General features: G+C 37.8%; 1 protein-coding gene across 2 annotated transcripts; it reads left to right on the top strand.

The window, feature by feature from the left end:
- The first annotated feature begins 8,091 nt into the window (after window positions 1-8,091).
- On the top strand, window positions 8,092-107,646 carry LOC124876343 (gamma-aminobutyric acid receptor subunit beta-2-like). 2 transcript variants are annotated; one of them, XM_047379014.1, is made up of 13 exons: window positions 8,092-8,151; window positions 8,435-8,763; window positions 13,861-13,994; window positions 15,829-15,926; window positions 16,506-16,573; window positions 45,426-45,533; window positions 48,207-48,427; window positions 71,133-71,215; window positions 93,397-93,534; window positions 94,783-94,935; window positions 96,558-96,802; window positions 98,116-98,256; window positions 100,250-107,646. In XM_047379014.1, the coding sequence occupies exons 4-13, from the start codon at window positions 15,854-15,856 to the stop codon at window positions 100,595-100,597; spliced, it is 1,578 nt and encodes a 525-aa protein (XP_047234970.1). In that variant the 5' UTR covers window positions 8,092-8,151; window positions 8,435-8,763; window positions 13,861-13,994; window positions 15,829-15,853; the 3' UTR covers window positions 100,598-107,646. The 2 variants fall into 2 exon arrangements, with proteins under 2 accessions (XP_047234970.1, XP_047234969.1); XM_047379013.1 differs by lacking the exons at window positions 8,092-8,151; window positions 8,435-8,763; window positions 13,861-13,994 and adding an exon at window positions 15,328-15,672.
- Window positions 107,647-120,715: the final 13,069 nt, after the last annotated feature.

Here is a 120,715-nt window from a genome sequence, read left to right as displayed (position 1 = left end):
ATGCAGGAGATGGATACACTGTGGTCATAAAGGGATGGACATGGTTAGCCACAATATTTTGACAAACTAGTATTAAGGAGGCCAATGTGTGTACAGAAGATGTCACCTACGCCATTACACCACCACCATCAGCCTTAGCCATTTATGCAAGGCAGGATGGATCCACACATTAATGTTATTTAAGCCCACCATGAATCCTATAGCTGAAATTCAGATTCATCAGAACAGGGAATGTTTTGTTTTTCCAGTCTGTTACTCTCCTAGATTGGTGAGCCTGTATTAATTTTAGCCTTAGTTTCCTGTACTGAGCTGACAGAAGTGGCACCCTGTGTGGTCTGGTGCTGCTTTAGCTCACCTGTTTTGAAGTGCTTTCAAAGATGAGATTCTCCATACCTTGATTGTAACGAGTGATTAAGTTACATGGACATGTGTTATATATATATATAAATTAGAGATACAGAGGTTAATATAATAAATAATATAAATATTATTTTTTTATTTTTTTTGGCCTGTCCTTCATCAGCCAGACTACCAATTCTTCTCTGACCTCTTACATAAACAAGACTTTTTTCATTAGATATTTTCTCTGTAAACCAGTGAGATGGTTGCGTGTGAAAATCCCTGTAGATCAACATTTTCTAACATATCAAGACCAACCAGTCTGGCACCAACAACCATGCTATATTCAAAGCCACTTGAACTTCAGCAAATTTCCCTTACCACATCTATGTCCAAGTGCATTGACTTGCTGTTGATTGATTGATTTGACACTTTTGTGTCCTACAAAAGGACAATGTACAGCACAAAAATAAATGCCAGCATTTGATCCACTGTAACAGATTATGGTTTTCAGCTAATTCACATCTGCATTTCTCTACTGTGAGTTAACAACCAATTTAACATGTGATGTGAATGTAACTGTTAAAAACCCATTGCTAAAACATTTTTTTTACAAAGGTTGAACACCATAAGAAATACTGTTTTGGAGGGATTGTTAATGCAACACCACAAATAATGAGAAAGAAGATTAATCACAACACATTCAGTAAGCAAAACCTGAACCTAGAAAAGAGCAGATTTCCTTAAATAGAATAAACAAAGCATCAAATGTTTTCTGTATAATGTTGGGAATTTTATGTCTTGAGTGATCAATGACCTACAATACATTCTGTCTTTTAGCTTTGCATTACTTTTTCATTATAAGGGTATCATAGTTATACCATTAATAATTCATATGAGGGAGAAAATATAGGATTTTATTCTGGCAGAATGAAAATGTGAAGACTGATTGCACGTGTAATCCCTCAACTCTCCTCTTCATTCTCCTTAAAACACAAGTTACATAATGACCTCAAAATATAACTTAAACTATGCCAACAACAGCAGACCAGATTCTGATATGACATAGTTAGATTGTAGTAACATATTGGATGATCATAACTGGTGGATCCTGTTTTGTAAATTAAATCCAGAGAAGTGTTTGTTTCAATTTTAGACCATCTTGTGGGGTATATACTGTACATTTGTTCCAAGACACAATATATAGATATCTTCAAATAAGTCATAATGAAATAGTCTTATGTGGTCAGACACTGTAGACGACATTAGACATACCAGTACATATATCAGGTATGTCTGGAGTTAAAAACTAAATATTTTCCCCAAGTAAGACGTTTAGTTATGGTCATATAACTGCAACAGCAATATTTAGAAAACCAAACCAGTTGTAATTTGTATTAGAAGGAGATCAGTAGCAATTGTTGAATCTCTGTTGGCTGGTTGACAGTATCCTCTGACCTTGGTGTCTTGATCATCGTGATCCCACTGAGTCATCTGTCCCACCGCAGCTTGCTGACCACAAAAGGCTTCTGGCCTCATTTGTTTTTTTGCCACAAGCTGGGATTGTGGATGATCCTTGTACTTGGAGAAAAATTAATTTGGCCTGTTCCTCATGGGTTGAAGATGTTTTGCATGTGTTTGAAATGGCTTTGACATTGTAGCCAACTTTAGGTCCAAACACACACACACACACACACACACACACACACACACACACACACACTGTTGCATGATACAATTTTTTGCTGTAATCCTTTCATCCACCCCCATAGCTGATGACCTTATGTTGCAATAAACACACCCATAACGATAATAATAATACTCTTGTTTAGATAAATTAATTTATTCAGTACTGGCTTTGGAATCAAATAGATTTTACCCACTACTGAATTGAATAGGGCAATGTGAGAGGAAGGAACAGTGTCTGTGCTTTCACATGTGATATGTCTTATATAGGTGTTTAACCTCATTGATTGCCTGATTGTATATGTACCAATTTCTTTCCTATACATGCAAATTTACAGTGCATTGCAAAAGTATTCATATCCCTTAAACCTAGTCATATTTTGTCACATTGAAACCCCAAATGTAATGCATATTATTGTCATTGCTTTGTGACAGATCAACACCAAAAAGTGCTACGTCCTAACCATAAGTGATGTGATTTCACATAATGTTTACCATTTATTTACTAATTACAGTAAGAAATGTCTGTCATGTGTATGCATACATCCTCCTTTAAACTGTTGCTCCAAAATAAAATCCATATTTTGTGAAGGCCTCATTGTTTTTATTTTAGAGAACAATAGTGGAAAAACAACATAATCAAGACCAAGAAACACCCCCCACAGTTCAAAGATGAAGCTGTGAAGAAGTTTAACTTATTTCACAGAGTACTGTTCAGAAGCTCCACACTTAAGGTGTTGCAGAGATTCACACTTAAGGTGTAAGAATCTTTTGACAGAACTACTATCAGTCTTACACTTCAATAATCAGGGCTTTGTTTAAGAGTTTCAAGAGGAGTGCCATTGTTGAATGATAGCCATATGAAATCCAGTTTAAAGTCAGCCAAAGCTATTTAGAGGACTTGGCAAACATGTTGAAGAAGTTCTCTAGTCAGATGAGAGTGAAGATTTTGGCCTATATGTTTAATAATATTTGTGGCAGAAATTAAATCTGCTGAAATTAACACTACACATTATTCTACACACAACATCTCCACATTGAGACATAGTGGTGGCAGTATCATTCTATGGGAATGCTGTTCTCCAACAGGGACAGTGTAGCTGGTCAGAGATGATAGAAAGATGGACAGACCAAAGTACAGGAAAAATTGCTGGGAAAAAAACTTGAAGCTGCAATAAAGTGTGGGGGAGGTTCACCTTTTAGTACACCAACAACCCTAAATGGACAATAAGAGTTACAATGGAATGATTTAGTTCAACACATAATCATGTGTTAGTATGGCCTGGTCAAATTCCAAACCTAAATCCAATTGAGAGTCTATGGTAAATCTATTTTCGGTGATTGTTTTAATGTACAAAGCTGGTACACTACCCAAAACATCTTGGTGTATTTGCAGCAAAAGGTGTTTTGCAGGAAAAGGTGGTTTAACAGGGTGCTGTATGTATTCACATTGCATGCTTTAAAATGACTATTAGTAAGATAAATTGAAGACAATGTATAATTTCCCTTCTACTTTATAACAGTGTATTTCTTTGTGTTGGTCTACCATAAAATCTCAAAAAAATAAACTGTGGTTGTAACAAGACAAAATATGGAAATGTTCAAGAGTTTTGACAATTTTGACACTATAGTTTGTCTGATTATTTGGTTTACTTCTTTGTTAAGTGGCTGATTGATAGGATCGTTGAAAGACTAGTAAGTGTTTCCTCTGTGGTAATCTAAAGTACATACAACTAAGATAATCCAATACCTGGCTTCCTGACTGGATCAATGGCAATCTGGACATGCCATCCTGAAGCATGCTCTGTGAGGTATCAAACCTCCACAGTAAGTGGTACAAGGAGTACCACTGTAGAGTGGCCTTTTACTGTGCCATCTAAACATTATTGGTTACGTTTTCAGTCCAATTTTCCTTTCATTTTCTCATCCATCATTCTATTCCCTTTATTTTATTTTATTTTATTTTTTTAATTACCTCTGTTGTTTGATTTTCTGTATCATTGTAATGTTTTTCCGTATGTACAGCACCTTGAGTGCCTTGTTGCTGAAAAGTGCTATATAAATAAACTTGACTTGACTTGACTTGAGTGGAAAAGTAAATGTTTTAACTGGCTGTATTGAGAGCTGTATAAGTGCAGGTTGTTAGACATTACGTCTAGATCCTGAAAGCTAGTACCAGTAACAGTGAGCCTCAGTTTTATTGATTATCCTGCTATGGCGACCATCTTGATGTTTCACTCTTACTTCCATTTGGTCCAGTTCAGACTTCCATTGTAAATGGTCATTAGGTTTTTAAAGACCAAATCCAGTGAATAATAATAAACAATGGGAGGCCATTACCTCTAGTAGACAATATTTCTACAAATACATAATGCCCTAACCATTTGTTGGACTGGAGCCTTGAACTGAGAAAAACCCAGTTATAATGATGGATTGCAATTATGTATTCCCCATTCCATGAGAACAATGCACCTCATATGCCTGGGATGGGGGAAGCAATTAAATTATGTAATTTTAAGAGGTACAATTTCTTGGAAGATAAGGAAACATACTTCAACATCCACTGGGTTTTGAAGAAGATAAAAAAATACAACAGTAGGAGTTTGTTAATGAGTTCAATACTCAACAAAAATTGTTTTAATTAAATAAGTCATGATATGCCTTCTGTGATTCTCCTTAATGCACAAAGCAAAATTACAAGACTCCAGAGCTTGCAGATTAATGCAAGAAAGTTTTCAAAACCTGATGACCTTTTCAAGGTACCAGACTCTGAAATGGCATGAAAATAAGTGTTTTGTTTAGCAGACTGCAGATGTAGTCACGAAAGGATAGATAATTGCAAATAAGGAAAGAGAAATATGATAAACACATGGCTTAGTCAAGGTGTAATGTTTACTTTTGTTCCACATGGACAGCGTTAATGTTGGATGTCCTTAAATTATTGTGAAGCAAATACTCAAACACGAGTCAAAGTAGCCGCTGACTTAATATCCATTTTTCACATTCCATGCTTAATTTCTGGTTATTACTAAAAAGAAGTGCATTGTCTAAACTCAATTCTGGCCACACCACAATGCTTCTATAAATACATGATTTCTCCCACATGAGATGGACCCACTGTACTTTATGAGCCTCACCATGTGGTATCTATGGTAACCACTTAGAGTAGAAGTAACTCGGGATGTGTGATGCAATTTGAGTTTTAGTGTGTGTTTCAAGACTATTAAGAACCAAATGTGTTCACAAAATTGAAAAAGGGAATATATTTTCCAGTCACAGCATATGAAATGACTTGAACCCAGTGTCAGCAAATATATAAAGTTAGAATCAAGCTAAAACCCTATGATGAGTTTCAATCACTGTGTAATGATCAAAAGGTCTAAAGTTGCAACAGTAATTTTGAGATAGTGTTTTGGGAGTTGGTGAGTCAAATGTTAGGATTTAAAAAAAAAGAATGGACTTGTGTATGGAGTTGTAGTTAGAAGATCATTCTCTTTAGATAATTCAAGTAATTTGAAATATTGCCTAGGGACTCTATAAAGCAGTTGTTATAAAGCTTTAAGACTCAGTCGCACATCAACGGCACTGTACACAGACAGCAGCGCTGCAGAATCTCTGCTCACTACAAATGACATGCTGCACCACCTACCACCTGCATTTGACATTAAGGACATTTTTACATTGCTGTTCCTATGGAGACCAATCCATACCATAATATTTAAAAATTTAGAATTTTAGAAAACGATCGACCTCTCACCAGACTACAATCACATGGCTCATAATAAAATGTGCTTGACAGCTGCCAACTGCCTGCAGAAAAGGATATGAGAATATATTTGAAATACAGATATTTTAATTCTGAAAATGTATGTTCAGTACAAATTAATTCAGTGTGTTGTAGTACCAAATCACAAGCATTTTCAGCTCAAGGCACGTTACAAGATATACAGGTCTAATTCATATCATGAAATGGACCTGCATGGATTCAATCATAATTTCAGTAACTTGAGCTGCACATGAAGTTCTACATTAACATCAAACTTAATCAATTTAATGTAATTTATTTGCATCCCAACTAGTGATGTACCAAAGGAGACAGCATTCCTCTGGGATCTATAAAGTGTTACTATAAAAATCATCATGTCATAGCCTGCCTGTGTTTGGGGTTTTGAGTTTGTGTTCTGTTTACTTTCTCTGCACTGCCTTGTTCTTCACTTGTTTTATTTCAGTTCATTCATGTTTATGAGACTCATTCTGATGTTTAGGTTTTTATTACTTCCCTGGAGTCCTATGTTAGATGTTTTATTTTGTATTTTCTTTATTGATCTGGTTCCTCCCTGTTTATGTTTTATCTGCAGTCTTATTGTTTACTTTGAGTTCACTTAGATATTTTTCTGTTACCCCCCTGCACTCCCTGCCTATCAATGTTAATTAGCCACTCTCCCTCAGCTACCCTCAGTCTCTCTCCCTCCAGCTGATCCTGATTCTCCTCTGAATAACTATCTGTGTTCATTGGTCCATTCTCCAATGGTCACATTCTCCACTCAGTACATGGACCCCCTCTTAGTCATTGTTCTCCACTGGTTCCTCCTAAAATCTACTCTGCATACCACCCTGACTCTTCACTGCTCCATATCCTTAGACCTGCCTGTGTTTTCTATGTCCTGCCCGCAATTGTAAGCTTACCGGTTTTTATTATTAAATACATTCATCTACTCACCATGTTGCTTCCTCGCTGTCTGCGCTTTGGCCCTACCAAAACCTCACCTACCATTACACATCAATTATATAGACAGCAGCAACGTATGCATGAATGGCACAATGGGCAAACCCTGTGACTGTGACCCTCAGCACAAACAGTATATTTTAATTATGTACTTATCAGAAATGCACTAAAAATAATCTGGCTGACCTAAATCCTGTATAGATTTCAGTGACCTTTTAAAAAAAAACCTTTCCCTCCAAATAAATTCAAGGCTTATACCTTTCACAAACTGTCATAAAAAATCGATAAATAGTGTAGAATAATTCAGCCAACATACAATCCTTAAAAAGTTTTTGAAGAATCTCTGTTAAGTGTGAAACAACAAAGGTGGGGTCTGACCAAGGTAAATATTTCAGATTTTAAACTTTGATTTAGTGCTGAATCTAAAGTCACAGATCAAATACCAACTTTAGTACCAATGTCCAACTGTGGCATTCAAAAAATATATATCTTACAATGCTTATACTTTACTCAACTACACAGCTCTTCGGCTATTCACAGATGAAAGGACATACAAATAAGCAACAGAAAAAGCTTGTTTAGGGTGGAACTGACAAATTGCTTGTGGGCCATCCCCACACCATGCCACCCTGGGAAGTGAGCTGTATTGCACATATATCAAACCTTCCTCTATAAATAGACAATGGAAAACACAAACAGATTAACCAAATGAAATTGTAGCAGTACTGTAAAGAACATAATTCTAACAGTAATTTAGTATTTAAACAGCGCAAGGCAGATGGCTGTGTAGCAGTCTGGTAGCTCTGTTTTTGATGTTGAACAATTTCCGTAAGTGTGTGCAAGGAGTTGTTGCAGCCTCCCTAAAACAGATCCTAGACAAGACAGTTGGTAAGAGACAGATTTATTTGACCATTTTAGCTCCTCTCACTATCTTCTGCATTTTCCTAGTTGCATCTGGAAAAGCTGTGTTTGGTGTGCAGACATAATAAAACTGAATCTTTTTAGTCTCCCAAGTAAAAAAAAAAATTATAACAGAGGAAAAAAAGGGATGAACCTGAATTTTGTTTTGCATGGCAGTTGAAGAAACTAACAATTTTAGTCACAATGACTATCTAACAAAAGTCAAAAGCTAGTTGCAGTACAGAAATGCTAGTTGCAGTACAGAAATGCTCATATATTTCTGTATTTCATACAGAAATAGGGGATACTTAAAAATGTTGTTGGTGTAATTTTGAATTTTCCATCTAAAATCTGATAATAATAAAGTGCTGATGTTTTGATACATTGCAGCACATTTGAATGTTTGAATAGAACATTAGTAACCAGTCTCTATGGTTACCCCTTGGGAAAAAAACATCAATGTCGACTTAAAGTCAGGGAGCCTGCAGAGCTAGTACTTGGTAAACTCCACAGAACTGTATTTTCATACTGATGTGATCTGATTAAACAGCTGTTTATTGTCAGAAGTACTGCTTCATTTGAACCTTTTTCTTACTTAACAGTGCAAGATTTGACAAATATTTGCATAAATACACTCTGAAAGCTGATCTTTTTTGTTCTGCCAACTTAGCATCTATTATACATGAACAAGTCTCCAGTGTTTATTAAATTGTAATCCCTTAGCATCTCTTTGAATGTCAGCTTCACTGCATCATGGGAGCTCTTGATCTTTGTATTCTGCAGGTGGCTTGGAGGATCAGCGAGACCAGAGGCCAACCACTGCGTTGTCATCCTGTGTCAAAGTCTAATCACCACTTTTGATGCCAAGACACTAAAATAGGATCCTTTGGCAGAAGTTGTTCAATAATCCTCCTTTTCCTTTCCTCTCTCTATCAGTCCCTCCATCTTTCCTCCCATCCAACTGTGGCTAAAGCTGACACTCAACCTGGACTCGAGTCAGCAGTTCTGGCAAGGCTGACCAACGTCTGTCAGGGGCAGGGTGAAAAACTGAGAGAAAGATGAAGAGGAACAGAGTTGGCTAGCTATCCATGGTTTTGGTGTTGGTCAGATGGGTAAGGACATTTCAACCTTGAAAAGGAAGCAGGTGGCGCCTCCTCTGGTAGCAGTAAGGTAACGAGGCATGAAAAGGTAGTTTGAACCTGTTTACACTTAAGAGGTCAAAACAACTGTCATGATAAGTTTAATGGGATAGGGGGAATTAATGTTCAGTGGCAGCTCTTTAGTTGTTCTGGAGTTTGTATTGGTTATTTTAAAGGATACCTAATAGGCAGTTATGTACATGACTAAGACTGGATTGCAATAAATAAGGTTTTGGCAATTTATATTACATATCAATTAGGCACTGCAAAATCTGCATAATCAATATTGCAGGAAAATGTGGTTAAAACAGCTCTATGTTTAAGTCTTTCATTATTTAAATAAGGGTTAAAGAAAGGATATTTGATTCAGCACTGACAGAAACAATCATTAATATGAACATTTACTGGATAATCCATCTTTGCAACAAAGGTGTGCTGTATTTAGATATTATACTGTACGAGTACGAGTACTGTCCCATAAGACTTTTGAGACTATACTGTAAATGTGTGCATGAATATATTGTCTTGTGTCCATCCATCCATCCATCCATCCATCCATCCATCCATCCATCCATCCATCCATCCATCATCGTCCCCCTTAATTGAGATGGAGGTAAACCCAAAAATTATTCTCTCCAACAACAATCTCCAGTTCATTTTGGGGCATCCCAAGGCTTTTCCAGAACATAATGAATATATAGTCCCTCTGGTGTATTCTGGGTCTGCACCCAGATACTCCCCTAGTGGGTTATACCTGTATAACCTCCATAGGGAGGCATCCATAAGTCATGCTGATCAGATGTCGGAACCATCTTAACTGACTACTGTCAATGCAGAGGAGCAGTGACTCTGTTCCCAGCTCTCTCCAGATGACTGCTCCTCTTCCTCTCTCTAAGGATGGATTGTGCCACTCTCTAGAGGAAGCTCATTTCAGCTGCTTGTATCCATTATTTGATTTTTTGTGTCATCATCCACATTTGATGAATATCGGTGAGAGCTGGAACATAGACAGACTGGTAAATTGAGAACTTTGTATTTTTGGCTCAGTAATCTTTTCACCTTGATAGATTAGAGCAACATCCTCATTACTGAATGCGAGGCCTTGATCCATCTATCTATCTCCTTGTCTATCAAATTATCACTTTTAAAAACATGACACCAATATATATAGTTTTCACCCTGACAAAAACGTCACCATAAGAACAGATAGGTAGAACATGGAGGCAATTACACCACTATCTGGGTCATGTGCTCTGGCATGCTGCCGGTCTATCTACACAGGCCTGCATGGATATCAGACTGCCAATCCATGGGAGGTGTTACCTACTGAGCACAGACCAGGTGCAAGCTCCACAGTAAGACAGCATGGAGTATAGGTTTATCAAGCACTGCATGCCAATTCACCCCCTTTTTCTACCAGTGCCCTTCTGCACACACCAGTAATGTATCAATAAGTAAAAGCCAATTGCCATTGATTGCAATGGTGTTGTTGGCTTGCCACTAAGAAGGTGGGATAATGGCTATAACATGTATTAAATAAATGCCCTTGATAACAGAACACATCATCCAGTAAGCTACAGAGATGGTAGCATTAATAAAGCCGTTAGACTGTGAGCTTGCATTTGTTGGTAGACTCTGTTTTAAAACCCATAATAAAGAAAAGACCAGTACTTTGAATACAGAGAGGCTTATGTTTTCTTTTTTTTCTAGCCTCAGATAGGAGAAGATAACGCACAAGTGTCATGTTTGCTACACTGCCTTTATCTAATGTATATGCAGTCATATCATGCATCTCTCTCATTTAAAGGCTACATTTACCTCTTGAAAATACTAAAACAGGAAAAAGAAACAGCATATTATTGAGACATATATTATCTGTGTATTCAGGCACTGTCTTCTCAACAGTTTTTCCTCATCTCATCGCTGTTTACTGAGCTAAACAGCAAAAACTCATTTTTTTTGTTCTGGCATTAGGGAAATATTTTATTTATTTATATGTACATAGGATAGAAGAGCATAAAACTGTCAGAATTTCATGGAGTGTTATTAAGGGGCTCAGAGAACTGATTAGTGGAAGGATGCCAAAAGACAAAGATGGAGCCAGCAAATAGAAGACCTAGATCCCTTTTGGAAAAAATAAACAATGAGCATATCAGGCGTAAACAACAGCAACAGAACAGGTCAAAACATTTGTTAGCTTGCATCAGTCCCAATTTTGAAATTATGCTGACATTCAGACACAATGAGGTATAAAGCTTACAATACAACTTGGCCCTTTATTGGTTTTAATTTAATTGATAAAGCACCATATTTTTCCACCATCTGTCCACCCATTAATGAGCAGGGAAATATGAAAATAAATAGTCAAAATGAGACTCTTTGATTGATGTTCCTTTAATAACCTATTACCAAATGTTTTGTTTATTCTGTTTCATCTTACCAGATGATGAAGTTGAAATAAGTAAGACAAAATCCTAACTCAAAAGAATATTGTCTCGCAAAAGTATTCATATCCCTTGGATCTTTACGCACTGTTCATGTAACAAATATAAAATTCAGTTTGGTTTAGTAGGATTTTATGTGATACAACACAAAGTAGTGCATTATTTTGAAGTAAAGGGCAATACAAGGTTTTCAGAACTTTCTTAGAAATAAAAATCTGTAAAGTATGTCAAGCATTCCCATCCGTTTAGCTCCATGTATCGACACTGAACAAAAAGATAAACGCAACACTTTTGTTTTTGCTCCGAGTTTTCATGAACTGAACTCAAAGATCTAAAACATTGTCTATATACACAAAATTACAATTTATCTCAATTATTGTTCACAAATATGTCTAAATCTGGGATAGTGAGCCCTTCTCCTTTGCATAGATAATCCATCCCACCTCACAGGTGTGGCATATCAAGATGATGATTAGACAGCATGATTATTGCACAGGTGTGCCTTAGGTTGGTCACAATAAAAGACCACTCTGAAATGTGATGTTTTATCACACAGCACAATGCCACAGATGTTGCAAGGTTTGAGAGAGCGTGCAGTTGGTATGCTGACTGCAGGGATGTCGACCGGAGCTGTTGCCCATGAATTGAATGTTCATCCCTCTACCGTAAGCCGCCCCGAAAGGCGTTTCAAAGAATTTCGCAGGACATCCAACCGGCCACACCATCACAGACCACGTGTAACCACACCAGTCCAGGACCTCTACATCCAACGTGTTTACCTCCAATATTGTCTGAGACCAGCCACCCGGACAGCTGCTTAAACAATTGCTTTGCACAACCAAAGAATTTCTCCACAAACTTTCAGAAACCGTCTCAGGGAAGCTCATCGGCATGCACGTCGTTCTTATTGGGGTCTTGACCCGACTGCAGTTCATCATTGTAACTGACTTGAGTGGGCAAATGCTCACAATCGATGGTGTCTGGCACAGTGGACAGGTGTGCTTTTCGCGGGTGAATCCCGGCAGGTGACAGACAGCGTATGTGGCGTCGTGTGGGTGAACGGTTTGTTGATGTCAACATTGTGGATCGAGTGGCCCATGGTGGCGGCGGAGTTATGGTATGAGCAGGCGTATGTCATGGACATTGAACACAGGTGCATTTTTATCAATGGCATTTTGAATGCACAGAGATACTGTGACGAGATCCTGAGGCCCATTGTTGTGCCATTCATCAACGACCATCACCACTTGTTGCAGCATGATAATGCTGCAGCAAGGCCCATGTTGCAAAATGGGGCCCATGCAACGGCCCCATGTTGCAAGAATGTGTACACAATTCCAGGAAGCTGAAAACATCCCAGTTCTTGCATGGCCAGCATACTCACCGGACATGTCACCCACTGAGCATGTTTGGGATGCTCTGGATCGGCGTATAAGACAGCATGTTCCAGTACCTGCCAATATCCATCTGCTTCGCACAGCCATTAAAGAGGAGTGGACCAACATTCCACAGGCCACAATCAACGACCTGATGAACTCTATGCGAAGGAGATGTGTTGCACTGCATGAGGCAAATGGTGTTCACACCACATATTGACCGGTTTTCAGACCCCCCAATAAAGCAAAACATCACATTTCAGAGTGGTCTTTTATTGTGACCAACCTAAGGCACACCGGTGCAATTATCGTGCTGTCTAATCAGCATCTTGATATGCCACACCTGCGAGATTGGATGGATTATCTATGTAAAGGAGAAGTGCTCACTATCACAGATTTAGACACATTTATAAACAATATTTGAGAGAAATTGTTATTTTGTTTATATAGACAATGTTCTAGACCTTTGAGGTCAGCTCATGAAAACAAGGAGCAAAAACAAGAGTGTTCCATTTATATTTTTGTTCATTGTATTATGAGCAGGTTCCCTGTCCTTGCTGCAGAAATGTATCCCCACAGCATGATGCTACCACAATCATGTTTCACCAAGGGGATGAGATGCGGTGTTATTTTTACAACATAGCTAGCATTTTTCATGTAAGGCAAAAAGTTGCATATTGGTGTTTTCTGACCTCAGAGCTGTCTTCCATAGGTGAACTATATCCCCATGGGTTGTAATAAATAGCAAATTTCCTCTGGTTTTCTTTCAACAATGTTTTTTTGTTTCTTGTCCCTTTTTCATAAATTGTTTTGGTCCTGCTCATTTTAGACATAGTATTAATTTATATAGCTACACTGATGACATACAGCTCTTTATTGCAGTGTTTCATGATCCCAGACCCATTGACACACTATATAACTATATTTTAGATATTGAGACATGGATGGCACATAATTTCCTTCAGCTCAATTGTTACAAAACTGAAGTTTTAGTACTGGCACAGATATTCAGAGAGAGAAACTCATAGCCCAACTTCAAAGCCCAACTTCAATCTGATTTTTATTTGAAGTTTTTTACTTTTTATTTCAAATTTAGTTCTGTATAACCTATTTATATGTTATGTTGTTGCTGTTTACAATATTAAAGACCTTAGGGAGTGCTACCATATGTTTGATAATATGGTTTTTACTATTCTATTATTTTGAATAGTTACTATCTATGTTTTTGTGTTTACTACCTATGGCTTTAGGGTATTTTCCTGTCATCAAATTGTTCCAACTGAGGTGTGGATGTCTTCTACTTCTTGAAAGAAATTAACTCTGCTGCTTCTATGATTGATGTTCTTCTTGCCTGACCTGTTTGATGGATTGATGACTTCTCAAGGTAATATGTTAATCTAGATTAATTTGAGGTATCACAGTGAAGGATGCTAAATGCAATTGCATGCCCCACTTCTCAAATATTCATTGAAAAAAGAGAAAATCTTTCACCTTTCTTCTTCTACTCCAAAATCCAAACTTTGTGTAGGACAATGACACATAATCTAAATTAAACACACTAAGCTTTCTGACTGCACATGATAAAATATTCAGTTAATCAAAAACTTGCATATATATATATATATATATATATATATATATATATATATATATATATATATATATATATATATATATATGTTTGTCTTTTTAACTAATTTACGAATTTTAACAGGAGCGCCCCATTAGGTCAAAATAAGTTCAGAACGTGCCTTGATCATTTGAAAAATGAGTGAACTCTATATTTGAGATGAAGAAATCTGCAGTCTACTAATAAATAAAGTGATTAAATATACATTTACAGTCCAGAACATCTCACAGATTTTGATTCGCTTTTGACTTCATAATTCGCTCATTCCTCTAACTTCCACCTCTGATGATGCCGTATCCATAACGATTTTCGTCCAAGTTCACACAGCGGAGATCATCCTGTTTACCAGAGCATAGAGCCAGCCAGCAACGAGCGTGCATAGCTGTAAAAAAAAAAAAAAAAACGACAACGGAGGAGCCGGATCATTCTCTGTCAACCCCTAGGCGTTGCATGGACACTGCTCATGCCAGGGTATTAAGGCACGCTTTTCATCAGAAGACCGAATGAATGTTGGTACAGAGAAGCATTAGAAGCATGAAAACCCAGAAGTTTTCTCCATCCCTTTCACTAGGAAAGAGGCGTTGTTAAGTGTGTGTTGCGGGGTGGGGGTCTGTGGCTGCATTCAGAACCATGGACAGAGAAACTGAATGAGCTTTTTAGCATCGGATGTTTTATACTTTTCTGTCAAAACCATTTTTAGTTTTTAATACGAGTTTAAATAAACATATTTCATTCAGAATAAATAGGTTTAATGTAAAAAAAAAAAAAAAAAAATAGCTGTGGTCCTTATGGGAAAGTTTGGGTTTAGTCAGTTGGTAAATTAAACTGAAAAGTTAGACAATCCTACTCTTTTCAGTAAAAGCTATTTTGTTTAAGATTCGTTGTCCAAAGTTCTGTCGGGAAACCCCATCCCCAATGAGGAGTTCTACTGGAGCAGCAGGAATAAATAAATTGGTCAATGTCAGCTACGAGTTGGTTTGACGTTGGGTTTGGATACAGCGAATGGAAAGAGACAACCCCACCCACATTTCCTCATTCTTCTTCTCAACTGTCCTCACCCCCCACCCCCAGCCCCCCACCTACACACGTTTTTTCAGACACTTAAAACCGAAATTAACAAAATTTGGGGGAGACCCCTCGTTCTCCTGGGTAACACGGAGTCATGATTCTCCTTTAAATTCATCCTTGTCTGGATCTGCCACTGGCATCAACAGCAGCACCACTGCTGCTTCTTGATGTTGTGATCGGGAATACGCATGCGCCCGGTATTGGAATTACTGCACTGGCGAGAACAACTTAGACCTCGTCAAGTCTTCACTAAAAGAAACTGAAAAACATATAATTTAAAAATGGCAGCATTAAGAGTAAGATGGACGAGGACGACGTGTGTCTGGTTGATATTCTACATTGCAGCTGTGATGCGCGCTCAAAGGTAAGTGAAAGGGGGTCGGAGGATACTCCATTCATTTTACTAAGTGTGACTGTCTCACAAGCGTGATGCAAAATACTTGGCATGTATTGCACAGCAGTTCTCCGTTTCTGAAGCTCTGTTCTCAGCTCTCCGCTTTCTCCTTTTCTTCCTCCATAGTGGCAGTGTCAATGACCCTAGCAATATGCCTTTGGTCAAAGAAACGGTGGACAGACTGTTAAAAGGTTATGATATACGACTGAGGCCAGATTTCGGAGGTAAATTAGGTCGCATTATAATGGTTTTGTCCCAGTTTGAGCATTGTCAGACGGTGATAGTCCAGCATTATTAGTCCAACTTGGTCTGCAATTTCCGAAAGTATGGGACAGTTATCCATCAATTCTGCTGTTTAAACATCCCTAGATATTTTATATGATAGTTTGATAAAATGAGTAGAAACATCCTGCCGTAATGCTGGAGTAAATTAGTAATGTGGCACAGGTATGAATAAGCACTATAAAATAACGGAATATTTACAGCTTTTTGTTCGTGTCTTTCCGATATCTTAGAATTCAGGAAAAAAAAACATATTTGGAGGAATAGTAATTTAATGTGGAGGAGACACTTTCACTGCAGGTCAGCGCGTCTAATCCTAACCCTTAAATGTGCGCTGTGAACTCATCATCCGCCTGACAACAGCTTAATTTACAAGTGTTAATCTGTGTTCCCATTACACACCTATTTTAAACTGTTTCTACTGATGTAAACCTACTAGAAAATCAACCATGTGATTCCCTTTTGGTGGCGTCTGACCTACTGTGTTTTCTGGTACTTATTGTATTTTTTATCTGTCCCAGGTCCTCCAGTTGGAGTGGGAATGAATATAGATATAGCCAGCATAGACATGGTATCAGAAGTCAATATGGTAAGTAGGTCACCAACATGTTTACTTTTAAGAAACGTGTGCTGTATTGTGTTGTAACAACCTACTGTGGAAAACACCCGCCCAAAAACGTATCGGGAAACCCTCCTTAATGGGGAATTTATGTTACACTGACCTCAGTTTCAGCCCTTAAGACGACAGAAAGTGCTGCATTCAGGATGATGTCATAATTTTTTTTTTTTTTAATGGTCTTTTAGAACTAATTTGTAAAGACGGGTGTTTTACTTTAGGTTTTGCTCCTTAATCTATGAAGCAGAGCTTCATTTTCCAAGAATTGCCACCCTTATAAAACCAATATTTGAAAAGAGTTAATTTGCCCATCTTTTACTATCGAACCAATAGCTCTTAATCACACATTTCAAATTTTGGATTATTTCTTGACTTAGATTGTTTGCCATAACTGTTCCTTAAGAGGTGGTGACAGTGGAAGAAGATAGGTGTTGCGTGAATGAGCATTGGGGATTAAGTTTCATACAAGTGCGCCTCTTAGTGTTGAGATTGTACATCTGCACCTCATGTTTTCAGACAAAGGCAAGGCTGCATTTTATCATGGCGGAAGGTCACTCTTGACACTCATGACTCAGCTGACAAAGTGTGCAAAATTGATTTTTATGGTCATATGCATGCTTATTTAATAGGTCCATTGTCATCTGACTTTTTATTTTTTGTTTGGTTATTTATTCCTTTCTGTGATGGTGGGAGGGATCATTTGTCAAAATGCATACTTGCTGCATGCTTTTGTGCTGGATTATTTTGAGCAGCAGCACTCAAAAGCTGATGCTTTCATTTTTATCTTGGTTCTGTAGAATTCAGATTTGCATAAAAAGGTCAAACTTTTGAGTCTATTCACCTGTGTTTACACAGAAGACTCATTTAACAATAGATGCAAACAGACAAATATTTACATACATACAAATTGCAACTCTTCAGCAACCTCTATCAATTCATACTGCACTTAAGTAACCAAAATATGTGCGTGTATTGTTTTGGTGTATTTGTGAAAATGTGAGGTAAAATCAGTAGAGTGTATATTCAATGGATAGAGTAGTCGTCTTGCAATTTGATAGTTGTGGGTTCAATTTCAGCTTCCTTCTGTCATGTGTCAATGTGTCCCGAGGCAAGGTATTCAACTCCAAGTTACCTACTGATCTGTTTACCAGTCTATGAATGTGTGCATGCTTGTGAGTGACTGGGTGAATGTGGCTCTAGTGTAAAGTGCTTTGATCCCATTGTCAAAAAACACTATATAATTCACGTCCATTTACCATTTAGGTTGTAAGATCAGCCATGTTGTACAACAATAGCTAAAAAAAAATAAATATTGTGAAATATTTTAATATTTTTTGTAACTCATTTCAGTAAGTGAAATGAGTGACAAATCCATTACACATGGAATTACTGTATTAATGCAGTGTGGCATGGAGGCGATCAGCCTGTGGCACTGCTGAGTTGACAGTGTCCTTCAGGTCATCTGCATTTTTGTGTCTGGTGTCTCTCATCTTCCTCATATAATTTCCCTTTGGGATTAATAAAGTATTTTTGAATTGAATTGAATTGAATTGAATTGACAATACCCCATTGTTTCTCTATGGGGTTCTGGTCAGGCCAGTTTGCTGGCAAGTCAAGCACAGTAACACCATGGTCTTTGAACCCCCAACATGGATTATGTGCCTCTCCAGTCTTCCTTCAGACTTGGGGACCTGGATATCAAAAGGAAATGCAAACTTTAATTTCATCTAAAAATAGGACTTTTGACAACTGAGCAACAGTTTACTTCTTTTTCTCCTTAGCCCATTTTTGACGTTATCCCTCATTCAGGAGTGACTTGACACAAGGCATGCAGCATTTGTAGGATAAGTGTAGGATTCATCTCTGCACAGCGGCTCTTGATACGCTGACTCCATATACTAATGGTCTCCCAAATTCTTAAATGGATTTTGCTAGACAATCCTCTTAAGGCTGGAGTTATCCATGTTGCTGGTCCACCTTTCCAACCACACCTTTTCTGTCCACTCAACTGTCTATGAATATGCTTTAACTTTTTTCACAATATTCCAATTTTCTGAGACACTGAATTTTGAGTTTTCATTATCTGTAAGCCATAATCATAAAAATTACAAGACTATATGTAATGAATCTATATAAAAGATGGGTTTTGTATGAGCTTTACTTTCTGAAATGTTTAACAACAAATTTTTGAAGTTTACATGTTATTCTATTTTTTAAGCTGTACTTGTATACATCAGAGACTCTACATGGATAAATTAGAATATGTGATCAGATTAAAAGTACCTTTTGAAAATAAACTTTAAGCAGGTGTTAAACAAATCTCTCATTAGGCCCACATTTCAGTATTAAAAATGTTTTTTTTTTTTGGTCTGATGTAATATTCTAATCTTAAATGTAATATTTACATAAATGTTAATTGGACAAAGTGTGCGTCTTCTCAGAATTGTATTGACAACTTCACAATGTATCACACTACAAAATTAAACCCCAAAATAAGAGGAACAAGCGTGAAAACAAAAATATTTAAACTTTATGGGAAACAGCATGTATCACTTTGTATATACACACGTCCAAACAAAAAAGTCCAACTCTCCTAGCATACAAAGCGAGTGCCGTGCAGCCTCTTTGATCATCCCATTCCTTTGAGAGGTTTGGCTCGCACAACACCCTCTAATGTGAAAGGGGAGTCATTACCACCTGACCCATTGCAGCCTCATAAAAAGAAAAGGCCACGTGTGTGTGTGTGTAATGATCTCATCCTCTTTGATCTGTTCTCCCCGCTAATATAAATGTAACCACTTTTCAGAATAGCAGCTGGTGTAGAAGCACTTTCCTTTCTTCCATTTCCTGTACCCATCTGGCTCTCTATCCGGCACTTATTTTGGTGCATGGGTAGAACCGCCCTGTGTTCTGTCTCTTAGCGTACAAATAGGGAACTGAGTTGAGGGTAATGGAAATATGTCACAGAGGGATGCTTCCAACAGTGTCCTTTTTATCATTATGGCAGAGCAGGACATCAATCCTTTGTTCTGTATCAATGATGCAGTGCATTATTTCTTGCCTATACACTCTGTTGAAGACCTCACATTAGAAGTAGACACGAAATGAGGCAAAATGTTTTATCCTAAAACCATTTCTTTTTATTTCATTTTTACCAATGTCGAAGGGAAGAAAAAGACAAATCTCTTGTTTACTACAGATGAGTCACCAACCTAAACATGCAGGCCTTCAAGCAGTCTAAGTATGCCATTCCAACTGACGACAATTCATCTCTTGTTTTTGTCAAATAAAAATTATCTACAAATGAGCAAACATACACTCAGACATTCTCCACTAGGTTTACTGAAACACCTAAAATACATTTTTTATTTAATTTTTTTTAACTAAAACACTGCTTTAGAAAATGCTAGGATGTAAAGACTGGATGGTAGAAAACCTTATACTGTGGATATTCGGTGCCTTGTAAAAGTATCCATAACCCTTGAAATTTCTTACATTCTGTCATAAATTCTTATTGGGATTTAAGTCTGGACTTTGACTTGTCCATTATGACTCATGGGTTTGTTTTGACCTTAACTATTCTATTGTATGTTTAGAGTTATACCGCTGGAAGGTAAACCTTCATTCCAGTCTCAAGATATTTGCAGCTTTTAACAAGAGTTCCTCAGCATTGATATCAGTCCATCTTTCCTGTTATTACTAAGTATCCCTGTCCCTGCTGGAAGTAAATAATTCCCAAAAAATTATGCTCCACCACTAGGTTTTCCCATCAAGGAATAATGTTTTCAGGGTGATGTGCTGTGGTTTTCATACACTTACTGCAGCTGTAAGAGTGACTTGTCTCAAGTGTTCCTCAGTTTCCATGGTGCTGTTTTTCATAAATAATGTTCAGAAAACCTCTGCACCGAACAGCTCTATTTATACTGATATTAAATTGCACACAAGCAGAATATTTTTGCTAATGAGGGGACTCCTGAAAACTATTTGCTGTAGTAGATTTTATTTTGAGGTCTTTGTTTAAAGAGGTCATAATATGTATGCACAATGCTCTTTTTATGTATATTGTATTTATTTAAAAAAATCTTTTAATTTCACAGTTATGCACTACTTTGTGTTGTTCCATTACATAAAATCTGAATAAAATGATTTGAAATGTATGGTTGTGAAGGGGCAACATATAAAAATGTTTAAGAGATACGAATACTTTTACAATGTAGCTTTACAGACTGCATAGTGTGGACAAATACACGAGGCCTGGAGCCTGACATGGAATAAAGGAGGCTGTTGCTAGTGTTTCTTGTGCATCCATGAAAGGTCAGTGCTTCCAGAGCATCACAGTACACATCCTAGTCCTGCAAGGGTGAAAAAGAAATAGGGTGTGACTGTGTAAGACCTGTGGATCAACATTTTCACCTCTGAGTGTGTGACATGAACAGAAAGAGAAAAAGACGGAGACAGACATGAGATGGAGCCTTATCAAGTTACCACATGGAGGACCCACTGTGCTGTTAATGTTGGAGGGAAGGTCATGTACTGGTGCATTGTGCATGACTCAGATGCCCATGCACAAATAGTTTTACACACCCACTGCATCCCAATGTCACATAAGATGTCTAGGCCGAGCACTTTGGCAACTAAAGCCTTCAATTTTTCTTTGTTGAACAAAAAGGATGGAGAGTATGTTGTACCATTGCTAAATGTCTCTCTCTTTTATATCTCCAAGCAATTCCCTTCAGTGATCCTCCACTGCCTTTCTACTCTCAATATTTGCTTTTGGATGAGTCCGGAGCACTTGAATCATAAGCCAGCAGCTTTTACAGGGGAGAAATACTCCTGTCTAAGGATGAACTAAAACTCTCAGCCTCTTCCAAAAGGCAGAAATACTATTATTGATGCACATAAAGGTCGAGAGGAGCTTATTGATTGTTGGAAGAAGGCTATGAAATTCTTCCCCAACTATGCCCCCCCACACACACAATGCCAGCACACTGTAATTTCCTTCCTCAATAAGTCTACTGTAAATGCATAAACATTACACTGCAAAATAGACCTACCCTTAACATTATATAGATGTGATACATTATGATGTACTTTGCAATATTAAAGGGAGGGAAGCTGGACTGAGCACTTACGTGATATTGTGCTATACATCATACAGGCCTAGGACCCATTAAATAATATTAATTCCATATTAGTAGATGTGTCTAAATCTGTTTTATAGTCACTTTCAATATTCTGCATTTGGATAAATCTCCTAATTGCTTAGCAGCTGACATTAGTAAAGCAAGTCATCTTAAGGCTATAGAAGTTTGAAGGACTTTCCATTTCAGGCTTTTAGCAACCAGTATATCATAACGTATGGCTGAAAAAAATCTCACTTTAATTACCTGAAGGTTCTATTATGGATGCTGGTCATTTAATGGTTGTCATAAATCATGTTTTAGAATAAAACAATGTATATTTTTGCTTTTCATTTATTGGATTTTTGGCAGAGTAAGGGAGAAACAGAATAACGAAATAATCCATTGAGGAACAAGTAGAAACCAGAAGCTTAAATACTAGAGAGAGAGTTGATAATGACATTGAAAGCAGGTGAGTTAATCAGGGGATAATGTGGAGCACCTTAGTCAGAAGGACAGCTGGGACACTGATGGAAGGACACTAATAAACACATGCTGAGCTGAGACACAAAAAAATACTTCCAACCAAGAGGAAAAGACTAAGACTGAAGTGAAATAAATAAATAAATCCAAAAGCACAAAGAAGAGGACACAAAAATAAACTAAGAATCGGAACTCAATAGAAATGAACTCATAAGGAAACACCTTACTAACAACAATGAACACAGAGAAATTAACTAAGTATTGCAAGACATAAATAAACAAGGGAATGAGGAAAACATAAACACAAATGTGAATCATGACATTTTTATTACACAGTTCTTTCATGGATATATAGAAACCATGATAGAACAAGAGCGCATTAAAGAACTTTTAAAACTGATAAAAAAAATTCTTGCCAAATGTAGTTTAAGTAAAAAATTAAAACATGTGGTGTGCGTTTTTATTCAGCTCCTAGTTTGATACCCCAAAAACAAAATCCAGTGCAGGTAGTGACCTTCAGAAGACACCTAATAAGTAAATTGAGTCCATGTGTTTGATTCAATCTCATTTTAAATTAAGGCTGTGCAATTGAATCACAATCATCATTCCAATGAATAGTTACCACCAAAATTAGTCATACCCCTAACAGATTTAGGTTTATTTTTCTGCTAAAATTCTGTTCATAATATTGGAACATTTCCAAAGGAGAACTCTTTACCCTTTTCCCCATCAGACAGTAAACAGTAATTAAGGGATTGAGAAACAGTAGATAGGGCTATTTTTTTTTTATCTTGAAAAAGACAAGAAGATGGGGTATTACATAATTAAAAGAGTGTCCTTCATACCCTAAGATGAGAAAAGACAAACCATGAATGAATTTACATAATGAAAAGTTATTTTCATTAAAAGTTATTGCATGTTCTTTCTTGTGTTTCATTGCTTTTTCATTGCTTTTCGTTATGTTGACCTTTAATTTCCCGCTTCTCAATCTTCAAAACATCTGCCCAATCTTTAAAGAATGTTTCCTAATTTTCTTTTTGATATTTAGCTATTGCCATCTGCAAAATATGATCAAAGTACTACAACTACTGCATTTTAGAGGTAAGCATGTTTTGCATTTGTGTTGTCACAGGACCCTTGTTAAGCCAAGACATCCTAGAAATATCTCAAGATCTCTTTTTTATGAATGTCTTGACAGTGTATTAGGTGCATCTCAGCTCACTAAAAAACAATTGAAATATGTGTGGTATTTTTAAATACTTGTTCCCTGGTCTTTACAAAATATAATTAGAAGCTTGATGGAAACACTATAGTACAATGTTTACTTTTTATTTTTATTATAAACAGTACCAGTCTATTTTAGATATCTGTTTCATTGTTTAAGATCACCTGCAAGCAACTCAAAAATATCCTTGTGACAATAACTATAGTAAGACTAGCACAAACAAATATACTGCCAAATATCCAATGCATTTCATGTACAGTACATACCAAAAGTTTGGACACACCTTCTCATTCAAAGAGTTTTCTTTATTTTCATGACTATGAATATTGTAGCTTCACACTGAAGGCATCAACATTATGAATTAACACATGTGGAATTATATACTGAACAAAAAAGTGTGAAACAACTGAAAATATGTCTTATATTCCAGGTTCTTCAAAGTAGCCACCTTTTGCTTTGATTACTGCTCTCCACACTCTTGGCATTCTGTTGATGAGCTTCAAGAGGTAGTCACCTGAAATGGTTTTCCAACAGTCTTGAAGGAGTTCCCAGAGAGGCTTAGCACTTGTTGGCCCTTTTGCATTCACTCTGCGGTCCAGCTCACCCCAAACCATCACGATTGGGTTCAGGTCCGGTGACTGTGGAGGCCAGGTCATCTGGCGCAGCACCCTATCACTCTCCTTCTTGGTCAAATAGCCCTTACACAGCCTGGAGGTGTGTTTGGGGTCATTGTCCTGTTGAAAAATAAATGATGGTCCAACTAAACGCAAACCGGATGGAATAGCATGCCGCTGCAAGATGCTGTGGTAGCCATGCTGGTTCAGTATGCCTTCAACTTTGAATAAATCCCCAACAGTGTCACCAGCAAACACCCCCACACCATCACACCTCCTCCTCCATGCTTCACGGTGGGAACCAGGCATGTAGAGTCCATCCGTTCACCTCTTCTGCGCCGCACAAAGACACGGTGGTTGGAACCAAAGATCTCAAACTTGGACTCATCAGACCAAAGCACAGATTTCCACTGGTTTAATGTCCATTCCTTGTGTTCTTTAGCCCAAACAAGTCTCTTCTCCTTGTTGCCTGTCCACAACAGTGGTTTCCTAGCAGCTATTTTACCATGAAGGCCTGATTCACACAGTCTCCTCTTAACAGTTGTTCTAGAGATGTATCTGCTGCTAGAACTCTGTGTGGCATTGACCTGTTCTCTAATCTGAGCTGCTGTTAACCTGCGATTTCTGATGCTGGTGACTCGGATGAACTTATTGTCCGCAGCAGAGGTGACTCTTGGTCTTCCTTTCCTGGGGCGGTCCTCATGTGAGCCGGTTTCTTTGTAGCGCTAGATGGTTTTTGCGACTGCACTTGGGGACACTTTCAAAGTTTTCCCAATTGTTCGGACTGACTGACCTTCCTTTCTTAAAGTAATGATGGACACTCGTATTTCTTTACTGAGCTGCTTTTTTCTTGCCATAATACAAATTCTAACAGTCTTTTCAGTGGGACTATCAGCTGTGTACTGTATCCACCTCCTGCACAACACAACTGATGGTCCCAACCCCATTTATAAGGCTTGAAATCCCACTTAGTTAACCTGACAGGGCACACCTGTGAAGTGAAAACCATTTCAGGTGACTACCTCTTGAAGTTCATCAACAGAATGCCAAGAGTGTGCGTAGTAGTAATCAAAGCAAAAGGTGGCTACTTTGAAGAACCTAGAATATAAGACATATTTTCAGTTGTTTCACACTTTTTTGTTCAGTATATAATTCCACATGTGTTAATTCATAGTTTTGATGCCTTCAGTGTGAAGCTACAATATTCATAGTCATGAGAATAAAGAAAACTCTTTTAATGGGAAGGTGTGTCCAAACTTTTGGTCTCTACTGTATGTTGTGGAAAACCTTAAATAACTCAATACAATCAGCTACCCTTTTGCAAAAAGGGAAACCCAGCTTTATCATTTTGCAACTAATAAGCTTAGGAACTATCCAACAAATAACATTTTCAAGTAAAAAAAAAAGAAATCCCATGCAGACTTCATATAAATTACAAACTAGAAAATAGAGCATACATATGCTGAGGAAAGTCAAAAAGAATATTTAAGGGATGAAGGAAAAATAGATGAATAGTGTGAGCAGAGTGTTCAATCGACTCACACTCAGGCTTTGATTATTGATGTTTGAAGGTTTCAATATCCATGCTGCTCTACAGTGTTTAAGTAATCCAGTTGGATCACATTCGGGGGCCACTTTAATGTAATAAAAGGAACATGTATTATCAAATTTCCTTTGTTATTGAAAGGATAGACATATTTTATAATTGTGTATTTAAAAGAAGAGACCGAGACCATGCATGAGGCAAATAATGTAATGCCAACACAAGGCTGTTGATTGCATTGTTCATATGATCTAGCTGATAAATTCCGGGGGCAAGTATTGACATTTTCAATACTTATTTTACCGGCTGTACATCCCAGTATCCATATAATTCATTCTAGTTTTTTAAGAAAAGCCTTGTTAAGTTAAAATTAAAGGTTTTATGTCAATGTTTAGCCTCTTTTTGCTCTGATTCCAAATTTGTGGCCTGTATTTTATTTCTCCTTTCTTCTAAGGCTTTTCCACTGTAATGTCTTTGTAAACTGGTTGGTAAATAGTAATATTATTGTTAGTTACTTTACAAAATGCAGAATAAACTTACTTTTTGTCTGATGGAAGATAACAAGCCTTTTCAAGGAAAAGTCTCAAATCCAAATGAATTCATGAGGCACTGCTATTAAAGTGGAGTCCCAAGTGTTTTCAGATTTTATAAAGTTGAGTCTAAAGTCACTAAATTTGTGACTCAGGTCAGATCTGAGCCAAAATCATGTGACTCGAGTCAACACCTTTGTGTGTTGATATGTTTTATTTTTACCATGTAGTGTACAAGGTAGCGGAATACAGTACTTAAATACAATTGAGAAAAATAAGTAATAGGGAAACACTTATGCAAAATATATTATAATTGTATACATTCCATGGTTGCATGTGTAAAAAGCCCGTTTATAAGTTTGCTTTTGTGAAAATTGTCTTGCTAAAGCTTTTCAAATGGTTAAGTTAGACTAAGAGCTCTCGGGGTACTGGTTACAGGTGGAAGTTTCCACCAAAGAAATGGCAAATTTGGTTATCTTTTAAGCACGATCCACAGTATAAAATCTACATAGTTTCACAAGCATATACATATCAAAGACTGAACTATACATCTAAAAAGAAAAAAACGAAGGAAGAGGTGTAATCAAATCCTTTAGGTTATAGTTAGGCTTCTAATCACTGTTGTTTGTTACTGTAGTTCTATACCAACCTGTCTCTTTTAATGGTGGGCAGAATATTGGGAATTGAAAGCATGTTAGCACTTTACTATACACTTCCAATAGGGAATAATTTTTACAGCTGTCTCAGGTCTTCGGTCTGGTGTTTGCATATCTCCCATACTTCTTTTTATTTCCATAGTTTCAGTCTCATCTCTGTAGTTTCTCTGCTTGTTTGATGTTGACACAGTACTCCTGCTGTAAGAGGGATTAGACAGAGTTGCAAATCAAAATGGGTTCACCGGCTAAAGTATCATTTCAGGAGGCACCTCTTAGCTCACTGGCCACACTGCTTCATTTATGTGTGTGCTGTCATTGACATCTACACATGTTTCAGGTTTTTAGAGAATTAGTGGCACCTAAGGAAGAACACGTATCTTCCAACATGAAGATTGGCAGTTTAATCCCATCTTCCCCCAACTTACATGTTGACATGTCGTCAGGTAGGACATTGATGTGTTGATCGCCATATATGTGAAAAATTTAATATGTGCAACAAGTATCAACAAAGCAACAGAAAAGCACCAATTACCAGATGTGGGATTGAGTCACTGTTTTGCAAGTCACAAGTAAGTTTTAAGTTTATTCGCCCAAATCTTGAGTCAGTTCCCAAGTTGACTTTGGTATAGCCCCACGTCTAGTCCAAAGTCAAGACATGCAAGTCTCAGAGTCATTGTACTTAACGTTAATTTTGAGTCTTAAACAAATAATTTGACCAACTGTGTGATTTAATCAGAATAATAATAATGTTATAAATAATTTAAAAATCTGTTTTAATCAACTAAAACAACCAGCAAGATTAAATAAATGTCAAAATATTAACCAAAATAAACCAAACATCCAGTAAATTTAGAAAATACTGAGTAAACTGATCTATAAGAACCATATTTCTATTGAAAATATTTTTTTTTTCGATTAACCAACTGCAACAGTACAAACCTGCTTGAAAATATTATATGATTAACATAATATTATCAAAATTATTAAAATTATTTACACAAGTGTACAGAAATTAATTTTGTGATCAAGTTTATTTTATTAGACATAATAATGGTCCCGCTATCTGCCAGCTTGGATAAACTGTCTTTGTAGTTTAGGCTCAAAGATGAGAGACCTGCTGTGTACACGTATTAATGAGAGGACATTATGTAATCTAATTAAGGGAAATACAGTTATTTATTGTTATGTAACATTCCCAGTATTTCTATTGCAACTCTCTGATTTTAAAGTCTATCGAATGGTTTGCAGACTGCTGAGTTAACCATCTGATTTAAAGGCCAATCTGTAATTTTTTATCAGTTTACATTGGAGTTAGAACAGGTGACTTTCCTGATTCCTTGATTAAATTATGGCCCTTTTCCACTAGGATCTACACAATATGGCTAAACTCGGCTTTACTCAGTTATGAGGGTTTTCCATTAGTAACGATTACTTGGTGTCAGTCCCTTTCTTTGCATTTACTCAGCCAGGGTTCCAAGCAATCCAATTGGGTAGGGGGTGTCATCAACGGTTTGTGTCACTCGCACGACTACAAGAATCAGACCACCCATTTGTAAAAAACTTACAACAGTGACTGAGCATGTTCCAAGCTATAAAGAAAAAAGAAGTACTGAATTCGACACTGTGATCTGAGGTGCAGACATTTTTTGTGCTTGGTCACTGAGGAGAAGACACAGAGGGACCTAGATGGAGCAACCCCTAATAAGAAAGTATTCAAAGAGCTGTCCAAACTGATAACTGCTCACGGCTAGCAGCGAACACCAAAGCAATGTCGGGAGAAGCTTAAAAGGTTGAGAGGCAAGTACCAGACTCAAAGGATCACAATTGCCAAATGTTTTTCTATATATAAGGGACATAAGAATATTTATATACACTGAGTTAATTGTTATCTGTTGTAGTAGGCTGTCACATTTTACTTCTCGTAAATAGTTTGTATTTTGCAGCTGTAAGTAATAAAACAATTTTTGACCTATGTGCTTAATAATCATTTTCCAATTTATCTGAACATACACTGTTGGAGGGGTCAATGGTACTACCCAAGCAATTGTCATTTACATTTATGTGCAATGACAGCTTTTTTTAATAAAAGGTAACTTGAATAAGTGTATTTTCTTACAGGATGAATCATGACACAAACGACTTTATTCTTGGATGCGCCAGTGTAGAAGAAACCGTACTATTTAGTGATATCACTTTTATATTAAGGAATTTTGTGCTTCACTAGTATCTTTATTTCCTGATACTGAGCTAGTATTTAATGGGATTTAGTTTGTTTTAACTGACTACTTCATGGTTTCTGATTTCTGTTGACCAAATCATATCAAACCAAACGTTAGTTATCCAACAGTTATTCTTAGCGTTTTCTTGTATCATTGCATTTGTCATAAAGTCTTTGTAATGTGTACAAAACAAAAGTATAGAAACATTTTTAAGACTCAAAAGCTTATTATCAAAATTCATAGTGAGATACAATTATACATGTTTGGGCCCAGGGCTGGGAGGACAAGAAGAATATTTTTAAATCTGCAGCAGCAAAAACTCCTGCACACAATTATGATGCTGAGTCCAAAAATATGTCCTATGCTGAAAGTTGCATCTTGTCACTGCAGAGCTGGATGCAGTTTAATGCACAGGAAGCTAAACATTTGTTCAGACATCTAGAAGTTCTGCAACTATTGCACATTTGCAAAACTAGGAACATAAACATCCCACCACTGAGTGGCTCGGTTAAACACCCATACGGACAGCTTGCAGCAACACCACAACATCTGAAACAAGCTCATCTTTCATAGTACAATAACTAATATCATCAACCACAAAATCATTGTATGCTGGGCTTATTGTGTATTTGGACACTATAGCAAGCTCACGTCCTATGGCTCACACCCTTCGGTTTGATACTGCTCTATGGCTACAGACACTCTCCTGTACTTTTCCAGAGGGTTTCATCTCCCCACCTGCAACTTCTATGGCTCTCTTTTTTTAACTTTGAGTCAGACAAAAAGCCATAGACTGAGCAGCACTTTCATCATTGCTTCCTTGTCCTCCATTGTTGCTTTGTTTTTGTGTCACATACAAATCACTTCATGTTACTTTTTGGACTCTGGGGCCTCCTTGCTATGACCATCCCTCTCAGATTGAGGTGGTACTTAATTGTAATCTAGAGTAGAGCTGAGTTGAGGTGAGCTGATGGAAAAGGACCATATCTAAGCACAAAAAACATAGTTGTTAAGCTAACCTTAAGGATATATTAGTTAAAATGTCAAAATTAAGTTAGATGTAGTTGACTCTCTAATTTAGTTTTCTCCCCATTTGTTTTCCTAACAAATGGGGTGAGACTAGCATGTCTTTTGATCACCTTGTAGTCTGTGCAAGCAAATTAAATTATATATCATTTTTTGCTAGTGTTTAGATGTGAGGATTCTGAGAATTTACTAAAACGTGGCTGGACATTATATAAACAATAAATCTAACTTTTAACTGATCATGGAAATGTACAGGTCCTTCTCAAAATATTAGCATATTGTGATGAAGTTCATTATTTTCCATAATGTCATGATGAAAATTTAACATTCATATATTTTAGATTCATTGCACACTAATTGAAATATTTCAGGTCTTTTATTGTCTTAATACGGATGATTGTGGCATACAGCTCATGAAAACCCAAAATTCCTATCTCACAAAATTAGCATATTTCATCCAACCAATAAAAGAAAAGTGTTTTTAATACAAAAAACGTCAACCTTCAAATAATCGTGTACAGTTATGCACTCAATACTTGGTCGGGAATCCTTTTGTAGAAATGACTGCTTCAATGCGGCGTGGCATGGAGGCAATCATCCTGTGGCACTGCTGAGGTCTTATGGAGGCCCAGGATGCTTCGATAGCGGCCTTTAGCTCATCCAGAGTGTTGGGTCTTGAGTCTCTCAACGTTATCTTCACAATATCCCACAGATTCTCTATGGGGTTCAGGTCAGGAGAGTTGGCAGGCCAATTGAGCACAGTGATACCATGGTCAGTAAACCATTTACCAGTGGTTTTGGCACTGTGAGCAGGTGCCAGGTATTGCTGAAAAAATGAAATCTTCATCTCCATAAAGCTTTTCAGCAGATGGAAGCATGAAGTGCTCCAAAATCTCCTGATAGCTAGCTGCATTGACCCTGCCCTTGATAAAACACAGTGGACCAACACCAGCAGCTGACACGGCACCCCAGACCATCACTGACTGTGGGTACTTGACACTGGACTTCTGGCATTTTGGCATTTCCTTCTCCCCAGTCTTCCTCCAGACTCTGGCACCTTGATTTCCAAATGACATGCAGAATTTGCTTTCATCCGAAAAAAGTACTTTGGACCACTGAGCAACAGTCCAGTGCTGCTTCTCTGTAGCCCAGGTCAGGCGCTTCTGCCGCTGTTTCTGGTTCAAAAGTGGCTTGACCTGGAGAATGCGGCACCTGTAGCCCATTTCCTGCACACGCCTGTGCATGGTGGCTCTGGATGTTTCTACTCCAGACTCAGTCCACTGCTTCCGAAGGTCCCCCAAGGGCTGGAATCGGCCCTTCTCCACAATCTTCCTCAGGGTCCGGTCACCTCTTCTCGTTGTGCAGCGTTTTCTGCCACACTTTTTCCTTTCCACAGACTTCCCACTGAGGTGCCTTGATACAGCACTCTGGGAACAGCCTATTCGTTCAGAAATTTCTTTCTGTGTCTTACCCTCTTGCTTGAGGTTGTCAATAGTGGCCTTCTGGACAGCAGTCAGGTCGGCAGTCTTACCCATGATTGGGGTTTTGAGTGATGAACCAGACTGGGAGTTTTAAAGGCCTCAGGAATCTTTTGCAGGTGTTTAGAGTTAACTCGTTGATTCAGATGATTAGGTTCATAGCTCGTTTAGAGACCCTTTTAATGATATGCTAATTTTTTGAGATAGGAATTTTGGGTTTTCATGAGCTGTATGCCAAAATCATCCGTATTAAGACAATAAAAGACCTGAAATATTTCAGTTAGTGTGCAGTCAGTCAGTCATTTTCTACCGCTTATTCCATAGTGGGTCGCAGGGGAGCTGCTGCCTATCTCCAGCAGTCTATGGGCGAGAGGCAGGGTACACCCTGGACAAGTTGCCTGTCCATCGCAGGGCAACACACAAACAACCATGCACACACTCATTCATACACCTAAGGGCAATTTAGAGTGACCAATTAACCTAACAGTGTGCAATGAATGTAAAATATATGAATGTTACATTTTCGTCATGACATTATGGAAAATAATGAACTTGATCACAATATGCTAATATTTTGAGAAGGACCTGTATAAGTGACAAATTACAGAGGGGATCTTATTATTTTGTTTCTTTTAAACAGGCAGTTTGTATCTTACAAATCTTAATGAAAAAAAAGAGAGCCAAATAGATTTTTAGCATAATAGTGTCATTAAACCTAAACTATAACACTGAAGCAGTGTGAGCATTGTTTTTGTAAAATATTAATTCAACCTTAATATAAAATATAAAGAACACATTTTCTCTTAATGACTCACCTGCTTGGCATGGATAGGAGGAGGGGATATTAAAACATATGTTTTGCTTTCTTTTTTATTTTCTTTTTTTAGAAAAACATTTCTTTGACAAGTCTTAATGTCTTCAGAGAAAATATCAAGACTTCTTCTTGGCTTCCTTTTTAAAAATGTTCCATCTTTATACAGACCTCTTTGATTGTGCTGGAATAGAGCACCACACCACCCTTTTTGGGTACTTTGCTGCCTTGTAGAATGCAGAAAAGGCAGGTAAACTGCACAGTTGATTCAGCTTGCTTGTTGCAGTAGCAGGGGGAAATATTGGCAAATAGCCAGAGGCATGCAGGAGGCTGGATCACACGCTTGGCACAGTTCCATTGTTGTGCTCCCGGCACTTTCCTGTTAAAACTAATTTTCTGTTTGGTAGAGGATATCAGTTCTTTTTAAGTTAAAAAGGTTCATGTCATAGTGAAGTCACGAGTCATTGGTTTGAAAGTCAAAATCGAGTCCAAGTCTTATGATTTTCTCAGGTTGGGTCAAAAGTCATTCAATTTGTTACTGAAGTCCGACTTGATTCTAAGTCACTTAAGTCAAGTTCACACTTCTGCAAATTACTGCTCCTGTTTTATTATTTAGGATGGAAATTGTGCATTCAGATTTATTAAGATGAGATGGCATAGAAAACATTTGGAGGAGTATAATGCAGTTTTGTGTTTTTTCCAAGTCTGCGTAAAATCAAAAGAATTAGCTTCCTTGACACAGTGGCCATGTCTCAAGGACTACAGCTTATTGATTAAAGGATGTTAATGTATAGTTACTATTAGTGACTGTAAGAGAGAATACAGAACTACAGAACTGTCACATAGTCTATCAAACAGCATAGACAAGCACCACAATTCTGTACACAGAGCAGAAGTAATCCATGATCTACTGTGTGTCTGATGTAAGAAATACAAAATATTGCCAAAAGTGTTCAAACACACATCCAAATCATTGGAGTTTTATGGACTCCTTTTATCATTTGAACAAATATTGGTGGGCCTCAAAAGCTCAATACATTCCTGTGGGGTACCATGATAGGATGCCACCTGTACGTTAAATCAATTTACAAACTTTTTGGACTACAAAAAATTACAAAGTTACTTGTTATTGGTATTATAACAAATGGAAGAGGTTAGGAATAAAAAAAAAAAAAAAAAACTCAGTGATGAACTGGAAAGCCATGTAAAATCACAGAGTGGGTTTGTTGCAACAATTTTGTGTACTTTATACAGAGTCAATATCTATAAACTTATAAATAAGAACTATAGCTATTGACTCTGTGGACATCAGATTAGCTCAAGAATTGTGTATAGAACTTCAAGAAGTAGGTTTTAATGGCCATCAAATTTGCTTGTATTTAAAACAGTACAGGTCCTTCTCAAAATATTAGCATATTGTAATAAAGTTCATTATTTTCCATAATGTAATGATGAAAATTTAACAGTCATATATTTTAGATTCATTGCACACTAATTGAAATATTTCAGGTCTTTTATTGTCTTAATACGGATGATTTTGGCATACAGCTCATGAAAACCCAAAATTTCTATCTCACAAAATTAGCATATCATTAAAAGGGTCTCTAAATGAGCTATGAACCTAATCATCTGAATCAACGAGTTAACTCTAAACACCTGCAAATGATTCCTGAGGCCTTTAAAAGTCCCAGCCTGGTTCATCACTCAAAACCCCAATCATGGGTAAGACTGCCGACCTGACTGCTGTCCAGAAGGCCACTATTGACACCCTCAAGCAAGAGGGTAAGACACAGAAAGAAATTTCTGAACGAATAGGCTGTTCCCAGAGTGCTGTATCAAGGCACCTCAGTGGGAAGTCTGTGGGAAGGGAAAAGTGTGGCAGAAAACGCTGCACAACGAGAAGAGGTGACCGGACCTTGAGGAAGATTGTGGAGAAGGGCCGATTCCAGACCTTGGGGACCTGCGGAAGCAGTGGACTGAGTCTGGAGTAGAAACATCCAGAGCCACCGTGCACAGGCATGTGCAGGAAATGGGCTACAGGTGCCGCATTCCCCAGGTCAAGCCACTTTTGAACCAGAACCAGCGGCAGAAGCTGCTGACCTGGGCTACAGAGAAGCAGCACTGGACTGTTGCTCAGTGGTCCAAAGTACCTTTTTCGGATGAAAGCAAATTCTGCATGTCATTCGGAAATCAAGGTGCCAGAGTCTGGAGGAAGACTGGGGAGAAGGAAATGCCAAAATGCCAGAAGTCCAGTGTCAAGTACCCACAGTCAGTGATGGTCTGGGGTGCCGTGTCAGCTGCTGGTGTTGGTCCACTGTGTTTTATCAAGGGCAGGGTCAATGCAGCTAGCTATCAGGAGATTTGGGAGCACTTCATGCTTCCATCTGCTGAAAAGTTTTATGGAGATGAAGATTTCGTTTTTCAGCACGACCTGGCACCTGCTCACAGTGCCAAAACCACTGGTAAATGGTTTACTGACCATGGTATCACTGTGCTCAATTGGCCTGCCAACTCTCCTGACCTGAACCCCATAGAGAATCTGTGGGATATTGTGAAGAGAACATTGAGAGACTCAAGACCCAACACTCTGGATGAGCTAAAGGCCGGTATTGAAGCATCCTGGGCCTCCATAAGACCTCAGCAGTGCCACAGGCTGATTGCCTCCATGCCACGCCGCATTGAAGCAGTCATTTCTGCCAAAGGATTTCCGACCAAGTATTGAGTGCATAACTGTACATGATTATTTGAAGGTTGAAGTTTTTTGTATTAAAAACACTTTTCTTTTATTGGTCGGATTAAATATGCTAATTGTGTGAGATAGGAATTTTGGGTTTTCATGAGCTGTATGCCAAAATCATCTGTATTAAGACAATAAAAGACCTGAAATATATCCGTTAGTGTGCAATGAATCTAAAATATATGAATGTTAAATTTTCATCATGACATTATGGAAAATAATGAACTTTATCACAATATGCTAATATTTTGAGAAGGACTTGTAAATGCATTTGAACAGCCTACAGAGGTTCCCAGCACAGTCCACTGTGGGGCATTTTCCTTTAGATATAGGGGGCATTCCTCACATGTAACTGATATTTCTCTGTTGAATACTGCTAGTTGTAATTTATACCCATTAAGTTCAGAAATACCATCTACCTACTCTGAAAGCACACATGACCCTTGATCTTACCAGTTTAACTTAAAAAATGCAGAAGAACTAAGTGATCTGTAAATGCGGTGCATTGTGTTTATTGTGGAGCTCTGATCTGAAATGGGCTTTTGGATGTGTGTGTCATTGAAAACAGGGGTTAACAATGACTGGATTGGGCCAACGTAAAATGTTACAAGAACACTTATGAATATCTTTATTTCACTGACAGAAAGGACATTTGTTTAGTCAAGGCTGACTATAATTATTCAGGTCTGAGTGTAAATGTGTACGCTTTTCTGTTAACTATTGTTCAAAATTACTCACCCACCATGTGACTGTTAAACAAGATAACAGTCAGTTTGACACAGTACGATATATTGCCTTTTTAACACCACATGCAGTGACCATACAAACTTCAAAGTGATATGCATTTTTACATAAACAGTAAACCTTCTGAAAATCAGTATTATAGAACATTAGGACGTTTGTATGTCTTTAAACAAAAAGTTATGATTCAAAAAGATGACAATAACTATTAATGTAGACTGTGTATATACCAAATCTGCTTGCATTTATAGCTGTGACTTAGAGTTAAGATTATGACTCTGACATTAAATGACATTAACTGTAACATGAGTTCATAAGGCTTTTCAGTTTGTTTAATGTTGTTCTCAGTGCTGAGTACCGGTGCTTTCTAATGAGCTTAATGTCTTTCTGTGGACTTTAGTTGTCACTTTAAACTTAAAAATAATAAATTACAGGCACATCCATTAATTCATTGTGTGTACCACTCATTGCAACTCTGGGTTGCTGGGGGCTGGTGCCTACCTCTAATGGTCACTGAGTTGGCTGGTGTCCTAACCTTGAAAACTTAAAGACATCATGTTGTGTCTGTACCCTGTATTTGTTGTTTTAACATGGGTAACTTCTGTAGTTAGGGAGTGTACAGGTAGGTTTACAGGTACAGAAGAGATTAGCAAAGGGATGGTCCTGTACCCTAAATGTGAAATGTTATGCTTTTAAATCTTTCCTTTTCATGCTAATTGAAGATTGTTGTTCAAGATAAATTTTCACCAATTGTGGTCTTTCTATAAGTTTATTTCTCAAGTATAACTATATGAGTCCATATCAGTGAGTGCTGGCTGTATTTAAGTCTGAAAAACATGGCTAAATGTCTGTCACCGGAAAGAAATGTCTTATGTTATGACAATTCCAATGTGTGCAGCCGTAGACTAAGAAGCCACAGGTTTCTCAGTCTTTGGCTTCATGATTTAATAATTTTTTGTTTCCTGTTTTTTTCTGTTTTCTTTTGATCTGCAGTTTTAAATGAGCAATTGAAAAGCGTGCAATTATTAGACCTAAACCTAACCATAATGACTTCTAAGGTGTTTGATATTCATCAGGGGTTTGATAACACCAACAACAATATAACAAAACATATAAATGTACATTTGTGTGAGATAATTGGTTGTGTCAGATGTATTGATGTGCATGTTTTTTTATTTGAACATAGTCTTTCACATGATTCCAGCTTGTTGTTACAATCTGATAATTGGACTTATGGGTACCATAATCTGGCTCTTGTTTGGCACCAACACACAGATTTTCACAGTTTGTGTAAACCCTCGACTGTCAGTGGACTGCAGTTCTAGTTTCTGCATTAACTGTGATTCTGAAAATTCACACACTTGATACTATCTGAGCTCGAGAGATGGCAGGTGTGGATTGGTTTTCGCAGCAGCTGAAAATTACACTCACAGCTAATGTGGTAGTGTTGAGAACAACGTTCGCTTTAGGCCCTAATTATGGCTTTTTTTCTGACACTTCTTTAGTATTCTACAGAATAAAGTAACATTTTACAGCAATGAAAGTTACAGGTTTTCATTTTAAAATGTCCAATGTTTAGAGAGCAAAATAAGGAAAAAAGCATAACAGTGCTATCAAAAACATATGGAAGACTCTTTGAACATAAAAACTCCTAGTGTTTATTTTCACTGTGTTAATAATACAAATTGGGAAAAATGGCAGAGTTTTATTGTTGAATTCAGTCCTGTATTCTTCCCAATGCTTCCCTGCTTTAATGCATCTGATTCCAATAAATCTATCACTAGCAGGCTTCAGCATAACTTGGAGACACACTGAGTAGATAATTTAACCATTTGAACTGGGTGTGTTGTAGCAAGAACCCTTTTAAAAATTCAAGAAATTGGGCCCCAAGAAATTACCCACCTCTGATCTATAGTCCAAACTAAGAGTAAGTGTAGCAGCTATACTGGTGTGTGTCCCCATTTAGTCCTGTAGATGTCCAGTTGTTAATGAGGATCTAGCATTTTATCTTTCAGGTTCTAGTGCTTCATGTATATGTAGTTTTCCTGCCATTTCAAGGGTTGTTTATTTTTTCTGACTTTCACAACAAATTCCATAAATGGGTTAATATTATAATAGATCCCTTAGGAGTGGGTGTGTGTGCATGTATGCATGGTTGTTTGTTTTGCGTGTCTCTGTGTTGCCCCCTGATGGTTTGGCAATGTTTCCAGGTTCTACCCAGTCTCTTAACCAATAATTGCTTGATATACTGTAAGCACCAGCCCCCTGTGACCCTGCAAGGATATGCAGGTAAAGACAGTAAATAAATTGATTCATTTTGAGATTCAAAGTAACCACAATTAGAATTTGATCTTGCAAATTCCCTTAAGTTATTTTTAGGTAAGACTTTTTAGTGCTCTTACAATACTGACAGTTACAAAACTTTACACCAGCCAGTGTTTTTGTTACTTAATTATTCTGTTGTTAAAAAAGTGACGTACAAAAAACATTTTTTAAGTGTTGATACTAAATTTGCTGGTACTTTTTTCTTCAATTAACTATGCTTTTGTGAGTTTGGCAGATAGTGAAGGAATAAATCAATCTCCACAGATTTTGTATTATCTTACTATCTTTGTACGTCACCACCAAACAGGCAAGTGCACATGCTCATACAAAAAAGGCCCAAAGGCCCCCTGTGTCTCTTATAGGTCACTCCTAGTCACTCCTACTAGGAGGAGATATTGCTTCTTCAAGGTTGTTCGTGCTCAAGGGGATAGTGTATACAAGCTATCAAATCTGAAGTCACAGAACTGTGGACAAAAACAAAGGAGTTCACTTAGACACATGCAAAAACTGTTTGTCAATAACATCTTTTTGTTCTAAGTATCTGCTTTAAATGTTTAGATGTATATGGACATTATTGTATTATCTCCATATAGATATAGTGCTCTGCACTTTTTGGAATTATTTAAATAATAAAACGTTTTCCCTGACTTCTCCAGACTTCCATAATGCTAGATTTGTGATATCACAAATACATACAGATAAAATGTCTTATAAAAATGTTCATACCCCTTAAACCTTTGTTTTTCTTTTTTTTTTTTTTTTACGTTACACCCATGTTGGGATTATGAATCTGAGAATATTATTTAATATTAATATTTTAATATTTTATCAAATAATATTTCGGTCTGTTAAGGGTTGTCCTGTGAATACCAGCCTAGTAAGGCGATGGTATTAGGACAAAATAGAAAGGTGTGAGACGAGCTCTGACATTATTGCACAGCATAAACTCTACACACACATGGAATGAATTCACACAATTTCTTAAAATACAAGAATTTATTAACAAAAATAAGTCAACTCAAAGTCAAACATGTTTCAATCAACAAACTCTTTACTATGCTAAAACAATTCAACTAAACTACAAAGCAGAATTAAAGAATAATGAAGACTAATGGGCTGTGTACAATATAAACAAGTGGATTAAAGATGATTGGAAACCATGATCAAAAGAGTGATGCAACATTACCATGCAATGTTATTTGAAATGAAGTTAAGTTAGTCTTGGAACCAACTTATGCAATAATCAGCAAACGTTTAGACAACCATTCACAATGCAAGATCAGATAAAATATTATTTTAATAAAATAATGTTTTAAATATTGATCTGCTGAATAAAAACAAACTTCTGGATGACTAATTATCAATGATGTCTAATTAGCTGCCTTTATTTATTGGAATAATATTTAAAGAAATATTATTAAGGGAATGTTAAAACATTTAAGGACATATTTTGAAAAAGAGCCAAATCTTTCTGGAGAAATGGGGCTTAATGGTGTTTACTTAGTTATCAAATTTAGTAAAATTATGTTAGGGACACATTATTTACTGGACGCAATCTATACAATCAGGGTCATGAAAACCAAGTAACACATACAGGTTACAGACAGGTTAGAAATAAAGTTGTGTAGAAATTGAAAGCAGTGTTCCCCAGCTTTAAATATCCCAAACTTTAAACCCTGCTCAATCCATTATCTGAAAGTGAAACCAAACCTGCAGACTTAGTAATAGGTGGCTTTCCACCCAAGCCTTCAGGCTGGGCAAAGAAATAATTGGTCAAAGAAGCATCAAAGAGCCCCATACTAACTCTGGAAGAGTTAAAAAGATGAAAACTATGACATGCAGTCAGTAAATCTACCTTCTATGGAAGAGTTTCACAGGGACAGCTTATGTTAAAATAAATGTCTAAGAAATCCCATTTAAAACTAAATCTGCACATCACCTTGAACACACCATCCATCATTGTGATCATAAATGGTAGTGGCAGTATCATGCTGTGGGTGCTGGACTGTCATATAAAATAAAGAAAACCCACTGAATTTGTGATTTTGATGTGAAAAAAACTTCAGAGGTTCAAGTGCAGTTTCATAATATCCAAAAAAGACATATTTCTACACTGTGCATAAATCTACTGCTTTCATCCACCTCTACATTAAAAGACATTAAATGTATTCTATCAGAACAGTAAGTGGTAACAGTAACATTGTTACTAAAACATACTAAATCTTTCCCCCTGTTTCTGTGGCTAGCTAACCCTAAATCTCACATTAATGACAACTGGAATTGAAAACTCCATTAGGCTGCCTCCGTCTTCCAATAAGTTTCAAAGCACCCTAATAATCTGCCTTATTGGAAAAGCTACATAGCCCCCACTACCATAACACCATGACCTCCAGAACTGAATTGCCACTCCACTCAACTCATCTCCAGAGACGCAAAACGCCTGCAGATACTCCAATCAACTCTAAGAAAGTCTAGTCAGTTTAGCTGCAAGACTGCCAACTGGCAAAGCTGTGAACGTCTGCATTGGGAGAAGTAAAGGATAGGGACTGGGGAGGGGGTTGTTTTCTAAATTTAATTAACCTTCAGTGAGTTTCCTTGAAAGCTATGTTCAGGCCCAAATAAATGATAAAAGAATATAGAGGGGAAAAGGGATGTGTACTGAAAGATGGAAGAGACACTGAAAAAGCATGACAGCAGATATGTAATGGAAAGGGAGGTTAGACAAAGTACAAGTAAACAAACAACATTTTTTTGTGCTGAAATACATTATCTTGTTTTTAACAAGGCGTAAACTAAGCAAATGGCTTTGACAGGAAACAGACAAATAGTGTACTCAGTCTAAAAGCTTTGGCCAAAGTAATGTCCTCATGGGACCTCATTTTCAAGACCTAAAAGACACACAAAAGAAGCAAACACTTATTGTATAGCTGACCACATTTGATTTGCAATGTGAAGAAATTAAAGGTGTCCTTTCTGTGTATAGCTTGCATGTCTTCATTCTGTATATGGGTCACACTCCTGGTTTCCTCTCACAGTCCAAAAACAAGGATGCTGAGGTAATTGGAGATTGGTGCACCTTAGATGTGGGTGTTTGTGTGAACTGTTATACGTTATATGTCAGGCATGGGCATATAAATTAGGTTAATTAATAGGTCAGCAAATGAAATGCCCATTTACAACAAAATACATTGTGATTACTATCAGAATTGAGGTGTCCCAATACATATCTTAAAACATAATGAACTCAGTACTAACACTAAATAGTTTTAGTAAACAGATTGAATGTGCAGTACTTCCCCAATTTAAAAAAAAAACAATGTGTTATTACAATGGTTAATCTTGTTTTTCTTAGATGACTGCTATTTTTATTGAGAATTCCAGGTGGAAAGAAAAATAAAACTTTAAATTTCCTTAAGAATCATCTTTGAATATGGCATGGATTCACTTGTTTAGATTTAAATTGTGTTATATGGTATATTGTGCTTATGGTCATCATCTTATGTTATGTTTAAAATGTTAAGAAGTTTTATATTTTGTATCTGTTTAATTTTATTGTCTTTGCCACTATTTTACATTTCTTGACTAATACTTTGATATTTGTATTCCACTGTTTACTATTTTTGTTGTAGGTTTTTAGGATTTTTGTCACTGTGTCTCTGGGTTTATTCAGTTTCTTGTCTTGTATATGTGTTAGGTTTTTTCATCTGTTTTTTGTTTTGCTTACTTTGTTTGGTGTGTTTTTATGTCTGTCAGTCTGCTTTTTGCCTCTATACAGCACTTTGTTTTATACCTATGTGAAGTTCACCGATAAGTCTTCTGCAAATAAAGTTTGATTGGTTGATGACTGACTGAAGTAAATGGATCAAACAAACCCCTTGCAGCAGCATCTGTATACTGCGATCAATTTACTAAATGCAGTGCACAAGCTGTTTGACATACAAAGCTGTACACGGAGCACACTGTGCACGTAACTTGATTGTTACAGCTTGGCTCCTCTAGCCATAACAAAAGCAAGCAGAGACACGGATGCAACCAATTAAGCTCTTTATTGAGCCAAAAACAAAACAATATTGTTAATCAGTGTGTGTAATCAGTGTATATGTTTACCTTATGTAGATGCATGCGGATGCGTACCATGAATGAACTCTGTAATGTTACATGGTGTTGAAGTTGCAAAAATCTAAGGCAGGCGAGTATTCAGCCCACAGTGGCTGGCGTGGCTTCAGCATGGACCAGGTGGCAGAAGCAGAGCAGAACACAAACTCCCCACTTTCACACATAGAAGTGCAGTTTTTTTATAGATAGGAGGCGCTGGGCCCTAGTACATCCTGCAGGCTGACACTTCAGGTGCACCTCGCAAAAAAGAAAATAAACATAACATAGGAGACAATATAACAAACAGATCTTCTCTGTTTAAAGAGAAGGGACTGTCACTTGATAAACTGTAAAATGTGTACCAATATGACAAAATCCACCTAATAATAGATAAATTTACCTCACCATTTGCCACAAAACTGTGATTAGTCATTGAATTACATTTGTTGATTCTTGTTTATGATGTGGTTAGGGGCAGTAGACCAGAATGGCAAATGGTGTCTGGGTTCAGGGTTCTAATTGGTCTTCATACATTTTTGAAAATTTAATGCGTCACATACCCTGTTACTGCTTGTATAAGTACAATATTAAGAAGGAATTTAAGGGCTGGTACTAAGATGGGTTCTAAGTGGAGCAGAAGGTGATTGATGAACTGCAGCATGGACAAGTGACTCAGCAGTGTAGAGATTACATTTGTTCCCAGCAAAGATATTCCAAATACAGGGAGGGATGATCCAGTGGGGAACATTCATGATAGAAGCAAGAGGGGTACCAGAGGAAGGCTCATTTTGGATTAAATTCCTGTTTGTAAGTTCAGAGGACCATAGAAAAAAAGTTAAATCCTATAAATTATCAATATCAACAATGATCTCTATGGAGAAGCAAACTGTAAAGGTTTTTTTTTTTTTTTTTTTTTTCAAAGAACTGAGAGAAGAGTAAGGATCTAATGGAAAAACAATTTAAAAGAGGAAAATGTATTGCTAGAGCAAAGAAAGGCATGCACACAGGAAGGTCATTCCTGGTTCTGAAATCAGGGACTTAGAAGGGAAAAGGTGAGAGAATAAAAGCAATTTGCATCACTGCTCCACTGAGCTTTGCAATGTCTTTCATATACCTCCAACTAAGCCTTCCTGCACCTTCAATTCCTTCAAGCAAACTCTCCATACTTCCCCACATCTCTAATAAAAAACAAACTTTATGGAAAGTGCTTCCTTTATGTGACATTGTCCTCCAATATCTAAAACATATTAAGTAACAATTTTTTCACCAACTTTGTTTTGCCTTGCTTTATTCATTATCATCTCAAATGGCATTTTCCCAGATTATTTAGAGATTTTCTAAATTATTATTTTAAATGAGTTTTAACCTGTCAGTAATTCAAAAACCAAAATAATCATTGAGTTGGACAAAAGACTCAGTTCAGATGTGGCAAACTAAAGATTATTGCCACCATCTCTATATAAATAAATATTAAAAATCCCATTCCTTAGAAATTCCGATTTTATTTTATTTATTTTTTTATGTAGACAATGGAATAAGAAATAAAGTCTGCTTTCATGCTTTCCCAAATTTTTCAACACTGTGTAGGAACCATTTTGGTAGTTTGTGTGTTTAAAAAAAAATGAATTTTAAGCAGAAATTATTCTTCTTTTGTATTTTGATGTAGCATTAATATTGCCACCTACTGGTCTGGCATAGGCATTTAGTATTTATTTATTTTTTTACACTTTTGTGTTCTCTGATTGGAGATGTTTTTCAACACAAAGGGAAAGTATGTATTAAAAATAGTCTTCATGTGATACTCTTGTAACCTTCAATGTTGACTGTGTTAGGTGTAATGTGGCACTAATGCTCAAGGATATAGTACACATACTGTATGTCATAGCTATCTGCTAAATGGCAGTATTTGAACCTTTGAGAAGAAATTTCAAGAATCTTAGACTCAAGAGGAGCAAAAATTGAACACAGTTCAGAGGGTAACCTTATATGTGCTTATAAAAGTTTATAGCCGACTGCTCTTTGACATCCCCAGTGTTGCAGTTGTGCACAACCACAGCAAATTTAAAGTCTGATCCAGTTGCATCTGTATCTATCGAGCACCTCTGAAATGACTCTTTGCAGTTTAAGTTACTTTAGTTTCATTGTTGAACATCTTTAGGCTAAATTGTAATTCCAGTTTATTTACATGGTACAATGATGCAATGGGTGTGTTGACTAACATTCATATTTTGTCGTATGTTCTCTTTAATGTCTACATGGATGACTTATCAAAGGTGTTAAATAACTGAGGTTCAGCTGGTGGCAAAGCAGTGTAATCTAATTATGAGATAAAAGACAAAAGAAGACAAAGACAAAAAAGATACACAACATGTCAACCATTAGAGGAGATGGACTGAATTTTTATTTCATTTTTTAAGGCATTCATACTCTGATGAGGAGTGATAGGCAGCTGCGAGTTAAGTACTTAGCCTAGGGGCACATCGGTATATCACAGGAGGAAGCTGGAATCAAAACCACAACTTTCCTATTACAAGGTGGCGACTCTACCCATTGTTCCACTGTCACAGATGGGCTACAGCCACAGAAAGATAAACTCTGTAAACTACATTAAACTTAGTAAGGTTCTATTCTAATATGAGTGACCATAGCTTATTGGCTATTATGTAAATTCATGATACTGTTTTTTTCTGTTTTGTGGACCTACATGTGTTTTCATAAAGTAAGGTAAGTAAGAGAAAGTGTATACACACCTTGTAATGTACTTCAGAATGGTTCTCATTAAAACAGGGATCTGCTTTTAAAATCAGTTAGTCAAAGAATTATGTCATCAGTTCAACCTATGATGCCTTCACTTAATATGGTATTTGAGTTTATCCCCAGAAAATATTATTTACAACAAAATTAGAATTGGTTACATTTAAAAATGTTGATATATAAACAGTCTGACTGATAGACTGGTAATACATTATCATAATTAAGAAACCTATTACATCAGTAGGACGTGAATTGGGTATTATTAATTTTTGATAATGAATTCTGTAATAGTCTTAAGGGCACATTGTGCTGTCTTCTTCTGTGGCAGGGGAGTATATCCTCTCCTGCTGCAATAAATTCAATATCTGTATTTCTGTATCACTGTCTCTTTTCCATTTCTCTCCCACAATCTCTTTTTACATTTTCAAAGTTTATGTACTAATGCTCATTAGTCCAATTTTATGACAGACTCCCCAGCACTTGCGCACACCCACACCCACTGCGGCTATGTTGGAGATGAAGAGCCTTTTCCCCACAGAGAGGACACGTGAAAGACACGGGAGCTGGATGTTAAAAGTATAATAGCAATACTGGCACACTAGCCACACTGACGATATAGCATTTATTGCATTTATTAATGCACAAATGCACGTGTAGAAAACAGAACAGAAAGTTGTCAAATAATCAAATTGACTGTGTACATCTTATTTCTTGATTCTGTACTGATAGTCTGACATAAAACATTAATTGTGTAAGTGAGGCATGTCTGCAGTTTCGCACATCAAAGTGAGCGCTAAAAACTGGTGATATGTTTTAATAACTGCAAAGTAGGTAGTTTTAGAGGATGGCATGGCAACAAGCATATCTTCACTGCACATGCTGTGGTGCACAGGATGCCAGAAAGTAGAATGTGAGCTGTTGCATAACCACCAACCTGGGACAGAGTGGAGTGGAGCAGGCAGCATGTGCACTCAGAGATGTGCTTGTGCAACCCACATTTCAAACATCAGATTATTTTTAAAATTATAAACAAACTGCATCAAAGAAGTTTATTTAGTTATTGTGATGGAAATTCTTGCAGTAAGCATTTCACAGTGTATAACCTTTTTTACTCCTCAGAACATCTGTGTTAGAGGAAGAAGCTGTAAAGCCATTATCAGAAGTTTGATAGTTCAGACCCATCTTTAGGACAATGTCAGTTAGGGCAGTTAGGTCTGTTCCTAGATAAGCTTGTCACTGTCGAACTCAAGAAGGGTTGGGGTCATAGAACATTGACTCTTTGCAGTTGAGATAACACTGTCTTGTTCTGGTATAAATACTGTGTGAAAATAGCGTTCGGGGCTCTGTTCAACTGACTTGCTTGGTGACAGAGTCATTCAAACGCTGAATGCCTTTGAATAAAACTTATAAAGACAAAGTCCGGATTTTCTCTTGTTATGAGTCAACTTCTACCCACTTTGATAAGAAAATTCCACAACATTATCTTTAAGATCTAGATAGGATGCAGTTTGCCTAGTGGTTAGAGCACACTTTTAATGTTCCATTAAGGTCCCCTCAATACCCCTTTAGCTAGTTTCTCAAAATGTATTTTGCAAAGGCCCTCCTGTGTAAATAATTAAATAGTTTTATGTTGAGTTTGAACTCTGATCTGCTCAGATCAGGATATTCTTCTATGGCCAATTATGGTGTAGCATGCTACTGTTACCACTAATGTATTTAAATAAAACTCTGTTCTCAAACTCTCAAACATGGTTGTCACCACCAATAGCCCAAAAAGGCACAAATAACAATAACATGACATAACCTGTTTAGTCAAACAAGGACTTTCATGAGGAACACTGCTCCCATTTTCCTGACTCCCCCCAATCAACATCCCAGCCTCCAGTTCCCAAGGTGTAGTTGGATGTCAGATACATAACCAACGGATGTATTCAAAAATGCATGTTCAGCCTCTTTGCGGGAAAGTAGATGTGCTAGTCATGACAAAAAGTTCCCTGAAACATCAATTTTGTTTTATCTAGATTTTTATAAATTATTTGTAGGCTTCTTGCTTTCACAGCTACAGGAGCATCGTACTGCTCTATTGAATGTTCCTGATTTACCATCAAGGAATTCTTGTGGATTCCATCAAACTGATTCTATTTGTTTATAAATCATTAACTTACTGTATGAGTTTTAGGATGTAAAACTCACACATATTGTGAATATGTAAACTTAAGTTCCAACATAAGGGTTATGTGAAATTGTTCAATATTAACAAAACAAACAGCCACTTAATGGTAAAGATGATAATACTTTTAAGTTACTTTCCATCTAATTGTCCATTACCTCAACCCAACAACTGTGGGTTTTAATCTCAGCTTTTTTTCTATGTTCATATTCTGTCCACAAATGCATGAGGATCCTAACTTTTGACAATATAACTGCTGTTTCTTCATTACAGTATTTGGCATTAAATGTTTGCCAGAATTTAGCAATTTGGTGTGAAGGTAAGTGAAGTACAGAGGGAACAGTATTCTATAGTTGATACAGTGTACCTCATAGAGCCAGCCCAACATTATAGTGGTGGAACTTTATGTGGGGGATCACATCCTGGTAGTGCCCATTAGCCAAGCGCCACCACTATTGACGTTTAAATAGAGACATTGGAAATATGGGTCCAAGTGGTAAACTGCCTTTCCTGACAAGCAGGAGTTGAAGAAAACTTTAATGGCACACACTGTTTTTTTGCCAAAAGTATTTGTCTGTCTACTTTTGTCTATCTACTTTTACATGTACATGAACTTTAACAACATCCTTTTTTAATCTAGAAGGCCCGATTTGTTGATGGACCCCCTGTAGCAACTTGAACTATTCGGGAAGCATCTTCCGCAGAATGTTGATGCTCTCTTTGTATTTCTCTCTCATGTACATTTTGTCATTTTCTTGACACACGCTGCTTTTACTTCATGTTTCAGAAGAAATTCCCTATTGCTTTGTGTTGGCGCTGTCTTTGCCCTGTACGACTGCTACTACTACATTTGCGTGTGAACGTCATTGAATATCAAAGTCTAGCCTTATCTAATGTTAGATCTTGCCAAGAAAAAAAAAAAATGTAACAGAGCATTTCTGTTAAATGCTTTCTTTGTGAAGTAAAAGTTTCCTCTCTTGTTTCCCCATCTGTTCTGTCCATCTTCACCCCTTTGCCACCTTACCTCTATCATTTTTCTGTTTCTCTGTCCTCCTTTGCCCTTCTCTGTGCACTCACAGGACTACACATTGACAATGTACTTCCAGCAGGCCTGGCGAGACAAGCGGCTGTCCTACTCAGAGATCCCACTTAATCTGACCTTAGATAACCGGGTGGCTGACCAGCTCTGGGTCCCCGACACCTACTTTCTCAATGACAAGAAGTCGTTTGTTCATGGTGTCACAGTGAAAAATCGAATGATCCGACTACATCCAGATGGCACCGTATTGTACGGTCTAAGGTCAGATTTTAATCTCTTGAAATAGCATTTATTACTACATACCAATACATCTGGGTTGGATTTGATGCTTGGCTTTACTGCACAAATAAAATAACAGATGATGATGGGTACTTTCAGTAAGTTAGTAAATAACATAGAAACTAAATACATTTTTCACACTCCGTGTAGCAGTAAGTCATAGACTGTTGACAGAGTCATTACTCATGGGAGCAAATAATGTGAGACACAGTGTATCTTCTGGGTACAACACTTATATTTTTATTTGCTGGATATATATCACAGAGTAATTTTCATTAGATAATGGGTTTTGCACAGACTCTGCTTCTAACTTAAAGTAACTTGAAATAGAAGACTGTGAAATTCAAATGGAAACATTTACCTTTTTTTTAACATACACTAGGTATGACCAGTTTGCGGGCACATGATCTCCTCAGTTCTGGCACTTTGAAGGTATTTTTCCAAATTGTAGATGCTGCTGGCAATTATTAGCCTTTTAACAACATTGCTTAAAAAGCACCATCTCTGTATTTGTGTTCACAGACAAGTTTATGAACCTTTTTATTCCCCTGGTATTGTATATGACGCATAAATGGCCACCGAGCTGCAGAATTAATTTTTCCTGATATTGTAGGCAAATACATATTGTAATATGTATTTTTAAATGAATAAATTAAGTCTACTTTGAAATGATGATTATCCTTTAATCATAATCATAGTTACTATGGAAACAGTGTGTTGGTTTCCAGTGGAGACTAGTTTTTACAAAGTTAGTTTCAATACCTAAAAAATGGCAGTTTTTTGGAGGAGAGGCCAATGAACATGCAGGTGTAACTGGAGTTTTCTCCAGCTGTATGTAGCATAGAGTAAGACAGCTCAAGATCTCATGACCCTCTGATGTTTTATCAGTTTACGACACAAATACATCTATAGTAAATTAATTTAACTTAAAAAAGCTATTTGAAGTCCCAAAATATCATACGTGTTAACTGCCTCTCTAGAGTAACATTGAAAGTAATTGAAAGGTACTTGTAAAACTGTTGTTAAGTTGTCAGTTGCTCTTTCTGTCGCGTTCTGAGGTTTAGAGTGACCAAAGCACAGACAAGAGCTCGACAGCTGCATGTTTAATGAAGTCTTCTTCTTTTATTCAAAGATAAGTTCAAAAAGTTTTCCAAACATAGCAAGAACGTAGCAAAAATCACTGCAGGTACAAAAACACAAGTCAAAACTCCAAAAACTTACAGAGTTGACTCTGCAGTAACATAGTAGTCAAAGCTTTAGACAAGGATAGGTGAACAAACCAGCGAGGAAAAATCAAGAACAGAGAGCTTATGAACAGAGGGAAGTGGAGTATGGACCAATGAGAATGAGAGATAGGAAATCAGGGGAGATGAAATTCAGGTGTGGACCAGGCTGTGGAGAACTGAGGGAATGTGAATAGTTGCTAAGGTGACAAGACTAGAAACAAAACGAAACACGAGAGCTAAACCATAACATAAATCAAGAAGCGAAAACATGAGGGAAGCTAGACAATAACATAACCAAAGGAACCTGACTACAAAAACAAAACTATAAATAACAAAACTCAGGGAAAACAGATCAAAGCAAAACTATGGACGAAGATAATAAACCAAAAGAAACATAAGAACCTGGAATAATCATTAACTAAAGCAAACTGAGAAACTAAACGGAATAGAAGAAACACCAAAACCTAATAATTAACAAAGAACACATAAAGGAACCCTGACTGTAAATAAACAAAACCTAAACCTCAGACAGGGAACCAGGACGAGGAGGAACAGAGAAAATAAACTAGTAAACAAAGAGCGCAGGTGAACAAATACCAAAACATAAATAAACACAGATATACTAAATGGGAAACTAAACTAGAAACTACAAGGAAGACAAGGGAACTAGAAAAACAACAAACATAATAATAGTCATAATCATAAGAAAACCATAACAAGTAATAGAAAAGAAACCACTAAAGGAACTAGGAGCGAAGGGAGAGAAAACAACAAACACTAGGAGGCAGGAAATAAACAAACAACCATGACTACAAAACCAAACTAAAGTCAAAACATAAAACCACAACAAAGTCCAAAGATGTCGCCTCACGACACTTTCTGGTTTTCTTAATCTTGTCTAATTTCTGTTCTCACACTCAGTATAGCATAAGTGGCTTAGAGGCACTACAATGGCTGACAGTATAAAAGAAAAATTTATCAGTAAAGCATTTTGATTTGCACTGGAAAAGGACACACCACACTTAGATCAGAGTGCAAGAAAATCATCTTTTTAATTGTCTGTTTTCAGAGGTTCAACTTTCTCTTTGACCCTGCAGCACTGTCACTCAACATGACATCTTGTTCTGCGGTAATTTTTTACTGAATATGAGTGAATGCCTAACGACTGCTGTAAGGCATTTTTTCATTAAAAGTTGCTAAAGAAGATGGAAGCTAGCTGCAGCTGCAGACTGTGGCGTTAAAGGGCAAATATAATCATTTTTAAAACTTTTCCTTTTCAGTTGTGTTCAGGATTGTAGCTCACAATGGTAATATAAATTTTTTATGTCTGAAAGTAAGGACTATGTAAAAAAAAAAAAGCACAAAGAAAAGAAACTCAGCACAAGGTAGCCAAGTAAACAGCCAAAAGTATAGGAATACTGAAGACGTTATGTATAGAACATCAAATACGGGTATCAGCACGTTACACATAGGCTTCACAAGATAAAGAGCTATAATTTTCAAGCACAGTCTCCAGCTTGAGTGTGAGTTCATAAGGCAAAAGATTTATATCATGATTTGTCAAGTGAAAAGGAGGAGGTCAGGAGAAATGTTTTCTGAGAGGTAGTAGCTTGGAAACCAACAGACCAACATGCCCCCTAGGATTTCAAAGTGCACTTCACCACATTGGTAACTTACCATTGGGAGACGTGTTGTAATTTCTGTTTCGGTCTGATTAGCAGCTTTGCTCTGAACTGCACAGATGTGCACAAAGCAGCATTTCTGACAATAACTGATTTGACTAAGTGTTTTTTTCATTTTTTTTTTCAGTCATTTACTTGCTGTGTAAGAAAGCGACAGTGAACAGAAGCAGCTAAAAGTTTTACTTTTGTATATATCATTAGTCCGTGTCTTACCCGTGAAGATTTACCGCACTACAGTAATATGGCTGTCAAAACATCTTTTTTGAGGATATCCTCTGCCATGCCCTTTAAAATCTAAGTGTGTGTCTACATGTTGTTGGGTCTCAAAAAACGTTGGTTGGAAAAGAAGTCAACATACTGGTAAACAATCTGCAGCTGAGAAACGTGGTGCTCACAAACAGCTCCCATTGTTGCCACAATTGTCTGACTGCTGACCCTGCTAGATTTGTCTGTCATTGAGATGGCATAAACTGTGTTGTGTCCTCATCCCTCTGTCTTGGTTGTTTTGTCGATTGAAGCCAAGACTTGAAAGAGATTGTAGTCTTAATAAAAATAAAATTTTATCGTAACTCTGGGTCTAAAAATTGTTTTGAACAAAAAGGGTGTTTTTCTGCAAGTGAGGGCAAATCTGCACTCTTCACTTTTTTACATTTACAGTCCTTGACTCAATTTTTATGTGTAGCAGTATCATTTGGGGGAAGGAAACATGCTCAGCATCCTTTTTTGTGTTTAACAATAAGCAACTATACATCCATTGAACATATTCATATTAGAAATGTATTTTTTGTCAATAAATTAATTTTGCAGTTTCACTCTGTTATGTACATTCTATCATCATCAAGATACGGTATGGATGAATCAATTTTAGAGTGGCATGCCGCCAAGCACTTTTTTCCTTTATCTTGTTAAATACATGTGTTTAGTATTATTTATCTGCTTTTAAACTGACTGAAAATTATGTTTTATCCTTTCGAGATTATTAGGTTTTCTCTCTCTAAAACATGATTCAATTTGGCATTTTTTTTCACAAAACTATAACTAAAAAAAGACACAAGTAATTCTTGTGTCTGGTCATGACATCAAATCAGACAACTCACATTACCATCCCATCAGCTGTCCATAAGACTTATAATCACTTTGGGGTATGAATATTTCCAATGCCCCGCAGAGCTTTTAACACAGACATTGCAAATATTACTTTGGATGTAGTAGGATTAGACTGGTTGAAGAAATCCATCACCCCTGACACTCAATACCATTTAAGCAGGATAACCAGAATTTCACAAATCCTCAACTGGGTCATGCCATCAGTGAGTGCTCAAAAATATAGAAAGCACACACACGGGCTAGTCCCTAAAGACAAATAAATCATGTAGGACCAAATAAAATTTTGATTGTTCTTGTGCCCAAAGTCAGGCGCTCTAGATGAAGATATAGAAGTTATCAGACTATACAGATAAGAAAACAAATTAAATATAAATGATTATGGAAAGATTTTGTTTCCCCTTAAATACCATAGTTAGAAAATACATGACTACCAGTATTCATTATTAAGACACTGAAGATATTCCGTATCCTAAAGTGTGTTTTGGGAAATAATATAATTGTAGTACACATTCAAAAATATGACCATCTTTTAATGTAGATTGGAAACACTGGAAGAGTAAACTTGTAAACTTGGTGTATTAATTTAAATATGTCATAAAGCAAGGGCAAGTTCTGGGAGAGGAAGAAGTGAAGTTACTGAGGATTAACTAGTGATGTGTAAAAGCCTAGACAGAATGGAAGAAACAAGATTCAAGAAGTGTTTAGTATGTCATGACAAAGAGATGATTCAAAGTCACCTAAACGATCACATACATTTTACCACAAAATAATATCATTAGTGCAGGTGCACTGGTTCCAGTTTTTCAGGCAACTTAGCTGAAATGTTTTTTTGCTAAGGTGTGACCTGCTGATTTCTTTACTTCTTTCTTTTAAGAAAACAACTTAAGGAAAAGTCAGCAGTATCTTACTATTACTACTATTATCATATTAACAACAATAAATAAACAAATGAGTACATACAGGTCCTTCTAAAAAAAATAGCATATTGTGATAAAGTTCATTATTTTCCATAATGTCATGATGAAAATTTAACATTCATATATTTTAGATTCATTGCACACTAACTGAAATATTTCAGGTCTTTTATTGTCTTAATACGGATGATTTTGGCATACAGCTCATGAAAACCCAAAATTCCTATCTCACAAAATTAGCATATTATTAAAAGGGTCTCTAAACGAGTTATGAACCTAATCATCTGAATCAACGAGTTAACTCTAAACACCTGCAAAAGATTATTGAGGCCTTTAAAACTCCCAGCCTGGTTCATCACTCAAAACCCCAATCATGGGTAAGACTGCCGACCTGACTGCTGTCCAGAAGGCCATTATTGACACCCTCAAGCAAGAGGGTAAGACACAGAAAGAAATTTCTGAACGAATAGGAGAATGTGGAGAAGGGCCGATTCCATACCTTGGGGGACCTGCGGAAACAGTGGACTGAGTCTGGAGTAGAAACATCCAGAGCCACCGTGCACAGGCGTGTGCAGGAAATGGGCTACAGGTGCCGCATTCCCCAGACCTGGGCTACAGAGAAGCAGCACTGGACTGTTGCTCAGTGGTCCAAAGTACTTTTTTCGGATGAAAGCAAATTCTGCATGTCATTCGGAAATCAAGGTGCCAGAGTCTGGAGGAAGACTGGGGAGAAGGAAATGCCAAAATGCCAGAAGTCCAGTGTCAAGTACCCACAGTCAGTGATGGTCTGGGGTGCCGTGTCAGCTGCTGGTGTTGGTCCACTGTGTTTTATCAAGGGCAGGGTCAATGCAGCTAGCTATCAGGAGATTTTGGAGCACTTTATGCTTCCATCTGCTGAAAAGCTTTATGGAGATGAAGATTTCATTTTTCAGCACAACCTGGCACCTGCTCACAGTGCCAAAACCACTGGTAAATGGTTTACTGACCATGGTATCACTGTGCTCAATTGGCCTGCCAACTCTCCTGACCTGAACCCCATAGAGAATCTGTGGGATATTGTGAAGAGAACGTTGAGAGACTCAAGACCCAACACTCTGGATGAGCTAAAGGCCGCTATCGAAGCATCCTGGGCCTCCATAAGATCTCAGCAGTGCCACAGGCCGATTGCCTCCATGCCACGCCGCATTGAAGCAGTCATTTCTGCAAAAGGATTCCCAACCAAGTATTGAGTGCATAAATGTACATGATTATTTGAAGGTTGACGTTTTTTGTATTAAAAACACTTTTCTTTTATTGGTCGGATGAAATATGCTAATTTTGTGAGATAGGAATTTTGGGTTTTCATGAGCTATATGCCAAAATCATCCGTATTAAGACAATAAAATACCTGAAATATTTCAGTTAGTGTGCAATGAATCTAAAATATATGAATGTTAAATTTTCATCATTACATTATAGAAAATAATTTACTTTATCACAATATGCTAATTTTTTTGAGAAGGACCTGTATATGTTCCACAAACGTTTTAGAGGGCAATGTGCCAGGCGGAAATGGCAGTTAGGCAAAGGGTGCCAAAACCTTCCCAAATGTTTTTCCACCTCATAAAAATGAAATAAAAGGGAATCTGGTCAAATAAAAGTGCTGATTTCCATTGTAGGAGTCCTTCTGCATATGACATAGCCATTGTTTATAACATTTACCCTGTGTATCATCATAAAGTACAGTTGCAAACATAACTGGCTAGAAAGGGGAGTATCTCATTGTTATGATATGAGACATGTGGGGGTGCTGCAAAGAGAAAGGTGCTTTATGTGCCTTTTGTTTATAGAGTCAGCAATGTCTGAGGGACCTTAAAATATCATCACCTGTGTTTACGTTGCTGTGAAACTAAAAGGTATTTGTATAAAACTCATTTGGGGAATTGTTATGTGAAGATTAAGGCCTCGTCTTGCAATATATTTAAGAAAAATAAATTGGTGGAGTTTTGCCTATTTTTATAGACCATCAAAAAGGGGCGCAGCCTAGCGGGCCCATTTGGGCTTAAGAGGTTAGGGTCATTGGAATATTAATTCTTGCATACAGCCAACTCACTTAGTTACAGATTCACAATCAAAACAAATAAACTATTTAATTTCTATTTATATTACTTTGTTGGCTGCAAATCATAGGTCTAAGCTCGACTTTAATATTAAATGCCTTGGAAACCTCAGCCTTTATGTCACTGGACACCAATGTGAGCAGCAGGCAAGCATATTCCAAACAATCGGGGTACGAGACAACTTGATTTCACAAAATCATTTACAAGAAAACCAGTACTGATAGAGAAAGCTGTATAATTTGTATTTAAAAAATGGTATAATAACAAAAGAGCTATACAAAACCATTTATCAGATTTTCAGAGAATGGTGTGAAAAAGAGAACATTTCCAGTGATATCATAAGTCAGCAGAGAATGGGAAGACCGTCTTAAGATAAGGCAAAGGCAACAGTAGCTCAAATAACCACTCATAACAAATAAGGTATGCTGAATACATCACTGAATACAGCACATCAAACCTTGAGGCAAAATAGCTACAGCAACAGAAGACTGCACAGAGTGCCACTTCTTTCAGCTAAGAACAGGAAACTGAAGAACAATTCACTCAAAACTGGACAATAACCGATTGGAAAATTGTAGCCTTGTCCAGTGAGTCTTGCTTTAATTTGTGTTCACAAGCTATGGTCAGAATTTTGTGTAAACAATATCAAAACATTGATCCATCTTGCCTTATATCAACACTTGACATTGTTGGTGGTGTAATGGTTTCTGAAATATTTTCGTGGAATTTTTTGGGCCTAGTAGTTTCAATCAAGGTTAAATATCAGAGCCAACCTAAGCATTGCTGCTAATCATGTCCAACCTTTTATGACCACAGTGAACCCATCTTCTGATGGGCACTTCCAGTAGGATATATTGTACTATGACTCAAACCTTCAAGCATCTCAAGCTGGTTTCTTTAATAAAGTTCAATGTACTCCAATAGTTTCTACAGCTCCATGATTTCAATCCAACAATGCTCATTTGGGATGTGTTGGAACAGGAGATATGCGCCATTGTTGCGGACATGACAAATCTGCATTAGCTGGATGATGTTTCTAACAATATGAACCAAATTTCCATCTCAAAGGAATGTTTCCAACACCTTGTTGAATCTTTGCCAGCAAACATTAAGGCAATTCTGAAAGCAAAAAGAAGTGCAACCTCATACCATCAAGGTGTACCTAATAAAGTGACCAGTGTGCATATGTGCATTACAAAGTTTGCGAATTGTATTTCACAATATGTGATTTTTTAATTTTATTTTATTTTATTTTTTCCTAAATGTACATAGTGGGTAGGGGGATTACATAAAGTCACTTGCTGTGCTCAGTGTTTATCATGGTTTATGAAAGCAAAATGAGTCCGCATACAGAGGCAACTGCAAGACATCTAAATAGCAGAGCTTTATTGACAATTAAGAAAAAAAAATTCAATAATTAGAGATAAACTAATTAGGCTTTAGCAGTAAAAATGTCAAACAGCAATATTTTCCCTGAAATCCTCCACCCTTATGTTTTCATGATATGCTGTGGGTGGAAAGCAGCTGGCAGTGGGGGCTGACTGTGCTCTGAATGCTGTCATTACCTTAAATATCAAATGATGCATCACTGGTAGTCAGCAAATAGTGTGCTCCTGAGTGGAATTGCCATGGTAATGAAGTCTTTAGATCCTACACAGTAAATGTCATCTCTGAAAAGAAAATTTTAGTATACTGAAGAAAGGGAAAGCAATTTCACAGTTTTTTTTTTTTTCAAAGTCTTGCACTCACTGATTTGCTCTTTTCTTTTGCTTCGTTAATAATATGGTATAACTAATTTGTGAATGTTCAAGGTCCTCAAAGTTAAAATAAAATCACACACTGGTAATATTGCAGATTAACTCTTTCCCTGACATTTTAGTCATCATGGATTAAATTTGAACTATGTTTGTAAATTTATATTAAATCAAATTCCCCAATTCTAAATCTAACTGAGAATCTTTGTACTTTGCGGGACAAACAAGTCCAATACTAGAGGCCAGACATCGCAATTTACAGGATTAAAAGGATCTTCAGTTAACATGTTACAGTCTAGTAAAGTCAATGGCTTAAGTGGCTGTTTTTGTAGCAAAAAATGAAACTAACCCACTGTTTAGGATTCATAGTGTTATCTATATTCAATAAAAAAATATAAATAAATAAACCCTTTTACTAACTTAATTTCAACCTTTCTATTCAGTTAGAATCTGAATTTTTAGCTAATTAGCAGTCTCAAGAATTTGAGTTCTGATTAGGCTAATTTGTCAAATTAAAGGTACCTTTTGAAAAGAAAAACTTTTCAACATGTATTAAACATAATTTTTAATAAGCCCATATTTCTATTTTAAATGTTTATTAGTCTAATGTACTCTAATCTTAAATGTGATGTTTTCATTAGCTGTAAGTGGGTAATAAAGAGTTGAAAACATTGGTTTGTGTGTAATTAATCTATATAATGTGCTTCACTTAGTGACTTCAGTTATTAAAATAAATTAACTTTTCAATTTATTAAATATGACTGTAAATTCTTAATTTAGCTCACAGATTTTAATGAAAGGTAATTGTTAAATTGTGTGAAAATAAGTTCTTAAAGCTTTAATTACTTTTTAAAATCAGTGTTAAACAGGGGCATAATGAGATCTTGAGCCAAGACATGTGACAATATTAAAACAGCAAGGTATTTCTTGCCAAAGTGCTATGTGGTTGCTGTTTTAGTACAAGTTTATAAAGATCAGTTTTTTAAGCATGAAACCATTTATGTTTTAGAATCCTATTTTAAAGTATTACAACACATTGTTCTTCCATTACAGAGAAAGACTACTAAAAACATCTTGCTGGGCTGGCTGACAACACTCATTTACATAAGCACTGAAGCAGATTAGACCACTTTCAGATAATGTTTGGCAGCATTTTTGGTACTTAGTAGAAAAGCTATGGTTATACAGACAAGCTATGTTTTATGCACTGTGAGAACACAGCATCTGGCTAAATGTTAGCCACTTGCTATGCTTAACGGCAGCTACAAAATTCATATTGGTGCTACACCAAAGGACTAATTCCCATTTTTTTTTATTTCCTAATTGTTTCAACTGTTTATGTGACACTTTATTGCTGAAAGTATTAGGTCACACCACCAAATCAATGAATTCTGGTGTTATAGTCATTCTCATGGCTGAAGGTGTATAAAGGTTGGTGTGGAGAAACTCGACTGGCCTGCACATGGTCCTAACCTCAACCTTCTTGAACACACTTGAGATTAACTTGAGCAGAGGCTGTACTTCTGGTTTGCTCATCTAACTATGAACACATTCTTTAACCTTGTGGAAGATGTTTACACAATAGTTAAAGTTTCTATTGCTGGCAACTGTGGGTCAATCAACAAATTGGACCATAAACAATCATATTCAATAAAGTAAATAAATTGATTTTTCAGTAATATATTAATGTACTGAATATGACTGTAGATCAAGAACAGGTTGTCATCAAAGTTCATCTTCATGTAAATGTAGACAGACAAATACTTTTGCCAATATGGTATAATCCTGTACAATTCAACCGAAAAACTAACAAATCTATAAGAATTGGAAAATCATATTTTTTTAATTAGTCTGGATTGCATTGGAACACCTTAGTTTCACCTTACATGTTTAAGCTGCAGGAACATTTTCCAGGCACTAGTCTTCTAGGACACCCACCACTACACCCACCCATTTGCACTGGATCTACTAAGGTTGAAAAAAATGACAATGTATAAATTTGCAGCTGAAAATAGCCCTGGTAGGGAAGTGGCAAAATTTCCTTTGCTGTGTTCATTTGGATGGAGTTTCACAGTAGGAGAGTGTTAAACTTTTGGGAATGGTTAAAGTTTTTTATTATAATCTATATATGGATCTATCATCCTAGATTCACGATGGCTCTGCATATAGCTGCCTCAGTGTGCTTATTTTGTTTTGTTTTTGTGTGCTAATGCCATTTTCTTCTGTAATTCCTGAAGCTCTTTCACCAGAGAAGAGCTCCAGTGAATCTATTTCCCACTTGTCATCAGTGGAATAATTTGGACATTTTGGTGAAGGGTTTACTAGCTGTTGTTTATGCAGTGAAGTGCCGCAGGAGGAAAAAGAGCTGGTCACTTGTGCGCCTTTGCCCGCGGGGATTCCGCACTCCGCTACTGGCAATATTTCTCTCCAATGTGCAACAAACTGGACGAACTTCAGCAACTGCTGGGAGAGATGAGAGACTTTTATTCATGTTCTGTGCTTCATGGAGACTTGGCCTTGTGGTCTAATATCGGATTCTGTGCAGCAGCTGGCAGGCTTTCAACTATTCAAAGCAGACACTGAACTCTCCGGCAAAGCAAAGGGCGGAGGTATCTGCTTTAACATCAACATCAGCTGGTGTACCGACTTGACAGTTATTCAGCAGCACTGTTCTCCTAATCTTGAATACTTTATCATTAACTGTAAACCGTTCTACTCTCCCGGTGAGTTTGCTTCATTTACTATGGTTGGTGTTTACATTTCGCCACAGGCCAACGTGCACGACACAGCGCATACTGTCTGACCAGATATTGTGTGTGGAGCAGACAAACCCAGATTCCCGGGTTATTGTTCTTGGGGACTTTAACAGAGGAAACCTCAGCCAAGAACTCCCCAAATACAGAAAGTCTATAAAGTGTCCAACCAGAGACGGGACAACTTTGTATCACTGTGCTGCTCTGTGTCACTCTGACGTGATGGTCCACTTCATTCCTGCATACAGGCTGAAGTTAAAACTCTGTAAACCTGTGGTTTACCAGTCTCTGTGAGGAGAGCTATACACCAACATGCACCAGGGTAAGTTTTAACAATGACAAACTCTGGTTTACAGCCAAACTCAGAGAGCTAAGCTTGGAAATGGAGGGGGCACTCAGGAGTAGGGACACAGACTTGTTCAGGTTGTTAAAGTACAGGTTTAGCAAGGAGGTGCAAGAAGCTAAACTTCTGTACTCAGAGAGGCTAAAAAACCAGTTCTCTGCAAAAGGCACCACATCTTGTCTGGAGGGGGTTCAGACAGATCACAAACTATATACCCAGAACCCCCCACTCCATCAACGTCTCTCACCTTGCAAATGAGCTAAGCCAGTTCTACTGCCCCAGTCCACCTGTGAAGGCCTGGCTAGCAGAATGCTGCTAGCTATCCAAACAGTTAAACACCATGAATGTATAAACTCCACAGACTCGGGGATTATGTCTTACATAATTTATCTTTTCTTCTTTTATTGTGAAACTGTAACAGACAAACAGGAGGAAGTTCACTACTTGAACCATTCATATATTCAGTCAGAAGCTCACCGTAGTTAGCTTAGCAACAAACAGGCTTACTTAGAACAGAAAATACAGCTTCTTCTCAAATACAGGTATCTGTGGTAATATATCCTTTAATAATCCATCTTAAAATACTTAAAGACGATGCTTTAGCAATTGAACAAAACAACATAAGCGGAGTTGCGAAGCTGACGTGTGTCTGCAACTGTACTGCACTTCCTGCTTAATTGTCCCTTCTGTTGCGTTTCAGACAACTAAACCTAGGGTGACCACTAGGGGGCATATTTTAGTCAGAAATAAAACAATATTTGTTGAACCTACAAAACAGTGAACATAACACTCCCCGCCTGGGATCACAAAGATCCCACATTAAACATTCAATCACTAAACTGTTCTGAAGACAGAAGCAGAACCACTTCCGTCACTGGACGGCAGAATGTTCCTTTGGTGTTCCCATTTGAAGTTGTCATCTCAACCTTCTTGACTAGGCCATCTTGGCCTGGAAATTTCTTTGAGATAAAAGTCATGGGCCACTCATTTCTCTTCACCTGAATGTCTTTGAGCAAGACTATGTCTCCTTCCTTAAGGCTTGCTCTCTTGTTCTGCCCTTGTGGTGAAGCTGCAGAGTGTGGAGGTACTCACATTTCCATTTTGACCAGAATGTGTCTGCGAGACTTTGTACTCTTTTACATTGTTCCTTCAACATTATTCCTCTTTGAAAGTTACCAGGAGGAGGTGGTGAGGACCTGGTCTTTAGAGTGAGCAACATCCCTGGTGTGAGAATAAGAGGCGATTCAGGATCGGTACACTGGCACAATAGGGCATTTATTCTGTTCTGAAACATAGATTCAAGGATACGCTTGGCAATCCCAATCATCCGTTCCCAGGCACCGCCCATGTGTGACGCATGGAGTGGATTGAAAACCCAGGAGCAGTGTTGTTGACTTAGGTAGTTTTCAGTGTTCTGAAAGCTAAGATTTGTCTTGTCCATCTTCAGTTCTCTGGAGGCACCAACAAAGTTTGTACCACAATCAGACCTGATCTGTTTTGTAGGGCCCCTAAAAGCAAAAAGACATCTCAAAGCAATAATGAAACTGTCGGTGCTCATTGACTCAATTAGCTCAATACGGACTGCTCTCGTGAAGACGTGACAGCCCACCTTTTTGAGTTGGCTTGTCCTCCACTTGTGCGCCGTGAGACCACATCCCATGGCCAAACACATCAACACCCACATATGTGAAGGTAGGTGCTACTTGTAACCGCTCTGGAGGCAAGCTTCCCATTTGCTGACACTGTGTCTTCCCTCGTAATTTCCTGCAAGTGACACACTTGAATATTGCTGAACTGATGCTTCGCTTAGCTCCCACCAACCAAAATCCTGCTGCCCTAATAGCACCTTCTGAGAAATGTCTGCCCTGATGTTTCACAGCTTCAGGGTAGTGGCTTAAAAGAAGCATTGCTAAGTGGTGCCGACCAGGAATAATAAGGGGATTAGTGTGTCAGTACACAGTTCTGATTTTGTTATCCAGCCACAAATTCTTACAAGACCGGCACTGTCCAGGATTGGGTGCAATTTCCAAAGACTATTTGAGGAAGGGATACCAGACCCTTCAAGTATGCACTTGATTTCTTCTTTGTAGCACTCACTTTTTACAATGCAGAACCGTGCTTGTACCATTTCTTCTTCTGCAGGTTGGCAGATGTGCCAGCCTTTACAGCTGGAATTTGTTAGGATGAACGAATGAACGAGCAATGTGAATAAAATGCGCTATTGCTCTACAGAGGGCACTGTATTTTGAAAATCTTTCGAAACATTCAGGACTCAAGGTGTCTTTTACATGTGTCAAGTTTGTGGTCACCACCAGACGTACTTCTTTGTCTAGTACAAGATCGAGAAGGTTATATGTGTCTTGCGATGAAAACTGCACAGAGGGGTTAAGTGAGAAAGGCTGGTCCTCGAAACCATGGTGTGCTACTCAGAAGTGCCGCTGTTACAGATCGAGACCCGTGGTCAGCTGGGTTGAGTCCAGATGGCACGTGTTTCCACTGACTTGGGCGGGTTGACTGAAGAATGCGTTGGACTCTATTAGGCACAGACAGGTAAAATCTGCATGACTGCTAGTGTATGTACCCCAATACAACTTTACTGTCAGTGTAATACACAATGCCATCAAATGTAACTTCCATTTCTGCAACAATCAGCTCCGCAATTTCAACTGCGAGTGCTGCGGCGCATAGCTTCAATCTTGGGGTTGTCAAACCTACTTGGGGTGCTAACTTTGTCTTTGCGAACACAAACCCAACTTCTGTGTTGTCTGGCATTGAGATGTTGAGATCTTTATGTAGGCAACAGCAGCAATAGCTTTCACAGACGCATCCACAAAAACACAGAGCTCTCTTTTCTGGGCATTTGCTGTGAAGAGTGAAGTGTAAGGATATGGTATTTGGAGATCTTGTAAGTGTTGAAGTGAATCTCTCCATTTAGTCCACTCAGCCTTCATGCTCTCAGGAAAGGTGTGTCCCAGTTGTCCGTTAGACTGTTAAGCTCTGTCAGTAGCAGTCTGCCTTGGATTGTGATAGGAGCGAGAAATTCAAGCGGATCATAGAGATTGTTCACTACAGAGAGGACGCCTCTGCGTTTATGGGGCTTTTGAACATCTGGAATATGGAATATGAAGCTGTCTCTACCTACATTCCAAGAAAGTCCCAAGCTACGTTGTATTGGTAAGTCTTCTGCAAAGTTAAGTTCTCAATGTCTTTAGCTTGGTCCTCAGGGGGAAAGGCCTCTAGTACAGCTGGCTTATTAGAGGTTACTTTATGTAGCCCAAGGTTAGAGGATGCTAGTTGAGCTTGTTTTAGAATATGAACTGTTTCCTCTTCTGTGGCAAATGACTTTAGCACATCATCTACATAGAAATCTCACTCAATGAATTTGCGCACATCCTCCCAAAAGTGAACTTCTCCATCAGCAGCAGCTCTTCGCAGACCATACATGGCAACAGAGGGGGAAGGGCTGTTCCCAAAGACATGTACACATATTCTGTACTCTATAACTTCACAGGAGAAGCTGTTATCTTTGAACCATACAAAGCATAAGAAGTCTCTGTGGCTCTTTGTGACAACAAAACAATGAAACAGGTGTTCAATGTCTGCAGTTACAGCTATCTGTAGCTGGGGAGACAACAACTTGGGCTATATGGCGCCACACCTGGGTGGAGAGCAGAAATGTGGTTGTAGCTGTCACACTCATTGCATCTGAGTTCTACAGTACAGTTTGTTTGCAAGGTGGTCAGTTGAGGAGCAACAACAGAAGCAGTTGTTGTGCTTTTTAAGAAGCTGTTGTTGAGGTAGGAAAACTTTACTGGCCGTCAGTTAACTCTTACATTACTCATCACCTCTCCCCGACTCTTTTATTTGGCACCCAAAGGACAATCCTCAGTCAGAGATCAGTTGTACGTTTCCACAAGTTTATAAAAAACCCATCTGAATTCAGAGAGGGGACACACACTTACACTGGTACCTGGAAACGTCTGTGTGTTGTCCGTTTTGGAGGGGCCACAATACCTTTATATACCCCTCGCTGCTATGCAGTACACATACACAATCATCCTGTCTGTACATATCTCCCCATCAACAATATAACCTCATATCCAAATAAGGAGTACTTCTGGTTGTTATCCTGTCTGGCTCCAGCCTTGTCTCCTTCCCCAATTTATGACCTTGCCCTCTCTGTGTGCTGTTCTCCCCTGTCTTCTTCTCCCCCATCGGTGATTCCTTGTCCTTCACTAATTTATGACTTTGGACTCTCTACTTCCCTCCCTAAGGACCTTGCACTTTCTATACTTCACTCCCTAAGCTTGACCCCCCTATGCTCTATGTACACATGCCAGTTACACACATAAATAGTTAATATTCTACACTGTCTGCGTTCTTCTAGGGACTTCTCTCTAAATCCTCTGCACCTCTGAAGAGGGTGGGGTTTGTTGTGAATTGGACACAGTTTATTTGGACTCACTGAGTTTTTTATCTTTTCTGCATCCAGTTTATTCACAGGTGATATATGCATTTTGTGGACAGATATGGGCATTTTGAAAAATCTTTCACGTCCTTGTTTCGACTCTGTTGTCAGTTGTTGGCCAAAGCTGTACGGGTAGCTGGAGGGGTCAAAATCCCAGAGGTGTGTAAAATTAAACCACTTGTTAATATGGGAGCTCTTCCCTTTGTAATCAATGATGTTTTTATGACAGACTTCTCCCTTAACTACCTAATATTTCTGCACTAACATAATATTATTTTATCAGGAATGTTAGTTTGTTGTTATTATTTCTTACAAAAAAAAAACCCCAAAAAAAAACCATATATCTCAAGTGTTTGTGAAAAAAATAATGCAACAAAAATGTATTAAATGTTCGAAATTTTATTTGCATTTGCCAAATCATAAAATTACTATCAAACTCCTATTTGTTTCACTGTAAATGATCAGCAATTGATTTATGTTAATATAATGGTTTATTTGCCCGGTTCTTGTTACTTTGGATCATAATAAACTAGTACAATTCAACTGAAACCCTAACAAATTTGTACAAAGAAGGGGCAATGAAGTGGTTGCACATCAATGCAAACCCTTAATCTAATACTCAGTCTAATATTTTATTAAGTTATTTTTGATTTAATTCTAGGATTTGGTTTTCTTTGGTTGTAGTTGATCAGCACCCACACATTAACTTGGTAATAGTTGCCCACTTTACCTATTACCTATACCGATTATGAGGACCACCCTTGTCTACCACAAATCACCAAGTGGTGGTGAGTTGGAGCCATTAGAAGAAGGGGAAGCTGGACAGCCTTGGCAGGCCAAAGTGCATAGTGAGGGTCTGTTGGGAACCTCTGGCAGAGACCTCAGCCAGGGATGTATTCAACTCCCACCTCTGCTTTGACCACAATCCGGAGGAGGTTGGAGACATCGAGTCCGAGTAGACTATGTTTTCCACCTCTATTGTCTATACTGCTGCCCGTAGCTATGGCCATAAGGTCTGCAGTGCCTGTTGGCAATCCCCAAACCCAGTTGTGGACACCGGCAGTAAGTGATACTGTCAAGGTGAAGGAGTCCTATCAGCTGTGGTTGGCTTGTGGGACTCCTGAGGCAGCTGACTGGCATGCTGCGGCCTGCTGTTGCAGAGGCAAAAACTCAGGCCTGGAAGGAGTTCGGTCAGGCCATGGAGAAGGACTACCAGTTGGCCTCAAAGCGATTCTGGTAAACCGCCCAGCGCCTCAGGGGAGGGAAGCAGTGCTTCGTAAACACAGTAGGGGTGGGGAGCTGCTGACCTCGCATGGGGACATTATTGGGTGGTAGAGGGAGTACTACAAGGATCTCCCCAATCCTGCCGTTACGCCTTCCCTGGTGGAGGCAGAGATTGGGTACTTAGAGTTGGACTCTTTCATCACAAAGGCTCTAGCCGCCGAGGTGGTTAAAAAGCTCCACGGTAGCAAGGCTTCTGGGGTGGATGAGACAAGCATTGAGTAGCTGAAGTCTCTCAATGTTGCTGGGCAGTCGTGGCTGACACGCCTCTTCAACACTGTGTGACAGTCGGTGACAGTGCCTCTAGACTGGCAGACTGGGGTGCTGGTCCTCCTTTCCAAGAAGGGCCGTCCCGAGCGTGGAACACGGGAGCAGCTCTACATCCTCTACAGGGTGCTCGAGGGTCATGGGAGTTTGCCCAACCGGTCCACCTGTGTTTTGTGGACCTGGAGAAGGCATTTGAGCGTATCGCTCATGGTGCCCTGTGGGGGGCGCTCTAGGAGTACAGAGTCGGGGGCCCTTTATTAGTGGCTATCCAGTCTCTTTACAAGCGGAGCAGGAGTTTGTTCCGTATTGCGGACACTAAGTCAGACCTGAAGTGAGAGCTGAGCTGAACAGGAAGCCCCCGAGGGGATGGCCCTGGAGGGTCTCAGCTGGCCTGGAAACATCTTAGACTCTCCCCAAAGGAGCTGGAGGAGGTGTCTGGGGAGAGGGAAGTCTGGGCATCTCACTATGTCTGGTGCCCCCGCGACCCAGTTCCGGATAAAGCGGGTGAAGACGATTACAAGTACAGTGTAGTTTCTATTGGCTCAAACTTCTAAAATCAGTCCACAGTCTCCCCTGAGGCAACCCCAACTGAAAGCCAGATAATAATCTACCAATGCTGATCTTTTCTCAATGCACTGATGAGTAAGGTAGTGTTGTTATGTGGCTCCTTAGATCTTAGAGATGAAAGCAATGCCCCTTGTTTAAGCACCTGCATGGTTAAAATGATTTACATTTGCTTTAAGTTACTTTTTTTATGTCAGTAATACTGACATATTTTGTTCAGGCAGTATTAAGTTTTGAGAAGAGTGGTCATAATCTCTAGATTTTATAAGAGTTAATTTAGCTAAACTGGGATTAGAGCTAAAATCATGGGAGTGACATTTAAAATGTTTAGAAAAGAATATCCACTCAAATTAAATTAAATTTGACATTTTGTCTCCATGTCTAATTACTATACCAGTAAAAATTGGCTGTTTAACCATGGTCATATACATGGGGGCATGGGGGAAGCTGGGGATGGGGTGAATTGATCCAGAACCATGTTGAATGCTACATCTACATCAAGCTCATGAATACTGCTGAGATAAGGCATGGATATAAGAAGTTACACCATATTTGTGAATTATAACTGGAGTGTATTCAACAAATTTGTTTTAGTAACTACACAAAAGCTAAATAACCTTAAAACAATTAACAATAAATGTACAGAAAAATCCGTGATTTATTTGCTATCAAAACTGAATAAATGTGTAGTGACAAGTGACAATAAACTAAATTGTATTGAATGTCACTAATGCCTCAGTATGAATATAATTTCAAGTGACCAGTCATTTTCACTTTAAAAGGTAAGATGCTTAAGTTGTTCTGGTGCCATCATATTTTATAATATGATATGACAGGCAGCTGTCAGAGGAAAAACAGTACCACTGATATTTCTGGCTTACAGCTATCCTGCAGAGTTTGATCCCTGCTGTTGCTCACATCTCAGATGGGGGCGAACAGAGAACCCACAGGATTATCCTGTAAAACTGGGACAGAGGGATCAGCTATGAACCTCTTATCCCTGGTGGTGTCCCCACCACCACCACCACCAGCTCAGGATCGTAGAGGCATCACCTGTAATATTTTTGAAATGTTCACATTGGTAATCAGAAGTTGGTAATCACATGGTAATCAGAAGTTTTTCAAAATACAATGTAAACTAACAGCGTTCTCCAAGCATACAAATCAAATATACACAAATTGGAATTTAAAACAGAACAGAGAAACACTGACTTAGATTATGGCCTTTATTATCACAAGGTCATTTGCTAAAACATAACTCTAACCTCCAAGCTTACTGTGTGAAATTGTGTGCTTTGCTATATCTGTCATGATTCTGGGCTGTTTGCCTGTTTCATCCCTGTCTATCTGCTGCTCTAACCACGATGATTACATTCACCTGCTCCTTCCCAGCCTGCTCCTAATCAGACCTCACCTGCTTCACCTGCGCACCTGGCTTTATAAGCAGCACGCCAACACACAAACAGCGCCAGATTATCTGCCCTGCCTTACCCATATCAGATACCTTACTGGCGTTTGCTTTCTGGACATCAACCTTGCTTTTGCTTTCTGACCACCTCTCCCTGCCTAATCCCTGGATCAGTTTGCCTGCTCATGCATGACTTTGTTTCTGTGCCCTGGACCACGGGTCAAGCCTCTCATGGCTCTGACCCTGTTTCTGTCCCCTGACCACCGCAATCTGCTTATTCACTGGGTTTGTAAACCTGAGATTCTGTGGAAAGTTTCCCAGCTCTTGCCATGCCAACACTCTGAGGAGCTGAAAATTAGCTTCCTGGTTTCCTTACAGATTCTGAGAAGGTTAGTAGCTTTTTCTCTGAGTAAAATATTATATTATTAAAATATTCTCAGCTCTCTGCTCAGCCACTAACCCATCTGTCTGCCTTCAGAGGTTCCTGAGTCAGCTGCTGAGGATTTACTGCCAATCACCATCCACAACTTTTAATAACCTTTTGAACCTGATCTGTTGTGTCCAGCTGAAATTTCCTCAGTTACCTGTTACAGTATAATCTGGCCAAAATAGACCCTTCGCCGGCACAACAGTGGAGCCTTGGTGTTGAAAATTCAATCACCAGACTCGCTGCCGGCTAAATAAGATTTTGGGCATGTTATAAAACCAGTCCTCTCCCAGTGCTCTCCAGACGCCACCACCTTCGAAGCCTCCCTCTCAACCAGCAGTTCCTGTCATGGCCACTAGAGAGCCCCATCTAACTCCTCCTGAACTGTTCAGAGGCGATCTTGATCAGTGCAGAGCTTTTTTAACTCAATGTGAGATTCATTTTGAGCTTCAGCCTTCCCCTCCGAAAGATCCAAGGTGGCGTTTGTGATCTCACCATTAGCAGGCAGAGCAAATGGCAGAATCAGGCTACTTCATGTAATTCCTCCGCAGCATTTGCTAAGGAACTCATTAGAGTTTTTGACCCTGTTCTTCCACACTTCCTATATTTAAAGCAAGGCAATCGGAGTGTGGTCCAATACAGCGCCCCCCCCCCCGAGTTCTTTCCAGGCTAATCCTGTCGGCTCCATTGAATTTGGAGCTGACACGGAATTCATTCATGGATGAGTCTTACGTCAAGAAGCTCAGCATCAAGCTTTGCCCTGCCTCGTCCTCTCACAACGTTTTGCATTGGATGGTCATCACCTATCCAACACCAACCAAGTCACTGTGAGCATCTGTTTAACCATCGGGGGTAATCAGAGTGAGACGACTACCTTCATTGTCATTAATTCTCCTCAATTACCATTTGTGTTAGGGGCTACTTGGTTGAGAAAACTCACCCCACAGATAGATTGGCAGATAATACCATAATGGCTTGGTCAAAGACTTGTTCTGCCTCTTGTCTGCTTTCTGCCTGTTCCCCTTCTGAGCCAGTCAGCTCTGTTGAGGAGACCTACCCAGATCTGGCTAAAGTTCGATCAGAGTACCATGATCTTAAGGAGGTGTTCAATAAGTCTTCCTTCTCATCGGCCCTATGACTGTGCCATTGATCTCCTCCCAGGCTCATCTCCCCCTAGGGGATGCCTTTACTCTGTCAGTCCCTGAAAATCTCATATGTGGAGGACTCCTTAAAAGCCGGCATCATCCGCCCTTCTTCATCCCCTGCTGGAGCAGGATTTTTTTTGTGGGCAAGAAGGACGGCTCCCTTAGACCATGCATTGAATACCATGGTCTTCACAACATAACGGTCAAGAGTCGTTACGCCCTTCCCTTAATGAACTCCGCCTTTGAACTTATTCAAGGAGCCAAATTTTTCACCAAACTAGATCTCCTCAATGCTTATCACCTTCTTCGAATCAGAGAAGTGGATGAATGAAAGACCGCCTTCAACAACCCCATTGGACATTATGAGTATCTGGTGATGCCGTTTGGACTGACCACAGCCTCAGTTGTTTTTCAGGCGTTGGTCAATGACGTCCTGAGAGACATGGTGGGACTTTTTGTACATGTCTACCTTGATGACATTCTGATCTTCTCACAAACCTCAGAGTCTCATAAACACCATGTCCAGTTTGTCCTTCCTCATCTCCTCCAAAATCACCTGTTTGTTAAAGCTGAAAAATGTGAGTTCCACACAACAACTATCTCCTTTCTGGGCTTTGTTATCTCTCCTGATCAAGTCACTTTGGAACCCACTAAGACCACAGCAGTGTCTGAGTGGCCTGCTCCAGCTGATTGCAAGCAGCTCCAAAGATTTCTGGGCTTTGCCAACTTTTACCGTCTGTTTATCCACTGTCAGATGGTGTCCCCCCTCCATGCACTCACCTTATCTAAAGTACATTCTGTACAATCAAGCTGAGAAAGCCTTCACCAGGTTAAAATCTCTGTTCACTACTGCCCCTGTTCTTCATACCCATGATCCAGAAAAACAATTCATCGCGAGGGTCAAAGCCAGAAGTTCCTGAGTCGGCCGCTGAGGGTTTCCTGCCGATCGCCATCCAGAACTTTTAATAAACCTTTGAATCTGATCTGTTGTGTCTGGCTGAAATTTCGGGTCCTTGGTTACCTGTTACAATTTCATTTAATGAAAAACTGTGATTCTTTTCATTTGGTTTTAGAAACAGCTTTTCAGATGCTCCATCAATTTTGTGTAGTTCACCTTAAAGACACCAACATTTTACACAGTTTAGAACTTTAAGCTGCAATATGTACAGTTGTCTCGAAATATCCAACAATAAGATTCATTGAGATGCTTGTATGAAGTTTATTCTCTTTTTTCTGTTTTATTTTTCAGGATTACTACTACAGCTGCATGTATGATGGACCTAAGAAGGTATCCACTAGATGAGCAAAACTGCACACTTGAGATAGAGAGCTGTAAGTAAATACTTCCTATTTTCTAAATTAGTAATAATTTATATTGGATATAGGTACTCAAGTTACAACTCTAAAGGTATATGTAGATTTTATCCAAATCTTATTTAGCTCATAAACTTTGACACTGTCTTAGAAAACCTTTATGTCAGACTTATTTTACAGCATGACAGTGTAGTTGAGTATTAATATTTCTTGTGGGATTTTTGTGTGAAGTTACTGTAAAATATTAGCCTCTTCTCAGAGTAATATGTGTTAGTTCAGTCAAATTCTAGAAATGTTGTGCAATATATTTTTAACTGCATTTTAGTTTACCTAACAACATATTTAAAACTATCAGAAAAGCTGAGTCATTTGACATGGAAAGTAACCTAGATTATTCAGTTATTTCCCTTTTGCACTCATAAGTAGGACAATAAAGAGTTTGATCAGTGGAAAGGACCTAATACTGCTATCACATTCTTAGCAATTTGCTGGAGACATGCCAACTTCTTTGCTGACTTGATTGCCAACGCACACTAGTGAAATACTCTAGGTAAATTCCAGTGTACTGGATCATGATGCTTTCGAGACACATAAGTAGACTCATCCTTTTCCATGAAGCTGTTAATTTGACACAAGGACAAAATAACAGCTCCACTAAGGTTGCATATCCAAGTCAAACAGAAACCATGTTCTGTTTGCATCTTCGGACATTTATTATCCTATAAAAAATTTTCTTAGCTTTTCATGTGTTTATTGGTTGGTGCTGGAAAACTGTGCATACTAAAAACTGCTATAAAAAAACAGTAATCCAGTTGCAACTCATGTTTTCCTGCCCAACGCTTTAGCATCTTAGCTTCCAATGCCAAGCCAGCCTGAGACACGAGTAAACTAAGCTGCTGCTAAAGCCCTTTCGCCCTAATGGGACCCCAAGTGCCATGTGATTCTGGGACAGAGGTTTCATATTTATAATCGAGTTTATCAAGAACAAATTTACTTTTATAATCATACACACATTTTTTAAGGTGTGGTCTATTTAGAATAATTTGAAGTTACAGGAAAGAAAACCTATCTTCATAACATTTTTACTGTTGTCAGCTTCTAAAGCACTGCCGTACTACATATTAATAAGTAATACAAGCTTACAGAAGTGATTATAAGCATAATCTTTGTCTTGCATTGTAAATTTTATTTAATTGTAACATGGGCAGGCTCTGGCTACAGCACTGAGAACAATATAACACAAATGAGCTGCAGGGCCTGCAGCTGGGCCTGTTGTACAAAGGGAAATAGAGCACAAAGAACAGCAATAGGTTTTTAAGGAGTTTTTGTTAAGCAAAGATTACAACACTTTTAAATATGAAACCAAACTTTATCAGGACCTTTTATATTTTAACAAAAAGCAAAAGAACATTACATGTTCAGTTGATTAACAATCCCACCTCTTACTTAAGTTGTACTTTTGAGTTATGGAGTTTTGACAAGAATTCAAATTGACTCAAAAATTTCTAACACAGGCAGATTACGACAGCAGCAGCCACTGACCTACAGGCCATTGGAGTGTTGGTACAGTAGATTAAGTTTTACACTTTCTTTCTTCTTCACACCTTTAATCAATATTAGAAGGAAGCAAATGGTTTAGTACCATGAGGTCCCCATGCTACATGTGCAGTGTGGTATGTACTTAAGACAACTTGTTTGAACGTACCTTAGACTATGTTAGTTAGTAATAGTGAGGGTGTGGACAACATGGCGGCCCTATGGACTATATTTGCTGTCTGCAGGTGTGAATTGGCTGCAAAATGTTTTGCTGCATGCCAGGGTGAAGCCTTTTCTAACCAAACAAGATTATTGTTGTTACACCTTTTTGTTGTTATAATGTCATGGCAGATCATTGTGTGGAAATGCAATGTTCCCAAAAGATAAAAAAAGAAAAATTGAAAAGACTTTCACTTTTCACTTGTTTAATCTCAGCAGTGGAGTTTTGGGCAACACAGCAGAGTAATATGAAGGGGAAATTAATTATTCTGTGTGGTTCCATATGTAATACTGCATTCATTGTGTTCAGTCATTTGTTGGAAAATTGATTTACATGCTGTTCTCTCCAATAATTCCCAAGTTAGTTTTTTCAATTATGTGTTTTCTCTCTATTTTTAAGCCTCTCCTTTTATACTTTTACTTACTTTTACTCACTTTTATACATGTTCAGATTCATAATTATCTACTGGAATGTTTCAAATTAGTTTAATTTATCCATCAAGGTGGCCATTAAGTAATGCCCCTGTATCCTATAAAAATATATAATAAATATAATAACAAGAACAGCTTGTTTGTGGGCAACTCTTTTATCCATTTTTTTCTTATTGCATTTTGACTTTTTTGATTGCACAAAGGAACAAACTGGATACTATATGAAAATGTGTTTACCAACTTTTAATCACACTCCTCTGGCACAGGGTTCATTTATCAAGTGAATGGAGAATGATAGCAGTATTTTCTTTTCCATTTCTGCCTCATGTGTATTAATCACTGCAACATACAAACTGGTATAGTGCAGGTTGTATTGTATATTAACAGATTTTCTTTTTCAACCTATTTTTTTCTTATTAGTCAATTTTAGGCACATACACTTCCAAGAAAGTCATTCTTACTATTAGTTTTTGTTATTGGAAATATATCTGTATTAAAATTACTATTTATTGTTCTATTTGAAATGCAAAGTGCCTGTTTATTGAACAATCTTTTGCTGTCAACAAGAAAACAGAAAACATTTTTATTAGCTTGGTACCAGAATCCAATTTTTTAAATAATTGAATTTAAAAACTGTTATTCTGACTAAATGTTAATATTATTTATTTGAGGCTAATCGTCAAAACCAGTACACATAATGCGTTCATTCCCACTACATAAAAGCTAGTTTATAAGGCTGAAGGAAAAGGAACAAAATTAAGGTGATGACTCTGAGCAAGATCATAGAATATGCCTTACACAGGATTACAAAATCTCATTATCTTGGCAGATCTTTAACACCTTCTATTCCTTCACAATTTTGCATCATGTGTTTGACCACCCCTACATGTAATTCATCTTCAAGTGTTAAATCCTTTCGTATTTAGACTCGTACTAAGAATGACAGGCTCAGATTGTCATAACTGACTTTGTAATTTGTGTATTCTATCAAATACCAATTTCATTTAGGTCTAGCAAAAATAAAAATAAAAAGTTTACATCCAGTGATGTAATTTCTGCTTGCTAGGAAAATATGGCCATTTTATTACATCTTAGATAGGGCATTTGAGTATGGCCATAGATACCGAATTGAGTCTGTGCATGTACAGTATACAGTGCCTTGCGAAAGTATTTGGCCCCCTTGAACTTTTCAACCTATTGCCACATTTCAGGCTTCAAACATAGATATAAAATTCAAATTTTGTGAAGAATCAACAACAAGTGGGACACAATCATGAAGTGGAATGAAATTTATTGGATGTGTCAAACTTTTTTAACAAATAAAAAACTGAAAAGTGGGGCGTGCAATATTATTCGGCCCCCTTGCGTTAATACTTTGTAGCGCCACCCTTTGCTGCAATTACAGCTGCAAGTCGCTTGGGGTATGTCTCTATCAGTTTTGCACATCGAGAGACTAAAATTCTTGCCCATTCTTCCTTGCAAAACAGCTCGAGCTCAGTGAGGTTGGATGGAGAGCGTTCGTGAACAGGAGTCTTCAGCTCTTTCCACAGATTCTCGATTGGATTCAGGTCTGGACTTTGACTTGGCCATTCCAACACCTGGATACGTTTATGTGTGAACCATTCCATTGTAGATTTGGCTTTATGTTTTGGATCATTGTCTTGTTGGAAGATAAATCTCTGTCCCAGTCTCAGGTCTATTGCAGACTCCAACAGGTTGTCTTCCAGAATGGTCCTGTATTTGGCCCCATCAATTTTGACCATCTTCCCTGTCCCTGCTGATGAAAAGCAGGCCCAAACCATGATGCTGCCACCACCATGTTTGACAGTGGGGATGGTGTGTTCAGGGTGAGGAGCTGTGTTGCTTTTACGCCAAACATATCGTTTTGCATTGTGGCTAAACAGTTCGATTTTGGTTTCATCTGACCAGAGCACCTTCTTCCGCATGTTTGGTGTGTCTCCCAGGTGGCTTGTGGCAATCTTTAAATAAGACTTTTTATGGATATCTGTGAAAAATGGCTTTCTTCTTGCCACTCTTTCATAAAGGCCAGATTTGTGCAGTGTATGACTGATTGTTGTCCTATGGACAGACTCTCCCACCTCAGCTGTAGATCTCTGCAGTTCATCCAGAGTGATCATGGGCCTCTTGGCTGCATCTCTGATCAGTCTTCTCCTTGTTTGAGATGAAGGTTTAGAGGGACGGCCGGGTCTTGGTAGATTTGCAGTGGTCTGACACTCCTTCCATTTCAATATGATTGCTTGCACAGTGCTCATTGGGATGTTTAAGCTTGGGAAATGTTTTTGTATCCAAATCCGGCTTTAAACTTCTCCACAACAGTATCTCGGACCTGCCTGGTGTGTTCCTTGGTCTTCATGATGCTCTCTGCGCTTTGAACAGAACCCTGAGACTATCACAGAGCAGGTGCATTTATACAGAGACTTGATTACACACAGGTGGATTCTATTTATCATCATCAGTCATTTGGGACAACATTGGATCATTCAGAGATCCTCACTGAACGTGTGGAGTGAGTTTGCTGCACTGAAAGTAAAGGGGCCGAATAATATTGCACCCCCCGCTTCTCAGTTTTTTATTTGTAAAAAAAGTTTGACACATCCAATAAATTTTATTCCACTTCACGATTGTGTCCCTCTTGTTGTTGATTCTTCACAAAAAATGAGAATTTTATATCTTTATGTTTGAAGCCTGAAATGTGGCAAAATGTTGAAAAGTTCAAGGGGGCCGAGTACTTCCGCAAGGCACTGTATATGCAAAGGAAAAACTGAAAGTAAAGAAAAATGATACCAGCAGTAGGATATTAATAGAGTGAACGTAACCCAGTAAAGTTAACACATTCAGATTATTTTCCTCTTAGAACTTTTCATGTAGAGGAAACGTTTTTGAAAGGAGGATTTGTTCCATATTTAACTAATAATAGTCATTATAGTCAGCACTGTCACTGCAATAACAATATCCTGTGAAATGCAGTGCACAAAGAGGAGTACATTCTATGAGGAGCCATTAGGGTCATAATTCTAAATTGGCTCTCACACACACTAATGTTACATGCTTTTACACACACCACTGAAATGCTCTCACACACCCTACTGAAATGCTCTCACGTGCACTAATGAAATACTCTCAGATATATAACTGGAATGTGTTCAAATCATTTCAGTAGAAACAGAAAGATCTTGAGAAAAATGTGAACTTTGTCACTGCACTGATTGTCCCAGAAGCTTTTGTTCCAAGAAGTTGTCGTCTCTACACTTTCTTCATTTTCTTAAAGATGTGGTGCTATAAATAACCTCAATATCAGACTACCGACAAAAAGCCTCTCAAAACAATTTATACATGTGAAGTTATTAATGTATTTGTTCAATTAACACCCTTTATTATTTGTTTGTGTAAGTGTTGTATTCTTCTGTGTACTTCAGTTAGTTGTTTGTTGTATACTTGGTATTTGCTCAAAAACTAAACTAAACTAAACTAAACTAAACTAAAATAAAATAAAATAAATAAAAGATTTGTCCTGGAAACACCATTTGTGCCTTCAGCTCATTTCCACATGTGCTAAAAGAAATACTTCCGACGTGATTTTTTGGTTTTATTTTTGTATTTCATTGTAGTTGTATAATTTTCTAACAAAATTCTAAAAATTATTATTGATTAAGGGAATTATAATATTCTCTAGGAAAATATTTTAGAAATATTTTAATGTCATAAATAAATAATATGTTTCATAGTTTTACATTTGAATTATGCTATTAAAATGTATGTTGTATATATTATATTATAACCATTTTACAGGATATAATTTAGTGTGACTTTATAATTAAGGATAGAAATAATTAGCACAGAGCTGTGAAGCCGTAAAACTGGAGAACGAGGGTTAATTCCGCAGTCTCCACCATAAATAACCGCACATTGTCCTGATGGCTTATAAGCTTGTTTTTGTTTTTTTATGTTCTTGTTTTTTTGGTTTTTTTTTCATTTAATTTTTGTTCATTAATCAGCCATTTAAACATTTTCAAAATATCTTTTATGTTTATAGATATAAAAAAAATATAAAGCCATTAATAAAGTATACTGCTAATGACAAATACCAGTTAATTTAATCTATTGGTCAAACTTTTTGCAATGCCCTGCGATGAACGGGCTACCTGTCCAGGGTGTACCCCGCCTCCCGCCTATAGACTGCTGGAGATAGCTTCCCCGCGACCCACTGGGGAAGAAGAGGTAGAAAATGACTGACTGACTTTTAACAACTTAAAACACTGAAATATTAACTTTCTGAACAAAGTTTAAATACATTTATTTGTAGAGCATAATGACTAGAGTAAAGAGACCAAGCATTAACCGTTAAATATCATCTGACCGAATTATATCTGTGTTTAACTTCTACCCATTGGTCAAACCCAGCACGAGAGAAAACGATGGGCTGGGAGTCAGGCGTCCTTCCTCAGTATAGCAAGGCTCTACCTCTAATAAATCCAATTTTATTCACTTCTTTTCTCCCTCTTCTGCTAATGCCACTTCTTTTTCAACAATCTGCTTCGACCCTCAATGAATCATGGGATAGGGTGGGCCACGAAGTATACACCGGACCCATCCTTCAAATCAAGGGAAAAGAATAATGCATTTGTTGGCCCCCTTTGGAGGAGCCTTCGAATCTGAACAACCTTTGTCGCATAGCTGTGATGTAATCAGCCTGCAAATGCCGCCTTGCAAGGCCGCAGCCCCTGAATTTGGACACAGCCCTTTGCTACTGAAACAACATCTGTTTCTACTGAAATAACTTCAGTTTCTGCTGAAATAATTTGAAAAGATTTCAGTAGTGTGTGTAAGAGCATTTCAGTAGTGTGTGTAAGAGCATGTAGCATTTCAGTAGTGTGTTTAAGAGCATGTAACGTTTCAGTAGTGCATGTGAGAGCATTTCAGTGTTGTATTTAAGAGCATGTAGCGTTTCAGTACCGTGTGAGAGAGCAATTTCAGAATGATGTACCTAATGGCCCCTCATAGCATTCATCCATCAGTTGCACAACAAGCCAAAATTTCAGCTTCCCAGTTTCACAGTGATAGTTTTGTAAAGGTTTGGCTTGGCACTGTGTTGTAAGAGTTTAGAAAAGTGTAACCACAAATCACAATTTTTAAATGGATGCAATTTAACAACATATTTGTGAAACATTGCACTGATTCATTGCTTTCATTTATGTTTGGTGTCTTCCTGCTTAAACATTCATTTCAAATGTATTGAAACTGACAGGCTTTAAGTATTATAATAAGGGACCAGTGTTATTACATCGACATTGTTTTAGAATGGTCTATAACAGCAATTTCCACAACATTGACAAGAAAATCATTTTTAATTAGTACACTAGGAACCACATTAGGGTCACTATGAACTTTATAGAATTAGTCTGAGGAACATTTGGAAGTGAAATAGATCATCCTAGCTCATGGCAGAGGATGATGAGAAGGTTGTTGTTAGCATAAACATTTTAAAATGTGTTTTGTTTTTTAAGCTTTGTCCTTTGGTAATGTGTAAAAACCTGGGTTGTAATGACAAATTCAGCTAATGTGATGAGATAATACACAATTTTAGATGCTTTGTGAAACAGGCATTTCTTTGAGAATAGGTATTGTTAAGTTCAAAAAAATAATACAGCCCCCGTGAAACCCCATAATTTATGTTTTAGTCATCATAAAAGCAATACCCCATTGCCTGTACCCACTTATCCCTGCAGGGCTGCTGGTGATATGGTGCTTATATCCAGCAGTCATTTGGTGTGGTCCATCCATGACAGGTGGCCAGTTCATCGAAGGGCAATACATAGACACACGGTACAAACGACCATGCCTAGACACATTCATACATAAGGGCAATTTAGCGTAACCAAGTAACCTAACAGTCATGTGTTTAGACTGTGGGAGTAACCCATGGTACCCTTTTCGATTTATAAATAGGTATATGTATTTTATTTAATTGTGTTTTTGTTGTTGTTGTTTGTTTCTTGTTAATAAAAATAACAGCAAAGCTTTATCTAATATTTTTACCCTAAGGCATATCAAAGCCAGTGTTTTATCTTCCTCTAAAATCCTTATTTTCCCATTAAAACAAATCAGCTGCAACATTACTTCATAGACTTGATAAAAAAGGCCTAGAGTCAGGTTTGCCTGCAAGATATGATAGAGTCCCAGTTAAATAGCTTTAGTATTGCATTGTTATTTCTTTTGATGTTATCATGAACAATTTTATTTTGCTCTGCCAGCTCTTTTCCAAAAATATTCTGTGCAGACAATAACAGACCAACTTAATGTATCTATTTCACTTTTTCAAATTATAGACCAGGCTTACATATTAAATAAAGATTATTAATATACCTAAAGTACACTCAAAACATTGTAAATCTATACAATACATAGGCCTCCCATAATTTTGCACATAAAAATTTTATCTCTCAAAAAAGACTTTGAACCCAGAATGCCTTCTTCTCATGTAACCCTCGGAGGCCAGAACGACGACGAGCTATTCCTTGAACCCCTCAGAGACAGGATCCGGCAGCCCTTCTTTCTGGAACCCCTCGTCTCTGGGTTCAGAGGCCAAGACGAGGACGAGCTTCTTCTCGAACCGCTCAGAAACAGGCTCAGGCGGCGGTTCGTCTTCGAACCCCTTGTCGCAGGGTTCAGGAACCAGGACGAGGACCAGTCTCTCACTGAACCCCTCGAAGGCCTTTAGACCAGGAGCAGGAGCTGAGGTGTCGCCGGGACACTCAGTGGTGTGGGCAGGGGCTGAGGTGTCGCCGGGACCCTCAGTGGCGTGGGCAGGGGCTGAGGTGTTGCCGGGACCTTCAGTGGCTTGACCAGGGGCTGAGGCGTCGCCGGGACCCTCGATGGTGTGGGCAGGGGCTGAGGTGTCACCGGGACCCTCTGTGGCGTGGGCAGGGGCTGAGGCGTTGCCGGGACCTTCAGTGGCTTGAGCAGGAGCCGAGGCAATGTCGGGACCCTCAGTGGTGTGAGCAGGAACCGAGGCGTCCCCAGGACGCCCAATGACTTGAGCCGAGGCGTCGCCGGGACCCCCAATGACTCGAGCCAAGGTGTCGCCCGGACCCCCGATGACTTGAGCCAAGGCGTCGTCGGGACCCCTGATGACATGAGCCGAGGCGTCCCTCTTCCGAAATCCTCTGCGGCGTGTGGAGGAGGTTGAGACAGAATTGGACGGCACAATGGCGGCGCTCTGGAGACTTAGCGATGGCTGAGCTGCAGCGGCACTCTGAAGACCTGCCATGGGCTGCTCAGTAATAGCTCCCTGGAGACCTGGCATGGGGTACTCAGGGGTTTGTGTAGCGGAGGACCCCGGAATGCAGACGAGCAGGCAGCATCATGGTAATTGAAATTATTTAATTAACAAAACGTACTACAGAAGGTGATGGCAAAAACTGACATTGGCAGGCTGGCAAGACAGGCTTGGCATGATCAACAGGACAAGACAAGACATGAGCAGTCCTGTTCTTGACAGACAGGACAGAACACAACGTGACTGGAGCAAAACAGAAGTTCAAGGATACAAACTAATAGAAACATAACTAGAAAAACATGAAACTAAAGCATAACCAGATCCAAAACCTAACTTGACAAAACATGAACTAAAAGACAAAAAAAAAAGCATGACCAGGTAAATAATAAACAGAAGCATGCTTCAAAACCTATCAATAATAATAATAATAATAAGAACCCAAAAACACCCACTAATCATGACAAAACCAACCCTATTTGACAAAGTCCTTTGCATACTTTTGAGAGATTGTGTTAACATCAAATGAATTAGAGGGAGTAAGACAATATGAATTTGAGGGTGCTGAAAACATTCACTAATTGTGTGTTTACCTTTGTCCTGTGTAGCAAATAAAGAGGTCACACATTTATAGTTTAAGAACTTAGGGAAGAAAAGTCAATGAGGAGATTTAAATGGACACATCACAGGAGTTCTGGGAGACGTATGAAAAAAAAGGCAGATGAGGATTCATTCAAAAATATAAAAAGTGAAAAGACCCTGAAATTTTAAAGAACATCTAGGGGTGGACAGCTCACTAGGACTATTTTTAGGAAAAATAAAAAGAACGCTTTTTTAGCTAGTATTTTACATTTTGATCGGTGATCAATTAACCAGTGTGGGGGTTACACTTAATTATTTTGTCAAACTTGCTTTTGTTCATGACAGTTGACTTTGTACTGTCCACCCACACAACCCACAGCGTCTCTACTCTAATGAAAATCAAAATGTTCCCTTTGATTTTTTAAATCCCTGTATCATGAATACCTCATGAAATACTTGTCTTATATATGATGCCAAAAATGTTTACAGTTATGAATCAAATCAATGACAATAGGTCAATCACCAAAATGTATAAAAAAAGTTATTTGTTTTATTAAATTCAATTCAATTCAGTTTTATTTATATAGCGCCAATTCACAACACATGTTGTCTCAAGGCACTTCACAACAGTCAGGTACATACATTCCTATAAATCCTAACAATTGAACAGTGCAGTCGGATTTAGCTTTTTATTCAAATTGGATAAAAAGTTTTTCTATCTAAGGAAACCCAGCAGATTGCATCCAGTCAGTGACTTGCAGCATTCACTCCTCCCGGATGAGCATGTAGAGACAGTGGACAGTCACTAGCGTTGACTTTGCAGCAATCACTCATACTGAGCATGCATGTAGCAAAAGCGGAGAGAAAAAACTCCCTTTTAACAGGAAGAAACTTCCAGCAGAACCAGGCTCAGTATGAGCGGCCATCTGCCACGACCGACTGGCGGTTTGAGAGAACAGAGCAGAGACACAAAAAGAACACAGAAGCACTGATCCAGAAGTACTTTCTATGGGAAGGAAAAGCAAATGTTAATGGATGTAGCTCCTTTAGTCGTTTCACCTAGAAAGAAAGAACAGATCAACTCTGAGCCAGTTTTCAAGGTTAGAGTCTGAAAGAGAGCACATATAATTAGTTACAGTAAAAGCTCAGTCAATTTCCATGTCTAGGAGAGAGAAAGGGTTAAACACTAAAAGACAGGGCTATGTGGATCATCGGTAGAGGGTGAGCATTAAGTTGTTGCCAGCAGAAGCTCGGACAATTCCCCTCTCCAGAAAGGTGTCACAGGCAGACACAGAACCAGTCCAGGTGTAGCTTCTAGGAAGAGAAAAGATAGAACAAGGTTAAAAGCTGAAATAACAGCAAATAATGCAAAATTGGAGAGTAGTGTGAGAATGTAGCAAAGAGGGTGAAAGTGGTTGTTATGTCCTCCAGCAGCCTAAGCTTATAGCAGCATAACTACACAGATAGTTTCAGTTCAGATTATTTAGTTAATAATTCGGGTTGTTACCAAAAAGAAATGTGTTCACAGTATAGAAAAACGTACAACATTACTGTATATAGAACAACTACCTGTAACAATTTTGTGAATTCTGGAGAGTCGTCATTGATGTTTTCTGTTTTTATAAAGCTTTGACATGCAGATACTAATCTCCCTTTAGGAACTGTGTTGTGACTATGAATATGAATATGTTATTTAATATGTAATATTAATATTTTAATATTTTATCACCCTGTTAAGGGTTGTCCTGTGAATACCAGCCCAATAAGGAGCTGGTATTAGGACAAAATTGAAAGGAATGAGCCAAGCTCTGACATTGTTGAACAGCAAAACTCTGCACACACATAGAATGAATTCACACAATTTCTTAAAATACAAGAATTTATTAACAAAAATAAGTCAACTCAAAGTCAAACATATTTCAATCAACAAACTCTTCACCATGCTAAAACAATCCAACTAAACTACCAAGCAGAATTAAAGAATAGGGAAGATTAATGTGCTATGTACAATATAAACAAGTTGATAAAAGAAGGTTGAAAACCATGACCGAAAGAGTGATGCAACATTACCATGCAATGTTTATGTTTGAGAACCAAGGATTATTTTGAAGAATCTGGAAATTAAGTTAAGTTACTCTTGGAACCAACTTAGGCAATAATCAGCATACCTTTAGACAACCATTCACAATGCAAGATCAGATAAAATATTATTTTAATAAAATAATGTTTTAAAGAATGATCTGCTGAATAAAACCAACCTTCTGGATGACCAATTCTCAACTGTGTCTCATTAGCTGTCTTTATTTATTAAAATAATATTTAAAGAAATTATTTAGCAAATAGTAAAATATTTTGAGAAAAGAACCAAATCTTTCTTGAGAAATGGATGGGGCTTAATGGTGTTTATTTAGTTATCAAGTTTAGTAAAATAATGATTTTAGGGAAATATTTTACTGGACTGAAAACTAACAACCTTTTTGGGTAAATGATCTTAGCAGATTAGCTGTAAGTACACATGTTCTTAGCTGTTAGTAGTTAAAGCTAACAAAAGAAGCTTATCAGAATCAAACACACACCTTTAAAATACCGTTAATAAAAGGGTTAAAATGCATAAGTGTGGAGGGCGTGTTATGATCAATCTTCTGTGTTTAAAATCACCCTTCAGGTAAAGTTTGTCTTAACTTTAAAAACACAGAACACAAAACTGAGCATATGCTGAGCAGATAACCTGCTAGCACTAAGATAGCTGAGTTCAACACAAACAAAACCAAACTTCATAAAATGAAAAACGTTTAGATTATTTCATTCTAAACTACCTCTATCGCTCTCTGCCCAAACCACCTAACCTCGTATGAACCGTGCTGAGGAAAAGTTGTCGACGACGAAGTTTGAAGAAAGTTCTGTGAACAAAAGATTAGCTTCAGCTAATCTCCGTAGCTGTTGGGTGGGGTGGCCCGCTCCTTCCGCCGACCAAACTGCACAGTTACTGCCGTAAACATGGTGATGCGTCCCGTTGTCCTTCCTTTGGGAAACTGCTTCACTCGGCTTGCTGGGAACTGTCTGGAAACAGAGTTTGCTTCTGTAGATTTCAGAGAGAAAGTCAAGCAACGCTTGTACCTTAATTACCCCTTTTCATTAATGAATACCTGTTACACAAACAGCAATTCATTCGTACTTAACTTAGTGCATATGACCGCGTGATCTTATGACACTCTTGGATCCAGTTTGAAGAGTTATGTCTGTTTGCCTGCAAAGAGACATTAGCGCACTGTGTCCCTCCTGTCCCAATCATCACCGGTGTGGAAGAGATCGATTCATTGGAAAGGGGGTGTTTTTATACGTGATGCCAGTGACATCACGGGAAGTCCGCTGTATTCCCCTTTCCTGGCTGGCTGGAATTAGGTTAATGCGATCTATTTTGAAAGTTCCAGAAATGTTCGTACCGCATGCTGTAATCCATGGCTGTGGGTCCCAACAACTGTAATAAAACAAAATCTACAAAGAACATTTAAGCTTCATAGCCATAAACATTGCATTTGGACATTGGTTTAACAATTGCACGGTCATCATCTACATGATATAAGATTATTTCAAGCCCACCTATTGTCATGAAGATCTTTTTAACAGTCTTGGTCACTGGAGTTAAAAATGTGTCATGTTTCTCAGTAGCTTCCTTACCCAGATGCAGAGTCAAACTCAGACCTTGTTTGTAGGTAAAACCAGAATTGTTTGTGAGAAGGTAAGGTCCAAAGTGAATTTTACTGTGAGCAGATCAGGTTGAGGGATTGCAGTTTGGCTAGTGGGAGTTGGACTGCAGTTAGACAGGTGAAAGGTGAGGATGTGGGAGCCGCAGCTTCCGAAGATATCTGTCTTGAAGAGGTTATTATGGGAAGGTATGTGGCCATCTGGGGCCACAGAAAAATACAAACATGAATAAAAGGCACGCAAGGTAACCACCAAAATTAAGCATAAGGAAAGGTTTCTCAGTGAGATTTAATTTGGCTTGACTCTATTGGTAAGGCTGAGCATCAAGGAAATACTGGTCTTCCAGCAGCACCTAATCAACCCCAGCAGCTGCTGAGGGAATAGCAAGCAGCCTGCCTAACCCGTAGCCACGCCCTCCAGTGAAGATTCTCTCTGAAGGAAAGATCTCTCACTGCACATGGTCCCTACTCTTCACACACACACTAGGATCATGACAATATGTGCAAAGGTCCAGATTCCTGAGCACCTTTACCACTACAAGACATTTTCCTTACTTAGTATTAATTCACTCTTGAAAATGGAGCATTGGGGGCACAGCGGTGGCCTTTGGGTAGAGCGTGTGACCCACGTACGGACACTACTGTCTTAGATTAATGTGTCACAGCTTCGAGTTCTCTCTCTGTACCCCATTTCCTTTCGGTAAACTTACAAAATAAAGACCACTAGTGGCAGAAGAAATAAAATGGAGCATTGTACATTTACAATAATTTTTGGCTTTGTGTTGTAAAATGGCGATTAGTGCCCTAGTGCAGTTACAAAATTAGTCATGGCAGAATGCAAGCACAAACTGTGTCAAGCTTAAAGATCCAGTATTCACATGGTTATAAGATTATTTCAGTCTAACCTCAAGTGTACAAATGTGTGTTATTACAACTGAGCCTTTCTTACGCTAATAATTAAAAATAAGCCATTGAAAATCCTGGTAATGTGGTGTTTTCATTAAAGATTTAATAAATAAAAAAAAAGAAACAGCAAGTGTGCCCAGTCCCTAATGGGTTGATATAAGAAGAAATCGCATCCTCCAGTGTTTGTTGGGAATTGGGAGCGTTCGTTCCTGTGCTTGCCCACCAGAGGTCCTCCTGGAGCTTCTTTTAACTATCTACAGGTGTTGCTGATCTTCGGCTGATTGGCCTTACCTGGGAGGAGTACTTAGGAGCCTGCCACCAGTCCTTCAGCTCCTGAGTATTGTTGCCATAGTGGTAAACACCAAGCCAGAGAAACTTTGCCAGTCTGTTTTTGGCTTTTGCTAATCCTGTTTTTCTTTCCCTGCTTCCTGTTAGAAACTTGTGAGGTGCGGGCTGTTACCTACGGAGCTGGACTCGGACATTCTACACCTTCTACTGCTGTTTGTGTGTTTGGATTATTCATCTCTGACTGTGGCTCGGTTCCTAACTTTCCTAACACCTGCCTCTGGACCGAACATTGGACAAGCTATTTGGATTGCTTGACTCCCAAGCCCAGTGGTATGACCCTCCTGAATTTCTCTGCTCAAGTGATCAAGTAAGCAAAACCTCTGGAGCTAAATGGATGTACTTCCACCCCAAATCTGAACTAACTCTTGCCTCTTTCTTCAGTGGACCCGAAGAACCTTCCAACCCTCGTTCCAGTAGAACTCCCATTGTGTGTTTAAATAAACCTTTGAAACTTGTCTGGTCTGAGTGAGTTTTGCATGTGGGTCAAAATAATTCCTAAAACAATGACAGAACACTCAGGCCAACAAGGCCCAGCAGACTCACTCAGGGTTCAAATAGCAGATCAGTATCAATTAATACAGTCGCATGATTCCAAGCTCGGGTCTTTACATGACCAGCTTACCATCACCAATCAAAGTTTGGAACAAATGGCTGGATAAATACAGAGTTTCCTACATAGTCTGCAATCTGGTGCAGTTACTACCTCTGCTCCGCCTAGTGGCGCTATGGCATCCTCAACTTCTCACTCAGTAGCCTTACGTGACGTCACTACCCCCAATCCGGAAAAGTATTCTGGGGAGGTGGATTGTGGAGGTTTTCTCCAGTGTTATCTGGTGTTTAATCGCTCTCCCCACTCCTTCCCTTTTGATGATGCTAGAATTTCTTACATCTTGGCCTTGTTAACCAGAAAAGCATTAAGATGGGAAGAAGCACGTTTTCAAAATCCATCCTGCTTTGGTTGCACTTACAAGGAGTTTATTGAAGAGTTCTGACTAACTTTTTCTACTGTTTCAGATAGTCCTAGCCAATCCTGCCGCCTCCTGACTCTCAAACAGGGGCTAAGACCAGTATCTGAGTTCTCCATTGAGTTTCGAAATCTGGCAACTGCATCCAGCTGGAACCCAGACGCTTTAAAATCAGCGTTCTTTCGAGCACTAAACGAGACGCTAAAGGATGAGTTGACCACCTTAGATGAGCCGGAGGAGTTAAATGATTTAATTGCTTTGGCCACCCGTATTGATAATTGTCTTAGAGAATAGAAGCGGTCTCGCCCTGTTGTTCCTGCCACTGGGAAAAAAGAGAATCAAACTGTTCATAGACCTGCTCACCCCCAACCTCTCTCTAATCTGTCTATGGAGGTTGAACCCATGCAGATGGGACGAGCCCATCTAACCCCTGAAGAGAAACAGAAAAGACGTTCTGCTAACCTCTGCCTATATTGTGGCTTCCCTGAACATTTTTTGGCTACTCGTCCTGTACGGCCAAAAGACCGGGTCCATCAGTAAAAACGGGGAGTCTGACGGACCAGATTTCCTCACCTACTAGTCTCTGTTTAATCCTTCTTGCCAAGCTTTTACTGCATAACGCATAATTTGAACTTACTGCTCTCATTGACTCCGGCTGTGAACGAGACCTCATTGACAGCAAGCTGGTGGATCAATTGGACATTGAAACTGAGGAGCTCTCTATTCCTTTAAGGGCCACTGCTTTAGATGGGAAGGAGTTGCCCTGTATTACCCACCGCACCAGACTGTTACAGCTAATCCTCTCAGGTAACCACAGGGAGGCTATTTCCTTTTATGTTTTTCCCATCTCTCACACATCTATTGTTTTGGGTTTTAGCTGGTTAAACCAACATAATCCTCACCTTGATTGGACTAACTCCACTATTCAATCCTGGTCGTCACATTGTCATTCATCCTGTTTGCAGTCCACTGTTCTTCCAACTCCTACGCCGGCATCCCCTGAAGTGGCGGACCCCTGTGACTTATCTGGCGTACCTACTGAATATCATGATCTGAGCCGAGTTTTCAGTAAACAACAAGCACTATCTCTTCCTCCACATCGTCCCTATGACTGCGCCATCGACCTGCTTCCAGGTGCCCCATTACCCTATAGCAGATTATACCCCATCTCTCACCCAGAACGTCAAACTCTGGAAGACTACATTTCAAATTCCCAGCTGCAGGCCTCATTCACCATTCCTCTTCTCCTCTTGGGGCAGGTTTGTTTTTTGTGAGTAAGAAAGACGGGTCTCACAGTCCATGTATTGACTACAGGGGGTTGAATGCCATAACCATCAAAAATAAATATGCTCTTCCACTCTTATCTGCTGCCTTTGAACCTGTTCAAGGTGCCACAGTTTTTTCCAAACTAGACCTGCGCAATGCATACCACTTAGTGCGCATCTGACAAGGAGATGAGTGGAAAACTGCCTTTAGAACCCCATTAGGTCATTTTGAGTACTTGGTAATGCCTTTTGGCCTTTGCAATGATCCAGGCTCTGGTGAATGATGTCCTCCGAGATTTTCTAAACGTTTTCGTTTTTGTTTACCTTGATGATATTCTTATTTTCTCCAAGGATCTGACTGAACACCGGAAACATATTCGACTTGTGCTGGAACGGCTGCTAGAGAACAAATTATTTGTTAAAGCTGAGAAATGTGAGTTTCACAAGTCCACGGTGTCCTTTTTGGCCTTTATCCTGCGCAGTGGTCAGTTGTGTTCCGACCCAGCAAAAATTAAGGCAGTGCTTGAATGGCCCGTACCAGAGTCCAGGAGGCAGCTTCAACGCTTTTTGGGCTTTGCAAACTTTTACCATTGCTTTATTGGGACTTCAGGCGAACGGCTGCCCCCCTTACTTGTCTCACCTCCACCAAAGTAGCTTTTTCCTGGACACCCGAAGCTAACTCCGCCTTTAGAGAGCTAAAGGAAAGATCTGCCAAAGCGTCTATTCTGCTTCAACCTTACTCTTCCAAACAGTTTGTCCCGGAGTTGGATGCTTCAGATTCTGGGGTAGATGCTGTGCTTTCTCAACGTTCAAGTGATGACAACAAACCCCACCCTTGTGCTTATTTCTCCCGCAGACTGTCCCCCACTGAGAGAAATTATGATGTGGGTGATCAAGAGCTGTTAGCCATCAAACTAGCCCTGGAGGAGTGGCGTCACTGGTTGGAGGGCAGGGAACATCTGGTATTGGTCTGGACTGATCACAAGAACCTCTCCTACCTTCAGTCAGCCAAGCGTCTGAACCCACGCCAGTCCCGTTGGTCCCTATTCTTCTCCCGGTTTAACCTCACCATCTCATACTGTTCTGGAACTAAAAATATCAAGCCTGATGCCTTGTCCCGACAGTACTCACCTGACGTCACAAGTGAGGATCCTGTCTCAATTCTCCCTCCTAGCTGCAAAATCAGCTCCGTTACCTGGGAGATTGAACAATTGGTCACACAGGCGTTACTTTCTCACCCTGGTCCTGACAGCTGTCCTCCAAACAGGACTTTTGTTCCTGAATCCGTTCGTCCCCGCCTGATTCAATGGTTTCACAACAAGTTTTCTGCACATCCTGGTTTGTCCCGCACCATTGCCCTGATCTTACGTTGTTTCTGGTGGCCTACTTTACATAAGAACGTTAAGAGCTATGTGGGGGCTTGTTCTACCTGTGCCCAAAGTAAACCGTCTCACCACCCTCCTGCTGGTCTCCTGCAACCTTTACCTATTCCCATGAGACCATGGTCCCACAGAGCTTTGGACTTTGTTACTGGGTTACCCCCCTCTCGTGGAATGACAACTATTCTGACCATAGTGGATAGATTCTCCAAATCATGCCAATCTTATTCCATTAAAGAAACGTCCATCAGCACTCCAGACTGCTCGGCTACTTGTCCGTCATGTGTTCCATCTGCATGGAATCCCACAAGAGATCCTTTCAGACTGAGGCCCTCAGTTCACCTCACAGGTTTGGAAGCAGTTTTGTCTCGCCTTAAATGCTAGAGTTGCTCTCTCCTCAGGTTACCATCCTCAAACTAATTGTCAAACCAAGAGAATGAACCAAGAACTGGAATTCATGCTCAGATGTCTAACTACTACCAGTCCTACCAGCTGGAGTGAGTATCTTCCGTGGGATGAATATGCACAATACACATGTTTCTTCTGCCACAGGATTGTCCCCATTCGAGGTTTCCCTTGATTACCAGCCCCCATTGTTTCCAGATGATGAGAAGGAGATCTCTGTTCCTTGAGTCCAACACCACATACGTCGCTGTAAAAGAGTGTGGGCCAATGCTGTGGCCACCCTTCACCGCACTGTGGAGCAGAACTGCCGTTTTGCTGATTGGCATAGGGTCCCGGCACCTGAATATACCCCTGGATGGAAGGTATGGCTATGTGCTCGTGATGTTCCTCCGAAATCCTTGTCCAAGAAATTAGCACCACGTTACATTGGACCCTACGTTATAATAATAATAATTAAAAATAAGCCATTGAAAATCCTGGTAATGTGGTGTTTTCATTAAAGATTTAATAAAAAAAAAAAAAGAAACAGCAAGTGTGCCCAGTCCCTAATGGGTTGATATAAGAAGAAATCGCATCCTCCAGTGTTTGTTGGGAATTGGGAGTGTTCGTTCCTGTACTTGTCCACCAGAAGTCCTCCTGGAGCTTCTTTTAACTATCTACAGGTGTTGCAGATCTTTGGCTGATTGGCCTTACCTGGGAGGAGTACTTAGGAGCCTGCTACCAGTCCTTCAGCGCCTGAGTGTTGTTGCCCTAGTGGTAAACACCAAGCCAGAGAAACTAATCCTGTTTTTCTTTCCCTGCTCCCTGTTAGAAACCTGTGAGGTGTGGGCTGTTACCTACGGAGCTGGACTCGGACATTCTACACCTTCTACTGCTGTTTGTGTATTTGGATTATTCATCTCTGACTGTGGCTCGGTTCCTAACTTTCCTAACACCTGCCTCTGTGAGAATTCTGGACCGAACATTGGACAAGCTATTTGGATTGCTTGACTCCCAAGCCCAGTGGTATGACCCTCCTGAATTTCTCTGCTCAAGTGATAAAGTAACCAAAACTTCTGGAGCTATATGGATGTATTTCCACCCCAGATCTGAACTAACTCTTGCCTCTTTCTTCAGTGGACCCGAAGAACCTTCCAACCCTTGTTCCAGTAGAACTCTCCTTGTGTGTTTGAATAAACCTTTGAAACTTGTCTGGTCTCCTGAGTGAGTTTTGCATGTGGGTCAAAATAATTCCTAAAACAATGACAGTTTTAATTGTGAACATATTTTAAAGCAGCTAAAATCAAGTTGTTGATTAAAGACACTGGAATCCTGGACGGAGTTAAAAGGTTTTTGTTGTCTGAATCATTCATTCAAGATTCATTTTCTGCTCTTCTTTTAGATGCTTTGGAGGGAAAGGGATTTGGATACTCTCAGTTGTTTTAAATGTAAGGCAAACATTTTTCCAATGCCTTGTTGGGAGAGCAGTACATGTGTAATTCAAAATAATAGTCCTGTCCTCAGTTATACCTATACTACAACTGTTTTAGTTTAAAATAAAATGGTGAGCCTGTCTTCTAAAAAGTAAATCAAATCTGGTGTCCTTTGTCTTCTTGCATTCCTTGAGACCAGAGTTTGAAGGCAAGTCGGTTGACTTGAAAACTGAACCGGAGCGTAAAAGCAATGAATCATTTGATTTTAATTAATCAAGGAAAAATGCAAGGGGAAAAGTTTTGATTTTTTAATTTTACATATTATGACTCTGGAGTATATGTTCTCAATATTTATAGATCCTTTCTATGTTCCCTCTTGTGATTTATGTCACCACTAATTTGACAAAAATGAAATCAAATGATACTTAAGTTTGGTTCTTAATAATAAACCAAAAATATTGGTATTTAATGTTTTAGGAACTAAAAAAGTCAGTGAGTTAAAATTGAAAATCCAGTGTTTACTTTGGTTCAGGTCTTTGGAGTGTTGTTTCCTAAAATTTGTTTCAGCAATCAATCTCTTACGAGCAAACAGCCATCTGAGCCCTCTGAGTTTAAATAAACAGAAGTTTTCACTTATAATTTGAGCAAATGGCCATCAAAATTTGCCAAATTCTAACAAAGACGTCTGCCCTCCTAAAGTAACTTTAATCTAAAAATGTTTCACAGCATTTCATTTAACACTACATGTCAATTCAGAGCAAAACAGTCTTCACTGTAAATAATCATAACAAAACAACTACAAAATAGAGATTGCAACAACTGGTTATTCCTTTTTAAGACTGTATTTGAATTAAAGAGGACTAAATCCCCTTTAAAATTGTCCCCACTCTGAGAAGCAATTGGTTTAACTGTACAGTCCCAACGTCTATCCCCAAGAAGAAGACTCCAAGTGTCTTCTACACGTATTTTACAGCTCAGATACTAAGTGCTCATTAACTTAAAAACATAGAAAACCACTTCATTTAACAAAAAATTTATTTTTTAGTCAATCACCACACTTTTCAAGTAGATAAGCATCACTCAAAATTTCAAGACAGATTTCTGAGTTTTGTAAAGATTTAACCTTCCAATACTAATACTGGCAGACTATGATTTCTCTTCAGAAACTATAATATGAGCTTTTATAAAACAGGACAAAAAGCAGTGGCTGTGAAACCTTTCACTAACATTTTACAACAAAGACGAAATGATTGCAAACTACACCTTTTAAATGGTCTTTAGCTTCTTATATATTTGATTAGCAAGTTTAGTGTGACTAGCACTACACAAACAGGAGGCTCCATGTTCATATTATGAAGAATTCAGAGCCTTACTTCAACTAACAGAAAGAGGTTGAAAGTTTATAAGGCTAAAACAGAGCAACATTGCAGTACTCCATTAAGCCTTCCTGTTACCTGCTGAAAGTATCCCTCTGTCTTTCTCACTCTATCCTCTGACCTTAATTTGACTTCATTCTGACTCACTGATACTGAAATAGCTAAATGTGCCCTTTGTGTTCTTTTCACAGTAGCAACATTTCTAATGTAGGTGACCCATTACTAAATACCGTCCTCTTAACATAATCAAACATGATAATAGTTGCTGACTATACTGTGCTAAAAGAGCCATGTAAGGAACTACACAAGTAAAAGGTGGCCCGTATTTATGAAAAAATAAACGTTTATTCCCAGGGATGTTTGTCCTCTCTCTCAGATGGTTACACCACTGATGACATTGAATTCTACTGGCGAGGAGGAGATAATGCTGTGACAGGGGTGGACAAGATTGAACTTCCCCAGTTCTCCATTGTGGATCATAAGCTCATCTCAAAGAATGTTGTCTTCTCCACAGGTAATTTTCATGCACCTATTTCACATTATATACCATTTTAAAAGTACATGTTTGTTTTCAAGCTTCAACTTCTAGTATAAATAGAAGCTTACAATAATTTCTAGAGTTTCAAATTGTCATGCAAATGCAACATACAGTACCTCTGAATGCAGCTCAATTGTGAAGGAAAAAAACTTAGTCAGTTATTTAGCAATAATGAAAATCAACATAAAAAATCAGAACCAATGACATATTAATCTTTTATGCATATACATATCGATGGATTTGCTGTGTAGTTTAACATTTTCTGAGGTCAGTGGTTCTATTGAATGTATTGTCAAGTGTATTTAATTTTTTATGTACTATTTTATTGTAGTATTGTGTATATTATCACAATTGTATAATTGTGTATATCAGTTGAATGTAGAAAATGACTGTGAGAGCTTGTTTTGTTTGTAGAAGTTTCAAATTCCTTAAGTCTATTAATAGCCTAAAAGTCAGTGCAGAATGCACAATGTTTGTGTCACTACAAAATATGGAAATGAAAAAATATTTACCCAAGTGTATCTTTGCAAACTATTTGGTGTATTCAGAGACATGGCAGATGGGAAACCCCCTTTAAACAAGATTCTACTGCTAAATGGGTGGGATCAACCTTGTAAGTCACAGAAAAGCAAACATCAGCACATTTAGCCTGGCATATACCCAACATGTTGAATGAGTGTCATGTTTCACTTCAAGGATAAGCTGCGTCACTGTCAACCTAATGAATGAGCCATATGTCCCTTAAAACCCAGAGGCATTGTCTTCTGCAACTTGTCCTTTATTTCAAATAGTTTAGTGGTCTTCTCCGAGCCTCAGGTTATTAGTGACTGTCTAAAATTGCAGTTCACAGTTGTGCAATATTTGGAGGTTGCTGTTGGACATTTGTGTTTTGCATATGTGTTTGTGCATCATTTAAATAAGTGAATACAATGGTACAATACTTGATTCTGACCAAAATGGGATTCCTTTTTTTATGTTGATATTCGAAAGGTCCGAATACTGTATCATAGCTCCTGCAGCATATCCAAAGTCCTATGGTGGGGTTGCAGTCTGTTCTCACTGGTGGCCAATCCATGAAATATGATGTCTGATGCTCCCTGAACCACTTTTTCAACATATATTTATAGCTAGACATGCATATATGTGGATGGTATCATGAAAATTATACACATTACAGTATTAATATTATTTTTTACACATTAACCACTTTTCTCACCTGACCAGGCTCTTATCCACGTCTTTCCTTGAGTTTCAAGCTAAAGAGGAATATTGGATATTTCATCCTGCAGACATACATGCCTTCTATCCTCATCACCATACTCTCATGGGTTTCTTTCTGGATCAACTATGATGCCTCTGCAGCCAGGGTGGCTCTAGGTGAGTACATACAGGGAATATTATATGGACTGATGATAACATTAGCTTTTCTTAAGCTTCAAATTGTTGCATATTATATAAAATTATGAAGGTAAAAATTTTACTGCAGTATCCTTCAACTCAGATGCACTTTTAGGGGCTCCAATAGTCACAATTGTACAACTTCAAGTTTCCTTAAATTTAAACCATCCCCATTTTGGAAATCCAGCGTAGGCTTGTTTTCCAGTTTTGCATTTATCAGAAGCTTCCTTTTCTATCACAAACCTCCATTCAGCTTGCTTCATCCTCAATCTGCCAGTTTAGTCGGCAGGGCAATTTTACTGATTGACAACTGAGATGAATTTAGTGATCCTGCGGGAAGGCATACGTGGGATGGAAAACAAAAAACAAAACAAAAGGTAATGCTCTGTAATGCAGGCAGGTCAACAGTGTTGGGAAATATTCGGTCATGCTCCTTTCCTCACTGGATTTAGGAACCACTTTACTCTGACATGATTTCGGGTCATTAAAGTGGATGTGTAAAAGCTGAATCACCTGGTTGCCGTGTCCAAAAGTCCTTTGTTATTATTGCTAAGCCTTTACAAAATCTGTGTGGAACATTGCTTCACTCTTTTATAAACACAGGTCAACACTGTGGCAGTTGAACATGAAAAAAAACAAAACAAAAAAAACTGTTCTCTTAATAAAAAATAGCATTTTTGTTTGTTTTAAAAAGCTGCTGTCTGTGGGAGGAATTTTTATGGTGTTTTAGGAGCTCTAAGCTTAATTTTCTGCCTCTAGCATGCCTCTAGCATGATCTCTTGTATTTTCATCTTTCAAGATTGTCTAAGAGAAATGGGAACCTGTCCCATAATACTTTTACTCTAAGGAAACAGGGAAAAAAAGAACTACAAATTAAAGGTTCCTAGACAAAATTAAAATGTCAAGAAGAAAATTATAACACCATGTATTTTATATGAATTGTTGGGGGTTTGAATGATTGAGACATTGCTGATTTTGGTTAAAATGATATTGTCTTTAAGTTGAATATTTTCTTATTGAAATGTGCATAAATCAAAGGTTGTATTTTCAAAGAAATAACTCAATGTCAGAAAAAAAATCTATTTTACACTATTTACACGTACGCACTGTAATTCCTATATACAACCCTGTTGACTGACCACTAGCAGCGCTGTAAATCAGAAAGACACCAAAAATGAGAAAATAATTCAAAGAAACTACTACATATTAAACATGGCCTGTCAGACACCAGAAACCTTCAAAAAATAAACAGAATAAAAGTTGACATATAAATTTCAATTCACTGCACCACTTCCAGCTTGAGTGCTTTATCTTGTCTCTCAGAGTGTATTAAAATGACTTTGGTGTCACTGATCTTGGTAGCTTTTTATAAATGTCTTACCCTCGTTGGTGTCAACAGGACACAATCACTCAGAATAGAAAAAGTGAGTAGGTGTACTCTTACAAAAAAGAATGTATTTTTTGTTGTTCATCTCTGAAGTACTTTTATATAAAATTATTTCAATTTAATCGTGACATGCAGTTTAAAAAAAAATCACAAAAACGAATGCTTTAGTGCTAGTTTTTGTGCTTTATGCTATGAAATTATTCTTCTTCACCAGGTATAACCACGGTGCTCACCATGACAACCATTAACACCCACCTGAGAGAAACCCTTCCCAAAATCCCTTATGTCAAGGCCATAGACATGTACCTCATGGGCTGCTTTGTGTTTGTCTTCCTGGCTCTGCTCGAGTATGCACTGGTGAACTACATCTTCTTTGGCCAGGGTCCTCAGCGTCAGAAAAAGGCTGCTGAGAAGATAGCAACAGCAAACAATGAAAAGATGAGGATGGATCCAAATAAGGTGAAATCTTACTAAGATTTACTGGTGTGTTTTGTGTTGGTAACATGTTGCAGGGTCCAGAATAATTTCAGCTTGAGCTGCCAAATCCATGCTTAACAGGTGCTTTAGCTGTAATGGTTTATACCTAACACATCCTGGTGTCCAAATAATTCAGGGTTATACTCATGTGTCTAAGGAACAATTTTTCAGAAGTCCTGGTCTTTGTCTACATTCTCTGTTTAAGTCGGGTCTGAAAAAAGGCTTCTTTTTGGCGAAACCCCCATAAAAGTTACATTTGTGTAGTCTCTTTCTGATTGTAGAGGCATGTTCTTTCACATCTGTAGCAACAGCCTGTTGTGGGTCCTGTGATGAATTTTTAGGGTAGTTGAAGACTTCTTTTAACATCTTGTGGTTTGCTTTCAGGGAAACTTGTTTGCAGCCAGGTCTAGGCATGTTGGCAGTTGTTTTGAATGTCGTCCACTTGTAGACTTTTTTTGTACAGTACAGTTTTGTACAGAATAGATTATTTCAGATGTCTTTAAACCCTGCTTAAATTCCTTACCGGACTCTAGTAACCAGGTTTTGATCTCATCATGGTGTTCACCCTTACCTTAACAGTCAGGCCCACACAAAATTATCAAAGGTTTAAAATTGGACTAACCTCTAAACGCATGCAACGAGTTATTTCAGCCATATTGGAGTGTCCTAAATGATTACTCTTTAGAAATTAAAGGGTTTTAATTACATTACAAAAGTTGTAAAATGTTTTTTCCTCGGTATTTATCGTTTCATTGTATTACTTGAATTTTTCAGTATTGTTAAAGTTCATATCAAATATACATATTTCCTAATATGTTAGACACACAAGGGCCGTCCTATTTTTTTTTTTTTTTTTTCAGATGAATGTATTAGGATTGTAATCGAATTAAGTGGATTGATTTGAATTGAATATGGACCGAATTGGATTCTATAACTGAATTGTTTGTGGACTTGTCTGTAAGGTGACTTGAGATGGCATTTTTTGTAAATTGGCACTATCTAAATAAACTAAACTGAATTTAGACTAACATTATCTCTTAAAGAAAAATGACAAGAGCAAACTAAGTGATATTACAAAGTGTTTTTGATTTAGTTTAGAAAATGTAATACTGTGAATTAAGGCTTACATGAAATAAGAGCACCAGTAAAAACTCCATTCTTTTACAATAGCTTCCAAAATTTAAAACAAGGTTCCTAAACAAAGAAATCTTTTTACTCTGCCATTTTATTTGCCATCATTCAGAATTTTTATTTTCCCATGATGAATTTAGTTTTACTTTGGTATTTCTCCACAGTGGCTGGTGGGAAATGTAGTTGGCAGAGATGATACTCTGTATGCAAGAATGAAATCAAGAGACCTAGCTGGCCATGATTCAATTTGGGAACCGATCTTCATGGATGATGCAGCAATTGGGCTTGGTGATCAAAAGCACAAGGTACAGCAAAATCTGTTTTTATACATACTTGGCATATATAGTATTGACTATGTACACACTGAATCCAAAATACAAAAATGTGCTTATGTCTGAAACCTTGTTAAATATATATATATATATATATATATATATATATATATATACATTTTTGTTTTTGCATGTAGAAGAACTTTGATAACATAGTCTTCATAGTCCTAATGTATAAGGTTCAATTTGTTGATTGACCCACCGTTGCCAACATAAGCAATTGGAATTCTGGTTTTCTCATCTATCTATGAAAACAGTCCTAAACCTTGTGGAAGATATTTACAGATGAAATAAAGTTGCTACTGCTGAGAACAGTGGGTTCATCAACATATTGGACGTTACAGATTAAGAATAGGAAGTCATCAAAGTTCATGTACATGTAAACGTAGACAGCCAAATACGATATAGTGTACATATTTCAATATAATTATAATGTACATATATATACAGGGGTTGGACAATGAAACTGAAACACCTGTCATTTTAGTGTGGGAGGTTTCATGGCTAAATTGGACCAGCCTGGTAGCCAGTCTTCATTGATTGCACATTGCACCAGTAAGAGCAGAGTGTGAAGGTTCAATTAGCAGGGTATGAGCACAGTTTTGCTCAAAATATTGAAATGCACACAACATTATGGGTGGCATACCAGAGTTCAAAATAGGACAAATTGTTGGTGCACGTCTTGCTGGCGCATCTGTGACCAAGACAGCAAGTCTTTGTGATGTATCAAGAGCCACGGTATCCAGGGTAATGCCAGCATACCACCAAGAAGGATGAACCACATCCAACAGGATTAACTGTGGACGCAAGTGGAAGCTGTCTGAAAGGGATGTTCGGGTGCTATCCCGGATTGTATGCAAACAACATAAAACCACGGCTGCCCAAATCACGGCAGAATTAAATGTGCACCTCAACTCTCCTGTTTCCACCAGAACTGTCCATCGGGAGCTCCACAGGGTCAATATACACGGGCTGCTATAGGAAACCTTTGGTCACTCATGCCAATGCCAAACGTCGGTTTCAATGATGCAAAGAGCCCAAATCTTGGGCTGTGGACAATGTGAAACATGTATTGTTCTCTGATGACTCCACCTTTACTGTTTTCCCCACATCCAAGAGAGTTACGGTGTGGAGAAGCCCCAAAGAAGCGTACCACCCAGACTGTTGCATGCCCAGAGTGAAGCATGGGGGTGGATCAGTGATGGTTTGGGCTGCCATATCATGGCATTTCCTTGGCCCAATACTTGTGCTAGATAGGCGTGTCACTGCCAAGGACTACCGAACCATTCTTGAGGACCATGTGCATCCAATGGTTCAAACATTGTATCCTGAAGGCGGTGCCGTGTATCAGGATAACAATGCACCAATACACACAGCAAAACTGGTTCTGAAGATTGGTTTGATGAACATGAAAGTGAAGTTGAACATCTCCCATGGCCTGCACAGTCACCAGATCTAAATATTATTGAGCCACTTTGGGGTGTTTTGGAGGAGCGAGTCCGGAAACATTTTCCTCCACCAGTATCACGTAGTGACCTGGCCACTATCCTGCAAGAAGAATGGCTTAAAATTCCTCTGACCACTGTGCAGGACTTGTATATGTCACTCCCAAGACGAATTGACGCTGTATTGGCCGCAAAAGGAGGCCCTACACCATACTAATAAATTATTGTGGTCTAAAACCAGGTGTTTCAGTTTCATTGTCCAACCCGTGTATATATATATATATATATATATATATATATATATATATACATATATATATATATATATACATATATATATATATATATATATATATATATATATACATATATATATATATACATATATATATATATATATATACATATATATATATATACGTGTGTGTGTATGTGCGCATATATATCAAAGTAATAAAGACAGACAAAGCTGTTCAGTAATATGTCTGCAGCAGGAACACTTAACTCTTTTCCCTGGACAGATGGATGCACACGAAAACATCCTCTTGGGGACTCTGGATATCAAGAACGACATGGGAGTTACAGAGTTAGCTCTGGGTCTCAATGACCCAAGAAATACCATGTTAACATATGACAGCTCAAATCTGCAATATCGCAAATCAGGGCTGGCAAGGCACAACTTTGGCCGAAACGCACTGGAGCGCCACATGACTCAAAAGAAAAGCCGACTACGAAGGCGGGCCTCTCAGTTAAAAATCACTATCCCAGACTTGACTGATGTAAACTCCATTGACAAATGGTCACGGATGATCTTCCCAACTGTTTTTTCCTTCTTCAACATTGTTTACTGGCTTTACTATGTCAATTAAAGACACAGCAAGTGAGTGTAAGCAAGAGCAACAAAATTAAATAAGAATTTACTGTTTGTATTTGAGTGACTTCATATTTATGTTCTCTTGTAAAACTAGATGGAATTGCTGTATTTGAGACTGGATCCATAATTTCTTGGAACACAATCTTTGCTGGTTAACACACAAAAACCTTATTGAAAAGAGATTACACACTTATAAGGTGCCTGTTCCTAAATATTTGTTTGAACTGTTACATGATTTCTTTCTTTTTTGTACTTTGCCGTTTCTAGGTTTGACTCCCGTTTGTTTATTAATTGTTAAGTTAATTCAGGATTAAATTACACACTTTGTTAACAAGAGTGTCAATTAGATACGAACTGATATTAAAGAAATTCAAAATTATGTTTACCTTTACTGAGGCAGCTTAACAGTGATGTAACTAACTTCCGGTCAACAGGGTTATCTCACAATAATCATGTCAAAGACTATTGGCTGTCAGTGGTCTATCTAATTGCATACAATTGCTATAAAAAATTAAAAGACTTTAGATTTACAATTTACTATATTATATAAAGTTTACATTTTTATAACACCATGATATTTTTAAACTTTATCCTATGTAATAAATTGGTGGCACTACATAATTGTATTTTCCTGACATTTTTGTCAGTTTGTCTTCCTCTTCTGTAAAATTACAAATGATATAACCAACAAATGGCACTCTGATCCTTCAGGATTTGATTTAAAATATCCTTAATAAGCTTGTAGGTTCAATAAAATGTTGCAACAAAGCAAACATATGACGTGACAAAACAAAAAATAAAACACTTAATCACCACTTTTGTCAGGTCCACTGTATCAAAATCCTGACAGAGTAGAGAACAAAAGAGTAACAAAATAAAACATATCAAGGTTTTGTAATTAAACAAACTAACTAACTGAACATGGTAAAATTTTGATTTTACTTAACAACATATACAGATATAAAAAAAATATTATGAAAAGGCTAAATATTTTCATCACTTATTTCAGAAAGTGAAACTTATAAATTAAATCGATTCATTACAAAGAGAATGAAATATTTAAAGCCTTTATTTCTACTAATATTGCTAATTATGGCTCACAGATAAAGTCAGAAAGTTATTGCTAAAGAATCATGTTTCTCACAGTGTTCTGTTTTCAAGCATATTCATAGAAAATTTTGTGGAAGAAAAAAGTGAGGTGGGGAAATATGCCCCACCTCCAAAGTCCTCGTTTCTGTCAAAAGTAAAGTTTACATTTTATTTTGAAATCAACATCCCAGAGTCTGGAGGAAACAGAGAGGCATAGAATCCACATTGCTTGAAGTGTAGTGTGAAGTTTCCACAGTCAGTGATTTGGGGTGCCAGGTCATTTGTTGGTGTTAGTCTAATGTGTTTTCTGAAGTCCACAGTCAACACAGCAGTCTACCAAGACATTTTAGAGCACCTATTGCAACCTGGGCTTCCATTACACTGCAGCTGTGCCACAATCTAAAGCCTCCATGCCACATTGCAATGATGCATGTAATTCATGCAAAGGAGGCACAACCAAGTACTGAATGCATAAAAACAAACATACTTTTTAAAATCTGTTTTTTATTGATGTTATGTAATATTCTAATTTTCTGAGACTGAGTTTCCATTATCTGTAAGCCATATTTAGGAAAATTACAAGAAATAAAGGTTTAAAAAACCTTATTCTATGTATAATGAAACCATATAATATGAGTTGCACTTTCTGAAATGAGTGACAAAAAAACATTTTCACAATATTCTTTATATTTTAGATTTTCCTGTATACCCAGTCCACATGATTTGAGATAACTGTTAATTTTAAAGCAGCTGTCTATGTAAATATCATTTGTATATCACTTACTATAGAATACTATCATGTAATAAATTACAAATTCAACCTTGATTTCTTCTAGACTTAGATTAAGCATCACTGTCAACAGCTAAAAGCACTTTTATTAGGTATACTGATAATTTTTTTTGTTTGTTAAAAGCAGGTTCTGCAACTAAAAAGGACCCCATGGTGCATTTAAATGGGCAGAATGTAAGACAAAATACATAGGTTTACATCTCCTTCAGTATCAGGTTATAGCTCTTTTTTATTAATTATAGACTGAATAATATTTTAAGTTGGGATTTTAATAGGTTTACTGACTTTATTTCCTTGTAAACAATCTTAAAAAACATCTTAATATCATAGATTGAAAACCACTTTTAAAAAATGTTTTCATTTCAGAATGAGGCTAATTAAAATTTAAAACAAGCTTTCCACAATGAACTAAGAAGTTGTGCTTTGGAGTGCATGGTTAAAAGATTATTTTCAGATATTTCACAAGCCATAGAGGCTTAACCATACTCCTGGCACCTGGTGCCTCTGGTGCTTGTCTCAAGGAAACTTAACAACTTATAATCACACTTTGTTTTTGTTGTCACAAAATAATTAAAACAGGGCTGCAGCTTACAATATATACCTATTATACTCAGATCTCAGATTCTTACTGCATAACTGAACTATGAATTATGAGGTCCTAAGAACTAAATCAAATCAAATTTAAGATGTAAATTGTCAAGTTAAGAAACTTGTTGAGGACACTCAAGAATGATGTACAAAACTAAATAACTTAATAAGGACTTCTAATTTTTTATCTACAGAAACAATGCTACTCTGGAATATAGGGTAGTTAGAAATATCTTCAGTGAAAACATAAGTGCACATATCAGAATATTACAATGCTTCCATTTAACTGTTTTTGGGCTTGTGTTTCATGCTTGTTATATCCATTTCCAAGATTGAAATTGAGAATAATGTAACAACACATTAAAACGCTAATTAAGATAGCAGCAGAATGTTCCCAAAGAGTAATAATGCTACTTGTGATACACCAAACTCAGGCATCAATGCATAGCACAATGGCCACCCAAAGTTTTGATGACAAAGTTTTCAGCTCAAATTTAGGTTCACAAAGCAAAAATTTTAAAAAGGAATTTGTCCTGTGTGCAGGACATAGTTAAAAATGTTTTCTGATTGCCGTACCTTTAATACATATTGAACGAGAAGGAATTTAAAAGGGCTCTGTAGTATACCCAGTGTGCCTGTAATTCACCACAGTGGTAAAAGGCAACGTGTGACAAAAAACATAATGCGAAACATTAAAATTCCAGCATTCAGCTGAAACGTTGCAAATTCTGTTTTGTTGTGATCATTATTGTTAGGCTGCTTTGACAAAGGAAGTGGCGGGCGCAGTGCACTGCTTCAGAAACCATTCTTGTGAATATGTTGTGCAGCGGCAAATAGTGTCTGTGTTTTGTAGCACAACATACTGCAGAGCCTGCCACAATGCGCCTTATGTCCAAATTAAATTATTTTAACCTTTGTGTCATAATTTGTAACATTATCTTAGCATACCCTATAAGATTAACTCATGCTTGCCAAATCCATGTCTTTGTGTTTGTGGAAGGCTCACTGAAACTGATCACATTGACATGAGGAAACATTAGGTTATTGCAATTGATTGAATTATAAGAGTGGCATGAAACGCTGCGATAGTGCTCTCCACTCAGTGTCAAGTGAACTCCCGCAGTTCACCACACTATTGCTATTCACTTTCTTCTTCTACCTATGATCAGTGAATGTAGGTGCATGTAAAAAACAACTTTACTTGTACAACCTAACCTGCCAAGCCAGTGCACAGTTTCAAGGTGTGTTCCCTTCTCTCCAACTCCAAGAACACAGAGGTGAACAAAACTCATGCTGCTTCCTATCTAAAGGCAACCTTACTCTGATGACCACCAGAATACATTAGGGAGTCCTTCAGTAAAAGTGAAAGTCTAACTTTCTCTAAATAGTATTTAATGTAGCTCTCAAACGTTATCCTGAAGACACCATCTGTCACATTATCAGCATTTTCTTATCTGAATGTTTATGCTCACGAAGACCCACAGTCCCCTCTTTGAATTGACTGTTGACTCTGCTGTTGATTTTGATGTGTCCTAATCCCTCCATTTGGGTTATTTATTCCCTTGAATCCAGAATTTCAATTGTTTCATAAACCAGGGGAAAAAGGTGTTTCCAACTAGGTGTTTTTCTGTGACAAAGGAGAAATCTATGCTCCATACCTGTGTTTACTTCCTCAGAGCTCACCTAAATTTACTGTATAGATGATCTTGATTGAAAAAGTGATTACTATATCCTTTTTCTGTGCTGCAAATCAGTAGCTCCACATCCATTCATTCAACAGATTCAAGGCCAATCGAAGTTGGATTTTCTTTCCAGAAAATACTTCGCTTTGTGATTACCATAAGGCATTTGCAGGCAGTGTCATCAAATATGGTACATCATCATCCATAAGCAGTCAGGATTCAAAAAGCTTTAAAACAGCCTCTTCTTATCTAAAAAGCTGGTTTTAAAAACTGCTTGTCTTCTCTGAAAAACAATAGAAAGGCTAAGTCAGATTTATTCATGTTTCATATTTTCAATATTTTTACTTTGTATAGATTTAGAATAAGATGATCTGTGCCCTTTTATTGAAAAATGGTTAACCTTTACATCTTTATTATTCAGTTCACCTGACACAAAAAAAGTTACAAGAGTTTATTATTCTTAATATGTGAGTGGAGAAAGGTGCGTCAAAATTAAGCACAATAAATATGAATTTGTAAATTAATGTGTTCTTTAGGCTCTGGCAGACATGACAGACCGCATCGTCTGTTTCCTTTGTTTATGTTTTTACACATTTCTAAATTGTATCTGCTAAGTGCAGATTCATATCACAGAGATAGTATACATATGCAAATTATTGCAATTTCTCAAAATATACCTGAAAGGATACTTGATAATTCATTACAAATGGAATAGTATGTGTTTATAAAATACATATAAGTGACAGAAGCAACATTTTAAATAATTCAGATGCATATTCCTGTTGTGGTTCATTGCAATTTACTAACCCTGCCTGACAACTGACACTAAACCTCTCAATATTACCTCACTGGTGTTACATTGATATTAAAACTTATCATTGATTTTTCACTTATTAAAACAACACAGAAAAACATTTTTAGATTTTGTTCCTTCAAAGTACATAATTTAGTGGTCAAGAGAAAGGTCCTGAGATCGATTTGTTTGTGCTATTTCCTATTGTGCCTTATCAGTATTAAGATTCATATGGGAATAATTTAAAATTAATTACACAACATGAGGAAAGTAGCATAAACAAAAATAAAACTTAGAAAAGTAGGTGTTTCATTTTCAAAATACATCCAAATAAAATTTAGCCAACATTAGGGCAATATAAGAAAAAGACAAAAATGTCTCAGAACAAAATGCAAACAGAAGCTGATGAACAAAGTGCTCGAAAAATATTAAAGAAACAACATAGATCAACAAGCAAATGAATGTGAAGAGCTGAGAATATGTAATATATTTTCTGCAGTATTTTTCATTGGGGAGGATGTAAGCGTGACCTTAGTGCTGGTGAAATGGCCATCATGGCAAATCACTGAATATTACAAAGACAGTAATAAACAATACACTCAGAATGAACAACTGGGTTAAAACAAAAAAGCCAAAAAAAAAAAACAACTATTCAACTATGTATATAAGGAAAGATCACCAGTCTTAATTTGGAACATATTATTGCTGTAAATACACAAAATTTAGACAAAATTTCATTTCCAGTTTTTTTATTGTTATGTATTGCAAAAACAGAGGCTGTTGTGAAAGTATGTAAATAGTCTGCTTTGCAATCACTTCTCCTACTTTGTTTATCAAAGTACATAGCATTGTTTTTAACCAAAGTGTAAAATTGTCTTCATGAATGTGGTTCATTCTTTTTCACCATGGATTTGCTCTAATATGTCAGCAAATATAAGTTTTAGATCACATGATTTACATGTGATAGCAAAGAGATTGAATTTGTACTCAGCGACATTTGGCCACCAAATCCTTACAGAATACCCATGCAAAAAAAGCACTAGAAACGTGCTAGCCAGTAAGTTCTATTTTAATTTGGTAGTGGTCGCCTCCACACCCCTGCCAGTCTTTCTGGTGCCACCATGGGAAATCACCCATATGGCCAAAATCACAAACAGCCACTCACTTGAATGACCATATTTAATGATTAAATATTTTTTCTTAAAAGAGAGATGCTTTGTGAGCTTGTTTCTGATTATTTTCTTTTCTTACTGTTCTTATTTTGAGCGCCTCACATCTTAATTTATACTATATACACAAACATATAGAGCATAGACCTTTTGTTCTACTCAAGACAAAATCTAGCCATTTAAAAATATTTTTAAGTGTCTTTAACAGACTAAATCCACCTTAGCTAGAGTTATAGCTTTGTAATATTCAGAGTAATATCATACATGGTTTGACGTGGTACATTTAAATGTAAGCGTACTAGGAGTGAATGTTTTCCAGATACATGTGTTTTAAAGCACAAGTAAAATTCTACATTTTGGATATGTGTTTGTAATTCACACTGCTTTTTTGTTATTTTGTTTCATATATTTTTCTACTTCTATATTCTATGTAAAGAAAAGAATACAATTTTCATATTTATAGTATTGAGAAAGATTACATTGCCCTATACGGCATAAAATGTTAAGATATTCATTAGAATGAAATCCTTTCATAATAAATTGTGCAAAATTCAAAGCTACAAATTCTCCAGTGGTTTGAAATTGTGTTTTTAACTTTTGTTGTGTTTGCTTGACGGTTGTACAAATGCAAGGTTTACTGTAGAGAGCTATATCCTCTGGAAAGTAGAAGACTGATGTTGTCGAAGCTTACACAACACATTTTGAAAATGGTTTATGTTTGCACACACTCACAGAAGAAGCCTTAGCCTCCTGCTCCCCTGGACCTCCTGCCAAACTGTTTTAGCCCCTCTTCACCTTCTCAACACCCACAGCCCTGAAACTCAGAGCTCTTCACTTCTTAAAGATAAGCCCTGTAAAAAGTCAGTTTTTGTCTTTACTATAAAAACAATGGAATTTACTACATTGTCAATAAATATTGTACACAGTTCTGAATCTGAGTCATTATTTGGTTGATTATTTTTGGAGTAGTAAAGACAGTATATTCAATGTAAAAGGTGGCAACGTACACATTTATTTACCTACTAAAATTATCATAGTTTTGTATGTTCACATTTAATACAAATCAATTCTAAGTTCTCTTCACACAGTTATAGCAAATATTTAATGCTGTAGGGGTAGGGTTCATGTATGAGCCAGAAGAGGCATCCAACCTGGACAAATTCGTCAGACTATCACCCGGTGACACAGAGATAAGCAGAACAAACCACCTAAGCATTCTGAACTAAACTAAAGGTCCCAACAATATAGAGGTCTTACTTGGTGTTTTGTAAGTCAAGATAAAGTTTGAGAAATATAGATAATATGCTTCAGTGAGCATATCAATTATGTCATCTTATAATATTTGTAATCTGAACTTTTTACTTACATCCCATTTACATTTGTTTGATTCTGCCTTGTTCCCTTTGCTCCCCAAAACCTTGTTTAAATTTGGCTAAATTGCCTACTTGTGACCACATTTTCCCATCACCTTTATGAAGAACAGCAAATAGACTGCACCATCAACAAAGAGATTTAAATTTTTAATTATATGTCCGCCACAGAGACAGTTTCTTCCCCCAGGTTTCTCTGATGAACACTTGACAGTCAGAGTTCCAGAACAACGCTGTGAATATGGGCTGATCCCATATTACCTTCTTATCTTCTTTTGTAAAATCACTTGTGTATACATAAAAAAAAAATTTAAAATTCTTAATCGCATTTTGTATATTAAAATAAAATAAAAAAAGAATTCTGAGTGCAAAGGGTACTGGAGCTGAATTTTTTGTTTGTGTGAACAAACTTGGCAATAAAGCTGATTCTGATTCTATACATTTTTGGTAAAGTGGTTTGATTCTGGCTCTTTGAGATAAATCTAAAATCTAAAGCCTGATATTGTGTAAGTAGTTAAATAACTTACATAAGTAACTGTTTTATCCCACTAAGCTATGTATTTACAAAAGGCACTAAATAGTTTTATTGATGTTTTTATTTTGTACAAAGGTCACGAAAAACACAGGTTAAAATTGTGTAACTATAAACTACTGCTAAGAATTTAATTTTGTTGCAGAAGTTTATTGGTTACTCCAGCAATTAAACAATGACTTGGAAAATATGCATTATGTGCATTTACAGTGTGTCCTAGTTAAATATACCCCATGTGCATTTGGATGTAGGGTGTAAAATTTACTGTTTGCTTTTAAGTAATGAAAGGGCAAGTGACTTTATGCTATAGCGTCACCATCTAATCTTTTTTTGTTTTTCTTTCTACATGTTCAATAATAACATTATCATTTTGGTTTGAAAATTCAATGTTCCAAACACTATTCATGAGAGTCCCCAAGTGGTCTGAATTACTCAGAGGTTCCCTGCCCTGTCAACCACTTCAAGCATTTGCTACCCTAAGGTGAGTGAATACTAATCAGTCAAAACCTAGAACCTGGAGTGCAAAACATGAAATTAAGAAACATTGTCAAGGCATTGCTACATTTGTATAACACAAAATAATGTTTTCCAGGTAGGTATGGCATCACTTTGTTACAAATTGTCATGATTCACTGGTGTTTGTGTTTTAGTCCTCTTTTATGTTTGTTTCCTGATGTTTCTGGGTTTATTGTTGCCATTTGGTCTTGCATTCAGTTAATTTCTCTGTGTTCATTATTGTTGGAAGGTTCTCACCATAAAGGTTCTTTCTTTTGTGTGTAGTTTCCAGAGGTTGGTAAAATAACCAAAAATTGGGCTCGAGTAAAAGTAGCATTATTTCAACATATATTTTTACTCAAGTAAAAGTTAAAATAAGCCATTCAGGAAATTACTTAAATAAGAGTAAATGGTATATGGTAACAAGGCTACTCCAGTACTGAAAATGAAATATAAAATATAAAATGATGTGCAAATTCAGGTATTTGAAACACTAAAATAAAAATAACATACAAATAACACAAATACAAAACAACAAATTCAGGCAGAAGATACACTTTTCCAAATCAAACTTTTTCAACATAAACTTTATGAAACCAATACTTACATTAGGTAATGTTAATATTTTAGAACTGGGTAAGGGTTTTCCAGTGACAATATATAATCATACTGTATGTTTACTTGTCCTCCAACTGGCACGGCAGGCTCAGGGGATAGAAACTATTAAAACATGTTTATAACAAAATGGCTTGTGTACAAACAAGAGGTCTCACTTAAACATAAATTGTAGGTGTGTGTCTGGTGCATTTTTTGGTTAAACAAGCTTGTTCTTCATTTAGTGAAGTAACTCCAGGTTTGTAGAGTAGCCAGAAATTTTACTCAGGTAAGAGTGGTGACACCTAATAATAAACTAAAAGTTAAAAGTATGGTGCAGTAAAACCATTCCTAAAAGTGTTTCTTTCATTAAAAAATGAATCAAGTAAATGTAACTTAGTAAACATGACTGGTGACTACACACCTCTGTTTCCACCTCTGTTTCTTTCTACCTCTGTCACTAGTTTCTAATTTATTTCTTGTGTTCTTTACTCATTACAGCATTTTAGTTTATTTCCTTATGTTAGTCTTAGGCTTTTTCCCTTTTTGATTTGTAGATTTATTATTATTTTGTGTCTACGTTCAGCTCCCTCTGTATTCTGTGTTAACGAGGGCCCTTCCCTCAGTCACAGTTTTTGCTGTCCTTCACAGCTGTTCAGCATTTTCCCCTGACTATGCCTCCCTGGTGTCAATGTCATTCCCCAGCCTTTTCTCAATATTTGAGCCCCCTCATTTTTGTCGTTTTTCCCTACAAGCTCCTTCTGTTGCATCCTTCCCAATTTCTTGCCCTGTTTTCCTTGTGCCCTGCCTGTAAGTTTCATATTTTATTACAAAAGCCTTCTTTTCACCATGCTGCTTCCAAGCTCTTGTCTGTGTTTTGGTCTTACTACAAACTCATAGCGAATTAATTGGAGATCATATCACATATGGAATGGAATCAATGCCAGTAGAAAGAAAGAATGGCAAGGCTTAAATAGTATTTTCCTAAATCTGTGTATCTTCATAAAATCCAAGGCAAGCCCTCATCACACAATTGTGTGATGAGGGTATTACTTACTTTTTATCTGAAGGCATTTCTCTGCTGTCAGATTCTGAAATGTGTCACCCACTGTATATTTCTGCTTAATAATAAATTCAACCAACAACAAAGATGGCATTTTCTGTATTAAGCTGCATTTTATTTCCATCTAAATATACCACATATGTCTGATATCCACAATGAAACATTCACTCAAGCCTGACCTTTAACATTGTATCTTGAGTCCTGAGGGACCCATATGTTCCTAGCTTTAATGTTGCCCCCTACACAAAAGTATCCAAACAAACAAGTTCAGATGGATTGCTGGCAATGTTTGACAGTCTGTCAAGAGAGCAGGTAGGCACACAGAGAGTCGAATTACTATGTAAGCAAAACAAAACAAACAAAAAAAAAAACATTACTGTTATCCATCTGACAATAAAAGATGATCTGGCAAAGAGTGAAGAAAGGACCAAAGATTAGATGGTGATGAGTTAATGAGCTGCAGGTGCATTAGGGAGACTGCCAGGGATTCAGGACACAGTGCCCACATGAACACAAACCAGTTTATGAAAGTTTTATTTCCTCCATTTTATTTTCTCGCAATTGAGAATGAAAAATACATTTCTTTCTTTGGTGTTATTCAAATATTCCTCCTGTATTTGTATCAGCTATGTCCCTGTTTAAATGAATTGCAAATTTTGTGCACTTTCCATTTGTTTTTTTTTTTGTTTTTTTTATTTATTGCAAAAATACTGGTATATAGCACAATATAAAGGAGCTAATTAAAAAGAAAAAAACAACTACATATCCTGTCAACAAAAATCTATCCAAATTTGCATAACTTTTAAAACAAGCAGTCTAAGGCTGAGATTTAGTAGTGCGATTGTATTGTAGGAATAGAGATTTGGTGTCTCTGGATAGCAAGACATGAGTCATGACACAGCGCTGTAGGCAGGCCTGGAATTCCAACAAAGACATTAGAGCCTAATACAAAATGTTCCTTTTCATCTTTCACCCACAGCTCTGTGTTTTGGTCGTCACCCTCCGGCTTTGGTTTCACATTACACTGACAAAGGGAAGCAATGTTTGTTCAGTGAAAGATATCATACCATTATTATTGTAAAGCATGAATCACAGATCATGTGTAACTGTAAAAAAAAAACCATGTGACAAATAGAATTGAAACCAAAATTTTAAAAGAGCTGATGACACTGGATATATTTTCCCCTTTTGAATGAATCATATTTGTCAAGACCATGCTGTGCCATCCCCTCTGTTAGACACAACACTCTACAGTTAGCTCTTAATGACTCAATAAATAACTTATATGAACAATATGTTATTATGACAGCAATGTCGCTAGTGAGAGATTAACGCCAAGAGTTCGTAATAGTTGCAATGCAATAATCTTTGAAACACCACTATTTAGTCATCAATATTTTGTATATGCTCTTTTCTGATCATGGGTTCAAAAGGCAGTCTATTGCAGCAATCATTGGGTAAGAGGAATACTCTAACCCTGAACAAAGTGCCAACACAAAGATTCAGGAGATAAACAGCCATGCATTCACACACTCACTTGTCAAAACAATATGGAATCACTGATTGATCTAAGTTCCATGTTTTTGGATTGTCGAAAAAAGTAACCAAATAAGATCAGTGCATCCACAGGGAAAATGTAACCATTACTGCTTTAATGGGTTATGTCATAGAAATCACAGTGTGAAACAAAACAACTTGCATATACAAGGGTTGGACAATGAAACTGAAGCACCTGGTTTTAGACCACAGTAATTTATTAATATGGTGTACGGCCTCCTTTTGCGGCCACTACACCATCAATTCGTCTTGGGAATGACATATACAAGTCCTGCACAGTGGTCAGAGGGATTTTAAGCCATTCTTCTTGCAGGATAGTGGCCAGGTCACTACATGATACTGGTGGAGGAAAACGTTTCCTGACTCGCTCCTCCAAAACACCCCAAAGTGGCTCAATAATATTTAGATCTGGTGACTGTGCAGGCCATGGGAGATGTTCAACTTCACTCAATAGATCAATAGATCACATATTTAGTCATACTTCACAGTTCTATGCTATCTACAAAACTTCATGTTTGTCAATGTTTTTCCAGCTGAAAAAGAAAATGAAATCAAATGTCCATTTATTGAACATGTTTGATGTTGGTTTTGTTTTGTAGGATTTTGGGAGAGAAGAGGGTGCGGCTGAACAGCTGATTTTGTTTGTCTGTATTAAGTACAGCCTGGTTGGGCTAACTTACTTAACTGAAATGTCACTTTTTAATTTCTTTTTTCTTTTTCATTCAGACTTTAAGAGTTTAATAAGTGTTCTAAAAAATATAATAAGTGTACCTTTCCTTAAAAAAAATTAAAAAAAGATCTCCCTTGTGTGTTGTTGTAATGTCACTCATTAAGGTGCTAGATGCCACAAGTGGGACAAGCATTATTTCCCAGATAAGATCAGTTTCCCCAGGATGACTTCCTAAAAATAAATAAATATAAAATAACATGAATGCATCCTCCCATAATCCACAAACATGATTGTTAGGTAATCTCTCTAAATTGCCATTGGGTATGAGTGTGTGTGTGGGGGGGGGGGGGGGGGGGGGGGTGGGGGGTGGTTGTTTATCCTCTGTGTCTTTATGTTACCCTGTGGTTGACTGGCGACCTGTCCAGGGTGTACCCCACCTCTTGCCCAATGACCATTGGAGATGGGCACCAGCTCTCCTGCAACCCTGCACAGAAAAGCAGGTATAGACAATGGATGGATGGATCAATGGAATATGACTTCAAGTACACACTTGTCTTTTGAATGCCTCTTTTAAAAGTCATCCACAAGATCCCTTCACAGAAACATAAATCCAATATCCCCTTTATTTCCATTTCCTGCTTTATACCTGCTCCTTAAGGATTCAGACCAATATTTTATGTCTATTGATCCATTGCCCTCTTTCAGACATTTTGGGGTATTTACACGGACAGAATGACTTACCTGACAAATCAGTAAGGATTATTGGGGTTGCACAAAAAGCCACACTGAGCCAGGATTAAAACCAAAGATTTTAGTTGTTATGGTAAAACAAAAGTGTTGATTTTTACCACCACCTGTTATAGATTTTATGCTAGACTTTAATTAATATCCGTGACATCGAAAGCTCTCGTATTCATATCAATAGTCTATAATTTTTATATCAATAGTCAACTGAGACAGAGAAAAACAATAATTTCATTGCACTGATAATCTTTAAGTGCTTCATATAAAAACAAAAAACTTGGTTAATAACATAAAAGACACAAAAAAAATTGTTCTACTTGCAAATGTTGAGAGCATAGCTGCTTTATTTCAGTTGAAGAGGTTTGGAGTACTTACAGGCGGCGAGTATCTTACCTTTAGCAGATAACAGTCAGTGTTATTCCCACTTGAGTTATCAGAGAGTTCTTGGATGACATTTAATACATCAAGCACATACTATGTGATATAATTGCACAGATTTTTCTGATGGTGTTTGAGGCATTGCTCTTCCCTGGCTCTTCCCTCTTCGAACTTGTGCCATAGTATTACACTGGGCACCCCATATATGGAGGCTGGATCTTGACATATCTGCTCGCTGTTTGGTTCCTGACCTTGAAACCTTTTCTGCGTGTCTTCCCCCTTTTTCTCTCCACCCAATTCCAATTTAACTACTATGAGAAAAGGCCACTAGTGCCACAAAATCCTCAAAAAGGAAAGCACCACATCATGCCCCGATCTGAGATATTTCCAAAACAGGTGAGAAACAAAGTCTTCGGTCATTATCAGCATCAATCAACCTGGAAGAGGTTAGAAAGCCATTTGTAAGACTTTAGGACTCCAGTGACCCACAGGACAACCCATTATCTACAAATGAAGACAACATGGAAAGGTGGTAAATCTACCCAGAAATTGTTGGCTTGAAGAAAATCTGAAGGACTGCAAACCCCATTTGCCTCAGTTAAGGTCAGTGTCCATGATTGGCATCCATGGGAGACTTCCCAGGGCAAAATTAGTGCTGACCAAAATAACACAACTGCCTGCCTCACATTTGCCAAAACTTTCTGTTGTCTGACGAGACAAAAGCAGAACATTTTGGAAAGTGCGTGAAAAATAAATAGGGCAATGCCAGTGTGATGGTCTGGGGCATGAAAAATTATTTAATGTAATATGACAGTGAATTCTGCTCTGCATGAGAAAATCTCTGAGGAACAGGCTGCCACCAGTATGTGATGTTAAACTCAAGTGCACTTGGGATATGCAGCATGATAACCATCTGAGGGCAAATACTTTTTTGCAGCACTTTACATACCTAAAACACATCCAGTTTCTGGGTACTGTAGGAGATTATATTCCAACATTCAACATGAAAAACCAAATATTATTTTGATATTGAATGTTAAATATTTCCCTACTTTATTTTCCTCCCATTCTTTGGCCCGTTGCTTTTAGTATTATTCAGCCTCATTGCTGTCCAACTATTTTGACATATAACTGGTTTTATGACCAGGCCAAAAACAATTGCATATTTATCTAATACATAGAATTAGTGTCTGTTATTGTTTGGCATTGACTTTCCCACCAAAGTTATAAAGCTGACCAGATCTATGTTTTTTAGTGAGTCAGAATAAGGTTGGCGGATCAAGGCTTTGTGTTTTGCTTTGTCAGTTTATTTCTCAGCTCATGGAACTCCAAGAAATGTCTTTGATTCCTTTGTCACTTCCTTTTCTTTCCCTGCATGTGTGGGTCCCTGGTTAATTAGGAGAAATATATGTTAATGCAATGCTGCTAGCAGAGTAATTAAGATTCTGATTAGAGTGAAAATGCTGTCAGCTAGTACCAATGTGTGCATGCACTTGCTTGTGTGTGTGTGTGTGTGTGTGTGTGTGTGTGTGTGTGTGTGTGTGTGTGTGTGTGTGTGTGTGTGTGTGGCTCCCTTGTCAAGGAAATCACCTTGTCTTTTACATGTACTGGGAAGATTACAGATAGTGTTATGCATTCTCTTGTTTTCTTGTTTGCAAATGAAACTGATTATTAGCTATTGTTATTTATCAAATATAGGAACATAAATGTTTTTTTTTTGTTTGTTTGTTTTTTTACTTTTGCAAAGAAGGAGTTAGATTTATTTAGTAAGACAGTATATGAACCCCTGGCTTACTTGCTGCAGCCCAAGGGCTGAGTTTACGACAGAATCACAGATATAATAATAGACGTCTTGCTGTTTATCCATGCAAATAGTTACTTCTCTATCAGTTTCTCTTTATTTTTTGCATCTATGTGATTTACTGTCTGTATGTGTTACAGGGTGCCACTTTCTCTAACCCTTTGAAGCCAAATGTGTTTCTGTAAGCAATAATATTTTTTCTCATTTCATCCACTACAATAATCACTATAATTGCTTTTAAAAAGGGCATCTAAATATAGTCCAATATTTTTGTGACTCTGGGGACTGTGCCCACAAACAGTGTCAATAAAAACCCTAATCAATGGGTAGCGCTAAACACACATCACATCAAGAAAACTGCAGGTCAGATAATGAGCAGAAGACAAACAACAGTAATGATGGTTGGTTTTCAGAAATACACTGGAGAGGTTGTTTTTTTTCCCCTTTTGTAAAAATATCTCTCATGGATAACATAATCACAAAGACTGCACTGATGTCTTGCTAAGACATTTCTTAATTCATGCTTTTTATTATTTTTTTTCTTCTTTCTCTTTTTTAAATAGATGGCTGGCAAACCAGCATATGGTGCAGTTAAACCTTTTTCACCACCTTACAAATTTCTTCTGTTTCCGCTTTTCCGCTATAACCTCGTCCTATGTGAAAAAGTAACTGCCCTCTAAAATAAATAGCGGTCTGAGCTGACCTTGGTGGAAATAAATGCTATGAAGCATTTAAGATAAGTTCCACTCTTCTTTGCAGAATGGTTTTAGTTCAGCCACATTGGAGGGTTCTGAAGCATCAACAGCATCTTAATATGAATCACTTTTGGACTTTGGCTAAGCCACTTCATAACTTTTATTTTATTTTCTGACTTTGGTGGTCTTGCTTGTGTGCTTCAGATCATATTCATGCTGCATAAATCAAGTATGTTTGAGCTTAAGAGTGCAAATGTGTAGATGGGTATTCAACTTGAGGAATTTCAGGTAGAAAGCAAATTTCATGGTTCCATCAATATTTTCAAGTAACTGTTCAGGTCATGCAGCAACAGAACAGGTAATGGCCATCACATTACCACCACCTGATCCCATTGACTGTGAACATGATCTTTTTAAAAATAAAATGCTGTGTTAGTTATGGGCCAGATGTCATGGGGTGCATACCTGCTGAAATCTTCCATTTTTGTCTCATTAGTTCACTTAATGTTTCCCAATGAGAATTGGGGATCATCACCAGGGTTCTTTGGCAAATCTGAGGTGGATCTTTGTGTTATTCTTGCTCAGAACCGATTTTTTTTTTTTATCTTGGAACTCTTCCATCTATCCATCCATCCATTTTCTATACCCACTTCTTTCTTACAGGGTCGCAGTGGAGCTGGTGGCCATCTCCAGCTGAGAGGCGGGGTACACAAACACAAATTCATACATCGATAGACGATAAGTAGGAAACTCAAGGTTAAGTAACTTGCCAAACGACACATCGACATGTGATAGGAGGAATCTGGAATCAAACCTGTGGTCAGATTGCGAAATGATCACTATGCCTACGTAGGCACAATCACAGTTGAGGTCTACAGTGCTTTAGATGTTCTTCTGGGGTCTTTTATGACCTCCTGGATGGGTTGTTGATGCGCTGATAAAGTAATTTTGGTAGGCTCATTTGTTAGTTAAAAGTACCGTTTGAAAATTACAACCTTTAAGCGGGTATGAAACAGTTCATTAAGCCCACATTTCTGTATTAAAAATGTTTTTTGTTGGTAATGCAATATTGTAATCTTAGTGTTGTCATTAGCTGTAAGATTAATAAATTGTAAAATTGTCATAATTAACAAAAATAGAGGCTTTAAAACATCAGTCTATGTTGAATTAAGCTATATAATATGTTTCACTTACTAAATTCTTACTGAAATAAATCAAATTTTTAATAATATTTAAATTTACTGAATTAATCTGTATAGTTTAGAAAATGTGAAAAATGTTCCACTACGTTCAATTCAGCTCACTTTATTTAAATAGTACAAACTTAGGAAAAAGATAATCAAATTTTTTTTTAAGTAGATCCTGTTTATGAAAAACAATGGAATTAAGTTCACTTTTATAACATTCAACAAAACACAGTCATATTCAGATTTTAATTTCAAACCTGACTATTTAAATGAAACAGGAAATCTCAGTTTTAAAGCCTTCTTTAATCAATGTGACCACTATGACTTCATTATTTAACACTAACTGCTAAAGTAAAAAACTTGTAAATCAACAAAACTTCACAATGACAACATAACTGAAAGAACAAAAACTTGATATAAAATATGCATTTACATACCCGATATATATGATGGTATTTTCAGTTTAGCCTTTTCTGGTGTCATTGGACCCCTGTGGTCATGTATAGCCACACGATCTTTGTTGTTAAACATTTATAGTACAAGCATAACCACACCAGCTTTTTTTTACTTTGATATATGAGCTGCCATCCACACATGTAAGATTACTGCATTCAATTTATGTAAATAGGCCATTCCTGTTGAAGCAAAGGGACTCACAGCGGTGCATAAACCAAAAAAAGGAAAGTGTGTCCTGATTAGTACAATTAAAATGAGCAGTAAAAATACCAGTATTAGAGCTATATTTCTGTGCTAATTAACAAAGATTTACAAAACAATTTCAGAGATTTTCTAAAGGTAACTAAAGAGAAGAAATACATTTTCTGGGTTTCATTCTCAGTATAGCCTAAGCTTGACTGCTATATAAAATGTTTGATTTAAACCCAGAACACTGAAACTCAGAACACAGCAATCATCTTTGCTTTAGTCCTTTTTAGCAGTTATATCTATATCACCTACCCACTTAGAGGGTGACAATAGGTTCGTGCAACTGGCAGCTTGGGTGTGTTTGGCTGGAGGCGTGGTGTATCAAGTCCATCACAAGGTCAATGGAAGGAAAAAGACAATGGCACATTTAACACAGCCAATTTAGAATTGTTAAGTAGCTTAAGATATATCTTATCACAATGTGGGAGGAAGCCGTGATAGTCAGAGAAACCCCATGCAGCCAATGTAAAAAAAAACACACACAACTGTCCAGATGTTACAAAAACACCTTCTTACTTTAAAGAGCAAAGGATTATTTTTAAGACATGTTGTGCAAAAACTTGTTGTCAGTTCTTGTTTGTAACAACCTAAGCACTATGAACAAGATTATTTCAAACAACTTTAGGTGCAGATGTTTGGAATTTTAGGATGGATAGTTTTCTATCTTGCAGGAGTATTGAAAAACATGTTACGCATGTTGAAATGTGAGAAAATGAAGGGATTTTGCCATACCCTTACAGTATGTTTCACTTTTGAGGCACTCCCTTTGTGAATACTGGCATCTATGGTACAAAATTCCTTTTTAGAAATTAACGGGTGAAATAATGCTGCTTTCGGCAATAAAGACTCTAAGTAGATATACTTTCACACTGTTTCTTATCTTGTCGTGTTTGTTGGTGTATCTATCTAAAAATGAAGTATTCTACTACATCGGTGAGGCACTGTTTTTTTTGTTCTGAGTTCCCCAATGCGGTTAAAAAATATTAGCTGAATTAATTAAAAGGTAGATTAGATTGCCATCAGTTTGAGCTACTTTAAGCATTCTGCATGGTGAGGTGGACGCTTAATCAGTCCAGACTTAGTGTAGCATGCGATTAAGTAAATCTGTGACATTTAAGTCAGACTTGTGAAAAATTCCATTGCATTTGCATATGTGCTGTATATACAGGGTCTCACAGTCGCTGCACGCATGACGTTGATTTTTTCAGCTTGTAAACAAACATTGTCTGCCAATGTACTAGATGCAAAGAGAGGGAATACTGAAGTGATATGTAACTAAAGCGGTATATCTACACAACTGAAATGCAAAACACAAACACAATAGTGTGATGAGCATTTTAGTGGGAAAAAAAGAAACATAAATGCATTTTTTGGGACAACACATTTAATTAAACTGTAAGAAACAATTACTATTCAGAGAATGTGCGCATCATAAAAGGCGACAGACAGCAACAATGAAATCTATAGGATACTAAAAATTGAGAAAACATTTACACCCAACCCACTGCTGGGAAAAAATGCAGAAGTTCACTCTACAGGAATACAACAGGACAGATGAACAATTGTTTTTTTCAGATACAAAGACAATCACACTGTAATACATTTAAATTATAGTGAAAATTTGCTTCAAATAAACGTATTTTGCATTCTTGTGTTTATGCAGTTCTGTTCACGATATTGCTTTAAGGATAACTCCAACACAGATTTTGCAAATATTTGCGGTTGTTAGATAATTATAGTCACTGTATCCGGTTATGGGATACAGACATTTGCGTTTGACTTTACAAGACACAGTTATGGGTGCCCTCATACTCACATGGAAATTTTCACAATTCACATGTTCTCATTAAAGACATTTCCACAAATACACTGATGGCACTCTGGAAATGCTACCTGGCAAATGTCTATGCCCATTCAGAACAGATGGAAGTTTGAAAACAACCTTCCACTTATGGTGCAGATTCTAAAATAGACATCATTGATGTTATCACCACTCGTATACAGTGGGCAATATAAAGGCACAGGGAACATTTGGTGAATGAGGTCATCATTTAACATGACCACCACAACCTGGGAATAGCATGAGTCAGGAAAGAGAGCTGCTGTGAACCCAACAACAAGGGCCTCTCATGCCAGGTGGGTCCTGCAGAGTGAACTGGCTGTGCACAAATGTTGTATAATTACATGTTAATTTGCCTCTGTGAATTGTAA

This window comes from Girardinichthys multiradiatus, chromosome 11, assembly GCF_021462225.1.
Source record: "Girardinichthys multiradiatus isolate DD_20200921_A chromosome 11, DD_fGirMul_XY1, whole genome shotgun sequence".
Taxonomy (NCBI): domain Eukaryota; kingdom Metazoa; phylum Chordata; class Actinopteri; order Cyprinodontiformes; family Goodeidae; genus Girardinichthys; species Girardinichthys multiradiatus.
This window is presented reverse-complemented; position numbering and strand designations above follow the sequence as displayed.

Coding starts and splice junctions, on each gene's coding strand:
- LOC124876343 (XM_047379013.1), top strand. CDS start 15,590: ATGGCAGCATTAAGAGTAAGATGGACGAGGACGACGTGTGTCTGGTTG. Junction 93,535..94,782: donor GAATGTTGTCTTCTCCACAG/GTAATTTTCATG, acceptor TCACCTGACCAG/GCTCTTATCCACGTCTTTCC. Junction 96,803..98,115: donor TGAGGATGGATCCAAATAAG/GTGAAATCTTAC, acceptor ATTTCTCCACAG/TGGCTGGTGGGAAATGTAGT.